This window comes from Ursus arctos, unplaced genomic scaffold (genome assembly GCF_023065955.2).
Source record: "Ursus arctos isolate Adak ecotype North America unplaced genomic scaffold, UrsArc2.0 scaffold_12, whole genome shotgun sequence".
NCBI lineage: Eukaryota > Metazoa > Chordata > Mammalia > Carnivora > Ursidae > Ursus > Ursus arctos.
This window is the reverse complement of record NW_026622786.1, coordinates 61,642,481-61,757,403: the sequence shown is the minus strand read 5'-3', so window position 1 is coordinate 61,757,403 and position 114,923 is coordinate 61,642,481. Positions and strand designations below refer to the sequence as shown.

At 52.7% G+C, this 114,923-nt stretch overlaps 3 protein-coding genes across 3 annotated transcripts; 1 reads left to right on the top strand and 2 right to left on the bottom strand.

The window, feature by feature from the left end:
- Positions 1 to 8,552: 8,552 nt before the first annotated feature.
- TTC22 (tetratricopeptide repeat domain 22) lies at positions 8,553 to 28,622 on the bottom strand. Its single transcript, XM_026498007.4, has 7 exons — positions 27,970 to 28,622; positions 15,061 to 15,116; positions 14,747 to 14,862; positions 14,317 to 14,435; positions 12,647 to 12,808; positions 10,917 to 11,069; positions 8,553 to 10,392 (listed from the first exon to the last, which is right to left on the bottom strand). The coding sequence occupies exons 1-7, from the start codon at positions 28,534 to 28,536 to the stop codon at positions 9,856 to 9,858; spliced, it is 1,710 nt and encodes a 569-aa protein (XP_026353792.3). The 5' UTR covers positions 28,537 to 28,622; the 3' UTR covers positions 8,553 to 9,855.
- A 4,938-nt stretch (positions 28,623 to 33,560) lies between these two features.
- CIMAP2 (ciliary microtubule associated protein 2) lies at positions 33,561 to 57,854 on the top strand. Its single transcript, XM_044383581.2, has 10 exons — positions 33,561 to 33,610; positions 34,270 to 34,357; positions 34,798 to 34,962; positions 35,086 to 35,208; positions 39,614 to 39,751; positions 39,917 to 40,060; positions 41,649 to 41,810; positions 42,841 to 42,966; positions 45,054 to 45,187; positions 57,782 to 57,854. Exons 1-10 carry the CDS (start codon positions 33,561 to 33,563, stop codon positions 57,852 to 57,854), a joined length of 1,203 nt encoding a protein of 400 aa, XP_044239516.2.
- Positions 57,855 to 64,879: 7,025 nt separating this feature from the next.
- On the bottom strand, positions 64,880 to 93,665 carry DHCR24 (24-dehydrocholesterol reductase). Its single transcript, XM_026498006.4, has 9 exons — positions 93,349 to 93,665; positions 89,719 to 89,874; positions 82,809 to 82,914; positions 81,979 to 82,097; positions 79,780 to 80,043; positions 74,807 to 74,950; positions 68,952 to 69,149; positions 68,473 to 68,651; positions 64,880 to 67,705 (listed from the first exon to the last, which is right to left on the bottom strand). The coding sequence occupies exons 1-9, from the start codon at positions 93,577 to 93,579 to the stop codon at positions 67,552 to 67,554; spliced, it is 1,551 nt and encodes a 516-aa protein (XP_026353791.2). The 5' UTR covers positions 93,580 to 93,665; the 3' UTR covers positions 64,880 to 67,551.
- Positions 93,666 to 114,923: the final 21,258 nt, after the last annotated feature.

The following is a 114,923-nucleotide window of genomic DNA, read 5'->3' as shown; positions in this document are numbered from 1 at the left end:
CGCCTGAGTGAGCTGTGGACTCAGATGGGAGGAAGAGGATGGCGAGAGAGGTGGGATGGGTGACTCCTACAATGGCCCAGACCAGGGCAGAGGGTGGGAGAGGAGGGGACAGAGTCCGGGGCCCTGGGACAGGCCACTGGATGGACTCCTGAGCCCACACCCCACCCCCACCCCTTAGCCCCGCCTGGCCCAGACAGACTGGACTGGAGCAGGGAGGGGGCCTTGACTTGGACTCCTGCCGGCCACTTCCAGCGATGGGACCTGGATTCTTCATTAGTAACACAGGAATCACGGGGCGCACGTAGGGCCGTTGTGAAGGTTCAGTGAGAGGTGTAATGGCAAGCGTCTGGCTCATCCTTCAGTTCATTCCAACTGGGGAGACCCCATGGCTCCCCTCACCTACCATAAAGAAAGAACCATCTTTTCGCTGCTGCCCGTTTCCTTCAGACCCCCTACTCCTGCCACCATGTATGACACCGAGCCCTTTTGTCTTCAGTGGCCTCTTCTCCTTGGGCCCAGAGTGTATCACTTGTTCACGTGTTTGGTGCCTAAGTCTAGGGTCATTAGAGACCAGAAGGAGGCTGGGAAGGTAGCCCCACCCCTTTTTAAAAGATTTTATTTATTTATTTTGAGAGAGAGAGAGAGCATGCAAGCAAGTGGGGGGGCAGAGGGAGAGAGAGACTCTCAAGCAGATTTCTCACTGAACGTGGAGCCCAACGTGGGACTCGATCTCATGACCCTGAGCCAAATCAAGAGTCAACTGCTTAACTGATGCCCTGGTGGGCCCCTTTTTTATCCAGAATCCTCAGAACTGAAGAGCGTGACTGCCAATAGTCGTCATCGTCATCATCGTTCACAGAGAGCATTTGCTCTGAGCCTGGGGCAATATTAACCGCTTTACACCATATCTGAGTTAATCTTCACAATAGTCTGTGAAGTATAAGTATCACTGGTATGTCCATTTTACAGATGAGGCAACCAAGGCTTGGAGAGATTGGTCTGCACAACTAGTAAAAGGGGGAGAAAGGATCATCTCCAGGTCTGTTTGGTGCAAAGACTGATCTCCACACTCAGCCTCCAATGTCAGCTTGTTTGTATCAGACACGTCTTGACCCATAACCAGATTTGTAGGCGCGATCACCCAAACAGACCATTCCCCTCTGTCCGGAAGCCCACTCTTCAGGCCTGGCTCAAGGGCATCCTGTTAGGGACGCTTCCGTGAAGCCCCCACTGGCAGGGACTCTCCCTCTCTTGAGACCCCTCAGAATTGCGTCTGTTCGCTCTCTGGGGTTCCGGCTGAGTGTGCACACGCAGTAGGGCAAGCAGACCCGAGTGCCAGCCCTCACTCTGCCACCTGCTCACCTTGTGCCTGTGGGGGGGTACTCCACATCCTCGAGGCTCACATGCCGCAGCCTTAGAGTAACTGAGACAGCTTTCCCTTGCAGTCTGATGAAGCTGTGAAGGGCTCAGCATGGCGCCCCGTGCAGAGTCAGGGTTCAGGAGTGTTTGCTATTATTATTCTTAGTATTGATGACGAAGGTGCCCTGGCTGGCACAGTGCCTGGCACACACTAGGTCAGTAGCACATGCAAAAAATTCCTCTCCCCCCCCCACCAACTAGCCCACCAGCTCCCAGAGGGGAGGGCACATGTCATGTCCGTTGCTAGCCCTGCCACAGTAAATCCGCTTACTGTGTTAAAAGGTTTTGCTCTTTTCTGCACACAGTAAATCTCAATACCTATTTGTCAAATTAATGTCTCCCTAAATAATTCCCTCAATTCATAGGAATGCCTTGTTAAAAATGCAACAGAACAAAACCCAGCAATAGCTAACCTGTCAACCATAAGTCCTTTCCGACCACCTGCTTGGGGTGAGCTCTGCAGAGCACCGGGCACAGCCTCGAGAATGGGGCACAGCATAGGTGCCCCAGGACAGAGCGAATGATCACACATCTGTGAGTGTGGGTGTGATTCCAGCAGGCTCTCTGGTCACTCTCATCTGGGAGGATGAGGGGACTGAGGTCCTTCCAACAGGCGCTCGCCCTTTCTCTCTGGTGCAGTGTCTGAGTTGGATGTGAGTGCAATGAGGCAGGGTGTGTGCCTTTGGAGGCTGGTGGCTCAGAGAGAGGGAGTCAGCGCCTGGATCCAAACACGTCTGGGTTTGCTTTCCAGTTCTGGAACTTACTGGCCGTGTGACCTGGGTCAAAGGACTTGACCTTTCTGGTCTTTGGCTACAATACAATGGGGTCAGTAAATTCTTGGAAATGTTATGAAGAGCAAGCACACAACATTACAGAACAACTTGTAAACTGAAATTTCCATATGAACACTAGTAATGGAAATATATTCCGGGGCGCCTGGGTGGCTCAGCTTGTTGAGCGTGTGCCTTGGGCTCAGGTCGTGGTCCCGGGGTCCTGGGGTCCCCGGAATGCTGGGATGAAGCCCCATGATGGGCTCCCTGCTCCACGGGAAGCCTGCCTCTCCCTCTGCCTTTCCCTCCCCTCGCTCCCCCATCCTGCGCTCTCCCTCGCTCTCAAATAAATAAAATCTTCAAAAAAAAAGAAAAAAAAGAAATATATTCAGATCATTCTTTTGTAAGATTAAATGTGTGATGAGATGATGACTTTTAACTAATAAAATGAGATTATGTATGTGAAGCCCTGAAAGGGTGGCTGGTACATAGCACTCAATGTAGGATTAACTATTGTTGATTCTTCAGTGTGGCCCTCACATCTGCCGCTCCTCCAGCCAGCAGCTCTTTCCTGCCACGTCCACGGGGCTCCCTCCTTCCCCTCCTCCAGGTCTTTGCTCCAACGTCACCCTCACAGCCAGGATTTCCAGACACCTTAATTTACACTGCAATCCCCACCCCTGCCCCCTCACTCCCGATCCTCTCTTTCTCCCTGCTTTTTTTCCTTCATAGCATTTATCACCGTTTAACATAGTAAATGCCTTACCTGGTTTTTTTGTTTATTTGCCTAGACCAATGGGCACCAAACTTTTTCTGTAAAGGCCCAGACAGTAAATATTTTATGCTTTGCAGGCCATATGGTCCCTGTCACAACTACTCAACTCTGTTGTTATAACATTAAAGCAGCCATAGAGACTTGTGAACAACTGAGTATGGCTGTGTTCCAATAAAACTTTATTTACAAAAACAGGCGGCAGACCGAATCTGGCCTGTGGGCCATAGTTTGCCAACTCCTGGTCTAAATAATTGCCGGCGTATTGCAAATGCTTAATAAACGTTTGTGGAAATGAATTAATTAGTGAATAAATGAATGAATGGAGGAGCACAAAACATCTGGTACAGTGACTGGTACACATCTGGTACTTAATAAATGCACATTCCTTCCTATTTTATTCTTAATGAACACAACAAGATGGGCCATGATGTACTGCATTGGAGGTATGAAGACAGTGCCCTGGGAACGTTGCAGTGGTAGTCTTACTCTCTGGATGAGGGAGGACTTGGAAGGTGCCTAACCTGGACTCCCCCAGAAGCAGACCTCGAGTCAAGGACGTTAGGGCAAGTAGATTATTTGGGCAGTGATCCCAGGAAGAGCTGGAAGGGGGGTGGGGAAGTGAGAGCAGAAAGCACTGGAAGTGAGTACAGGGGGTGGTAATGGACTAGCAGTTTCCGGCTGTGGACAATGGGGCATCGACAGGATCACAGGGTGACTGTGGAACATGCTTCACATTTGTCCTGTCCTCCCCACCCCCACCCCGGCTTAGGAGGCTGGGGGATTTATCCTCCAGTTTCCTCTCCCCACTGGTTGAAGGTTGCTCCCAGAGGCATCAAGTACCCAGTGCTTTTCCAGTCAGGTGGAGAGTGGCGGGTGCAGGCAGTAGGACGATCTTGGCGGGTACCTGGTGGGTGAGGGGAGAAGGGAACACGGGCGGGCACTGAGGTGATACTTGAGCCGGCCTTGCAAGATAAATACGTGCCATCTTGTTCAGGATACTCTTTTCAGGACTTTGATGCCCGTGGCTAAGCCTAATCCCAACAGGGACACTTGCTGATAGCTGTTCCAGCAGACAGAGAGTGTCTTCTGTCCCTTGCACCCAGATGGAAAACTCTGTGGGAAGGACTCTGATTGGCCCAACTTGGGTCATGTCGGCATTGGGGGGGAGGGCAGGATATTATGACTGGCAGCCCTCTGCCACCACTCAGAGGGGGGAAGGCCCAGGAAGAAGAGGTGTGGTGTCCCCAGCAGGGCAGGGTGCTGGGCAAAAGAAACAATAGATTCCCCACCCCAGTAGGGGTGTTTTTGTTTGTTTCTTTCACTTCGTGGATGACAAATAAAACTCACAGAGGAGCCTCAGTTTAATGAAACAATTGACACACCAAAATAGAACAAGCCCCATCACAGAGCTATTGACAGTTTTTGGAAACATAAACACGAAAAATGTATTCAGATTTTTTAAGTGTTCAGTTTATAAAGCAACATATGTAATAGAGGAGAGAGTAATCTAGAACCCAAATAGTTAAAGAGCCATTTGTTAGTACTCTTTAGCCTGCCTACATTCCAGGTGGTGTGGAGGGACCTCAGGAAAGTCATCTAACCTCCTGGAGCCTCAGTTTCCTTATCTGTAAAATGGAGACAGTGCTGATACACAGCTAATGGGCTTGTGGGGATTACACAGGGCGAGGTGTGTGAGATGTGTGCCAGGATGACTGGCCCATGGCAAGTTCTCAAGGTGAACTTGATAGTGATAGTAATGACAGAAAAGATTTCTTCCTTCCTTCCTCCTTCCTGCCTGTTTCCTTCCTTCCTTCCTTCTTCCTCTCACTCCCTGCCTCTCTTCCTTTCTTTCTTTCCCTTCCTCCCCCTCTCTTTCTTTCTTTCTTTCTTTCTTTCTTTCTTTCTTTCTTTCTTTCTTTCTTTTTCTTTCTTTCCTTCTTTCTTTCTCTCTTTCTTTCTCTCTCTCTCTTTCTTTCTCTTTCTTTCTTTCTTTCTTTCTTTCTTTCTTTCTTTCTTTCTTTCTTTCTTTCTTTCTTTCTCTTTCCACCATCATGGATGGTGATGATGATGACCATAACTTTCTTTGCCCTGCGGGGAACTTCCCCTGCTCAGTCAAATTGTTCTTCAGTGGCCACCCAGAGGCCAGGTGCAGTGCTTCCACATCTCCACGGGAGTTTTTGCTCACCTCTGTCTCTCCAAGAACATCCTCCGCCTCTCCTCCTCCTGGGCATGCTGGAGAGGTAGGAAAGGTGCCCCCGGGGAGGGTGGAACAGGGTGAGCCTGCCGTGAGCTGTGGCGGGCTCACCCATGTGCAGCCTGGAGTGGGGAGGAGCCAGGGCAGGAAGAGCTGGCTGTTAGGGTGCGCGCTAACTCCACCGGCAGGCCTTGCCAGTGATTTGGCCCCACGGAGCCCAGCCGGAGCTGGAGCGGGGAGGGCTTCTCCCTGGAAGCATGCCCGCAATGCTGGGGATCTGTTTCCATCTGCTCATTTTACTGCTGAGTTGTAAAGTGTTAAATGTCATTATCCTCCCCTTCCTTAAACAAGAAAAAAGTTAACAGCCTGAGAAAAGGAGATATTTCACTTCATTTGGCATCCAGCCACCATCATCCACACAGGGTGCTCCCTTGGGGCCTGATTAGGGATGAGGAGGAGCCCTGTTCTGTTCAGCTTTCAGCTGCCAGCACCCACTCTGTGCGGGCTCTAGGCTGGGCTGCAGGCTGGGTCAGAGCTCGGCCTGCCCACTGGCAGAGTAGCCAGAGCAAAGTGACTTGTCCAAGTTTACCTTGCTTATCAGGGTCTGTTCCTTGTGCCCTGAAGGTGAACTTGATAGTGATAGTAGTAATGACAGAAAGGATTCCTTCCTCCCTTCCTCCCTTCCTTCCTCCCTCCCTTCCTTCCCTCCTTTCCTCCTTCCTTTCTTTCTTTTGGATTTTACTTATTTATTTGAGAGAAAGAGAGAGATAGTGACAGAGATAGCGAGAGAGAGAGAGAGCACGAGCAAGGGGAGAGGCAGAGAGAAGCAGACTCCCCGAGGAGCGGGAAGCCCGATGCAGGGCACGATCCCAGGACCCTGAGATCATGACCTGAGCTGAAGGCAGACGCTAACTGACTGAGCCAGCCTGGCACCCCAAAAAAGAAGATTTCAACTCAATAGGGGGACACGCTCTGCAGACTTAAGATCTGCTGAAAAATGGAATGATTCCCTCAATCGGTAGTGAGTTGCCTGTCTCCCAGGGGCATGTACATGGGTTAGACACTCCTTTCAGAACGCTCACTCATGAGAGGAGTTCTGATCTAGATGGAGAGGCTGGAAGAGGTGATGGCTAATGTTCTTTCCAACACTGAGATTCTAGAAACCCATAACTGAAAAATGTTACCTGTTTTCACGATCTTTAATGTGCTTTGCTCACGCTCGCTAAATGGAAGTTTCTAGCTGCCTGATGTTGGCTGCTAGACCCAGAGGAAGGGGTGGGCAGGCAGCACGAGCTGGGATTCATCTTCATTACTCCGATGATGGGGTCATTAAGGCTTTTACTCTGCAATGCTGCCCTAAGGAGCTCCTGCTGCTTCAGCAATATGACAGTTGTCCTCGCAGCCACCTAGTGGACAGAGGTGTTCTGCAGGGCTCAAAGATGTAATTAAGTCAATATCACCCACCCACTAGCCTCCTCCTGGGGGGCTTCCACACCTGGCCTTAGCAGTGACTTGCTGAACAGGTTGAGCCAAGGGCCAGGGGAGTGGGGAAAGGCCACTAACGCAGGATGAGTATGACTGGTGTGGAGGGGTAGGGATAGCCAGCGCTGCTGGCTAAAACCTTTGCTAGCTTTCCATTGGTCTTCCAAAGTCCCCATTGTGGCCCACAAGACCCTGCATCACCTGCTCCGCCTGGTCTAGATGGCGAGCTCCCTGAAGGCAACGGCCTATTCTGGTCTGCACTGTAGCCCCAGAGCTTGGCACTATGCTTGGCATTTGGCCAGCCTGGTAAGTATTTGCTGAATGAATGGATGGAAAGCCTGGAGTCTTCCTGGACTTACCGGAAGTAAACCTGGCAGAGGCGGCAGCGTGGAAAGGGCAGAGAGCACTGGCCGACGAGTCTGGAGGGGTGGGGTTCGAGGGTGCATTTGTTATCAATTTGTTGCTCAACCGTGCCCGAGTCCTGCTCTCTTGCCAGTCGCAGAATGGGGGAGTTGGCAGAAGGTGGCAAGGAGGTGAAGAGAAAGCCAATGCTTTCTGGTTGAGCTCAAGGTCTCCAAGGTCTTTGGGCTGCAGACCTGGCCCCAACCTCAGCCCTTGTGGACCTGGTGGTGATGGAGTCACCTGTTTGGGACTGCGGTAGCTATGTCACTGCTGTGAGTTTACTCAGGACAACAACAAACCTGGGCCCATCTTGTGTGCCAGGCTCAGTGCAGGGCCATGGGGCTGAATCATGGGGCCATAAAGACTCCAGAGCTGAGCGGGGGCAACACTCATGTTGGGATACTTATGACACAAGGAGAGGGGAATAAATGTAATACCCTGAGATCAATCCATGCATAAAAGAGAGTGATTAATGACAGCTGGAAGGAGTTGACAAGATTCCCTGGAGGAGGCACCTTTGAGCCCAGCACTTGGGACAGAAGTTACAGGAAAAACAGTAAGCAGAGGAATAAGCTACACAAAGGCACAGAGGTAAGCAGTTTGGGAAGGGAGACCGGTACCCGGTGGGGAGGGAGCCGGGGTAGTGACGGGATGAGTTGGTGATCACAGGCCTAACTTCAGACCACAAACGACACATCTTCGAGGAAGGGCTTTGTCCCAGGAGGCAGCGCACAACAGGGCAGATCTGGTCCAAATCCTGGCCCTTCCCATATTTATCTGTGACCTTGTTCAGTGGCCCAGTGTCCTCATCTGTAAAGTGAGGACTGTAATGCCTGCTCTTCAGGGCTGGTGAGGAATTTAGTAAGCTCACATGTACGAACTGCCTTGCACATAGGAGGCAGTCCTGGAGATGGGGTTTCCTGTCTCTTTTTGGCTCTTGGCCAGTATGCAGACACCCCTGAAAGACGCTCTAGTGTGTGCATGTTGGCCATTTATACAGTTCATTATGGGTGAGATTATCAGAAAGAAAGTTTATTGAAAAGGTTCGACAAGAGTAGGAAGCCATGGAGGGAGACATAACGACCTGGCAGACAGGAAAAGTAAGGAAAGCAGCAAACTGGGAAGACTGGGGATGCAGACAAACTTCGTCAGCTTCCCGATTTTGCCAGCAAACTGCCTTGAATTGTTTGTCTGTTTGGGGAAGCAGGAGAAGAAAGAGCTGGTTTTCTGTCCTAGGGAAGGATACAGGTCACACTTGTGGGGGGAGAAAGATGTGGGGGAGGAGTGGACAGGGCTGTGTGTGCTGCTGGCCCTGGAGTCAGCTGTGGGACTCCGCTGCAGTGGGGGTAAGAGGAAGGAGGGAGAGGTCACCAGCCACGGCAATGAAACATGATGAGAATGAGGTGGAATCTGGGGGCTTTCGAGTGGTCTCACTGCCCAGACTTCACAGATTCCACTGTTGATGTTAGAGCATTATCCTAATGGATATCAGCGTGCCCCGTGTGACAGCTGACACATACACCCTTAACACTTTAGTGTCAATCAGTTTATTAGTATTTTTCCAACCTGCAAAATGCTGACAATAAGTATGAAGTACAGCGGTGGGAGGCTAGGAGGTGTGACTTCGGGCAAGCCACCTCCCTTCTAGGAGTCTCGGGACCCTCACCTACACAGGAGACTGGAGTGCGTGATCTCTAAGGACTGCACTTCTTAGTCTGTTCTCCATCTGGAGACATGAGAAGCAATTCAGGGGTGCTGGTCCTTCCCTGGTAAAGTTTGAGGATTAGGGACAGGAGCAAAGCAATGGGTATAACTCTCCGAAGAAAGGGGGAAAGTGCAAAATAAATCACAAACCATTATGGGGGTCCTGCCCTTGCAGTTATGAACAACCAGCATTCCCAGAGTCTGGCAAGACCTTCATCTGGAATTTTAGGTTAATTTGGGTCTTGTACGTAGGGCCACAAGAATCCAGCTTGGCCATTCTATCTGGCAATCAGAGCCTAAGTCCTGGACAATAAAGTTCCACATCTAAGACTCCATGACTACGAGTCCAAGAGTCTAAAATTCCAAGACTTTTCTTCACTCTTTTGTGGAAGGTTCATGGCTGGGTGCAGGCTGTACTTTCTGATGGGTGGGGACCCTAGGTTCTCCTAAGAACAGAGAAATCAAGCAAAGATTCTACTGGATGGGCTTTATGTCAGAGCGTCTGCAGACCTTTCAAACCAAGCTGGCCAAAGATGAGGCCCGCTGGAAGACTGCTGGGCAGGTAGGCAAAAGGCCTGAGCATTCAGGTGTAGACTATCACCCTGCCCTTATCTGCTCACTGCGCCGTTTTGGCCTCCGCTCTGGCATGGCTTTTATGGCTGCGGGGCCTGAGACCCATTCCAGTCAATTCATGTAAAGGCGCCTTTATTATAAGAGTAGAGCGTGACTCACGGCAATCCAACGACAGGAACTCCGGCCTCAAGGATCGTGCACGGGGACTAAAAAGCCGCCAAAACGGAGACAATTATCTTCTGTATCTTGCAGCCATCTTACTTTTTCTGCGTACTTGAACAATTCAGTGGTTCAAACGGCAGTTTCCCGGTGGTCCCTCGCGTGTGCCCCAGCCACCCCCGGTCTCCTTCATCAGGCCTTTGTGACTCCGTGGTCAAGCCTCCTGCCCTCGTGTCTCAACCGCCCCACCCCAATTCCCGAAAGAGAATCTAATTGGCTTTGCTCCACAGCCAGCCTATGGCAGGGCAGGCCCGTTTTGAGCGCCCAATCAGCTGTAGGTGGGGCGGGGCCACGACGGGGCGGGGCCTCGACGCCCCTCAAAGGGAGAAGGAGCGACGGCCCCGCGGCACGCTCGCGATGTCGCCGTCCTGCTCCATGGTCTCAAAGAGCAGCCGCACCAGCGCCGGCCGTCCCTGGGCCACTAAGGCCCGGGCCAGCCCCAGCACCTCGCTTGTGTGGCCGCGCCACACGCGCTGCAGCTCCTGGCGCAGGCGCGCCGCGGGGTACTTGCCCTGGGCGCGGCGCAGCCACGCGTCCACCTCGCGGCCCAGCTCGGTGTCGCTCAGCTGCGCCTGGCTCCACTGCGCCAGCAGCGCCTCGAGCAGGCAGCCGAAGCCGTCGGTGTGGCTGGAGCCTGCGTCGTCCAGCTCCACGGCCCGCTTGAAGCAGGCCGCCGCGTTGGCCTCCTCGCCCTTGATGCGCAGGCACTTGCCGCGCAGCAGCTGCAGCTCGGGCAGCGTGGCGCCCAGCTCCGACTCGCCCGCCTTGGCCAGGAAGACCAGCGCCTGGTTCAGCGCCGCCTCGTCCACCGCCAGCAGCTCCTGCACGGCGTCCACGCCCATGTAGTAGTAGACCTGGGTGGGGAGTGTGGGGGCCTGAGCATTTCTCCCTGGGCATTCCGCTCCCATACATGCTTTTAAAAAATTCCATTCATACATTCCCCACCCTCCCTCCGACAATTCTTCGCAAATGGTCCCGCGCCCGGAAAAGGAGAAATAGTGATTCCAGTTAAGCCCCACGACTCTTGGCCATATTACCTTGAACGAGGCACTCTCTGGGCCTCAGTTTTCTCGTACGTAAAATTAGGATATTGTCACCTCTTGGGAATCATTCCTTGGGCCCAGAGAGCACTTCCGGATAAAGAGTAATGGCCCTCACTTCCTGAGTGCTTTAGAAAGAGCTTGGCCCTCTTCTAAATGCTGTATGTGCATTTTCTCATATAATCCTCACCATGGTTGTAGGAGGTGGGTATGGTATCAGACAGGGGCGGGGGGCAGCTGTATTTCTCCCTGAGTCCTCAGTGCCCAGGCCTGCCTTGGCAGAGAGTAAATAGGTTTTTAGCAAGCCACTGGCTACTCAAGTGAAGAGGCTGCCTTACCTGGCCAATATCCAGATAGGTCTGGAGGCTCGGACACACCTTGACCACTTCCTCCAGGTCAGCCTTGGCGCAGGACAGGTGGTTCCTGTCAGGCATGCCGCCGAGCCCCATCTTGGCCCGCTCGAGGTCGTGCAGGTACGCTCTGAGGTGGGTCTGCCGTAGAGAGTCAGCTCAGGGACGATACTCCAAGCTCCTCCTTTCTACCCTAAATGATGCCAGGCTTTTTCTCAGCAGCAACTCAGGGAAGTTCTGTGGTGCAGAAGGCCCCTGAGACTGGGACCCCAGAGTCCAAGGTCCTAGTTCTGTGCCAGCTGTGCTAATGACACCCTTTCTGGGCCTTAGTTTCCTGTCTGTACAATGAGGGGGTTGGATGAAGTTAACAAATTCATTCATTCAGTGAGTATGTATTGAGTGCCCACCATATGCCAGGCCCAGCGCCAGGTATTAGGCATGCAGTGGTGACAAGTGGCTATGAAAAAATAAACAGGGTGATGGGCTAGAGGGGACTGGGGGAGGGGGCTATTTTAGATAGGATGGCAGCATGGATTTTGTGAGAGTCCACATAAGTAATTTGGAAGGAACGGAAGGTGGCCCCAACTTACAAGCATCAAATTACAAATGATTCCAGACTCTTGCCTTCATCCACACCCATCGTTTTCCCCCATACTTGGAGCATTAAAAAAATCTAGAGGTTCAGAAGGGGAGGCATGAGAAGGAGGAAGTAGGTAAAAGGGGTCATTGTTGCTGAAGGTATTAATGCTTTATAGCCAACCGGATGGGCTCTCGTTCTAAGAGAGCAACATAAGGTGGGGGAGGAGGGAGCTCTGGCTTTGGAGCCAGTTGGACTTGGCTGAATTCCATGTGCCCCCCCCCATTAGCAAGTGAGCTGGGGAGGATGTTGTTCAACCTCTGTGAGCCTTATTTTCCACATCTGAAAAATTAGTACACTGATACCTTCCTTGGAGAGTTCCCATGACGATTGAGAGAACATATTCTAGCCAAGATCTAGCATATGGTAGGTGCTCAGTTCATTCATTCATTGAACAAATATTCATCAAGAGCCTGTTATGTGCTAAATACTGTTCCAGGCACCCAGGATAAAGCAGAGAGCAAAACAACAAAATTCCCTGCCCCCACAGAGCGTATATTTTAGTGTGGGAGAGAGAAAGACAATATGCATGGTAAATGCATAGTATGTTGGGAAGTAAAAAGCGCTAAGAAGAAAAAGTAAACCAAGAAAGGAAGACACACAATGCTGGTGAGAGGTTGACATTTTCAGTAAGATGGTGCTAGAAGCTTCCTTTTCGTCAAGACCTCCAGGAAGTGAGGAAGGAAGGCAATCAGAGAGAAGAGCATTGTAGGTGGAGGTCATTATCCATAACTTACAGTTTGGGGAATGGAGTTTTAGAGGAGAAGTGGCTTTTCCCCTGTCCCAGAGTGATAGGTGGAAAGGCCAGATTTCAACTCAGGTCAGTCTGCCTGTATTGAGTATAGGCTGGAGGTCGCTGATCAGGTCATTGTAGAGGGGTGCCTGCGGTGGGTGGGAGTGTCCTTCATTCTTTCACTCAACAACCTTATAGAACACAAACCTTCTGTCTTGATGACTGCTAAGTTCCTTTCCACCATGAAGGCTCTATGACCTTTGGGCTCTGGCAACCCAGTCTTAACCCTTGGTCCTGGTTCTCAGATTCCGGATGGCAGGGTGAGGCGGAGCTTGCAGGCTGACTCACCTTGGCCCTTGTGCAGTAGGCCTGCCAGTTGAGCTCCGGGTCTCGCAGGATATCTAGAGCCATGTTGCAGGTTCCAATGGCCATATCCTGCTTTCCCAGGAAGTGGAAGATTTTGGCCAGGCGATTCAGGATAGGGGGTTGGTCCTTGGCTATCTCAATAGCCTAGGGAAGGAAGCAAGGTAAGAGCAAACTATTTGGTTATTTCCCCGACCTGCAGGTCCCCCATCTCTGGATAGAGCCATGGCACTGCAATGCTCTTCTTCCCTAAATCCACCTGCCAGTAAGTTTGGCCATATCATGGAACCTAATACTTAAGGATACAACTCACTGGCACTCAACTCCCAAGAGCCCGACTCCCATGCTCCCCACCACGTTCATGTGTCCTGTCCAGTGAATCCCTCCATGCCCCAGGCACACCTCTCTTTCTCGGACACATCTAGTGTATGCTCCCCCAATTTCCCAGGGCCGTTGGAAGGAGGGCCAGAATCGGCCTTTACCTCCCCCATATTTACACAGTGCAGTGTTTCTATCAGGCCCGCAGCACTTCCCCTCCACATTGTTACTGACCACTGCCTGTCCAGTGTGTGTTGCTGCCTCTGGGATAGCGAACTCCTGCAGGGTCTCATCTCTGTGCCTGGCACAGAGTAGGTTCTCAAGGAGGGGTGAAGGCAGTATGTTTGTTAAATTGGACACAACTCTCAGAATCCTCGTGAGCCAGCGTTCCTTTTCCATTCTGTTTTAAGATCTCTCATCAAGGACTTGCTCATTAATCTACCCACCAGCAAACATTGGGCATGTGCCCCATGCAGGGCACTGTGCTAAGTGCACAGGTCAATGAATATCACAGGGTCCCTGGCCTCCAGGAAAGACTTCAGAACTGAGCTAAGTGTGGAAACTACCACGTAAACGAGGTGCCCAAGAACAAGGCTCGAACAGCACTTTACAGTTTACAGTGAATTTCAAGCATTACCTCCTTTAAGTCTCTCAATGACCTGGAAGGTAGACAGATGATGTAATTAAGACATAATGAGGGGTGCCTGGGTGGCACAAAGGTTAAGCATCTGCCTTCGGCTCAGGGCGTGATCCCGGCGTTATGGGATCGAGCCCCGCATCAGGCTCCTCTGCTAGGAGCCTGCTTCTTCCTCTCCCACTCCCCCTGCTTATGTTCCCCCTCTCGCTGGCTGTCTCTATCTCTGTCGAATAAATAAATAAAATCTTTAAAAAAAAAAAGACATAATGAGGCTCAGGGATGGAAGTGACTTGCTTAAGGTCACATGGCCCATGGGCAGAGCTGGCATGAGACCCCAGCTAAGCCCATCTTCTCACTATGTCATTGGGGGTGGGGAGGGACAGTGAGAACCACGGCCTGAAAGGGAGAAGTCTGAGGGTATATCTGAGACATGGTGAATAGCTCAGAAGACAAGGCTGGAGAAGCAGGCTTGGGGCCTGGGCGTGGGGAAGGTCTGATTCTTAAGCAAAGAGGAAAGATGACAAAAGTCACTTTTGTTTTGAATGAAGAAAGGAGGGAGAGCCGGGGCACTTCCTGGGTGGGCCACACAGTGGGGGATGGAGGTGGGATGACACGTAGAGAAGCAGCAAGTTCCAGGAGAGGAGGCTGGGGTGTCACACTCCATCCCAGTTTGGAGAGTGGGCGTGGCCAGGGGACGTACCTTGCCAAAGCAGTCCAGGGGGTCGGTTCCCGAGTACCCGCAGTCATGGACACCCATGGGGGTGGTGGAGAAGGTGTCCTTCCTCTCCAGCAGCATCCCGAGGTAGCACCAGGCCAGAGCTGGGGGTAAAGTGTGGGAGAAGGGTGTCTAGAAGCAGCGGGGTGGAGAGAGGGAGAGGGCCTAGGAGGAGGGACGGGGCCAGCCCCATGCAAGGTGTCGGTCCCCAGGAAGACGAGAGGGCCTGTGGCAAAGTCACTGAGCAAGCTGCAAGGTGCATGAGTTCTGTGAAATGACTGAATGAGTATATGGGACAGAGGGTGAGACAGAGAGAAACAGGATGTCTCCAAAAGGAAGACGATACCAGAGGTGAGGACAATGACAGTGACAGGCAGGGCTAGTGACAGGTAAAGGGGGAGCCAGGCGGCCCTACCTTGGTGGTGGGGGTCCGAGGACTTGAGCACTTGGCGGAGCAGGGCCAGAGTGCGGTTGAAGGCAGGCAGCCGCTTCTGCTCCTCACTGCCCAGCTCCAGGAAGATGCCGTCTAGCCTGTGGCCAAGAAGGGGATGTGGGTAGCTGGCACCCCATCCCAGGTGTCCCTAGGGTGCCGTGAGTTCTCCCCAGGCCAGCGGCAGGGAAGGGAACTTGGGGGCCCTTGCCGTGGAAACGGACTCAGCCACCTCTTCCCCGGGTCCCAGGCCACACCTCACCCTCCCCACCGTCCAGTCCCCGGCTCCCCAGCCTGACCTGATGAAGAGCGTTGCCATGGTGAAGTACCAGCCCCTTTTCTCCTCCACTGGGATCTAGGAAAGCAGAGAGTGGCCCGTGGTGCTGTTATTGAGGTACACAGGCCATCGTTCATAGATTCCCACACTTGCCCTGAACCCCGAGAAGCCCCAGGTACACCGCTGATCATGGTCCTGGATCTGCCACTGGTGGCTGAGTGACCTTGGGCGAATCACCTCTCTTCTCTGACTACACAGGGTTTGACGAGATAACCTGTATGAATGTCCTAAGTAAGGTGCCCGTCACGGAGCAGGAGTGGAATTTTCTCCCTCCATCTTGCTTTCCAAGCTAAGCTCCCCTCCCCCTGGCTCCTCGCCCTGTGCGCTGGATCCCCCCACTCCAGGGCCCACATGCCACTGGTCACCTCTCTCCCCCATTGTCCACTCGCTTCTTCCCTTTGGCGCCACCCCTCAGCTTCCGCCCTCCTGAGAAAGCCCTTTCGGGCTTGTTGACGGAATTCAGCTGCAGCCCAGGACCCCCCTGAGCGGTTTTCCCTCTGTTATTCTTGCCAACCTCGCCAGGCATTTAGACCGACTTGGGCACCAGATAAAATATTTATGCTGTTATTTATGGGAGTAGATGCTGCTGCCTCAGGAAGGAATTTTAATGAAAACCAATAAAACCCCCAGTGCATATCGGCAGCTCTGCTTCGGGCTCTGGTCCCTCCCACCACATTCATCTGCTGGCATGGATCCCCAGGCTGGATTCTGCACTCCCACCGTGGCCGCCTCAGCTCAGGACCCCCATCATCCCTCCACCCCGACTCCCAGCAGCCAGGTGAATGCACTCAGTCCAGCCTGCATTTCTGGACATCTGTGGCGTGAGGCCCTGTGTTGAGTGCTATAGGGACATGGCACTGAGTTGGACCTGCATCCCGGCCCAGATGGGTTCACAATCTAGCTAGGAAAACAGGTCCAGGCATAAATAGTAGAGCTTGACTTGGTGCCTGCCATGTGCCAGGATCCTGACACCCACCCTCTCAATCTCTCAACAACTTATTGGGTAGGTATCATCTGCCTTTTACAGGTGAACATATTGAGGCTCAGAGAGGTAAAGTGACTTGCCCAAGGTCACACAGCATATGGGTGTCAGAGCTGGAACTTGAACTCCCTTTGTTAGGCTCCAAAGCCCATGGCTCCCCTTACCCCACCAGGTTGCCCATAGCGCTAGCATGAGGCAAAGTCTGAATAAGGCCATGAGACTGATGTGGACAGAGGCACTAGGATGGGGAGGCCAGTCCCAGCCAAAAGACTCTGAGAAGGTCTTGCAGAGGATGGGCTGTCAGGTGAGTCTTGAATAGCAGTGGTGTTTCAGAGGGTGGAATGCGGGCCAAGGGCATTCCAGATGGAGGGCTCAGTGTGGAGACGTGTGGCGTGCCTGGCAAGCATGGAGCCTGGTGTGTGTGAAGGGGGCGTGGGGGGAGCAAATGTCGGCAAGTTATGCTGTGGCTGCTCTGGGGAGGCTGTGGATGAGCTTGCAGGGAGAAGAGAGAAAGGGGGTCCTGTGAGTCTGATCCCACTGAGAGGCGTGACTGCCCGTCGAGGCAGGGTCTTGACCCAGGGCCCAAGCCAGATCACCCAGAGGAGGCCCCACTAATCACATCTCTTAGCCACTATTCACCAAGTATCTTCTCTGTTTGCCCCAGGCTGGGCAGTGGGCAGAGGAGAGGAAAGGCAGGTCCCAGCTTTAGGAGCTCCCAGTCTGGCACGAAAGCCAGATCGTATCACAGTGTGAGTGGAGGCAACGCCAGGGGTTATGGGAGGAAGTATCCTGTATGATACAGGTGTGCCCACAGAGCTTCTAGAGGACCAGCTGAAGCAGGCTTCTCCAGGACAGTAGGAACCACCCAGGGGGACATCGTGAGAGAAGGCGTCAGATGGAGGGACATCGTGTGCCAAAGCTGGGTCGGAGGTGAGGGAGCGTGGTGTGTTGTCAGGGGCGGGAGGGTGAGCCAGCAGGGCCACATCAGGAGGGGCCCCCAAGGGCCTGGCTCAGGCCCCAGGGTTCATGTGCAGGGCAGTGGGGAGCCTTAGAAAGGGCAGTGCCCAGATCCAGTATGTTTTTACATTCACATCAGCACGGAGAGCCCTCCTGTCACTTAGTGGGGAATACGTGTATGGGGCTTTAGCTGGGGACAGGGCTCTCTGAAGGGGAGGGCGGCAGTTGCCAAGGGTTGAAGGGCATCCTCGAGGGCTCAGTGGGGAACATTAGCCAAAGCAAAAAAGCTAGGATGGGCTGCTGGATAACCATACCTGTTCTACCTACCCAGTACCTGGGACATAGGAAGGGGGACTCAGATTCATGGGGCCACTACTGTGGGCCACGCTGGACAAAGACCCGGATGCAATGTCAGTGCCTGATCGTGTGAAGGACCGGAGCATAAGTGCCTCAGGCTTCTTGGCTGTCTAGAGGTATGATCTCATGACCTCTGGCCCCATGCCCACTTTGAGGCTGGCCCAATGGAGTCCTGGTAGGGAGAGACGGAACTTGCTGCCTCATCAGGCTTCGGACAAGGAGGTATGGCCACGAGCGAGAGCAGAGGCTCAGGTGGCCGACAGCCTGGTCCTATGAGGCAGGGGACCTCGGATGGCTAAGTTACCTCTAGGAGGCTGTGTCCTTATCTGCAAAGGGGGATAATGATATAGAGCTCACAGGCATGGCGGGGGCAGTGCCCAGTCCAAAGCATGTGCTCCGTAAATGTTGGACCCCTTTCTCCTGGCTTGGGTTAGAGCTGAGCAGGGTTGGGGTGTCCAGGAGGCTGCTCTGTCCATGGGGTTTATTTCAGTTCCCTCTGGGGCAACAATCTCTCAGAAGTCCAGAGGGGTCCTGGCTCGCCCTTCTTTCCACCCCCCCATCCCCCCACTGTGCTACTAGGGCCTACCCAGGATCCCCTGTGAGGTCCCAAGCACCTTTCTCCCCTCCACAGACCCCCAGTGTTGGAGAGTTACGTGGTATAATCAGGGCTCTCCCTGTACCTCTTGTTTGGCATTCAAGCCACAGGAAGTAAGTTAGCTAGTACCAGACGGAGCTGGTACTTAAATTCATGCCTTCATAATGCTAGCCCCAAGAGCTGTCCTCAGCACCGTTCCCTTGATCACTCTCATTCTATCTCTGAGGATACTGAGACCACAGAGGTGAAGCAACTTACCCAGTAACATGCTAATTAGTATCAGGGCTTAAAACCCTTGGGTATCTTTGAGTAATTCAAGAGCCTTGTTATGGTTTTTACTACACAGGCAACACCACCACCTGGTGGCAGTGTGCCTGAATTGCAGGGGTAACTCCTCTCTCCTGGTTCCCTTCGACTTGAAGGCTAAAACAGATTTTCCAGAAAAGTCGCTAGCTGAGTGACATCTCTATGACAAATCCCAAATGCAGTCCCTCCTCAGATTCTGCTGAAGAGTGACATTTGCAGGAGGGCTTATGGGGTTGCAGATTCGAAGTGGAGTTAATGGCCCAAACAGATCTAGTCTGAGGCCTCGCCTCCCTTGAACTTTAATCCTCTCTCCCCCAATGAAGCTTGTGGACGCCTTTCACTCTGCTGTGCGATCCTGGCCTGAAAATGGGCTGTCTCTTTAAAAATCCTTCTGGTTGTAACTAAAGCAGCAGCTGAGGCTGTTACCAGGGGCAACCTGGCAAGCCACGGTGCGTTAAATTAAATTAAACAGGCCTCTGGTCCCCCCCTCCTTTCCTGGAGAAGGGAGGAGCTGTTCCACCTCTCTGCTGGAGAATAAAATCGCCCTGAAACGTCTTAGGCTGAGAGGCTCTCACTTCCAGAGTTGACAGCTCCCAGAGGCAAGGTGTGGGAGGCAGCCTGGGAGGCCTGGAGAGGGTTTCTGCCAGAGAAGGGGGGCTCCCCAAGAGGCTGCCCGGCGTGGGCTCTGGGCAGCACACCACCCTTTCTCTTTCTTGTTGGGTCCTCCTCACAACCATGTGAACTGGGGGTTCTGGGACCTGGAGAGGGGGCCGGCCAAGGCTGCAGGCTGGAGGGGGCCTCACATTAGGCCGCCACTCCATGACAGATCTGTGGGAGAGAGTGGGCAAGGCCCAGGCACCAGCCCTAACCCGCGAGTGAAATCTTCAGACCCCGGGACTCACTGAGTAAGGCACAGCCTTCAGGCAAGGGGTCCTCAGCACATTCCCCTGCTCCCCGGAGGCCCGCACTGTTACCTCCCTCATTTTAGGGAGGGGGAAACCGAGGTTCGAAGAGGCAGAGGCTTGTCCACTTAACCTGACATTTCAGGCCAGGTTCCTCTGACTTGGAGTTCATGTTCTTCCCACAACATCTAGCGGCAAGTGTTTGCACAGTGCTTCCCATTTACAGAGTGGGCACACACAGATTCCATTTGGTCCTCAGACCACACCGTGTGGAATGTAAAGTTAATTCCCATTACTCTCTTAGCACAGATGGAAAAACTGAGATGGGACCATGTCCTCAAAGTCACACAGCCAATGTAAGCCCAGAGAGAAATCTGGAAATCTAGCCTTCAAGTTGAAGGGAACGAGGAGAGAGGAGTTACCCCTGCAATTCAGGCACACTGCCACCAGGTGGTGGTATTGCCTGTGTAGTACAAGCCATAACGAGGCTCTTGAATTACTCAAAGATACCCATGGGTTTACACGTGAACCCGTTCAAACCCCATGGGGTTACCTATGAGGTCATGACTATGATTACCCCGATTTTACAGAAGAGGTGACTGTAGCCCAGAGTGGCACAGCTAGGAGGCAGCTGAGCTGGGACCCCAGCAGCTCAGCCCCAGAGCTCCCGCACCTAATGGCTAGACTAGTGGTTCTCAATGTGTGGTCAGGACCAGCAGCAGCAGCAGCAGAAGCATCACCTGGCAGTTTGATAGACATGCAAATTCGTTACTCACTGAATCAGGAACTCTGGGCCGGGCAACCTGGGTTTTAATAGGCCCCCTGATGCACTGATCCTGGGCTACTGCACTGTGGGGAGCTGAGTGATGATGGGCTGATCGGTGAATCTCTTTTTTAAATGAGCCAAAGGATCAGAATTGTGATCCTCAGAAAAGCCCAAAGACCCAAGTTCCTACAGCTGCATGGGTCAGCGACAAAGGTAGGTGATCTGGCAGAACCGGCAAAGAATAGGGTCAGGATAAACCATTACAGGGCAGGCTTGTGTGAACCTGGTGGGTACAGGGGTGGATCTTGACTATTCCACTTATTTCATAAGGTGGCCCCTGAAGAAGGAAGTGCTGTGGGGCTTGGCTATTTTAAAGGATTTCAGTAGAAGATCTTTTAATATACCAAATGAGCCATGAATCTTTATACATCCGGATAGGCTATAGAGACCTTGCTGGTTCTTCAGGAAAAGAATTGCCTTGCAATTTGAACTGTGCCCCTTGATGACACTGTACTCTCCATTTCTGATTCTCTTCCTGAGAGCTGACTAGTTCTCCTTCGGGAGAGGGGGGATGTGACGGAGCAAGGAGCAGGAACACCCCTGAGCATCAGCTCTCCACTGGGCGCATCAGTGCCTCGGCGGACTGGCAACTCACAGCAGCCTGAGAAGGTGCCATGCTTCCACCTCCTTTTCTGGGGGAGGAAACGGAGACTAATAAAGAAAAAAAAAAGCCACCGCCCAGCCCCACAGCCCAGGGTGGAAGTGCCAGGATTCAAGTTCACATCTGCTTCCCTCCAACGCCCCTGTTCTTTCCACCTCATCACGCCGACCCTGTGAAGGCTGACGCCGCAGAAATAAAAGTCACAAGGCGGCAGGCCTCAGGAATACGTTCTTCCTGCACAACCGGAATGTCCTCTGTGATGACACGGAGCAGCCTCCCGGCTCTGCACACCCAGCCCTGCCCCCACCCCAGCTGTGGGACAGGCACCAGAAAGGCAAGGGCTGGGGTTTTCCCTCCCCCCACCCAGCTCCTGCCACAGGGGGTGCGGAGAGTCAACGGAGGGATGGGGTTGGAGTCCCATTCCTGCCTCTGCCTACCCCGGGGATCCTGGAAAGGCCCCCAGCCCAGCCCGGGCCTCAGCTTCTGCAGGCACAAACAGAATGACCCCACTTGGCCGGCCTGTGTCGCAGGCAGGTTGGTGGGCGTGGTCAGTGTGACTGGTGGAGGGGATTTGAAGGGGCGGTGCTATGCCGTGGAAGGAAGTCCCCTACGCCTCCCTGTCCTGGCTTCCCTGGGTGGTCTTCACAGAATGTAAGATTTGAGCAGATTGACCACAGCTTCCCACTGTCACCCCCCTTCTTGTCCTAGGTCTGTCATGCCACCGAGGCAGGTGATCTTTGCCTCACACTGGTTCCCTAGACTTACAGGACTGTGTTGAGCCACTTCTCTATCCCACTGTCCTTAGAGAAAAGGGACCCTGTCTAGTCCTGGGTCCAAACCTAGCCCTGGAACCAGTAGAGACCGGGTGGGTCTGAAGAAGTCTCTTGCCTTCTGCAATAATAACGGTGATGCCTGAATGTTCTCAGCTCCTCCCACGGATCTGTGCCGTGTGTGCCCTTAACATTCTTTTCTCCTGGAAAAAGAGGCGGCTCGGCCAGATGATGCTAACGGCAGGTTGGACTCTGAGATCCGATATCAACGAGGAGGGGAAACCCAGGTCCCAAACTTGCTAGGAACGGAGGGAGAGAAGCCAGCAGCAAACTCAGAAATGTGAGTGGCTCCAAGGCTCTCAGAAGGCTGGAGCCAGAGCCCAGGAAAGCCGTCCCCCAGCCTGGGCTTTAAGTCCAAGAGACCTGGGTTCAGTTCCCACCAGCCTCTCCTGGCTGTGTGCCCTTGGGCAAGTCACTACACCTCTCTAGCCTCAGTTTGCTCATCTGTAGAACGGGCTAATACCGGTTCTGATTTCCCAGCAGTCATGTGCGGACCAGATGAGATCATCTATGAAAAGTACATGAATGCACAGTACGTAGCTCACTGCCCAGTGTCACCCACCTCTTTTCCTCGCTGAACCCAATCGAACCACTCAGATTTGTGAAGGTGTGTGTGTGTGTGTGTGTGTGTGTAGGCAAGCACCATGGGAGCGGAAACCCTGCCCATGATCTGCAGCTCTTCAGTCCTCAAGATACTGTCCCCGACGTTCCCCAAGCTGTGGTTTCCCACATGTGTGTATGCATTTTCTTCCTGCCGGGAGTTCATTTTCCCCCACTTCTCTGCTTTGCAAAGTCCTTCCTGTCCCTGAATCACTCTGGCCGCCACCTTAGCCCAGTGCTCGCACTTGACAGAGGAGGAAACAGACCCAGGGAGGGGAGGCGACTTGCCCACTAACCCACAGTGAGTTGGGGCAGGGCTGGGGCAGGAACCCCATCCTGGCCCCCAGCTTGGAGCGGAGTCCTCCCCAATGCCATTGTTCTCTTCCCAAGACTGGCTGGGGCTAGGCTGAGGGAGACCGCAGGAAGGGCAGGAGGAAGCAGAGGGGAGGGTGGGGACTCACTGAGAAGGAGGACCCAGGGCTCCCTTGCATTCTGGGTCCTGGCAGCCCCCTTGGGGGATGAGGATGGGAAGCCCGTGACCATCGATGTCGTTGGGGCTGGGAGCAGTTACACCTCCCACAGCCCTGTCAGGCAGGCACCCCTGTCCCCATTTCACAGACATGGACATTCAGACTAAACAGCTGGCCCAGGGCACCCAGGACATGGCCAGCTGAGCAGGGACCCCTGCAGGCTGGGGACTCCCATGCAGACGCTCTGACCACAGTCACACGAGTGCATCTGCCCCACACGGTGCACCCACCGAGGGCCCAGGGGTCTCGGGGGAGGCGGAAGCCCTGTCAGGAGGGCAGTTCTTTACTCCCAGCTCCCAAGCCGGCCTCCCCGGTGGCTGCAAATGTACAGAGGGTGGGTGTGCGCACGCGCGCACAGGGGACCCTGGGGCTACTGACCCGCTGTGCCCTCTCGGCCCTTCCTAGCACATCCCCACCCTGCTGGGTGTGGTGGCCGGTTGGAATGTCCACACCTTGGTTTGTGAGGCTGTCTGCCGGGCCGGTAAGCTCTGCCTTCCTCCCTGCCCGCCCCGGCCAGGGGTGCGATCCGCACGTCCGCCGTGCGCTGGGTCACCCTGGGCAAGCCGCTGCCCTCCCTGAGCCTGTTAGGTCCTTGGTGAGATGCGGAATCACACTTCTCAACTGGCAGTGTGTCTGTGACGTCTGAATAGTAATCAAATGCACTAATGAATGTAAAATTCTGAACTCCGGGCCTGGCACCCATTGTGCTGTCACCCGGGGCCGTGAGCGGGGGTGCAGGCCTGCGTGAGTGCACGTGCGCGTGGGCATGTGTGTGTCAAGCCACCAGTATTTGGGTGAAGGGGAAGACAATCAGATACCCGAGCTAGCTCGGGACACGGGTATTTTTGAGGAGAAACAGAGGTTCAAGTTACCTTATTTTTTAAAAAAGAGGGATTTAAAGACGTAAAGTCCAGTGATTCAATGAAATGAAATTTAACAACAGTCCCAGACAGCTCTTGGATGTCCCACCCTATGCTGGACACTGAGTAGTAGGGCGCAGGGAGAAGGCTGGGCCCTGACGCGATGTGCACCCTGCCTGCAGCCTTCCGTGGTCTCTCAGTCCTCACGGCCACCCAGTGAGATGGGCCTTAGAATCCCATCTGGCAGATGAGGAAACAGAGGCTCAGGGAGGTCAAGTGACTTACCTGTCCCACCTGTGATGGAGACAGAATTTTAACCCAGTCTGTCTACCTCCAAAGCTCCTAACCTTCCCCCCCCACCCCCGCGCCCACTTTGAGATCTGTCAACAAGAATCCAACGTGACTCTGTGCGTGCGCGTGCCCGCGCCTGCGCGAACGGGGTGCTGGCAGGAGGGTAGAAATGACAGGTAAGAGCAACCTGCCTCCTCACATTGTTGTGACTTAAAGAAAACAGGAGGGAGTGAAGAGCTGAGAACGGAAGTCACAAACACCCCCCCCCCCACACACACGGTTTATTTTTGGATTATGGGCTGAATTATTAACTCTAGAAGGTTTTCTCTTGTCATTTTTGCGAGCGGATGAGTACTCGGTCCTCAGCCACTCTTTATCCTCTGAGCACCAGAGGCTCCTCCCTGCCAGAGACAGTCCCAGCCCCGTGGGAGGGACACATCTCTCGAAGCTACAGCACAGGGTGGGGCCAGACCACCAGCTGCCCACCCCCAGCTGTGCCCCCCAGGGAGGGGGGCAGACATTCTCAGCAGGGGTCCCACCTCCTCCTTCCCTGGCCCTGACCTCGTCTCTGCCCCCTTCCTTCCCGGCCCCTACCCTCCATACCCGGCAACCCACCGCCTCTCTTCCCACACGTCCTCTGCCCTAGATTTGCAGGAGGCGGTCCACGCAGAGTGGCCCTCACCACCCACCGCCATCTGTGCTTAGCGCGCCCCCACTTCTCTGACCTCCCCAGAAAGAGCAAAGGCTTTGAGGTCAGACAGAGTGGGGTGGATTCGATGGCCACTTACTAGCTCTGTGACCTTGGGCAAGTTACTGAGCCCAGCTATGCCTCAGTTTCCGCATCTGTAAAATGGGGTCAGAAGGTTCTTGTGGGCGCTAAGATCGTGTCTGGAAGGCACCCACAGAAGACATTCCTAAGTATTATTGTGTGAGGTGGAGTGTTGAGTGAAGGAGGGCTTCAAGGTGGAGGTGACATCTGAGCAGGGTTTTGAGGGATGGAGTCCACTTTCAAGGCAGGGAGAACAGTAGCTGCCCGGGGAGGTATGAAACAGCACAGCGTGCTGGGAGGAGCAGTTGCTGGGAAGTCAGCCGCAGCTGAAGAGGAGGGCGGGAAGCAGATTTCTGAGACCGTGTCAGCAGTTCCCAGGCCAGCCTGGGCTCTTCGTGGGAAGCTTCTGACCGCCCTCTTTCTAAGCCACTCAGCTGTCTCTAATGCCCGCAGGCTCTGCAGGCCCCCACTGCAGGACCTTTGCACACACCACACCCCCGCTGGGAGAGCCCTCACCTCATTCCTGCCGGTACACTCCTGCTTCTTCCGGAAGCCTCTGTCACTCACTTGTGCTGAAGGGAAGTGTTCCTTCTCTGATACTCAGTCATTGCCATTCTACCCCCAGGACCTGGACTGTGGACTCCAGTATCTGGAGAGCTCAGGCAAGGCTAAATAAAAGAACAAATGTTTGCTCCTCCCTTTGTCCACAGGCTTCTTAAAGACAGGGCCTGGCACACAGTAGATGTTCAACAAATGTTAAGACGCCAAGCACCTGCCTCTCAGACAGGCCCAGAATCTGCCAGTTTACGGGCACTTTCACCCCATGATTTGATCGGAGGCAGAGATCACTATTGTTAAGGTTCATGAAGCAGATGCCAGGACCAGAGACGAAACGTGACTTGTCCAAAGTCACACAGCAAAACGATAAGAGAGCTAGGTGCGTGAACCCAGGCCTCCTGCTCTAACTGCGATGAAATCATCATTGTTACCCGATGTGGCTGTTTCTTGAGCGTTACTCCATGCCAGGTGCTCTAGAGGCACGATCTCTTCCAATTCTCGGATGGCAAAATGGGGGCTCCAAATCCCCAACTTTCTCCTGCGATGGGGGCACTGCCCATAGTTGTGCTATCCAGACCCAAGGACACAGCACAGAGCCACTGCCCACCTGAAGCAGCTCTGGGCGGCACCCTGCTTGCCACTCCATCCTCTGGGAGGTGGCTCATGCCAGGGGTGGGGGGTTGAGGAGGGGGGGGCCCACCATGGCTAGGCTGACCAGCACAGGGAGAGAGATGCTGGACTCTGTTTGATTCCTACGCCCAAACCTCTGCCTCTACACTCACTTCCTCCAGGAAGCCTTCCTCCCTGAGAGCAGGAAGGGGCCTTGTGGACCATCCAGTTCCCCCGCTCTGCCCCCAGTTCACAGAGGGGGAAACCATAGCCCAGAAAGGAAGGCTCAAGAGGCTTCCTGGCTCCTAGCTCAGGACCCCTTCGGCCCTACTCTGCTGCTGGGACCACACTCAATGCATGCTATGCTGTCCATGACTCCCGCTGAGGGCGGAAGGCATTCAGGGACCTGGCCTGTCTGACCCAGAGTCTCCCGCCGTAACCTCTACCCCATGCTGCCTACCCCACGCTGCTTTGTTGAACTCAAGTCTGTGCCCTCAAGCCTGCATTCCCTGAGGTCTGGATCCCACGTTTCCTCTCTGAAGCTGGAAGAGGCTTTGGGTGGAAAAGGCTCTGAGGGCATGTGCAGAAGCTTTATGAATGGAGCCCTGTGTGAAGGCTTGTTGTTATTTAAATATCACGAATCTAAGCCATTATAAAACATCATTGTTACAGCTAAATCCTGCCTTCACGGAAAAGTCTTGGTACCTCTCTGAACTGTGGTTTCCTCTTCTGTAACAGGAAGATAACGCCCTCTACGTTACTCATCTGTCATCCAATGCAGGTAACCCTTGAGATGGCTCCCAGTGGTCCCCATCTCCTGGTGTTCATGTCCTTGTGTAGTCCCACCCCTTTGAGTGGGAGCTGGACCTAGTGACTCCCTTCTAGTGAACAGAATATAGTGAAAGTGACGGGATGCCCATAGGCAAGGACCTGAGGGCGACTTCTGGCCAACAGCCAGTGCCATGTGAGTGAGCTTGAAAGCAGGTCTTCCCCCAGCTGAGCAAGCCTTCAGATGAGAACTGAGCCCAGAGGCACCCAGCTAAGCCATACCTGGATTCTTGATCCACAGTAACTACGAAGTAATAAATGCTTTTTGCTTTAAGCTGCTTAGTTTTGGAAGGTGTCTATTATGCAGCTATAGGTAACTAAGATACCTGGTGTTTTTCTACTCAGTGCCAGGCCCTATTCTGCGCATACAAGTATTCAAGATATGTTAATTGAGCACCACTGTGTGGCAGGCACTGTGCCTGGTATAGGGTTTGCAGTGATAAACCAGACAGATGTTTTCCCCACTCTCAAAGAACTCAAGGCTGAATTAAGGAGACAGATTTGTGAACGGCCAGTGTGAGCAGTGCTGTGGGAGCCCAGGGCAGTCACCTGACCCAGCCTGCAGACATCAGGGAAGGCTTCCTAGAGGAGGGGATGCCTGAGACAAACCCAAGACTGGGGAGAACCTCCCAGTCAAAGGTGGAGCAGAAGAGCATCATAGAAAGAGGCCAAGAGAGAGGCAAGGTGAGCTCTAAGGAGACTTGGTCCACTGGGGGGACACAGGGACTCAGGCTGTTGCAAAAGTGTGGCTGGAAGGGGGAACACGGCAGAGAGAGAGCAGAGAAGAAGAGCATGGAGGGTCTCAGGTGCCAGCTGGAGAGCCCTGGACTTACCTGGCAGGCAGTGGGGAGTTACCAGGGGCATAAGCAGTTCAGGGACGTGGTCAGTAAGACTGAGCAACATGATGCTGCAGCAGGGTGGAGGAGGAGGCAGAAGGGTCAGGCAGGAGGGCAGGGACCCAGGCAGAATGATGGCAACTACACTAGTCAGGCAGGAAATGATGGAGTCTGGGCTGCAGAGGGAGGCTGGGAGGAGTGGCTAGATCTCAGAGACATGGGCAGGCCTAATGGACAGGGATTGGGGGTCTAAGTGGAAGTTGGGGTGAGGGGGAGAGAGGAGGTAAGAATGCTGCCCAAGTTGGGTTGTAGGGTTGGTTGTGCCATTTACTTAGGCCATATGCACAGATTCGTGGACAGGTACTTGCTGGGAGAAGCGAGACGAGAAGGGTGATTTGGCCAACGCTGATTTTGCAGCGTTGCCAGAAAAGAAACCTAGGCAGACTGTCCCGCTAGGAAGCAGGTCCACGCCCTAGCCGAAAAAAGCTACAGGCCTCGTCTGGGAGAGGCGCCCTAGAAGGGTATCCCGGAAGCCAAAGGGCCAGGGTTTGGGGAGAGTGTGGGGCGCGGGGTCGTCCTGCAGACGTTGGGGGCCACGACCCCAGCCCTCCCGACCTGGGGCGGGTCACCCTACCTGCTGCCCGTAGCCCAGCGCCTTGTCGTAGAGCGCGATGCCGGCGGCCAGCACCTGCGCTCGCTCCTCCGGGCTGGCGCAGCCCACGTCGAAGCCGTGCGCGTAGCCCTGCTCGGCCAGGCAGCGCGCGGCACGGAGCTGGGGGTCCCCGGGCGCCTCGCGCTCCGCGGCCAGGCCCATGAGGCCAGCCAGCCGCCCGGCGCACGCCTCCTCCTCTTCCTCCTGGCCCAGCCGCCCGTACACGTGCGCCAGGTTGGCCCAGGCGTTGAGGTTGCCCGGGTCCTCGCGGGCCACCTCGAGGAAGCGCTCGCGGGCCTCGTCCAGCTCGTCCAGGTAGAAGGCGAAGGCGCCTAGGAGGTGGCGCACGGCGGGGCGCTGCGGGGCGGCCGCCAGCTCGAGCTCTTGCTGCAAGCCGTCCCGCTGCAGCTTCAGGTCCCGCGCGCGGAGCGAGGCCGGGGAGCGCGGCTCGAAGTTCAGCTGCATTTCCAGGTGGAAGTGGCCCGGCAGGTAGTCCAGGTCGTCGATGAGGGCGTCCAGGTCCTCGGCCGTGGCTTCTGGCTCCGCCATGGCAGCCCCACTGCTCCCCGGGCCTCTCCCCTGCCCTGGCGGCTGCGGGGCGTGGGGGTGGGGTGCCGTGGCTGGGGCGCCCTCAAGCGAGCCCGGCGCGGAAGGCTAGGGGCACCGCGCGCGAAGGCCCAGGGTCCTGCCGCCTCCGGGTCCCGGGGCGCCTCCCTCTGGTGGGAGGGTTTGAGCGTCGGCTCCGGGAGCGCCCTATGGGTGTGTCGGCTTTCGCTGCTCAGCGGCTCTTAGACGCCTGCATTGCACAACCAGGTGTGCCAAAAAAACAGGTGCATTGCCAAGTGCCGGGCGCGCAAACCACGGCGCATGGCAAAAGGTCTGTTTTTATTCTCTGCTCAGCAGACGCGGAAACAGGCTCAGGAGGAAAGGACTTGCCCAGGTCACAGAACGGGACTGTGCCCCAGCAGCCTGGAACCCAGATGGCTGAAACCCAGCCAGGCCCTGTCTCCGTGGGCACTTCCGCAAGCTCTCTGTGTGAGCTCTGCTGACTAAGCGGGTGAGGGCTGGCCCTTCCAGCTGCCTGTGGAAGCCCCCTCACTCTTGCCCTTCTCCCATCTTCTCCGAAGTTCCTGTGTTCTCCTTCCTCTGAAGGGAGCCTGCCACTCCTCTCTGTGCCTCCTGAGGCCGTGATTTATCAGGCTTCCCCACTTAGGGGTCCCCTGACTCTTCTCTGTCCTGCAGCTGGCCACTGTGGAAAGACTCTGGGGCTCCATGTGCTGGTCCTAATCCTGGTTCTCCATCCCTAATAACCCGTGACCTTCATAATTATGAATCACTTCATAATTTCACACTTCATACTTTCTTCATCTTTGAAGAAAGGGTCACATTCTCTCCCCCAGGGTAGATATCCAGGGTAAAGCTGGTGAATGTCACTCTGGGTAACTGTCAGCTCCCACTGCTCCCCCTTTGGTTCCCACTTCATCCTGTACCCCACCCGTGGCCCAGTTTTCTTTCTCTTGCCAGCCTTCTCCCAGGACTGGCGCTGGTTCCCGGCCCCCTAGAAGGCAAGGCTATGCTCCCTGCTGCAAGGCTGGTGGTCCTCCTGAGCTTGCGCTGTGTAGCAAGTCTCAGCTTCTGAGACCCTCCCACCCTTCATTCCTCCTGGACAGGGCTTCTCAGACCCTGTTCCTTCAACTTCTTGACAAACACGCCAGTGTTTTCAAAAGCGGAAATAGAGCCAATTAGTAAACCTGGGGAAAAAAATTGACTTGAGCAATAAAAAGGTAAATTAAAAATATCTTCTTTGTGTTATGTTTCACCTGTAATTGTACAATATAAAATTTAGTAATTTTTAATAAAAAATTATTGCTCTAAATTGCTGGTGATCGTGAGATGACACTTAGGCTCTGCCCTTGGGGGCATCAGAAATGGATTCTCAGAGTGCTTGGCTTTTTTTCCCTCTTTTTATTGTGGCAACGTATACTTAACATAAAAGTGACCACTTGTACCATTTTTAAGTGTACAGTCAGTAGCATTAAGAATCTTCCCACTGTTGGAGTGCCTGGGTGGCTCAGTCGTTAAGCGTCTGCCTTTGGCTCAGGGCGTGATCCCGGAGTCCTGGGATTGAGCCCCGCATCGGGCTTCACTGGGAGCCTGCTTCTTCCTCTCCCACTCCCCCTGCTTGTGTTCCCTCTCTCGGTGGCTGTCTCTCTCTCTGTCAAATAAATAAATTAAAAAAAAAAAAAAAAAGAATGTTCCCACTGTTGGGGCACCTGGGTGGCTCAGTTGGTTAAGCGTCTGCCTTCGGTTCGAGTCATGATCCTGGGGTCCTGGGATCGAGTCCCACATCGGGCTCCCTGCTCAGTGGGGAGCCTGCTTCTCTCTCTCCCTCTGCCCCTCCTCCCCACTTGTGCTCTCTCTCTCTTTCAAATAAATAAATAAAATCTTTAAAAAAAAAGAATATTCCCATTGTCATGCAGCCATCACCACCATCCATCTCCAGCACTGTTTCATCTCCCCCAAAGTGAAACTCTGTACCCATTAAACAGTAACCCCCTGATCCTTCCTTCCCCAAGCCACTGGTCACCACCGTTCCAATTTCTGAATTTGAATTTCTCTCTGAATTTGAATACTTTAATGACCTCATATAAATAGAGTAATATACTTGTCCATTTGTGTCTGGCTTATGTCACTTAGTGTCATGTCCTCAAGGTTCATCCATGTTGTAACCTGTGTCAGAACATCCTTCCTTTTTAAGGGGGAATAACATTTCATCGTCTGTATGTATATGCCACATCATGTTTCTCCATTCATCATCAGGGGACATTCGGCTTGTTTGCACCTTGGCCGTAGGAAACAATGCTGCCATGGACAAGGGCATACAGATACCTGTTTGAGTCCCCACTTTCAGTTCTTTTTGGCGACACACCCAGAAGTGGAATCGCTTGCTCAGATCAATTCTATGTTTAATTTTTTTTTTGATGAACTGTTATACTGTTTTCCGTAAGAGCTGCATCATTTTACACTCCCACCAACAGTGCACAAAGGTTCCAAGGTCTCTATATCTTTGCCAACACTTGTTATTTTCTGTTTTGTTTTGTGATTTGTAATGGCCATCCTGATGGGCGGATTTGGCTCTTGATCTGCCCCTGAGAAGATGAGTAAGAACTGGATGCGAAGGGCAGGTCGCGGGTGCATTTCACCGGCAGGAAGGGCACAGGGAAAGGCCAGAGGTCTGCGGTGCAGGGGGTGTCTGAGGGCAGGGCAGCCCCCTATGGCTGAAATGTACAGAGCGTGGGCCAGAGAGGGAGGGCGTGGGGACTGAAGGCAGTGGGGGCAGCACCCTCACGGAGGCCTGCATCCCGAGAATCTTGACTTGACTCCGCTGACCTAACAGCCGGCTCCACAGTCCGGATGGTTAGAACCTCTTGCAGTTGGGGAGCTCCCAACCCTAATGATGATCCCATATCCGCCGTGTGACCCTACACCTCCCTAGATGTGACCAGGGCAAGTTACTCTCCCTCTCTGAGCCTTGGTTTCTTCTTCTGTGTAATGGGATGAGTTGGTCGCTAGGGTGAGTGAGTTGCTGGGATGGGAGGCTTCGGGCTGACGTGGGTGGGCGGGCCGCCTTGCTGAGAAGCTGACTCACCCTGGAGCCTATACCCGCTCTGGCCTGTCTGGCAGCCAGGATTCCCAGCCTAACAGACCCTGGTCTATACTCTGCGGTCACTCCTCCATGCGTCGTGGAGCGGAGGGGCTCAGGCTGGGAGAGAAGCAGCCAAGCAGCCTCAGGCAGGTTCTGGGGCTTGCCGACAACCCTTGGAGAGATGCGGGGCTGGTCACAGGGCCTCCCCAGGGCGCAGGACTTGCTAGTGGACACAAGCCCATTTCACTGACGCCTCCGTTTAAATAGCTCGTCCACGAGGCAGCCATGTCCACGTCTCAGATGAGGGAACTGAACTCTGACCAGGGTCACGTGCCCAAGGCCGCCAGCTAGAGCGGCAGAGCCAGGATTCAGATACGACTCTCTTTGAGGGTTTATGTGGGACTGGAAGTTACTCGAGATTAATTCCTTTATTTGTTCACTCATCATTCAACAAATATTTACTGAGCAGTGCCCTGTACGGCACCAGGAGCGGGTGAGACACAGTCTCTGCCTCTGGGCCTCTGCTGGGGCCCCTTCCAAGGGCTGGGAATGACCTCTAAGATTCTGCTAAGCCAGGAACATACTTAATCCTGCTAGCAGTCTGGAGAGACGCGTGATTAGCTTCCTCTTAAAGGTAAGAAAGTGGAGAATCAGAAAAGGAAGTGAATTGCCCGCATCTGCACAGTTGGGAAGGGGCAGGGCCTGTGCTTAGATGACCAAGGGTGTGTGTCCCCAGGCCGGACACCTCTGACCCTCAGCTCAGTGGTGCAGGGTGGGCACGGTGCCAGACATGGCCATGTGCCTGGCTGGCCTGGGGCCTGAGAGTCCAGCCCACAGCTACACTAGGCCAGGTCTGGACTTCCTGTTTAAGTGCTATATTGGGATGTTAGAAGGGTACTGGGTGGACCCTGAAAGGAGACACGCTGTCCCAGGAGCCCGGCTCTACCACGGACTGGATGTAGGACCCCAGGCAAGTCCTGTTTGTCTCTGACTTCTGTCCTGTCATCATCAAATGGAGTGTGGCTCTCTGCTGTGCCTCAGCTTAAGACCCCTGGGAGGATCAAAGGTAATCATGAGATGATGTTAGATGTAGCATGACCAAGGGGCACTGGTCAGGGATAAAGGAGGAGGAGGGAAGAAAGCAGACCATACCTTGTTGGGGACTCAACTCCTTTCTTTACTTAGCACTTCATACACACACTTAATGAGTTTGGAGTTCTCCTCCAAGAAGCCTTCCCTGACCTACCTACCTACAGGCTGGGTCAGAGGCCTCCCTCTGTCATAGGCCTGGCCACACTGTGTGGTCACTGTTTCCCCCACTGGGCTCTCAGGCCCAAGACCAGGCATCCCACACAGCGTCTGCCCAGAGTGGGTGTCTGGGCTCTGTGGGGGACAGATGAGCCCGGCCTCCATCCCGGCAAGCCTTCCCTCCCTCTCTGCAGCCCTCCAGGCTCTGGCTGTCCTTGCTGGTTCCCACTTTGTCCTCCTTCCTTCCCGGAAGTGGAGAAAGAACGCCCTAGCCGAGCCCTCTCGGTGGGCCCCGGGGTTCCCATGAGCGTCCGTTAACAGTACGAGGCATTTCGGAGCCTCGCTCTACCAGGCTCCGCGCCGCGTGCCGGGATACAGCAAGAAATCAGAAAGGGTTCCTTCACAGACGACTCCCAATCCCGACCAAATGGCATCCATATTAACCACCACGAGGGGCCGTGAAACGTGCAGGGCTCCGCGGGGGATCTCCCGCAAGGTGGCGGGAAAACGTGCAGAGCGGAGGCACAAAGGCAGGGGTGCGCCCCGGCACAGACGCGCACAGGTCGCACGAATCACAGGTCACAAGGCGGGGTTGCCGCGGCAGCGGTGGCCGCTGGCTTCAGCCAGGAGTCTCGTGGCCGGAGTCCGGGGCGAGGACCTCGCCTGGGGGCGGGGGACCATGGGCACCAAGTGGTTCAGCGGGGCGCCCTTTGGGGTGCAGAGCCACAGGTGCGCCCCCCCCCCCAGGAGTGCCAGGAGCCTGGAGGAGGAGGCTGGTAGTGAGGGGTGGGGGCCCGCCTTTCTCTCCGGGTCACACCTGCTGCACCTGTGCCTGGGGCTCATTCACCATCCTTGAGATTTGAAAGCATTTCGGGAGCACCTCCTATGCGCCGGGCGCAGAGCGCGGAAGAGCGGTGGGCGGGATCGCAGTCCGGGGGTCCTTCACCCGAATATTTATGGGAGCGACGTGTACCGCCTACTGCGTGCCAGGCACAGTTCTAGTATCTGCGGACACAGCAGTGAACAAACAGCAAACCTCTGTAGTCCGGAGTTAGCATTCTCGTGGGGAGGGGTGGTTGGAGTGGATAATAAAGCAGGAAGAAAATACATAAAAAATGCTGGGTAGTGATAGAGAGAAAGCAAGCTGGAGGAGGAGCTGGAGAAGGTGACTTTTGAGTTAAGGCCCCCAGCAGAGGGGAGGGGACCAGGCAAGGGTGGTGTCCAGGGAGAGAGAAGCTGGAAGGACAGAGACTCTGGGGTCGGAGCAGCCCTGCTCCTTCTCCACTGGCCAGCTCCTCTGGGAAGCCAACCCCGCCACCCCCCAGAACTGCCCACACCAGGACCGGGGCCAGGCGTCGGGCTCTCACTGGGCCTCTGTCCTTCCCTAGGTTTGATGTCTCCGCGGTGTACCCCAACCGGAAGAAGTTCAGCACCTTCACGGAGGCCCCGTACTCCAGGCTTCATTCTGTGGACCTGGTGAGTTTGCACAGCTTCCCTGCGGTCCCCTCTGCCCCTCGCAGGGCGCGGCTGTTGCTGAGCTGTGTCAGGGGCGTGCCTTACGCCTCTCTAAGCCCCCAGTGGGGAGCACAGAGCTTGGCTCAGAGCCGGGTCCTTAGATATGTTGATAAATGTAGGACTGGGTGAGGACGGCGGGGGGGGGGGGGGGATTTCCTTTCCTGCAAGAACTGGCTGTGGGCTACCAACGAGGTGCTACCCGTCACTGTTGTAGGGGAACAATGGCAGAGGATGTTGTGATGGTACCTTGAGTGCCATGCCCCTCAGTGCCGGGTTCGGGACCAGGGGTAGGGGCCACAGCGGGGTCGGACTGTCTGCCCCACCCCCAGCTCAGGGCGGCGGCCTGGGGAGGAAGTCACTCTGTGGGCAGACTGGGTGGGTGTGACTGTGCTCTGACTCAGTCCCACATAGGACCTGGAACCTACGGCTCCAAGGAGACCTGCTTTAGCAAGAAGAAGCTCAAAAAGGAGATGGGCACAGGCTGGGCCAGGGCGCAGGAAGCCGTCCGGCTGACCCAGCTGCCCCACTTCCAGTACCAGGCCATCATGAAAGAGAAGCAGCTGCAGGTGAGTCCTCCCAGGCCCGGTTGAGCTCCTCCCTTAGGGAATGCCACCACCCTCCAGACTCCTTCCCGGGTGGACATTCCCAAGTTGCAGGTTTTCACCTTCTGCTTTCTTCTCTTGGGGCAGAAGGAGAAGCTGGGGCCCGGCTCCTACAACCTCAAAGACTTCTTAGAACAGCTGAAGGAGAAACCCTGCAGCACCCGGGGGCTGCTCAGCTCAGGGGAGATTCGCTTCCGAGGACTCATTGGGGTAGGTGTCCTCATGTACTGGGGAGGGGCCCACGCACCCTCCCCTCTGTCTGCAGAGCATGCAGCCTGGCTGGTGCTGGACATGCCCCTCCTCATACCATCTCCTCCTCAGGCTCAGCCAAGCTCTCCTCTGGGTCCCCCAAAGCCCTCTGCCTTCTGCTTTCCAGTGTCCCAGCCTCAAGCCCAGGGACTGTCGTATGTCCCTGTACTGTCTCCCCCACCAGCCCAGGAGCTCCCTGCTGGCAAGGATGGGTCTGGTTCATCTCCGAATCCCCAGAACAGAGTCCAGCATACATTAGGTGCTCAACAAACTTATCCATTTATATGTCCATCTGTCTAGCCAGCAAATAACGCATGAGCACCCACTAAGTGCCATGCACTGCTCTCGGGCTTGGGGACCGAGCAGTGATGAAGACAAGGCCCCTTCCCTCCTGGAACTGGGGCCCTCGTAGAAGAAACAATGGTACAGAGAAGCAAATCCTATATGATCAGGACCGTGAGGAAAAATGAGACAGGGAAGGGGTACAGAGTGATGGGGGTGCAATTTATAGGGTGGTCAGGGAAGACCTCTGGGAGGAGGTGACATTTGAGCAAAACCTGCAGGAGGTGAGCTCTGGAGATTCATGGCAGCTGTGGGAGAGCGTTCTAGGCAGCGGGAACAGCAGGCGTAGGCCTGGAGTTGGACCAGAGGGCAGGAGGCCAGTGTGAACAGAGGGGGAGGTGAAGGCGGAAGGAGGAGAGATGGCAAAGGAGTGAGGGCCAGAGGGCAGGACCTTGCAGCGAGGTGGGGGCTTCAGGATGGATTCTGGGCGCTGTGGGAGGACAGTGGAGTGTATGGACAGGGGAAGGGCCTGATACATTTTCAGAGGAGTACTCTGCTCCTGGGGGTGAGGCTTGGAGGCATCCAGATGGGAGGTGATGGTGGTGAGGGGTGGGGTGGCATCCATGTGAGTGGGGACGATCATCCCATGTGGGGAGAACAGAGTGGGGTTCAAGCTCAGTAAGGGCACGAGGGAGAAGGCAGAAGTCACCGCGTCCTGGAGCAGTGTACATACTGCGGTTTACTCAGTGGCCCTCGTCCCCCGCCCCGGTGCTCTCCGCACTGGACGCTCTTGGTCTCCTTCCAGCTCCCAAACCAGCCAAGCTCTTTCAACGGGGGCTTGGCTCCCGCCATTCCCTCTGCCAGAAGTGTCCTTCCTCTCCCTCCCCCTGCCCGCTCCCCAGCTGCCCCTTGGTCAACCCTCAGCTGTCAGCTCCAAGGTCACTTCCTCCAGGAAGCCTGCCTGACCCCCATGAGGTGACAGACATCTCCCTTTCCTAGGAGTCCCGATCGTGGTTGTGTGTCTAGGGTTTCTGCCCCACTGGACATCAGCCCCTGAGGGTAGACGACATCTGCCTGCTCGGCTCACTGCGGGATTCCCAGGTCTTAGCAGTGCTGGGCACACAGTGGGCGCACAGTCGGTATTTGTGGACTGAATAAGTACGCGCAGGCCTACTAAGCACTTGCTGTCCCCAAACATGCTAAGTGTTTGCGGCCACTCCAGATGAGGCCCTGGAGGCTCAGAGAGGGGGAACCCCTTGCCTCAGGCTGCACGGCTGGCAAGCAGGGACTGTCCATCCCCAAAGCCAGGCCCTTTCTCTCCGCCTTACCACCGTGAAGCCTGGAAATGACTCCGCGTCTTCGGGCACAGAAGCTGCCACTGTAGCATAGGGAGGGGGAGGCCCCGAGGCATTTCAACCCGAGTCATTACCTTCCAATCCAAAGTAAGAACCACTGACGCCTAATGCAGCACTTGCCACGCGCCAGGTGCTGTCCTAAGCACCGGAGTGTACCAATTAACCTAATCCTCCAGCGACCCCACAGAGTAGGCACTATCATTATCCCTGCTTTACAGAGGAGCGAACGAGCACAGAGAGCTTCAGCCACCGCCCAGGGTCACAGAGCTATGAGAGGCACAAGCAGGATTTGAATCCAAGGGCGTCCGTATGTAGGCACTGCACTTCACACACAGGCGGGCTCACTGGCATTTTGTTCCTTGACGGCCCCTGGAGGACAGAGTCTAATGTTGGAACCCGGCCCAGATGGTGGCAGAGGGACAAGTCTGATGCTTTCTTCCCGGGTCCCCAGCCCCCAGCCCCGGAGTGTCTGTGAGTGTTGGCTGAGTAGGCTGAAAGTTTGCACGGCCTGCCCTCCCTTCCAGCTGGCTCTACTCCCCCTTTGTCCCCCTATCTGCTCCTGCAGTAACCTCCCCCAGGCCCTGCGCGGTTTCTCCCAGCCGCCCTCCTGGGCTCAGGGCAGGACGGTGAGCTCAAGGAGGTGGCCCTGCCCCAGGGGGTGCAGAAGGCAATCCCATGTCCAAGACCCATTTTCTGTCTTCTTGCTGTGAGACCTGGGCTGGGAACCAGATGGCCTCCTCTGGGCTACAGATGCCCCCTGTGCAGAGTTCCGACCCCTCCACTGGTCCAGCTAAAAATAATCTCTGCCAATTCCTACATTCCCACACACCTCCCCGAGAATTAATCACTGCTGCCTGGGTCCCCGACGCGCTGACAGCCAACATTCCGATTAAAATCATGGACTTTCACATCAGCCCAGGTGTGTTACTCCACCTTTAAACCTACAGGCTTGAGGGAAGAGATGAGCCCAGAGCTCTGGGCTCGGCACAGTCTGTGGACTCCAGGCGCAGTGGTCGCTCTCTGCTGTAACCGGCCCTTCTAAGGTCACGGCCCTCTGGCTCCGGGGACTAAAGTGCCTGCAAAACAGTTCAGGAAGGGCAGGGATTTTGCAGTTGGAACCCTAGCTCTTGCTCCTTTCTGGAGGTAGGACCTTGGACTTGAGGTCTGACGCTGAGACTCAGTTTCTCCATCTGCTAATTGCAGATGGTGCTGATTTGATCCCATTGGGTCACCTCCAGGACCAACGTGCTGAGGCTTCTGGAGCACCTAACACACCGCGCAGGCGCCCAGCTTCCTCCCCGGGGGCTCTTCTCCTGAGCACACTGGGAACCTCGGGCCCTGGAAGGAGACAACGTGTCGTCTTGTCCTCTGATGCCTTAGTGGCCCAACTCCCCCGGCAGAGCTCCCTGCCCCTCCATCTAGCCCTGTAGGGCTACTTCCCCAGCGCTGGTTCCCATCAGAGATGGACAGGACTGAGCCATCCGTGGGGCGGCAGCGACCTCGTGTGGCTGAGAGGTGCAGCGCAGCAGCAAACCTTCAGGTGTTCATTCAAGGACTACCTCCCCACACCCACCCACCTACCCACCTGCACTGCAGGGTGCCTCCCCTCACTCCACTTACAGAGACCAGACTTCCCACCCTGGCAGTGGAACCCCCAAACGCTCGTTCCAGCTGCAGTTCTCCATCTCTCCTACCCACTCAACCTCTCCTCCTGGCCCCCAAGACAGGCATCCCTCCCTGACTTAGGTGTTGGTGCCCAGTATGGGCTGAGCACCGTGCAGGAGGTCTTATAGGCATTATTTAATTTCCTCCTCATTACCCGGGAAGAAAAGTATTACCATCTCCATGTTACAATTATGGACCACGAGGCTTAGAAGCACTAAGTCTCTTAGTGCTTCTACGGTCACTTAGCTATGAAGAAGCAGAGCCAGGATCTAAACCCAGAACTCCAGATTCTTCCAGGTCATAGCACTGTTCGTAGCACAGTGAGAACCCCATTCATGCAAATGCAGGGCTATAAAATGGGTGTAATAGGTGACATTTCTAAGACTACCAGAGACTGTCTGGGGTAATAAGGAAGACTTCATTCCCAGGAAAGATGACATTTGGCTGGCTTTGCAGAATTAGGTTTTTCTTTTCTTTTCCTTTTTAAAGATTTATTTGAGAGAGAGAGAGAGAGAGTGGGGCCGGGGGCGGGGTGCAGAGTGAGGGGGAGAGGAGAAGCAGACTCCCTCTGAGCGAGAAGTCCTACCCAGGGGCTCAATCTCCCAACAGGGAGATCATGACCTGAGCCAAAACCAAGAGTTGGATGCTCAACCGACTGAGCCACCCAAGTGCCCCAGAATTAAAATTTTGCAAGGCAAAGAAGGCAGGTAGGGCATTTTGGGTGGTGGTAACGGCACCAGCAAACACAGGCTAGGAGGTTGGCGGGATGGTATGTATTTGGCGACCAGCAAGGAACCCAATTTGGCTGGAGTGTGGGATGTAGGCAGGGAGCAGTATGAAACCAGTTGGACAGGCCGGGGGGCCTGGGGAAGAGTCTGAACCTGGAACTGAAGGATTGAACAGTGGTGGAGCTGTGTTGAGACCAACCATGTTGTGTGTTGGGGGTTGGTTGACACACAGGGGCCCTGAACATCCTGTTCCCCTGCCACGGGCTTCTCTTCCTCAGACACACTCCACATAAGGAGCAGGACTGATGACCTTTCCGTCCCTCCCTCCCCCCACAGAACTACTATCCAGGCCCTGGAAATTATGGGGTGAAGGGCAACCCATACACAAAGCTGGAGGAGAAAGCCTGCGGCCGCTCTCGTTCTGAAGGCCTCATGTGTCGGATGACCAACAAGGCGCCCCCCCTGGCTCATCAGGTACCCCCTCACCTGGCTGAGACTTGCCTGCCTTCCTGCGTAGTCCTGGGGCGGCGGGGGCAAGCGGGGGGACTCCCGGGGCAGATGGGGAAACTGAGCCCCCAGGGGGCGATGGGCCTACATCAGCAGTTCTCCTGGGGGACTGTCATCTGTGTTCTGTTCCAGGGGAGTGGTCTGGCACCAGGCACCTACTCTTTCAAAAGTGGCATTGAGGCATACCTGGAGAAATCCGTGGGCACCCGTGGCTTTTACGACATGTTCTCTGGTGCCCGAAGCAAGCCCCAGCCTTACGGACATTACTCGGTGGAGGTGTGTACCCAGGCGAGGTGGGGAGCATGCTTCTGCAGCAGGATGGCCGGCCTCGCTCACCGACACCAGGAGCACCCCCACCCCGTGTGCTCACTTCCCCCGCGCAGCCGCGGCGGGACATGGCTCCCTGTGTTGGGTGAGGAAGTGGGGTGGCCGCGCCGCTGGGAAGGAGCGGGAGCTGGGATCCGAACGCCAGCACGTCTGTCTGACTTCACCTGCACGAACCGCCGAGGACGCACGGGGGTCACAGTGCCAGGGCTGGATGCAAGACCGGCTACAGGGCCACGGGGGTCCTTGATGGCGCAGGTGTGGGTGCCTGGCTATTTGGAAGCCCTTGCCAGGCATCGTAGGCCCAGCTCGCTGGCCACGTTAGCAGCAGTGCTAACACCTAGGGCCAGGCACCTAGAAGGCCGGGAGGACGGGCAAACGGAGGTAGAATCTTAACTCGCTGCCCCCCTTTCCCGCACCGGTCATGCTGCTGTTGTGTAAGCTGTGGCATGGGGGGCTTTGCTGTCTCCCCTCGTAGCAACCGGAGGTAGGTCTCTGTCCCACGGCCTGCTCATTTTGTCTCCACGGTTCCTTCCCTCACTGTGTAGTTTGGGGCCAGGCAAGAGTCGCAGGGATGACTGCCCCTGTGGCACTTCTACTCCAGTGGAAAAGGACACACAATATGAGTAAACACTACACAGAGTGTCGGCAGGTGGTGAGGACGGGCTGCTGGTGGTGAAATGTTGACAGACTTCAGACCAATTGGCGGCTCGCCGTGGAATGAGCCTTCCCACCCGGCTCCTCTCCAGGGCCTCCCAGATGGCCCCGTGGCCAGCTACTGACGTTGGTCCCGTCCAGCATAGCGGGGCCTTGGGACCCTCCACAGGCCCCCAGCCTGCTTGCACCCCTTATTGGGCCCGGGCCGCATGATCACGCTTTTTATTATCTAAGAAACAATGGGCTTTAATTTTTGGAGCATTTTTAGATGCACAGCACAGGTGAGCAGAAAGTCCAGAGTTCCTATGTATCCTCGCTGCCCCCTCCACGCCCGGCGTCCCCCACGGGCCACGGGCCACAGCCCACCCCGGAGGGACAGACGTGGTACAATATACTGACATCATTGTCACCTGAAGTCCACAGTCCACCTGAGGATTCACTCTTGGGATCGTGTCTTCTACAGGTCTGGACAAATGTGTCCATGATGATAGTATCCTACAGGGTAGTTTTGCAGCGCTAAGAGCCCTCTGTGTTCCCCCATCACGCTGGTTTTTAGCTATTTGGGCTACTGTGCCTGCTGAGAACAGGGCTAAGGCCGTACATGCCGTTGAAATGGCACAAAAATGAAGGACCCTGCAAACGGATGATGGTTACGTTGTCCGGGGGCACGGAGGTGGGGGCTGCGAGAGACGCTGTGAGACTCCCCCTGCCACCGGCCGGGGCCGCTGCTCTGCCCACCCAGCTTGGGGACGTGGGAACGCAGGGAGGAGGGTGAGGCCTCCTTGTGTGGTCACCTGCTTTTCTCTGCTGCTGAAGGTCCAGAGAGAGCACTCGGATTTTCCTGGCCTAACAGACACCTTTTTGTTTTTCTTCTGTTTCTCAGAAAAAAAAGCCCCGAGAACTAATGAATTTTACAAGCTTCGTGGAAGAACTTAACTCACGTCACAATAAGAAGCGCGGGGTTTTTTCGAAAATTTCTCGCAACCCGGAAACCCCTACAGAAAGGATTTACTGGGCTACCCTTAGCCAGTGTCCCCGAAAACTAGTCAGTGTCCAACACACCCCCCCGCCCCCGGCCAAATGACCTTCCTTCCTTCTTCTCTTGGGAGGGGGCTGTCCTGTGGGGCTGACGTGGGATGGGGCTGGAGATTTCAGGGGAAAGCTCAGCCTTGGGTGTCAGACCCACCTCATTTCCAGTTCTGGCCTTGCCGGTCTTGTCACTCTGAGTAAGTCCCTCCCACTCTCTGAGGCTCAGTTTACTTGCTTGTCCCCTGAGCATAACCAGGTGGCTTGAGAGTTAGAGGTGAAGGACTGGAGCTGGCAGTGTGGGGCCTGGAACCTACGAAGTGCCCCTCTCTCACAGAGACGCCAAGGGAACATGGGGCAGGGCAGAGTGTGAATAAGGGGTCTACCCCGACAGGGGACTGCCCACCTGCTCCCTCCAAGGGAGCAGGTGTGCTCCTCTCTGGGGGTGGGGCAGCCGGTGACCTGGATAGCCCCCCTAGGCATGGCTTGCCCCCCCAGGGAGAACTGCTTAGGGCTTGGGAAAACAGGAGGGTCCAGAAGAATGAAAAAGGGTGCCAACATTTCCTGAATGCCTGCTCTGGGCCAGGCCCCTTTAGGCACCCCAAAGTGAGAGTTATCATTTGCATTTCACCAAAGGAAACTGAGACCCAGAGATGGGAAGGAATTTGCCCAGGCTCCCCCAGCAAGTATGAGAAGGAAGCCAGCTTGTCTAGCTCCAAAGTCTGTGTGGCTTTCACTTTCCAGGTTGGAAATGCCTCTATGGCCCTGCCAGCCTGTGGTACACTTAGAAACCTGGAAAGAGGTGTTAGGCTGATGGGTGGGGTTAGAGTGGGTGGCATGGGTTATGAGGGCACCACAGGGCCCCTTTACCACTGGAAGGATGGGCTCCTGGTGGGTGGGAGGTGGCTGGGTACCGCCCACTGTTTTCGGCTCAAGGACCAGGGCTGCCAAGTGGACGATGTCAGGCTCCAGGAGCCCTCCCCTGCCCTGGCCCCAGGCTGACCACTGCCGGACCTCTCCAGTTTTCAGCCTTCATTTCTTACCCCTAGGCCACATCTGGTCCCGGTTCGTGGCTTCCTCCAAAGAAGGAATGCAAACATGTCAACCAGCCACCATTCCTGCTGTCTTCCAAGCGGATGGGCTTAAAGGCTTACCAGATGATTTTGGGAAGCTGGGTGAGTGGGTCTGGGGTGGGAGTTACGTGGTGATGGGCAGAGAACCCTCTCCTGCCTCTAGAGGCAGCCCCAAGCCCTCCTTGCCCCTGGAAACTGATGCTCTGTATGGGCCCGAACCCACTTCTTTCTCCCCAAGGGACAAACACCAATTCCTACTATCTTATTTCTCTACGGCGCTGGTTTCCAAACTTGAGTGGGCATCAGCATCCTCTTGGAGGGCTTGTTAAAACACAGATGGCTGGGCGCCGTGCCAGGGCGTCTGATTCGGTAGCCTGTAGTGGAGCCTGGGTATTTGAATTTCTAACACATTCCCAGGTGATGCTGCTGCCGCCGCTGCCCCGGGGGCCACACTTTGAGAACCATTGTCCTAAGGGACATCACCCCAGAGCTAGTCTCTTACTCTCCCCGGGGGATGCTCCCTCCCTTCTCTTTGTATTTGTCTTGGGGCCTCTGGGGCAGCTAGTGGAGTTGGCCCCCTTCTCATTCTTGGTTGAGCAAGGACCCCTTTGGTCTCCCGCCCCGTCCCCAGAGGCAGCCATCCCCACGTGTGTGATGTAACCTTTCGTTAGTGTTTGTAAAACAGCTAAGCTCTCGGGTTGCATGTGCCTGCCTTCTTAATTTACACAAATGCCATTGCCCATCGACCTCATCCTGTTTCTTACTCTTGCCCTTCAGTCTTTAAGTGCACTTCTTATTGGGTTCTCATAATCACACAGAGAGGTGCATGAATCCTATGTGAACAGCTCCACGAACGGCCGCAGAATGGACTCATCCGTGCACCCAGCCCCCAGAGCACGGAAGAGCACGTTTCCAGCGCCCCGGGAGCCCCACAACACACACCTCCCTCCCCGTCAGGTAGCCTCATCCGACTTGCAGTAGCGCGGGTTAGTTTTGCCTGGCTTTGGACAACTGCTTCTTCTTTAGGTCCCTCCTGGTTTACCCGGGGACTGTCCTGCTTTTAACTGACCTGCCTTCCCACTGTGTTCCCGCTGCCTCCACTTGCACCCCTGCACCTGCCTTCGCACTGGGTTCCTGCTGCCTCCTCTTGCACCCCTCTTCCACCCCACCAGCTCATCTCCCGGGGTGATGGCTTGGCCCCCGCTGGGCCCACACCCTGTCTCCCTGCCTGATTCTCAGGAGGACCAGCTGGTCAGCTCTCTGCAAGCTGCTTTTTCTCACGCCAAGCTGGCACCTCCTTCAGGGGAGAGGGTCTTCACGTGGGGACCCCAAATAAGGTATTTGGATAAGAGCCAGACGCTGCTACCGCAGGGCTGGCCACTCCTGAGTGCGAGGGGCTGAGGTGAGGTCCAGGGTCCAGGCTTGAGCCCGCCCTGCCCCAGGGCAGGAGGCGCAACACCGGGAGCCGGCTCCCCGACAAGACAGGCCTTTCCCTTGTGGGCAGCACATCAGACCCTGTCTGGCTCCTGGCGTCTCCCAGGCCGCCGCTGGCACCGCTGCTCTGCGGGTGCTGGGGTTGCCAGCCCGCCATTCTGCCGCCCTTGCTGGTTGGTCTGGGCAGGTGGCCTGTCCTCTCTGAACGTCTCTGTTGGTGCCTCTCGTATCCACGACCCGGGTCTCTGGGAGGGACGGTGTATTAACGTTCTCCAGCCGCCCTGACAAAGTTCCTCAAACGGGGCGGCTTCCCGCAGCAGTCACTGACCCCGTCACAGTCTGGAGGCCGGGTCGCCCCCTCTGAAGCCTGCAGCGGGAATCCTTCCTGGCCTCTTTCCCGCTTGCGGTGGTGGCGGGCGATTTTTGAGTTCCTTGGCGTGTAGATGTGTCATTCAGTCTGCCTCTGTCCTTGTCATCGTTGTCTCAGGGCTGTCCTTCCCCCTGTGTGTCTCTTGTATGAGGACGCCAGTCTCATTGGATCTCGCCGTAACCAATGACATCAGCAACTGTTCCCAGATGAGGTCACACGCTGAGGTACTGGGGGGTTAGGGCTCCTACACATCTCTCTGGAAGACACAGTTCAACCCATAACAGGTGGAGTAGGGAGCAGTGTGGGGAGAGTGGGGGGCCTGAGTTCACGTCTCCAAGCCAGGGCTCTGGCTTGCTAACGTCCTGCCGTCCTCTCCCCGGTGCAGAACCCCGTAGGTGTGGGCCGTTACCTCAACACCTGGCTGGCGGAGACCAAGGACTGTCGACAGCGCTACCGGTCCCTGTTCCTGGGCGGCTCCAAGCGCTACCCCTCAGACCCAGCCAGGGACAGGCTCATGCAGTGAGTGCTCCTGGAGCTCTGGCAGAGGGGCAAGGGCTTACTCGGGGGGGGGGGGGCTGGGGTTCCCTCCTACCCCCCACCCCCCACCACCTTGTGCTCGCTTCCCATGGGAACAGAGCTGCGGCCTCTAGGGCCAGCCCAACAGTGAGGCAGCGGAGAGAGTTCAGATCCTGGCGGTGCTGCTTACTGGCTGTGTGAGGTGGGGCGCCTCCCTTGACCTCTCTGAGCCTCCTTTCCCTCAACTGTCAGATGAGCAGAGGACGTGGAGCCCCAAATGAGAGGCTCTGTCTAAAGCTCCTGGTAAGGAAAAGGGGACTCAAGGTGCTACTTGGGCGGCTTCGCCGTGCAGGGCCTCAGTTTCTCGGTGTTCACGATGGCGTTGGTAAGCTGGGGTGAAGCCTGAGGAGGAAAGGTGCGTGAAATGCCAGGCTAACTACAAAGCAGCTTACAAATGCGGGCTCCTGCCGTCAGTTGCAACATTATCTCAATTTTGGAAATGTTAAAATGTGAATAAACATGCATTTCTAGGTCATTTCGTTGTCAGCAAATGCGGTGAGGGCATGAGGACCAGATTGCTCAGGGAAAGCCAACTTTTTTTTTTTTAAAGATTTTATTTTATTATTTGACAGAGATAGAGACAGTCAGCGAGAGAGGGAACACAGGCAGGGGGAGTGGGAGAGGAAGAAGCAGCCTCCCAGCAGAGGAGCCTGATGTGGGGCTCGATCCCAGAACGCCGGGATCACGCCCTGAGCCGAAGGCAGACGCTTAACCGCGGTGCCACCCAGGCGCCCCAGGGAAAGCCAACTTTTAAATGCTTATTTTTTAGCAACATCGTCCCGTTGTGTCTTCCTCCTTGATTTAGGCCCTTTGGGGGGGGGCGGTTTAAGAAAAGGTAATGGAAGGTAACGGTTTTAACAGACAGCATGCTTGAAACAAAATTTTTTTCCTACCTGCAGAACTGATCAAGAGTTTGCTTGGAAATAAGATTTTAGGTTGGAAATACTTTTCTCTCAGCATTTTGAAGACTTTGTCCCGTTGCCTTTGAGCTTCAAGCACGGCTGAGAATTCCTACGCCATTCTGGTTGTCTGTCCTTTGTCTGCAGTCTGCATCTTCCTCTCTAAAAGCCTTTGGATCTTCTCTTTGTCTTTTGTGTGCTGAAATTTCATGATGAAATTTAGTCTTAAATAGGCCTAGTGTGAGTGTTTTCACCTATAGTTTTGGGCACTTAGTGGGTTCCTTCCATCTGGGACAATTTTCTGGGAAAACTACTTGCATTTCTGTCTTTGGTGATTTCCTCCCCTCTGCTTTCTCTCCCCTCTCTTAGATGAAGGTTAGATATCCTGGTTCGATGCTTTAGCTTTCTTATCTTGTTTTTTTCTTATTTCCCATCTCTGCCTTTTCCATCCTACTCTTTGGTAAATTTCCCTTGTCTTTATCTTTGAACCCTGCTATTGCCTTTTGAAACTTTGGCTCCATGTTTTATAGTTTGCAAGAGCTCTTGAGTGTTGTGGATTGCTTTCTTTTCTTTCTTTCTTTTCCTTTCTTTTCCTAGCCCCCAGTTCAGTGTATTGTATGCCATATGTTCTTTGATCTGAAAATAACAATGACAATTTCCCTTCAGTTTCCTTTTGCTCCCTGCATGGCCTGCCCTTCTTCCAAGTTCCTTATTTCTTTGACTTGTGTTGTTCATGTTTAAGAGGAAAGCACTAAACAATGCTGTGAGTCTGGGTGGGGCTTGTCAGTCGGTGGCTTCACCGGGAGTGATTAGATGATGGGGGTCTGGTCCTGCGTGTTTCTCCGTGCTTTCAGCTTCTCCAGAAAATGATCCTAGGTCCTGGGGTGGGTGAATGTGGTTGCTGGTATTTAGGGGGAGGAGGCTGGGGGATCCCAAGCAGTGTATGGATTTCCATCTACTTCCTCTATTCTGATGAGGGTGTCTGTCTGCCTACCTTCCACTGTGCCCAGTCTCCCTGCTCTGGAGCCACTCTGCATACTAAACCTCTAGTCTTCTGTGGGGTGCACAAGGAGTGGTGTGTGTGTGTGTGTGTGTGTGTGTGTGTGTGAGTGTCTAACTTTCCCTCTGTTTGCAGCCATTGGTCTTGCACCTGCTTTTTGAGTTACTGGTGCCTCCAATTCCGAGATCTCTCTGGGCTTTGTGGTAGGAGCTGTCAGGTTTCTCACCGGTTCCCCCTAATGCAAGCAGCTTGCTCAGTTTCCCAAGAAGAGCGCCATGCCCTAGTTCCTGTAGGGCCACTGCTCCCCGGCCACCCTGTCGGCAAAGCTCCATTCTATACTGTTTGCTCAGCAAAGCCCTGCAGGGCAGGGAAGGATGCCCCATCCCATTAGACCCTCAGCTTTCTCCCCTGAACGTCTGCCTTCTCCTTGGGTCTGAGCTTCCCCTTCACCACTGTGATCACACCCAAGACTCAGGCTTGTGAGGTTATAGGACTTCCTTTGTAACCTGGTGTAGAATTCTGCCTGCTACTTAGCTGTGACCTAGGACGCGCTACTTGGGAGACAGACTTTGCTCTGAAAAATGAGCGTGAACAAAACAACCCACCTTGTAGAGTCTGCTTTGAGGACTGAAGGAGAGGATGCTTGTAAAGTGCTCTGCCTGTGGATGCTGTTTGGCAGGTATGCTGCAAGGGCCACCTTCCCTGTCCCTTAGCAGCGGCTGTGCCCTGGCGGAATTCGAAGTTCTATTTATATAAAGGGTAAGGTCTTTACAGAGGCTGAGCGTGCCCATTACCCAGGAAACAACAGCAGTTTAACTCACCCTCTGCTGTCAAAGACCTAAGGAAAAGTGTCTACGAAGAAGGAAATTTGACAGGGATGGGTGAGAGATAGGAGGGCATTTGAGTCCCGGGGGAGGCGGAGGAAGGGGCTTTTAAAGAGGAGGCCAAACTATTAAATACAATAGTAAAATGCTAAGGGCTTCTCATGAAGTCAAGAACAAGACAGGGATGCTTGTGTCATTATTCAGCGCTGTTGTGGAGGGTCCAGCGAATGCAGTAAGACAAGAAAAACAAATAGGAAATAAAGCTCTTAAGGAAGAGCAAATCATCACGGTTTATAATGTGTTTACCTAAAATAGTCCGAGAGAATTCATTTTAAAACTGTAAAGGTGAAGAGTTTCCTCTGATACGGAGGCCATAACTCATAGAAAACATAACTGAGAAGAAAAACATGATCTCATTCTTAGTAGCAGCACTGATGATAAAATGCATTGGGATAAACTTAGTAAGGCACAGTTAAGGCACACATGAAGACAAATATAAACCTTTACAAAAAGATGTCGGAAAAGGCTTGAACTAGAGGGAATATCATGTCATGGATGGAAAGATTCAATATTGGAAAAACAGTAACTCTCCCCATTGATGCATGTATTTAATGCCACTTTAGCAGATTTCAAGGGGATGGTTACATTCATCATAAACTTCATCTGAAAGAGTAAATACATATGAATATTAAAAATAGAAGAATAACGATCCTATTAAAAATATATTTCCATATGCGTAGACAGTATACTCTGGAGAATGAGGCCCCAAGCTGCTGCTTCTGGTTACCTCTGGAGGGTTACCAGGGTCTTTTGCATTCTACTTTGTTTGCTCTATTTCTGAGATGTTTAGATTTTTCAAAATAAACATATAACATTTTTATAATCAGAAAAAAAGAATAAGGCAAATAGAGGACAAGCGCTCTCGAGACAGACTACACAAATTGTACGTTCTCCATCTACATCCATCTCCAGGGGCGCCTGGGTGGCACAGCGGTTAAGCGTCTGCCTTCGGCTCAGGGCGTGATCCCGGCGTTATGCGATCCAGCCCCACATCGGGCTCCTCCGCTATGAGCCTGCTTCTTCCTCTCCCACTCCCCCTGCTTGTGCTCCCTCTCTCGCTGGCTGTCAATCTCTCTGTCAAATAAGTAAATAAAATCTTTACAAAAAAAAAAATAGATCCATCTCCAGCCTAGAGTCATGCTTTGTTTTTCAGACCTCAGTTTTCCCATCTGTAAAATGGGAATGATTTATACCCTACAGGGATATGGTCAGGCTTAATTAAGGCCTATGAATGCCACTGAATGGAAGTCAACCAGCAGATCCCCTGGGTGTCTCATTGTCAGGCTGGTGCATGATTCTCCCTGGGGTTCTGATTTGGCATTGTGCACGTAATCCTGACCCACTCGGGCTCTCTCTTGGGTCAGGAGGACTGTGTCACAAGGCACAGTAGGTAGGTCAAAGGTGGGAAAAAGGATTCCCTGATAACCACTTTCACTGACTGATTCGTTTGAAAAGCCTGCTCTGTGCTTGGTTCCATCCTGGGTACATCTGAGCTGCTGATTTTTTTTCGGGTGGCCAGAAACGTTCTCTCATTCACTCACTGAGTTTTTCATTTTCTGATTTATATTTTACTTTCTAATTGCTCTTTTTTGTTTTCTTAATGTTTTAGTAACACTATTCTCTTATTTCATGGATACTACGTTTGCTCATACTTTGAAGATATTATGAAGACAAGTTTGCCCAACATTGTCTCCTTTTATCAAATCGTTTTCTCCCCACCCCACCCCCCATATATTTGTTTTGGCCTCAATATTCCATATCAGAAATTTTTCTCAAATGTCTGGTATTTCTCGGCTGTGCATTCATGTCTAACTAAACATCCCACTGAAAGGTCTGGGGCACTGGTTGATGATGGACTTCACCATAGGATGGGCAAGCTGGGTGTTTTCACTGTTTTCAGTGTCAGTGTTGTTAGACCTTTGTCTTTTACTTTGGTGGGAGAAAACTCTTCTGGGGGATCTAAGCCTGGCTACCAGAGCTCTAAGTGGAGGAGAAGAGCCTAGAGGTCTTGATATTTAGGGATTGAACTTCCATTTGATTCTGTTTTAAATATGGTACTCGTGATATCACCTGTGCCTGGTGTCATCCTGTACAGAGACCATCTCTATCAGAGATATCAGAGTAAATTCTCCAATCTTCACTCATGAAAGGCACTCGTCTGTCTGCAGGGAGTGGGGAGGGAAACCAATACTACACAGACTCTCAATCAATAGCCTTGTTTTTGGCTCCATTTTCTCTCTCAGTTGCAGGGAGACCTGGTGCTGCCGATTCTTCAGCCGCTGGAGTGAGGGAATTCCTAAATTTATCTTCCGCTGGCTTAGGGCTTAGCATCCTCGGGTCTGTTAAGTTAGTTACCGCTCTTCCATCTGCTTTTCTTAACCTCCAAAATATTTTTTTTCCAGTTGCTTCTACTATTCTTTTTGTCCCTGCGAATGTACGCTTTTAAAATTGTTATTCCTTTACTCTTGTTTTAGTGGGATTTCACGAGGGAGAGAAGTTAATGTATGCATTCAGTTCACTTAAAGTGTGGAATTTCCAAGTTTCAAAGGTAAAATAAAAATCTTTTAAGTATCACTTCTAAAAAGACAAATAAACTATAACTTAAATAAAAGACAATCCGACATGTTTTGGGCTTCTCTTCTGGCGCGTGGATAGAAAACACTGTGTATAGAATTCTCTATCTAGCTGGGTGCCTGGGTGGCGCAGTCCTTCAGCGTCTGCCTTCGGCTCAGGGCGTGGTCCCGGCATTCCGGGATCGAGCCCCACATCGGGCTCCTCCGCTGGGAGCCTGCTTCTTCCTCTCCCACTCCCCCTGCTTGTGTTCCCTCTCTCGCTGGCTGTCTCTCTGTCACATAAATAAATAAAATCTTAAAAAAAAAAAAAAAAGAATTCTCTATCTAGCCAAACTGTCATTCAAGTGCAAGGTAATTAGAGATGCACAAGGATTTAGGTTATATACCAAATGTGTCTTTTCTGAAAATAGTACTGGGAGATATATTCCAATCGTATGGAAAGTGAATTAGCATGGAGAGCCCAAGAAAGGGGAAGACAAAGTACGTAAGAATACATCTGGCGATGAGAGACCAGATAAACGTAACCCGCAACAAAAAGAAAAAGTGGAAACACAAATACCAATCGTAGTAGAATTCAAGGCAAAAATATAAAATGGGACAAAGCTGGGTATTTCATCATGATAAACAATAAAATCCATAAAGAAGTTGTAATAACTTTGAACCTTTACACACCCAAGATAACAGTGATGAACTCCCACAATCATAATGAGAATTCTGAATAGACTTGTTTGAGGATTTGACAGATAAGGCTATATAAATAATTATTTGGAGGATTTGAATAGGTGTACTTTACCTCCATATTATTTTCGGATACTCATGGAACATTTATAAAAGTCAATCCTCTAAGAAAATCTCAGTAAAAAATGTCTAAGTTTGAAACATCCTATATAGAAAATTTGAGGTCACTTTTTCTAAACATAGTACACTAAAACAAGACATTAATGATAAAAAGGATAGTCCCCCAAACCAAGTATTTGGAAATGAGGAAGCACACTTCTCAATAGCTCTTGGGTCTAAGAGAAAGTCGAGTCTGAAATTACACACTCTTTAGAAATTAATTACGATGAAAACTCTATATCAAAATCTATGTAATATTGTTAAAGCACCGGTTGGAGCGAAATTTATAACTTTAATTGCTTATGATATTAAACGAGAAAGATTGAAAGCAGATAAAGCAAAAGAAGCCACTTGATTCTAGAAGTTAAAAAAAAAATCAAAACACGTAAAAATAAAGGGGGAGTCAAGAATGAGCAAAAACAGAGGGAGACGGGAGGATGGAGGGGTTCCCCCTGGATCCTGACAACTCGGGGCTGACTCGCTCTTGTTAATCCCTGCCCGCGGCCCCTGTGTGCTGGTTTTGGTGACACGCCCGTGGGTGGGGACGCATACAAAGTCCACGGGCCATGCACGTGCCATCGAAGGCAAAGGGTGAAGGTCAGTGCCATCTCCCCTGCCTTACGTGTGCGTGAGTGAGGCTTGGAGAGGAAGTGACTGCCAAGTAGAGGCAGGGCAGAAACGGTGCCCTTGACTCTGACCCTGGGCTTCGGCCTCTCCTCCTGGGCCAGGATTTTGGAGGAGGCCACCGACGGCAGAACACAACACGCCCTCAAACGCTTGCTGTCTCCAGTGCATGGGAGGAAGTGCGTGTGTGGGAGAGTTGTGAAATCTCTTTCTGGGTGTGTACTGACAGCTGATCTGTCACCTCTCAGTCTCCAAGCCTCACCTGCCTTTCCTGCCAGACCACAGGGTTCTGGTCTTCCAGCTTGGCAGCCTGGATGCAGTGCCTGTGTGGGAAGGGTAGCCTTTAGGTTTTCATTCTTTAGAGCTGGGTATGCGGTAGGTGTTTCATAAATGTGCTTGACTGACTCATGGACCACGGTTTCCATCTGGCCACCTTTCTGGCTCTTACAGCCAGGTCTTTTTTTTTTTTTTTAAACAGATTTCTGATTTTAATGTTTCTTTCTTTTTTAAAAGATTTTATGTATTTATTAGAGAGAGAGAGTGCATGTGAGTGGGGGGAGGAGCAGAGGGAGAAGGAGAGAGAATCTCTAGCAGACTCCCCGCTGACCATGGAGCCCAGGGCGGGGCTCCATCCCACTACTCTGAGATGATGACCTGATCCGAAACCAAGAGTCAGGTGCTCAACGGACTGAGGTACCCAGGTGCCCCCTCTTTTTTTTTTTTTTAAGTAGTCTCCGAACCCAACCTGGGACTTGAACTAATGACCCTGAGATCGAGAGTCTCATGTTCTGCCCACTGAGCCAGCCAGGTGCCCCACAGCCAGGTCTTTCTATTCCATCCGGCCCACCCTCCTGCTGTGTGGACAAGAGCACTCTGTGCTCTAGCCAGGCCACCCTTTGCACCACCCTCCATGCTCGGGCCACGCAGTGACCTGTTCTTGGAACACCCTCCTGCTGGTTCCTGTCTGGAAAACTCCTATTCATTCTCCCCAACTCTGCTTAAGTAGGAACCCTTTCCCGATTTGTCCAGAGAGTGTCTATTCTCCATCTCTTGTGATCCCCCGGTCGAGGCACTTTTCCCCCTTGCGTTGTAACTATGTATTCGCATGCTGGGGTCCCTCCTAGATACAGCTTCTCGATTCTGGAGCTCGAGAGTCTCCCTGGCCTGCGCAGAAGGAGCTCAAGGAATATTCGTTAAAGGGTGAGTCAGGGCATTAACGGATGAGATGGTCCAGAGTCTGGATGACTCCATGAGAGGAACCCATGGGAAACTTCCAGTTTGATTTGACAGATTATTTTTCCTTTTAAGATTTTTCACCTGACATTTTTTTATTATGAAAAATTTCAGGCAGACAGAAAAATGGAAAGGATTTTTACCATATACACCTCTACACTTGCCTCTGAGAGTGTATCATTCATGTTACTCTTCTTGCTCCATGACACCCCTCTCTAGCTCTCCGTCCTTCTGTCCCTCTATTAATCCTCTTTTGTTCCTCTGTGAATCGTCTTATGATTTGATATGTGTCAAGTAGACGGCAGACATCAATACATTTCCTCCTGAATACTTCAGCATGCATACTACCTTTTTCCCATTTTAAACTAAAGCCATGTTCCTTGTCCGGAAATCTGAAGTTGAAATCCTAAATATCCAATCTTTGTAATAATAACGATAATTATTCTTGGAGCACATGTATAACCTACCAAGTGATTTTGTAGGCACTTACTATATACAACGACTTTAAAAGGGAGATCTGACTCTCGATGTTTTCCAGTTGGGACAACTGAAATCTGGAGAGCGATTTCCTAAAAAGCCACTGCCAGTCAGTGGCATTCACGTGCGGAGGCTTCAGAGGGTCACGGCCCAGCTGCTGCGTGCCAGGCCCATCCTGGCTGCTGGGACATGGTGGAAGTGAGCCAGCCACCAGCTCTGCCCCTCAGCGGTGCCCGGCTTCCTGCGGAGATGCTCACCCCTTCCTAGAGTGACAGAGCAGCTAAGAGGGAGCATCAGGGCAAGTGGAGCCAGGACTTCTGTCTCCACACCGAGACACTTCCCTCGATCTTTCCCCGCGGCCTTCTGGACGATGAGACCGGGGGGGGGGGGGGGCTCTTCCAACCCAGGCAGGCGAAGGCAGAGAAAGCCCTCACTGTGACTCGTCTCCCCGTCCTCACTCCACCGTCCCCGACGGGTCAGTTTCCTCTGACGTCCTGGGCCCTGGTATATGCTGCTTTGGTGGGAGATTTAGGAGTTTGGGCTGGAAGAGGGAACCCTTAGGAAGCTCAGCACGGAGTCCCCTCCCTCCACAATCCCACTACACATTTACTGTGGGAGTCTGGTGACTGCCGTAGAGGCAAAGTGGCACCAAGGAAATATGGGGCCTTAAGCTCCAAGGGAAGGCAGAGAGGAGAGGAGGTCATATTTTTACCTTTCCTTCCTCCCTTCCTCCCTTCCTTCCTAACTTCTATCCTCCTTTATTTTTGGTAGGAGTGGGTGGGGATAGAGGCTTGAGCATGTTTCCAGGTTGATGGGCAAGGAAGAAACAGGTGATTCCATTGCAAAGTGGTGGAACCCACTCCTTGTTCAGGCCGGAGGGGCAGTCTCCCGAGTGCAGGAAAAGGTTGACCTTGGATGAGGGCAGGAGGCAGGGAAGACATAGAGGTTGACGAGCCAGTTAAATGTAAGCCAACGATTGCTAGGGACCAGGGGGCCAGGGGGTTTTGCTCAGAAAGTCCTAGGCAAATGGGGCAGAGGGGAGGGATTGGTTTAGAATCAGGTCCACAACAGAGGGCCCAGCAAGATGCGGTGGGAGCAGGGTGTGCAGAGAGAGGAGCCGCAGTCTGCCCGGGAAGGTTTTGCAGAGTTGGAGGGTGTCCCAGGCTGCTGGCGTGGGCATGGAGGGATGAACAAGCCTGGCTCGTTGGGGGCGGCTGAGTGGTGGGCGGGCGGGGCACAGGAGAGGAGGCGGCAAGTGATGGAGAGAGATGGCACAGCGGGACTGTGGCGTCGTAATGTAGGAGTTTGGCTTTTTTGCAGACAGATACCTGCAATTCAAGTAGCCAACAAGCTGTGCTCAGAGTGCTGTCAACACGGGAGGAGGAAAGGGCCGCTGGGAAGATGTAAAATTGGGGGTGGGACTTGGCTTTACTTCTTCATGTCTGAAATCGCAGTTGCTCAGACAGGGACCTTAGGGGGTGATGAGACTTTACAGTAGACCCTAAAAAATGGGCTCTGGGTCAGGGGAGGAGATGGGTCTTTTGGTTGGCTGGGGCTGGCTGGTCTGGGATGGGCTTGGATGGGACACCTAGACGCCCTTCCACAGGGACTCACCCTTCAGCAGTCCAGCCCAGGCTTGTTCTCACAGAGGACTCAGGGGTTGGAGAGAGGCCGTGTTCAAGGCCTTTCGCAGCCGAGGCTCAGAGTGGCACACCATGACTTCTTCCACAGTCTGTTGGCCAAAGCAAGCTACAAGTCCGGCCCATATTCAAGGCGAGGGGGCGGCAAGCAGACGCTACGTCTGGATGGGGGAAGCTGCAGCATCACGTTGCAAAGGGCACGGATACACGGAGAACAGAGACTGGGACCATTTTTGCGCTCTGTCTGCCGTGGCAGAGCAGGGCTGCCTCACTAGTCCAGCTGCTCCAAGCTGTGGTCTTTCCAGGAGGGTTTACTTCTTTCCAGGGAGGAGAAAACATTTAGGATGGGAGAAGAGCATGCGTAAAGGACAGGGAGTGAAAAAAGCTGAGGACGTGTCTGGAAGAGACGAGATGGCTCACATTGGATGACGTGTGGAGTGCGTACAGGGAGAATAGCAGAGAAGAGGGCTGATGAGACTGGCTAGGTCAGTCCTCAGGGACTCCGAGTGCCAAGCTCAGCTGCTGAGACTTTATCCTGCCTGCGAAAAGCCACGGGAGGTTTTCTTTAAAAGTCAGATTTATAATAGTATCACTGCGTACAGTAAAATTCACCCTTTATAGGAATATAGTTCCACACGTTTTGACAAATGCCTATGGTCACGTAATCGCCAAGGCAGGCAAGATGTAGAATGTGACACTCGCCCCAAGGGGCTTCCTTGTGCCGTTTGCAGTCAATCTCCTTCCCCTCCCCCAGCCTCTGGCCGCTACTGCCGGGATTTCCATCCCTATAGTTTTGCCTTTTCCAGAATGTTGTGTGAGTGGAATCGTGCCATATGTAGAATTCTGCATCTTTTCTTACATTTTACGCGATGCTGTTGAGGTCCACCCGTGTGGTCGTGCGGAACAGCAGCTCCTTGGAATGCTGGGCTGTATTCCTCCGTATGGACGTCCCGCAGGCCTTTTGAAAACCCATTTCCCAGGTGAAGGACATCTGGATTGTTTCCAGTTCGGGCCGTTTTGAATAAAGCTGCTGTGAACAGTCACATAGAGGTGTGTGTGTAGACACGTGCTTCTCTTTGGCAAGTATCTCCCATGGGATTTCTAGGTCACCGGGTATGTATAACTTTATAACAAACTGCCAAACTGTTTTCTGAAATGGCTATACTATCCTGTATTCCCACCAGCCACGTATGTGGGTTCTCCTTGCTTCATAGCCTTGTCAGCATTTGGTATTGTCAGTTTGGGGTTTTTCCCCCCCAGTGTTAGCCATCCTGAGAGGTGTAGCTCCTTGTGGCTTGAATTTGCATTTTGACAACGACAGATGTTGGGCATCTCTGCACGTACTTCCTCTGTATCTCTACTTTGGCACATTTGAAAAAAAAAAAAGAGTTGCCTGTTTTCTTCTATTAAGTTCTGAGAGCTCCTTATATAGATCCTTTATCAGATATGTGTTTTGCAAATATTTTCTCCCAGACTCTCGGAAGGCTTTTAATAGGAAGTTAACTCTTGGGTTTTGAAGATGTGCTCTGTGGCACCGTGGGGTGGGGCAGTGGGATGGGGTGGAGACAAGGAGGCCGTCCTAATGGTCAGAGAAGAGCTTTGGCTCTGAGCCAGGCCAGGGGCTGTGGGACCAGGAGGAGTGAAGACCCAGCAGATGAGAGTAAAGGCCTCTTTTACCCCGGTGAGCCCACCCTCCCACCTTTCTTCCTTGGACAGATATTTGTGGAGCACCTGCTAAACACGGGGAGAAAACATCCATAAAGAAATCGAAGTCCATGCAAGGTTACATGAAAGACAGACAATAAACAGACACATAAACGTGTGTCATGTAATGACGGCTAGATGCTATTTGATACACAAAGCAAAGGGTTCTTCTTGAAATGCCATCTTCCAAATGGCTCTGGGGATGAAACCAGAGTCTTCAGGGGTTCCCTTTGGAGGAAAGAATCAGAACAATGCAAGGGACACTAGACTGAGGTCAGGGGCTCTGGGCTGGAATTCTGGCTCTGACTCTGGCCACCGGGGTAACCTCAGGCCACTTCTTTCCTCTCTCTGGCCCTCAGTCTCCCTCTCGGGGTGGGCTACACGATCTTTCAAGTGCTAGGATTTTGTATTTGGAGTTCTTAAAACCGGCTCTGGGGCTCTGATGGACCAAACTGGATGCAAAGGGAAGGAATCTTCTCTTTAGAACCTGGCTGTTCTGTTGCTGGGGTCATCCGTTTGGTCCTCTCGCCCAGTATAGGATCCCTTGGGAAGCACAGCCAACAGGTACCTGTTCATCCCCCCCTGGGTGCCCCTGGGGTGGGGGGTGGCACTCATGTCCTTCCAAGGGACCAGTTTCATTTTCTCTTTCTCTCTGTCTTTTGAAAGGGAAAGGATCACACCTTTTACAAAGGGGAAGTGCCCTCCGATGGTGGATTACAATTCAGATCCTACTCCTTAAAACTGCATATGAAGGACAGCCCGTGATGACCAGAGGGCCCAAAGGCCCGAAGACAAATTTGGGGATGGGAGGGTAAGAGTGGGAACCGGGAGGGCAGGAAGGGTCTTAGAGAAAGGACACATGGGCATGCCTGGGAACGGGGAGGGATACAGTGGGGTCACTTTTGCTGGAGACATCTACCTGGAGGTCACGATGTCTGCTAGGACAGCTGGGGCCAGATACCTTTTGATAGGGAAGATCAACTATCCTGAGAATTCAAATTAGCCAGTGGCACGGACGCGAGAGCAGATGGACTAATGGAACCTCTTCTATTCTAAAGCCAAATGGCTTGACTCCCTGATTATTAAAATCCAAAAAGAGGCAGAAAAGTGTAGCATATGTCAGAAGACAGCTGTAGGCCCCGTCCGGTAACTCCATCTCCATCCCAGAATGCTTCCAGAAGCTCAGCAGGGCCTGACACTATTATGAGGAGGCCGCTGGCCCCCAGGCCGTGGGCAGCCATTGGGGACAGTTTCATCCTTGGAGTTCGGCCTTGTGGGTGCAAGAGTCTAGCCCAAAGATGGGTCTGTGGGGTTGGTCACAATGTCCTGAGCGACTTCCTTCACTGTTTCTTGCTGGTAAGAGATTATGTAGGGTGGCAGGATTGCATTGTCCCTAGAAAAAAAGGCTGGGACACCACAAAACTCAGCCACAAAACTCCAATAACGATGAGAAATGCTCTCACTCTTTAGAGTGTGAGTGCCTTACGAAAAGCAGTTACTTTCTCACTCATGTCAGAATGACATTTTTAGAAGAAGTAAAACTGTCTTAATTCACAGACATGTTGCCTGTGCGGAAAAAAAATCCTGTGAATCCTCAAGAAAGCTGATGAGCCGAAATAGGTGCAAACATATCTAATAAATCAGCCTAGCCGATTTTCAGGAAATAAGATCAATCTATCAAAATCAGATATTTCTATTAGTGATAATAAAAAATTGGAAGTCTAAAATGCCACTTATAATAGCCTCAAAATTATGAAATATTTAGGTATACATTTGACCAAAGGTGTACAAGATGTGTACACCAAAAACTACAAAATACTGCCAAGAGAAATTAAGGAAGGCTTAAATAAAGGAGAGATATACCATGTTTGGAATCAAAAGACACAATGTTGCTAAGATATCAGTTCCCCCCAATTTGATCTGTAGACACAAGGCAATATCAATCAAAATCCCAGTTATTGTTTCTAAGTCGACAAAATGTTCCTAAAACACAAGGAAATACAAAAGACCTAACATAGCCAAAACCACTTTGAGAAAGAGGAACAAAACTGGAGGAGTAACATTACCTTATTCCATAGCATGAAACTGGTGTCAACATCGACAGATCAAAGGAACAGAATAGGGGGCGCCTGGGTGGCTCAGTCGTTAAGCGTCTGCCTTCGGCTCAGGGCATGATCCCGGCGTTGTGGGATCAAGCCCCACATCAGGCTCTTCCGCTAGGAGCCTGCTTCTTCCTCTCCCACTCCCCCTGCTTGTGTTCCCTCTCTCGCTGACTGTCTCTCTCTCTCTCTCTGTCAAATAAATAAATAAAATCTAAAAAAACAAAAAACAAAAAACAAACAAAAAAAACAAACAAAGGAACAGAATAGAAAATGTAGAAACAGACCCACGCCAGTGGACAACTGATTTTCAACAAAGGTAAAAAGACGGTTCAGTGGAAGAAGAATAATCCTCCTGACAGATGGTGCTGGAATGATTGAATATCAATATACAAAAAAAATGAACTGTGACCAATGACTCAGATCATATACAAAAATTAACTCAAAATGAATCATAACCCGAAATGTAAATCCTAAATTATGAAAGCTTAGGATAAGGAAGATCTTTGGACTCTGGATCAGGCAGACATTTCTTAGCTACAAATGTATCTCTTTGCTCTTCTGGATCATACTTGGGTATGGTATGAACAATTCGTTACATTCTTCAATTGGACTTAATTAAAATTAAAAAATTCTGTTTTCTCAAAGACAGTATTGAGAGAATGGGAAGACAAGCCATAGGCTGGGAGAAAATATTTGCAAATCATAGATCTGATAAAGGAGTTACCTCCAGAATATATATATTAGTCATTAAGGAAATGCAAATTAAAGCCCTCATGAGGTACCACTACCCACCCATTAAAAAAGCTGAAATTAAGAAGATTGACGGTGCGCAGTGTTGGTGAGGATGTGGAGAAACTGGAACTCTCATAGACTGCTGGTGGAAAATGTAAAGTGATTCAACTACACTGGAAAACAGTTTGATAAAACACTCACTGCACACCTGCCATCTAATCCAGTCTCTCCTCTCCTGGGTATTTACCCAAGAGAAATGAGAGCGTATGTCCATACGAAGACTGTAACGTTCCCAGCCACTTTATTTGTGGTGGCCGCAAACTAGAAAGAGCCCCAATGTCCATCAACAGGTGAACGAATAAACCCAACTGTGGTGTGTCCATACAAATATCGAGCCTGACCAGACTGTACAGTTGAACGATGTGCAGCTTATTCGATGTAAATGATTACATTTGAAGAAAATAATGAACAACGAAGTGCAATGTAGAATCAATTCTGGAAAGGAAAGCTCATTCGTGTAAAAATTGGTGAGATACAAATAAGGCCTGTGGTTTAGTTAATAACAGGAAGCCGATGTTAATTTCTCGGTTTTGATCATTCTACTGTGGCTATGTGGAAGATGCTGGTGTTGGAGGGAGCTGGGTGAGGGGGGCATGGGAACTCTGTATTATCATTGCAATTTTTCCGTAAGTCTAAAATTAATTCAAAATAAAAAGTTAAAAATATACACAAAAAAACTTTTTTAAAAGATCACTCTACCTTTGGGGCGTCTGGGTGGCTCAGTGGGTTAAACATCTGACTCTTAATTTCGGCTAAGGTCATGATCTCAGGGTCGTGCAATTGAGCCCCTTGTCAGGCTCTGCGCTGGGCATGGAGCCTGCTTAAGATTCTCTCTCTTTCCCTCTCCCTCTGGCCCTCTCCACACCCTGTCTGCAGGCATGCATGCACGGGCTCTCCCTTGCTTTCTCTAAAAAAAAAAAAAAGAAAAAGAAAGAAAGAAAGAAAGAAAAGAAAAAGAAAAAAGAAAAAACATCCCTTTACCTTATAGAATAAGTGCATTTTTCCAAATACATTTGTTAGCTGTCATATTCCTGACACTGTCAGCACGGAGCAGGCTAGCAATTTTGGAATGCATGCCTCTTTGTAAGAGAAACCTGTGTGACAACTTTAAATGAGGCAGTTCCTTTAAGTGCTTTGTCTCGAAATACCAGTGTGTTAGGAAACTCACGTATGCCAAGAAGGGACATCCAGCCATAACGGAGTGGAAGGTTCTCTGGCTGCCGTGGAAGGCTTCCTTCCATGGAAGGTTGGAAGGGCCACAGGAATTAACACCCCTCAGGAACTGCCCTCGAATGTGACTGATGGAGTTGTCATAGAAACACCCAGCAAACTCACTCCTTGTGGGATATACTCTGAGGTGTACGTCCTACTCTGGCTCTCAGAGTTCCCCCCCCGCCCCCGCCACGATTCGACTCCAGCGGCCCACAGCGGTAACCCGCTGTTGTTTCCTTCACCACCACGTGAATGACGTGCGCTCACATCCTTGTCTCAGGGTCTGCTTCTGACCCAGACCAACACAAGCACTAATACGTTTTTCTAGCATCCCACTGTGCCTCCTTGCCAGACGTCTGGCTTGGGCATCTGACTCTGGGGACTCCTGCTTTACTCCACAACAGTTAACTGTCTGTCCAGCTCCTTACACACCGACGAGACAGCCCGTCCAGCACGGGGCAGCGTGCCCTGCAAAAGGGTCCTATGGACACCGAGCTGAAATCCGGCTCCTTGTGACCTTTGCCCTTTTCGCCTGGCAGGGCCGAGACGGAAAGCCGAGGTTTGTTCCCTGGGCTCTGCTGAGGCGTCCGGTGACCTCCGGGGAAGGAAGGCAGGAGGGCTGGCCATGAGCGCTGGGCTCTTAGCTTTGCCCTGCTTGAACCAAAGTACAAAGCCTGTTTGTTGTATGTTGGACGAAAAGCTTTGGAGAGAAAGAGTTCCCCGGCAGGGAAAACGTTTGCCCACCACCAGTTCCAGGTCAATCTCTTGCAGAAGTTCCCGAAAGACTGGGGTGAGCTCTCTGGCACATACATCTCATAGAAGTCACGTCAGGATCTAGCCTCTCCCTGGTCACTTAGCGGGGTAGCAGTTTCTTCTAGCAGTTTCTTCTTCAACTAGCAGTTGTATTTGTGGGAAGCCCCGAGCAGAGCAAACACTGCCTTTCACAAACCATGTCACCGGACCTGCAACTCCAGCACCACCCTGCCACCTAGGCCACAGGTAACGTAACACCGTAGGCAGTCCTGTTGCAACTAGCTAGCTGGTCATCTACCACCTCGGCACGATCGAGCTCCGCTGGCTTTTTGCAAGAGGAAACAGGCTCAGCGAAGGGACGGGTTTCCCCGGGCTGCACAGCACTTCTGCTTCCGTAGCACAGTTAGTCGGATGAGACTTTTCTTGGCTGTGTCAGGTTCTCAGTAACCAAGGGTGATGGTTTTGACCATCAGGAACCCTATCCAGTGCCTTGTACCTTGAGTCCACGGTGACCCCAGGCCCGCTCTGGGCCTCAGCAAGCCTTACCCTTGCTGTTGGTCCTATCTTGGTCCTTTGGCCCTAAAGGGAGTTTCACCTTCTCTAACTGGACCCTTGGAGCTCCATCCCCGAGCCCACCAAAAGCCCACCCAGAGTTGCCTCATTACGACAAAAGATATTCCTATCACCCAGAAAATTCCAAGGGATTTAGGAGCTCAGAGTCAGGAATCAGGGTCAAAGGCCAAATATTAGAAGAAAGGTGTTTCTAATGCTCTTATCTCTTAGGCAATTACAAAGGTTTTTTGTTTTTTGTTTTAGGAGCCCTGTGCCGAGAACTGGGGACAGAGACCACTATATATTTTTTCTATTACCTTGCAGTGCCCCATTAAAAAACTCATTCCCTGGGACAGCTCCCTAGGGATCCCCGTGGGGAGGAGAGGAGATGGACAGATCGGGATTCAGCTACTTTTGGGTCCGTTGGGTCAACAATTGTCACACCATCTGTCTTCAGCTGTTCAAGCTGCTATAACGACTTACCATAGACTGGGTGAATTAAACAAGATTTATGTCTCACAGTTCTGGAGGCTGACGAGTCCAGATCCCGTGTCTGGTAAGAGCCTTCCTACTGGTTTGCAGATGGACATCTCGTATCCTCACATGGCAGCAATCAGAGAGAGGGCTAGATCTCCGGAGTCTCTTCTTCTAAGGACACCAATCCCACCATGCGGATTCCACCCTCATGACCCGCTTACTCCCAGAAGGTCCCACCTCCCAATACCAACCATTACACTAGGGCGTCAACATACACGTCCCTACCCAGCACCATCGCAATACCCCTTCCTAGACCTCAGCAAAGCCTCGCTATCTTTCTCAACACAGTCTGCCTGGCCAGTCGCCTGAATAATTCGAGTAGTCATGCAAGATGAAACCTGTAGACCATTGAATCAGCACGACAGAACTAGGGAGCCTCGTCTAAAAATATGTCTACATTTAACTTGCGTTGTGTGATTTCTTGCACCACTAAGCCAAGTTTGGAAAACCAACTGTCGCTACTGTAGCGTGAACGCCAGTGTGTGGACCCCGCGGGTGTGGGCCGAGGGTGTTTAGGCAAGAGGGGCTCCGGTGGGAGGAACGGCCCTGGCTCGGAGCCGAGCACCCCCTGCCTCCCTTCTCGGCAGATGACGCGGTGAACCCCGCCCGACCTCCCGCTACAGGTGAGGCCCCGGGACGTGGGGGGCTCATTTCACTGCCTCCAGAGATGGAGCGACCATAGAGCTGGCGCTGGCCTAGGCTCATTCCCTGCTTCAGTGCTGCGAGACGGGACACAGCTCTGCGTCCTTGTTGAATTCGCTCCTAGCGTCCACGTGACCTTCCGGCAAATCACTTGACCTTCCTTGAGCTTCCTCACCGTAAAACGGGGTGTAAACTGACCGGCTTCCGGTAAGGGATGAAGATCCAAAACGAGATTGTGTCGCCTGATGTTTAAGGCTTAAGATACAGAATCTGTTTTAAGGAACATTAAAGATTTCTCCTTCAAGGAGAGTTCACAACAATACAGATTGGTGAGGCTGAACGACCGGAAATGTCCTAAAGGGTTCTTCCCAAACAACCTTAGAATGGGACCCCCATGTCACACATACTTTAGGAAAATGTCCGTCGTGCAGATCCATGCGTACTAAACGCAGCTCTTAGCTCCGCTCATTTAGGCCTGACGAGGGTGAATTCAAGCGCTCTAGCGAACACTCCCAAGTCGTGGGGACGCAGCTACCAAGCTCTTATTTCTGGCGCGTGTAGCAGGCCAGGCCAGGGGGTCCGGTGACGGGCAGTTTTGCATACTCAGGATCCGGGCTCCTTTCAACTGGTGACCCTGCCAAAGCCTATGGCCTGGTTGTCACCGGCATCCAGCTAAGAAAGGGGAAAGTGCCAGAACCTCCTGTGGACGGTCTTTCCCACTCCTGTTCACATCTGAAGACAGGAGACACCTGAGTGCAAGGGAGGCTGGGAAATGAGGCTCTAGTAGTTCGAAGAAGGGGTCTTTGTGACCAAGTGGACAAGCCAGGACTGTAGCTCCTGGTGACCATGTTTGATGCCCCGAAAAGCTGTCCCCTTTCTGATCTGAGCTACCATCACCCCTCACTTGGGCCCTTCTCACTGGTCCTCTGGCTTCCAGCCTCTCTGCCTGCGATCGGTGGGATCCCATTTACACCTATGCCAGGTCACACTGTGACCAGTGGCAGAAGTCCAAAAACGGAGAAAATTGCCCACAATCCCCTGGCCCGACCACACCTGGCACTCCTTCAGCCCCTGTCCACGGGCACGCAGGTCCAGAGGCGGAAAGCCGCCCGGCACCAGAGCCCAAGCCTGACTCTACGTTGTGGTCCCCCAAACAAGAAACAACAAAGGCTGGTTTCCAGGTCACGCTTTTATTTTTACAGAAGCAGCGGCCACGGCGATGTGAAGTGTTCTGGACAGCGGGCACAGCTCCTGCGGCTGAAAGAGCCTGCTAGGGGACACTCAGCCTTTCTCCTTGGTCCCCATGCTCATGGGAAAAATAAAAACCACACACCATGCGCTGCTGCACGCACCCCCCCACCCCTTCCCCTTCCGGAAGAGCTGATGAAATGATGCGTCCTTCCAGCCGAAGAAATTGGCCACAGTGTGGATTCTACAGAAAACCTTCGTGCAGCCCAGAAACTTGGGGCTCTGGAGGCGAGAGGCTTATTCCTTCACTTTCCACACACACCCCCCCCAGTGCCAAGTTTCGCTCCCCTGAAACCACCACAGGGATGGACAGGGGCGGGGCTGGCTACGGGGAAAAAGCCGGTCACGTGGCCTGCCATGCTTGGAAGTCTGCCCCCATTGAAGCAGGATTTGACGGGAGTGAAACCTAAACCTGAGGCTGCTGTGATCCCGAGACCTTCCCTTCCAAGCCCCAGTTTCCGGGTGAGGTCTGCGAAGGGCAGGAGTTTGGTTTTTCTAGGGCTCAGGGCGATAGAGGCTGCTGGCATCTCTGGCTACCCTCCCAGTGGTGTAAGGATGGAGGCCCGTCGGGGGGAACCCCCAGGGCCGCCTTCGCGGGCTCCCTCTGCTCGGGCTAACCGTTCCTCCACGAGAAGTAGGATCATCAGTTTCGCATCGAGTGCGAGGCGCAGGAGCCCACCTTGGGGGCCAAGGCCAGACTGCACGCGCTCTGCAGACAAGCTGGAGGGTGAAGTTTCGTACTTTTTTCTCATGCCCTCTCCAGAGGCCAAATGGGTAAGGGGAGCGGGGTGGGGGGCTCCTGTGCCTTCTGAGTGCCACCAATGCACCCAGCGCTCACAGGGCCATGTGAGGACACCTGGCAGTGTGTCGAGCCCACAGTGGGACAGCCGAGCCTCCACCTGGGAAAGCCTGGCTCCACCGGGATTCTGGCGACCTGCAGTGACCAGACAGAACTTCCCTGCAAACCATCAGTGCGCTTGGCCTTGGGCTGAAGGAAGGACCTTACTTACATGAGACAACCCAAGTGTCCACTGGGAGGACTTACGTTTGATCTGGCCTCGCACAGGCGCTGCAAGCCCACGGTCTAGGACAGCCATGTGCTCCCACAGCGGAAGGGCCGGGGGAGGTCTTGGCTATACCCACCGGGGAGGTGAGGGGCTGCAGCTCAGAGGCCAGATGACTCCCCACAGTCGCACAGCTTGCTGATAAGGCAGCGGGGACTGAGAGCCAGCTCCTGCCTCCTAGTGCCGTGCTCGCTCTCGCTGTGTCTCTCTCTCAGCACGTCACTGCCTGGCACAGGTCACTCAATCCCAGCTCCCTACACGACACACTTCCTTCTCAGATGCTGGGTCCTCAGCAGAGGCCGGGCCGTTCTTCAGATGGAGTTGCATAAACAACCAAGCTTTAACAAGTTGGGAAGGACCTAGGGAGGCTCCCTTCCTTCTGGAAGGGAACCGGGGCTAATTTTCTCTGAGCTTAGGATTTATAAGGCACTGAAATTAACTACAGCTGTGGGCAGGGGCGAACGAAGGGAGGAGGAGCGGTTGGAGAAAACAAGTTGATGGTCTTTCCTTTGGGCCCCATGGTGAGAATCCACACCAAGCCTCCATCTTCCTGCTTGGTGGAGTCCACCCCCACCCCCACCCCCCACCGCATGCCGCAGAGCAGCGTCGATGCACCCCCACTGTGACTAGGCAGGCTCTGGGGACCAGAAGAGGCACAGAGGGTCGGGGAGCCACAGATGGGCGCAGGTGCTCCGGACCCAGTTCAGAGCGGGAGCCACTCCGCCTGGGCTGGGACAGAAGCCAGCCCTGAAACGTCTTCTCCGAGGACATGGTCCTCTCTGAGACGTGGGTGATGGCTGCGGTGGGCCCGCAAGCCTGGGCGGGAAGGAGGAAGGGGCAGGGAGTCACCAAGGACGGCGGAGGGAACTTTGGACTGGGACCTGGCTTTGGCACAGCTCATCTTCGGCCTGCCTGCCCCATTTGTTGCCTTCCAGAGAGCCCAGGGAGACAGAGGAACCTTCCTTCCTCCTCTCCATGAGGGGCACTTCTGGCTGACTGAAGCAACAGCAGTGTGACTCGAGAGCCTCCCCTTTACCCTTCCCGCCAAACCTGCGCCCGGGTGACCTCACGAGGAGCCTTCCCGGACTCAGTGCTGACTCCACTGCTCAGCAGGCAGACACGGTGCTGAACGGGAAGCCACAGTCCCCACAGCTGCACCTCCAGCGAGACCGCCGCAGGGCCCGGGTGCCAATGGCCTGCGGGCAGGCACTGTGACCCCCTTTCAGCAGATGGACAGCTGGGTTCAGAGCAGCTGAGTGACTCGCAGAGTCACACAGCTCATGAGTGGCTGAACTGGGAACTGGACTCAGGTATGTCTGACTCCAGAGCCCACAACCTTTGCCCCCCATGCGGCGGCCCCACGGAGCCGGAGTTAGCCGAGTTAGCCATCGGGCCAGTCTGGGTGGGATTTCTGGAGGGGGTTCTTTCTGGAAGTGTGGATGTGGGAGAGCAAGCTTGAGTGAAGAGAAGATGCCTCCTGGACCTGGGGACAGGGCCCACCCTCGTGTCTGTCTCTTTCCGGGGGGGCCCCGGCTCAGTGCCTGGCAGCCTTGCAGATCTTGTCGTACACCTCGGGGAAGGCGTCCTGGCAACCGAGCCGCTCCCGCAGCCTGTGGTACAGGGAGCCGTCGAACATCTCCCAGAACTCCTCCCGGCTCATGTAGCAGTCGGCGTACAGCATCTGGAACCTGGGAAGCAAAGGAGGGGGAGGCTGCAGGGAGGGGAAGGGACCCGAGAGGCCCCAGCCGTGTCCCCGATGCACCTCAGGAAGCGCTCATGGGGGATTTCTCATGTACCCCCTGCTGACCCAGTGGGGTGGGGGTGGGGGCAGGGCAGGAGGGCTTGCCCCCACACCCACCACCCCCCAAACTTTATCATGGGCCTGTGTTGTCCATTGCCCTCCTCCACCCAGGCGGCTCGGCTTTCTGTCACCATGGATTCTGGACTTTCGTATCCATGGAATCACACAGTACTCCTTTTTCCTGTTTTTTTCAATCAGCATGACTATTTTGGGATGCGTCTGTGTTAAATACATCGAGTGTCTGTTCCAGGCTGCTTTCTGAACTATGCTGTCCTGGGCCTCTGTGTGGCTTTCAGTCTTGAATCCCTCCCTCCTTCGCTGTGCTCTTCCAACCCCAAGTAGCAGCCCGGAACCTATCTAAAACCAGACGACCACTGGCCTGCGGAGTGGGGCAGGGTGATCCTGGGGCTCTGGCCTGGGCCTTGGGGGATGCCGGTGTGTTCACGGGAGGGGTGTGAGGAAGAGCGGTGAGAAATCCCACCTCTGGACTTTCGCAAGGTGCTTTCCAAACCAGAGGCTACTGCGGCTTCACACGCCCGGGGCGGCCAGCGGGTCTGGCTCCGGGCTCGGCCACCTTGACCTTACTGTGCACCCCCGGCAGCAGTACCCTGGGGCTGGCGGCCCGAGGAAGCGCGCCACGCTCTGGCCACTCACCCATGCACGCTTCGGACGAACTTCTCCAACTGCCGCATGCAGGACCTGGCTTCAAAGTGCTTCACGCGTGGCTCCCCATATGCTCCAATGTCGACGTAGAGCTCGGCCTCGTCTCCCTTGGGGTGCACCAGGCCCGGCTGGCTGGGCAGGATGAATGGGCACAGCCAGATGGGGTAGACCTGGGTGGACCAGGGAGAGGGGCGTTGGTGCTTTTTCTCCGACAGGTGCCAGGCTCATGGCGGGCCCATGCCACCCCCACCCAGGAACCCCTCTCTCTGGCTGTCCACAGCTTCGCTCCCAATCCCCGAGGCTACGGCCGACAGCACCTCCACTTCACCACGTTAGAGGACACAAATGCGAACAGTTCACAGAAGGGCTCGGCAGCAGCCCCCACGCCTTCTCTCCTGTCAGGGCCATCGAGGAGCAGGCCCGTTTTACAGCTGGGAAAACAGGCCCAGAGGGTCCCGAGCCCGGCTCACGTGGATGTCGTTGTGGAAGGTGTGCACCGCCTGCGACAGGCACTTCATGGGCACCAGCATGTCCTGCACCACGTGGTGCTGCTCGTACAGCTTGCGCAGGGTCTCGCCCTGGGTCAGCTTCAGCAGGGAGATCTTGGGAGGCACCATCCAACCAAAGAGGTAGCGGAAGACGGGGTTGTTGCCAAAGGGGATGATGTCCTGAAAGACAAAGGCTGGCGATGGAGAGAAGCGGCCCTGCGAGTGTCTCCGTGGGCCAGGGGCCAGGTCCGCGTTCGCAGCTCCATAAGACAGGGCGCACTCCTGTCTGGAGCGGAACAGCAGCGTCTGGGTTTGAGCCTTAGCTCTGGTATTCACCTGCAGCCATGACCTTCGGCTAGTTACGTAACCTCTTTGAGCTTAGTTTCCTTATCTGTAAAACGGGACTGGAGGGAATAATGAAATACCAACTAGAAGGCACAGAGCCCAGGGCCGGGAGCAAGATAAGATGGCACTAATTCCTATTGTCGAGGTCAGAGTGGCCGGCACACAGAAGGCATTTTGTAAATGGTTGAGAAATAGATGTTATTGAACGAGAAGAGCGCTAGTCAGAGAGCTGAAGCCATGTCCCTAGTGTCACACAGCCAGGGGCCGCTCTCCCTGGGGAGGGCAAGGTCTGGCTCAGGGTCATCCACGAGCTCACGGGTTCACAGCATCTCCTGAGAGGCCTTCTCCGACTCCTACTTAAAATGTTACTGCTCCCCACCCCTCCACGCACAAAAGCAAATCCTCCGTCACCTGCAATTTCAAGGCCGAGTTTGACGGCTCACCTCCAACCCTAGGCAGAACTAGCCCCTTCTCTTCTCGTGCCTGCGGCCCTTCCCAGTGCTACCCTGCCTGCCTCCCCCAGCTCGGCCTCCCTGGAGACCCTCCTGAGCCGAGGCTGTTCTTCCTCTTTTATGCTCAACCCACCACCAGGGAGGAGCCCCCTCCCTCAGCACTGCTCCCGACAATACCCCGTGCTGCCCCCCAGCTCCGCCACGGCTCCCACCAGCTGGCCATCCTGCCCGGTCCCGACAGTGAAGGCTTTGGCCTCCCTCCACTCACTGTCTTCCTCCCTTGATCCAAGCCTATCTTCCCGAAGCAGCATTCTTGAAGCCAAGGACGCTCCTTTTTCTTTTTTTTTTAAGATTTTATTTATTTCAGAGAGAGAGTGAGCACCTGCGCGTGAGCTGGGGGATGAGCAGAGGGAGAGAGACAAGCAGATTCTCTGCTGAGCACAAAGCCGGACGTGGGGCTCCATGTGACAACCCGAAGACCAGGGCCCGAGCCGAAATCAAGGGTCAGATGCTCAACCGACTAAGCCACCCAGGCGCCCCCAAGGACATTCCTTTATTCATTAAATAATTATGAGGTGCCTATGAGGTCAGGTATGACGTTCCATGCCGGGTGCTGGGGATACCAAGATAACCGGCTATCCCTGTCCTCAGGTGTCAAAGAGACAGGCCATAGGACCACAGTGTGGGGAGAGCTGGGACAAGAAGACGCAGGGCCCACATCCGACTAGGGGCCAGGGGTGGCTTCCCAAAGGAACTAGGGTGGTAAGTTCTGGAGGCCGAGTGACCCTCCCTCCTCTCCCCAGAGCCAGCTCTCCAACTGGCAGCCCACTCCTACGAGGGAGGGACCCGTCCGCGCTCTGCTGGGCTCTTAGATCCTGGCACCTACCCTGACCCTAGCACATGACCGGGGAACAATGTGCAGCTTGGCTTTTATTGTTTCCTCGCTTGTTTTTGGAAAAGCCACACACACCCACAGCAGAAATCTCAGCCATCCAAAGGTTAGGCCTCCTTTCACGACCTTCACCCTGTTTCCCCCCAGTCCTGACCCCACTTCATTCCTCCCCACCCCGACTGCTGCCCCCTCCCCAGAGGCAGCCATTGCTAGGAATGATCTGTGTCCCTTTCTAAACACATTTGATGCTCAGACGCATGGATGGGCTTACAAACCAACAGCTCACAAACGGTGGCATGGAACAGCCTCGTGCTTCTCCCTCCCTCCTGGGCCTCGGTGCACGGCCAGCCCGCACCTGCTTGGTTGTGGGTGCTAACACTGCCCTGCAGGGACCCACAGACGATGGCTTCTGGGACAAACCCGGTCCACAGACAAAGCGTCACTGGGACACAGCCATGCCCATGCGTTTACATACGGTCTGTGGCGGCTTCCAGGCTGTAAGTGCGGAGCGCCCCTAGAGAGACCTGCTCGTGGCCCACGAAACCCAAACAAACGATCATCTGGCCCTTTACAGACAACACGTGCTGATCACTGCCCTCCTGTACGGACGGACCCTAACTGAGTTAATCAGTTCTGTACTGATGGGCGTTTAGATGATTTCCAGACTATTCTAGCGCATATCCTTTCTACATGTGTCTTTGCCTATTTACACGTTCATTTATTTGTAAAATAAATTCCTAGAAGTGGAAAATTCTGGTTCAAACCGCGTGTGCCATTTTAATAGGTATCATTGCAAGAGCGTGTGCCGTGTCAGTCTCCCAAACGACACCAGGGAGTGCGATTTCCCCACAACCAGGCCAAACTTCTCCTCCCGCCATCCTGCGGGTGAAAGACAGGACTCCTACAGTTTCATTTCACCCGGCTTTAATGGAATGAGACCCCTTATCTCTCTCATGTTTAAAAGCCATTTGCATTCCCCCCCCCTAAAAACAGTCAATGGTTAGCCAAAAGTATCAGCTAGAACCATTCCTTTTCCAAAATTTCAACCTCAGGAAAGTTCAGGTTTTAAACAGTGTGCCCCGCCCTCCTCCTTTCTGTCTTTCCCGTTCTTCATTCCTCTGCCTCTGAGTGACCCCAGGTCCTGTGTCCCCGGCTTCAGTCCCGGTCCCCTGCTCTCCGCCTGCCCTTGCCATTTTCCTGTGTCCAGTCTGCTACTGGCCTGCTCTGCCTTGTGGGGCCCCACAACAGATCCAGGGGGCCTGGCCTGAGCCCGGACCCCAAGTCCCAAAGGCAGACCCCATGACAACAGCATTCTAAGAAACACGAACCACCAAGAACCCTATCTGGTGCTACTTCCCCGTATCGGCCAACCACTTACGCTGGCTGGAAAGGAGGACGTAAAAGGGAAGAGAAAAGGGGGCTGCTCAGAGCCCTCTTTGTCTTCAGTCCTTCCTTACTCCTCAGTGAGCCACACTGGAGTGTCAGCAGAATGCAAATGTTACCAGGAAGGGAGATAAACGCAGCTGAGCTACCTTGGTGCAGCGTCTCCACTGGTCCACTAAGAAGGAAACACACGCACGTGAAGAGTTCAATCCTCCTATGTTCATATTTAAGAGATGAACAGCGAATTCCTTCCAATCATGTAAAGTACTAATTTTTCTTTACTTAGAACATTCCATAGCAAACTTGAGAGAGACTGTGGTAGTATCTTTGACGGTACTCTTTCCCTGCTTCTTGCACTGGGCCCTTGCAGGTCAGGTGGCCAGCCTTGACCAGGACTGCTGATTAACTGAGCTGGGTGAAGGAAGGCCTGGCCCCGGGGTGGCAGGATCGGACTGAGAGGTTCGGCTCCAGCCCCGGTCAGCTGGCTGTGGTTGATCAAAGGGTAGATTCAGCAAGGAGGAGCCAGGGTGGAGGGCTGCCCCGTGGAAAAGCAGTTCACGGCAGGGGACGGGGAGAAGGCATGCACTTGACATTCTTTCTGCAAATCCACGGAGTGGGTGCAGCGGTGCTCCGCCCAGACGCCCCGTGTGCAAGTCTCAGTTGTAAAACACCCCTCCTAACAGATCCTTCCTTTCACCCTGGGCAGGACAGCCAGCGCTTAACGGCGCAAAAATATAAGACAAACCTCATTATGAAGCTTAGCTCTGTGATTCAAAAACATAACAACACAGATTCTTACTCCTGAAACCAGTATTACGCTATATGTTAACGAACTTGAATTAAAAACAAACACACACAAAAACAGCCCACAAGTGCTTTGCTAGTCCTTTCTTCAAAAGAGGTAGAGTGTGATTTGCCTCCCCTCGAGTGTGAGGAGACAGGCCCCATACGGCATCGAGGCTCCTCCTTGGTCTGTCTCCTGGATGGCTCCCGCTGCCCTTTCATGTGGACACTTGAGCAGCCCACGTGGCAAGGAACGGAGGCCTCTTGTTAACAACTGTGTGAGGGAACCTTCCGGAAAACAGATCCTCCATCCCCGTGCAAGCCTCCACATGACACTGGACTGCAACCCTGAGCTGGAGCCACCCAGAGGAGTCCCTCCCCAATCCCTGACCCTCAGAAACTGAGATAACAGAAAATAATAAAAAGAAACAGTTGTTTTAATTCTCTAAGTTTGAGATAGTCCATTATGCAGCAAGAGACCACTAATACACTCAACCTCTTCCTGAGTTGTGTTACTTTGGACAAACTAAGCCTCAGTTTCCCCATCTGTAAAATGGAGAAGACACGAGGACCCGCACTCCCAGGGCTGTTAGGAAGTTTGAGATCATGTGTACGGTGGTCAGCGTAACAGCTAACATGTACAGAGCGATCACTGTGTTACCTGCCTGATGTTCTTCTCGGGGTCCCTGGCTGGTCCTCTTTCTTTTCCTGGCTCTTAAATGTTCTTGCTCGTGACAAAAGCTCTTGACACACCTCCCACAACTTAACACTGCTCTTGGCAGGGACAAGGAGGGACTTGTGGTGTCTTCTGCGTTTGGCAAAACTGCCCACCAGCTGCTCCGGGCCTCGACACTGCCCAAGGGAGCTCTCGTGGAGGTGGGGAGCCCCGTGCTCCCAGGTGCTCATGCGCCCTCCACCCTCCCTCCTCCAACCCCTCGCCACGGCCCCATCACTTCAGCCTGAGACGTGGCCCACAGTTAGAACGGACCACCTCTCCTAGGAGACTGCCAGGTCTAACTTCTTCATGCCTGTCACCCTGTTTAAGCTAGTCATCATGGCTTCCAGGTGCCCCGTGACCTGCTCCCGTGATGCAACGTGTCTTAATCTGACTCCACCCAGCCCCGTCCCCTCATCTCCCAAGCCCTCCTCCGTGTTCTCGTGGTCTGACATCAGCAAAGCCCCTCCATCCTCAATCTCTTGTCTCAACATTGCCTTCCTCTCCCTGCTCTTAGCCGGGGCCTGGCTGGCCCCTGCAGGCCTCCTCAGTGGCATCGTTTCCTCTCCCACGACCGTCTGGGGTTGATGGAGGTGAGGGGGGCTCCTCCTGGCACCTCATTACTGCTTCTGGATTGCTGCTCCTCTCCTCAGCAACTTTGGTGCGAGCTGCACAACATGACAAATGTACTAGATACCGCTGAACGGTACACATTAAAATGGTTATTTCTAGGTTATATGACTTAGAAAAAAAAGAACCCCCGTAGCCCAGTTGAGGACCCACGCTCCGGCTCTTCCTCTGCCTGGCTCGTCCCCCCCAGCCCCGTGTTCAGGTCCCTGAGCACAAGTCAGGCCTCCCCCGAGAGGCCTTCTCTGTCGCCCCTCTTTCCAGTGTCACTGCACTCACCCCTCCACGCACAACAGCAAACCCTTGCTCACCTTTCAGGGCCAAGCTCGACCTCCGGCAGAACGAGCCACGTCCCGGCCCGTTCCCGGGGCGCTTCGCCGTGCCGGAGTCTGTCGGCCTGGCGAGGCCTCGGCTCCTCAAGGGCAGGGCAGGAGCGTGTGCCCCCAGGTACCCGGCCCGCGCCCCGGCACGGAGCAGGTGCGCTGGGACAGGCTGCCCCCCGAAGGAGAGGACTGGGGTGTTGTGTGAGCGGGCGCGCCGGGTCCCCGGACCAAAGCCACTCTTGCCCTCAGGGAGGGACAGCAGCTGCATGCTAGCCGCCCTGGTCCCCGCCCGGCCGGCTGGGCAATCCGAGCCTCACCTGGAGCTCCCAGAAGATGCTGCGCGTGTGGCGGTGGTAGTAGTGTCTCAGGGGAATGTACTCCAGGCCCTCGCGGTTCGTCTTCAGGTAGTTCTCCACGTGCTTGAAGAACCAGGGCTTGTAGTAGTTGCCAATGCTATTCAGCTGAAATGACGGGGGGCACGGTGTCAGCCCACAGACGAGGACCTGAGGCCGTCGGGCTGGAGCAGTGATACCCGGCTTCTGTTCGGCCCCCCTGGCCTTTTCAAAGCTTCCGTGTCTGTCACCACCCCTGAGACTCTTGAAAGCCCAGGGGGACTAAGCACAATGGGCGTTCTGTAGCAGAGCGCGGTTAGGCGCTGTGCCCAGGGCCCGACAGCTGGTTCCCCAGTCTAGAGGGCTCAGCCACGCCTCCCCCTCACGGACAGAACCGAGGTGCAAATGTTTATGGACACAGGGCCACGCAGGGGACTCCCTTCCTTCCTCCCTCCCTTTCCTCCTTCCCTTCCACTCGGCCGACCCCGGCCAGCAGCACTAACTGACTGTGGCACTTTCCCTGCCACCGAGACCAAGCCCCACAACCCTCTGGGTGCCGTGCTCCCCTCAGGCAGCCCCCAGCAGCGGAGGAAGCTCACAGTGTGAACTGAATGCTTCCCTGGCCCCCCGGCCTCCAATGCCTAGATCGTATATTGAGACAGTCTTCAGTCCTAAATGGTTCAGGACTTCACCTGCCGTGCCCTGCCCGGCATGACTTAGCCTCTCTGGGCCTCAGCATCCTTGTGCATGGAATGAACTCCAGGCAGATGCTTTTGGAGAGAGGCAGGGCGGCAGCCTGGAAGGAGCACGGGCTCCAGAGAGACGCCAGACCCGTCAGCCCCCCGCTCTGTGACCTGGGGCCGGCCACTCTCTCAGCCTATCTCTTCACATATAAAATGGCAATAAAACTACAGACTTTGTGGGAGATTTTCTGTGCCTGTTAGAAATCACTCACACATGCTACCGACACTCAGGCCCCACATCAGACCACCTTCCCTAGGGGCTGGGAGAGGCACTGAGTCCTACGGGCAGGAGAGATCACGCCCAGCCGGGGAGCAGCACGGGGTGAGGAGGGAGCAGAAAGCAGGGGCCACACAGCAGAGGCAGAATACTGCCGGGAACCATGGGGAGGTGAAAGCGGGAGCAGAGGCAAGCTGAGCAGTCCCAGGGCGGCTCGTGGAGACACTAACCACAACAAGCTCCGGGCACTGTTCACGTGCGTGCTCTGTATCCCCTCCCTAACCTTGCAAGGCGGAGCTGTCCTTGTCTCCCTGATGAGGACAGGACAGAACCGTCAAGGTTGAACAGAGCGCCCGAGGCCACAGGGCTGGCAAGGGCAGGGCAAGGACGCAAGCCTATTCCACGTGGCACAACGAGGCCAGGGCTGGGCAGCGGGGAACTTGAATGGTGTGCCCTGGAATGGGAACATTATTTAAAAAAAAAAAAAAATCTATCACTATTTTCTCCTGATTCTAAAAGCAAAGTAAAGGCCTTGTGGGAAGTTCGAACACTGCAGAAATCGGCTACTTGGCCAGAGAGACAGCTTGCAGCCTCAGCCTCCAGAAGTAACTAACACCGATGTGTACTCATTAGGTTTTCTTCTCTGTGCACACACATGGATTTACAAAAATGGGATCGTCCTGTGCACTGTTTGCGGATTCACCTATCCTACTTTGAATACCTGGGGCTGGCCCTGGGCAGGTCACTCTGAGCCTTGAACTGGCAAAATGGAGCTATTACCCACCCTGGGGTGGCTGCGGAGACCAGAAGAGGCAACAAGGAAAGTGCCTGGTATGGCGCCTGCCCACAGGGCACAGCGGTCGGTTCCCAGCCCTCTTGCTGTCCTCTGCCCCCCAGCCCCTTGCCAGCCCCTCCCCCGGGAGCCTTTTGGTCCCCATCTCCGGCAGCAACACTGCAGCCCATCTGGGTGTCCCATTGTGCAAAGGCCACTATGCTGGCAAGAAGCTGGGCTAAAGAGGCTGTTTGTGCAAGTCCGTTTTAACGTGGCTAACGTGGCAGGACAAAGCACACTGTGTGCTGGCCGCTGCCTGCTGGGACAGGGGACAGTGAAACCCAACAGGAGCAGAGCAACCTGCTCGACCCCAGGTGCGGCCTGGCCTCACACCTGGCAGCGGCACAGCTGCACGATGGAATCGAGACTGGGGCATACCCGGGTTCGGGTGCTGCCTGTGCTCCTCGACTCAGGAGGAACCTTCGTGCCAGACAAGCCCGGGAGATGTTACGAACCCAGATTGCACGTCTCTCCCAGGGTACAGGTCCGCTGCAGCAGCCAGATGGCCACATGAGCTCCCGTTCCAGCCCGAGTGCTCAGAGAGCACGCCAGTCTCCAGCTCCGGGCCTCTCCTGTAAATCGGGGTGGGCTGCCTCCCCCCAGGGGCTCTTCTGGGCCTGCAGAGGGCCCATCCCAGCACTGGGTCAAATTCCAGAGCAGCCCGCCCAACAGGGGTGTTCGGAAGAAACGTGCCTCAAATGAAATATCCATATGTCTCATGGCATCTGCCACTCTCCGCCCCCAGCCCTGTTCCCGGTGGGCGTCGGGGTCTCGCTTGTTGGGACACTTTCTAAAACTCGACAGCCTGGGGGCCTGGCCCCTCTCCCACCGACACCAGGCGAACCTCGGAGTAAGCCCTTGGTCTTCTAGGACGGTAAGGGAATTGGTTACAGCGCTCCCACATTTTAAAAGTTATACAAACCCCGCTGCCCAATTACAACCTTAGGTAGCATCTAACACAGCGAACAGGTACCAGAAGGGCTAGTAGAGTGGCGGGTGAGCACGGCCATGATGCTGGCCCCTCCGTCAGCCTCTTAGGGAATGCTGGGAGAAGGTGCACACACACTGGGACACCCCTCTAAGGGAATGCTGGGAGAAGGTAGAAAACATCTGCACTAGATGTCGTCGCTGGGTGACCAGGTGCTAGGTGACCCACACTGACGGGGCCTCAGCCCGGGTTAGGCAGAGCCGGGGCCTGGGGAGCGACACGGCACATTGGCTCCGTGTCCGTGTCCAGTGTTCCCGCTTCTGCTCCAGGATCCCCATGTTCCGGCACCCACCATAGTGTCCCACCAGGAGGGGTCCTTGGTCAGAGTCTGTGATTGCGGCTGGGTTAGAGAAGCCGATATGCAGGGGAACTAACACTGAGCTAGGAGTACGCCCTGAGCTTCCATCTGCCCCGTGTTGGCGAGGAGTGCTCACAGAAGTCTCTTCCCCCTCCTGGCCTTGTTTCCTTATCTAGAGAGGGAATTGTACCAGATGATCTTCAAGCCCTTTACAATTTTAAGAGGTTTTAAGTATACAAGTATAGATCGAGAGCCTTAAGAGTACCTATCCTTTGATGTACCTTACGATATTATTCCCATTACAGACAAAAGATGCTCACGGCTACCTTCCTTAAAATAAGGAAAGACTGGGGCGCCTGGGTGGCTCAGTAGGTTAAGCGTCGACTCTGGTTTTGGTTCGGGTCATGATCCCGGGGTGGTGAGATCAAGCCCTGCGTTGGGCTCTGCGCGGGGCATGGAGCCTGCTTAAGATTCTCCGTCTCCCACTCCCTCTGCCCCTCCCTTGCCACTTGCGTGCTCTCTCTCTCTAAAGAAAAGAAGGAAAGACTGGAAGCAACCTGTATTTCCAACTATGAGGCCATGCTTTAGGAAATGACAGGGCATTCGCTCAACACAGTGCCCTGCTGTCACTAACTGACAATTTTGAAGGCCACGTAACCACGTGGGGGAATGCATATCACACTCAACCAGAAAACGCAAATTTGAACAGATGGTCCCGGCCGAAGACAAACAAACGGAAAAAAGCGTACAAAGAGATGTTCAAACCCCAAAGGTGACCCGAGAGCCGCAAAAGAAAACGAGATGCTATTTTTAACCCTATCAGATTGGCAAAAATGAAGGAGTGATCGTATCCGGCGTTGGCAAGAGTGCTGGAGAAAGGCATTCTCACACACCGACGCTGGATGCGGGCAGGCGCACCCCCCTTCTGAAGGGCTGTTTGGCGGTGGCTGTCAGTACTTAATGTGCTCCAATCCTAAGACAGGAATTCCAATTTTTGGACTCAATCCTACAGAAGTGCTTGTCCAAGAGGCCAAGGGTGGATGTCAGAGAATCTTCAACGCAATCTCATTTGCAAGAGCAAGACATCTGGAGCAAGATGACTGCTCGTCAGGAAGCACTGGGTTAGGCCAGCTACTTGCACACTGCCACGAGACACCGTGGGGGGACAGAAGGGTGTGCCCGCGCGCATGCGCACACACCCTGAAGAATGCACCGCGAGGCGAGCGGCTACGCCGGGCGTGAGGCTGGAGGCAGAGCCCCCTTTAACTTTTCCTTTATGTATTTCAACATTGTGAGGCTACTTCTATAATTTAAACACTTTCCTGTATGCACTGAAAAAAGAGGAAATAAATATGCCAAACGGTTAGCAAGAGCTGGCTTTGGGTCATGTTTATCGGTAGAATTTTCTTTTCTTTTACTCATCTATACTCTCCAACTCTCATACACACAGATCCTTTCACACGAGAGAAAGAGCTGCTTTTGAAAATTACATACATCAAAGGAATATCCGTCTAGATTCTGAGGCATCAGATCCATGATGCAAATCTTGGTTCGTCATCTCGTGGAAGTTTACCAGACCTCTTAGAGCCTCAGTTCCCTAACCTAGAAAATGGGGTTGCTGCAAGGATCAAAGCTTACACCGATCCAGGGGCACACACGCGTCTGGCAGGTGTTCAGGGCAGAGTCAACGGAGGCTTCCGTCCCCGTCTAAGACAGCTCTGACTGCAGATGCTGGGCCCCACCCCCAGGTGGGCTGACCGAGGCCTCAAAGAATATGGCCGCCAGGCAGGGTCAGGGTGGGGGCACAGGCTCAGCCCCAGCCCCCCCGGGCCTTCCTCCTCCCCAGGCCTTGGCCCTTGGCCGCTGACGCCCTGGCCTACCTTGCCGGGCTCTGCCTCGTCTGTCATGACCCCCGTCATGATGACGGCCTCATCCAGGGAGTAGAGCAGCCCTTCCACGAAGTGGTTCTCCGGCCGCTGGGACTCACGGGTGAACTTTTCGCAGATAGCCTCCAGGCCCCGCACTGGCTCAAACCGCAGCTTGACGTACTTCTTGGCGGGGATGATGCGGATCTCGGCGGCCACCAGGAAGCCCAGGGTCCCACAGGACCACGGCACAGCATAGAACAGGTCCGAGTTTTCCGACTATGAGGCAGAGTCAATACATGCTGAGAGCCTGCTTCCCGGACCCCGCCGTGTGGCACACAGTTAACAGGGGTGCAGAGAACCCAGGGTCTCAGCTTACTTCCTGCTCTGTCGCCATCTTGTCGTGTAAACCCTAACAAGGAACTTCAGAAACAGGACTTTCTGGGCCTGTATTCCCTCTGCAGCTTCAGCATGACCTGTGAACCTCTACTGCCCCCTGTACCAGGGATGCTCACAGAAAGTGCAGCCCCTCTCCTCTACCCCCCTGCAGCCCCCGGACCACAGGCTACCCAGGAAGAGGCCAGGACCAGCACTGCCCAAAGAGCCAAAACGGAGCGTAAAGGGCAAAGGGTCCCAGGCCAGGCTAAAAAAAAGAGCTTCCTGAGGGTCAGGGTCGGCAGGGGACATTAAAATGGGCCATTACTAAGACTTACAAGCCTTTTTCAGTCTCTTAGTGGAATCCCCCCTGAAGCTCAGGGAGACCACTAACATTTCCACGTGAACAGGTAAGGAAAGTGAGGCTCTAACAGGCGACATGGCTCCCCCCAGGCATCCCACAAGTCAGCACAGAGAGGCCAGGGCTCAGGCAAGGTTGCCTAACTCCCGACCCAGCATTTTTCCTGCAACACCTCATCTGGTTCCACAATCTGCTTTTAACCTTACCATTTCTTGTTCTGGTATTTGTCTTAGAGACAGACAACCGACTTTTCATCTGGCCATTCTAATTCAAGTTCTTCGATTCTCACAAAGCTCCTTTTGACTAAGTCCAGCCTTGTCTGGCCCTTTACCAAGAGGACGGTCCTGTGTGGTCTCTGCTCACGCTGCACACCCTTGGTATGGCTGTGGCGGAGGGCAGGGGGGTGGGGGCGGGGGACTGAAGCAGGGAAGCTCCGCAGCAGGCTGGCAGAAGTCTCTGGAACAGCAGAAGTGGGCCATCTGGGGCCCCACCTAAGCACGCTGTCAGATAGCAGCAGTGATAACCAGGTGTCTGCCAGGTACCCAGCTCTCTGCTAGGAGCTCCACATATGGCTTCTCCTTTCTCTCCCTGACAATGCATTTGTCAGATGAGGAAAATGGGCCTTAGAGAAGGGAGGTCACTCACGAATGTTAGTCTCCTTTCTCTGCTGGGAATGAACAGGTCAGAAGGCAGGGCCCAGGCAAGTGTTTAGGAAAATGTGCCGAATTGCTGTGAATCCTGAAAGGGGTCTCTCTTGTCTAAGGCCACGGCTCTCAAGCCTGCCCTGGACTCTCTTCTGTGAGGCCAAAAACCCTGGTGGCTCTCTAAAACATTTTCTTGTAAAGAGTGACTTTGTCCCTGCCATCCGGGGGCCCCTTAGATATGCTCAGAAATCTGAGTTTGTTTAAAGTTTCAATCTTGTCCCACTCATCACGGTAACATGCCTTAAATGTTCGCATCCCACTTTGGGCAGTAGAATTATCTTTGTTTCTCCAAAACAGCCCCTCTTGCCACTGTTAGTTACACCTCACAACACCTGGCATAGAGATCAGTGGCTCGGGCCCGACTTGCCCTACAGAGGCAGAATGGCATAATAAATGGCTAAGGGCATGGATCTGGGCGCCTGATAACTTGGGTTTGAATCCCAGCTGTGTGGGATTTCCTAGCTGTGGGACCTGGGGCAGGTTTATTAACCTCTCTGTGTTTTAATTTCCTATCTCTACAATGTGGCTAATAATAGTGCCTCATAAAGTTACTGAAGGGTTAAATGGCTTAATAGAGAGAGAGAGATGAAGCATTTTCAACAGTACCTGAGCACATATAAGAAGCCGAATCAATTTTGTTATTATTACAGATACAGACCCAGACTGACCAGGTGTGTTTGAAAGGAAGCACCCTCAGAGTCCCTACCTCCCCAACCCCAGGATCCTCGATGCCCAGGGCAGGCTGGTGGGGCTGTTCCCCATCTCTGAACTCACCGGCGTGCACCGCACAAAGCTGCCGTCGGCCAGGACCAGCTCGTAGGCAGTGCAAATGTGCTGGAACAGGCCGTACTTGTGGGACGATGACTCGATGCCCGTGCCCATGATCAAGCCCCCTGTGGAGACACTCATGTTAGCCAGGCAGGGCCGTGGGGTGCAAGGTCGGGGGGATCGGGTAAAGGGCACTTCAACGGAGCTGGGGTTGCTCACAGCATGAGGGGGGTGTGATAGGGCTGGCCGCTTGGGGGAGATTTCCCATCTCTGTGGATCTGGAGGGCAGCAGAGGGAAGGAGGGGCTCGAACGGAAGCCTAGGGGCTTCCCCGATGTAGGGGGACCACTGGGAGCCCGTCAAGTGCACTCACACCCTCACGTCTGGCCAGACCCAGCCTTGATGCCCGGGTGCATTCATCTTAAGAGGGACCTTAACTAAACGGGGAGGGGGGGTTGTCTTGGTGGCAGGAAGCTGTGTCCTGTGGGAACAGTTCCAGGAAGTGGAGGTGTTTCTCCTGGAGAAGGAAAGGCTTTGGGGACCATGAATCCTGCAGAGGGAGAGACAGACTAGACTTATTCTGTGTCCTCCTCAAGGCAGGACTGGAGGAGCGGACACGCGTCACGGGGATACAGATTTGCGCCAGGGAGGGGAAGGTGCTGCCTGAGAGGCTGAGCTTTTCCAGGGACGGAAAGGCAGGCAGCCAACGCCCTGCCTTTGGAGCTGGGCGAGCAGAGAGTGACTTCTGTCACAGATGGAACAGCAGCGGCCGCCACACCGACAGGAGGTGGGCCGCGGTGCCTCAGCTCTGAGCCCCGGCCTGTCTTCAGTCCTCACCCACTGTGAGGTCATCGAGCTCGGGCAACACAGGCAGCGTCCAGCCAATGGAGGTCAGCAGGGCGGTCACCTGACCCATAGTCACCAAGGGCTCCACACGGACAATCTGTTGACACAAGAGAGACCCTGGGTCACCGGGAGGCCGCCAGGCTCACAACAAGGAAGGTGTCACCCCAGATCTTCCTACGTGATCACACAAGATTCCTACGTGCCCCTTGCAGCCTCTTGCTAGAACATGCCACTGCCTTTCATTATAGTGAATGTGGTTTCTGGGGCTGGGTCTGCTCATGTTTGACCGTGTCCTTCCAAATATCTTTACACTTAATACTTAGTTTATTTCTCTTCCAGACTATCTTAGAAATACTCCCTTATTTGCAAGAAACGGCATATACGAAGAAGACAAAAGTCATCCATCCTACTTCTTCATGTCACCCTAGCTGTCAGTGTTAATCCCGTAGTGTCCTTATGTTCAGGCTTTTTCCCTCCATGCCTAAACTGCTATTTTGTATGTTGTAATATAACACACACACACACACACACACACACACATACACACACACAAGTTCAAGCGCATGTCCGCATACTTTTCTGTTTTGCTTTTTAAAATTTAACACTATGACCATCATCCCTTGCCATGGAATATTCTTAGAAACCACAACTCTTAATGGACACATCCATATACCAACATGTGGACTTCCACTTCCAGCCAAGGTGGAGCAACGGGGACCCCATTTACCCTGCTGCCCGAAAGCAAGAAACTGTGAAAACGAAACAAGAGTTTTCAACATAGTCGGCACCAGGCAATGAAGTTAGCGACCGCTGAGAGACAGGAAACAAATGAGGGAGGCTCTGTGAACGCCCAGGCTAATTCCCTGGAGTCAGGCAGAGCAGGCAGGGGAAAGGCCGGGGAGCCCAGTGGACTCTGTGCTGAGTGCCGCAGAAGACCATGGTGACTAGGGTTTGCAGGACAGAGCACTGGAGAGGAGAGAACCGCACAGAGAGAAGATTCTGAAGGACTGCAGAGGATGCCCACCGAGCCCTCAGCAGAGTACTGGTCAGTGTGCACGCATAAGGAAGTTACCTGAGGCTGAGGCCAGGGAAAGTGGCACCAGAAAGGGTAACAGGGAACAGGGCCAGGGGCTCACCCAGGGGAGGAAAGAATATCTGTTCTCACAAGCCAGACTGGAAAACCTCTTGGTTCACAAGGTGATGGGTGAGTATGATCTTTTTTTTTTTTTTAATGTATTATTAGCAGATGGACCATTGGAATCTTTTTTTTTTTTTTTTAAAGATTTTATTTATTTATTCGACAGAGATAGAGACAGCCAGCGAGAGAGGGAACACAAGCAGGGGGAGTGGGAGAGGAAGAAGCAGGCTCATAGCGGAGGAGCCTGATGTGGGGCTCGATCCCATAACGCCGGAAACACGCCCTGAGCTGAAGGCAGACGCTTAACCGCTGTGCCACCCAGGTGCCCCGGGTAGAGTATGATCTTGCCTCAGCAGTGGGGATCAACTACCCTTAGATGACACGCTGCTCTGACCTCACCTGAAAAATCAAGACCCACCAGGATCAAACTATTTCCCAGTAATATAGCTGTGTCCCAGAACAAAGCTCAAGAAGATTTATAGGAATACAAAAATATCCAGCACCCAAAAAAGTCAAAGTCACAATGTCTAGAATCCAATCAAAGTTTACCAGGTATGCAAGGAGGCAGAAAGATCTGACTCACAACAAGGAGGAAAATCAATCAATCTGTTTTGATAAAATAGGTCCAGGTTTTTTCAGGGATATTAAAATTAGCAAACAAGAACATTAAAATAATAATTATAAACCAGTAATTCTATGACTCTATTCCCCATATTCAAAAAGTCAAGTGGAGACATTAAAAAGATAGTAAAAAGATCCTTAATCAAACTTCCAGACATGAAAACAGCATCTGAGACGAAAGACACACTGGCCGGGATTGACCTTGCAGGAGCAAAGAGCAGTGCACTCAAGCACACAGCAACTGAGACTCTCCTAAATGGGACACAGAGAGAGAAAAAATGTTTACAGAATTTATGGGGCATCAGTGAGCTCAGCTGTGGAACAACTGCAAGGGGTCTCATAGCAAAGGTGCTATTCCGGAAAGAACCGGAAGTATATTATTGCTTACAGTTCTTAAAATATTCATGACACAGGATGCGATCACTTGAAGGTAGGCTGTGATAAGGGAAATGCAAACTATAAATCCTAAAACAACTGCTAAAAGAACAAAACAAAGAGTTATAGCTAATAAGCCAACCAAAGAACTAAAGTAGGATTTCAAAAATTATTCAGTAATCCGAAAGACAGAAAGAAAAGAAAAGAAAAGAAAAGAAAAGAAAAGAAAAGAAAAGAAAAAGGGAACAAAGAACAAAGGGGCAAACAGAAAACAAAGAACAGGGGTGCCTGGGTGGCTCAGTTGGTTAGGCATCCAACTCATCCAACTCTTCCTCTCCTCTCCTCTCCTCTCCTTTCCTTTCTCCTCTCCTTTTCTTTCCTTCTTTCTTTCTTTCTTTCTCTCTCTCTCTCTTTCTTTCTTTCATTTTATTTATTTATTGAGAGAGAGAGAGAGAGGGAGAGGGAGAAGCAGGCTCCCTGCTCAGCAGGGACTCAATCCCAGGACCCTGAGATCATGACTTGAGCCAAAGGCAGACACTTAACCGACTGAGCTGCCCAGGCGCCCCAAGCATCTGATTCTTCTTGACCTCTGCTCAGGTCTTGATCTCAGGGTCCAGCGTGTTGTGTTCCCCACTGGGTGTGGGGCCTACTTAAAAAAAAAAAAAAATAGAACAAGGTGGCAGATTTAAACCAAACCTTATTGATAATAACATTAAATGTAAATGTGTGTGGATTTTTTTTTTTTTTTCTTTTACAGAGTGTGAACAGGAGAGGGGTGCAGGAGAGGGAGAGAATCTCAAGCAGACTCTGTGCTGAGCATGGAGGCTGACACAGGGCTGGGTCTCACGACCCTGAGATCACAACCTGAGCCAAAATCAAGAGTTGGATGCTCAACCGACTGAGCCACCCAGCTGCCCCATAAATGGTTTTAACATCTTGATTAAAAGGCAGAGATTGTCAGATCGTGTTAAAAAGCAATACCTAACTATATGCTGCCTTCAAGGAACAGACTTTAAATATAAAGGTACACCATGCCATCACTAGTCAAAAGAGAGCTGGGGTGGCTTTTTTATAATATCAGATCAAGTCGATTTCAGAGCGAAGAAGGGAACTAGAAATAAAACCAGTCATTTCATAATGGTAAAGGGATTCATCAAGAGGACATAAAAATCCTAAACATTTATATACCTCTTAACGGACCTTCAAAACACATGAAGCAAAACCTGATGGAGCTACAAGAGAAATAAATCCACAATTACAGGCAGAGATTTCAATACGTCTTTCAATCATTGATAGAACAGAGAGAAAATTCGTAAGACTATAGAAAACTTGAACAACATTATCAACCACCTTGAGCTAATTGACATCTATAGTACACACCACCCTGAAACAGCAGACTATGCCCTTTTAAAAAAATGCACATGGAACACTTACCAAGACAGCCCATTTTCTGGGCCATAAAGTGTCTCAATAAGTTGAAAAGCATTCTAATCATATAAAGTATGTTTTCTAACAATAACTGAATTAAATTAGAAATTGGCAATAGCTGGGGCGCCTGGGTGGCACAGCGGTTAAGCGTCTGCCTTTGGCTCAGGGCGTAATCCCAGCGTTATGGGATCGAGCCCCATTTCAGGCTCTTCTGATATGAGCCTGCTTCTTCCTCTCCGACTCCCCCTGCTTGTGTTCCCTCTCTCACTGGCTGTCTCTATCTCTGTCCAATAAATAAATAAAATATTTAAAAAAAAGAAAGAAAGAAATTGGCAATAGAAAGATCTCTGGAAAATTCCCAAATATTTGGAAACTGAATAACAGGCTTCTCAATAACCCGTGGGTGAAAGCACTATCAAAAGGGAAGCCAGAAAGTATTTTGAACTGAAGGAAGATGGAAAGATTCCAAATTTGTGGGATGGTTTTAAAACACTGCTTAGGGGGAAATTTATAGCACTAAACACCTAAGGTCTAAGTCAATGACCTCAGCTTTCACCTTAAAAAACTAGACCAAGAAGAGTAAAATTAAATGCAAATCAGTAAAAGAAAGGAATTCACAAAGATCAAAACAGAAGTCAATGAAATAGAAAACAAAGTAAAAACAGAGAAAAATCATTGAAACCGAAAGCTACTTCTTTGAGAACTTCAGTATAGTTGATTAACCTGTAGCCAGACTGGTCAGGAAGAAAAGAGAGCAGTCACACATGACCAACACCAGGAATGAAACATGTGACATCACTACAGACGTTACAGGTGTTCAAAAGACAGTAGGAATATTATGAATAACCTAATGTCATTCATTATACCACTTGAAATAAAAATACCTTTAGAGACACAAATGCCAAAGCTCACCAAGAAGAAACAACTAAAGAACCACAGGGCTATTAAAAATATTAATTTGTAGATAAAAACTTGCTCACAAAGAAAACTCCAGGCCCAGATGGCTTTACTGGTTAATTCTACTAATTATTGCATAAAGAAATAATACCAATTTTATACAAACTCCTCCAGAAAAATGAAAAGGAAGGAATACTTTCCAACTCATTTTTAGGGACTTACGAATCTACAGTAATCAAAACAGTATGGTATTGGCATACAGATGCGCAAACCGATCAACAGCCCCGAAGAGTCCAGAAATAGAACTATGTATATGGACAACTGATTTTCAACAAAGGAACAGAGGCAATTCAGTGGAGAAAAGAGTATCTCTTCAACAAAAGGGACTAGAATAGGATATCCACATGCAAAAAAAATTTTTTTTTCACCCATATTTCATACTATATGCAAAAATTAACTCAAAATGGACATGGTCCTAAATGTAAAACAGAAAACCATGGTAAAACAGGATTAGGGCAAGACGTCTTAAATAAGAAATCACAAACACGATCTATGAAAGAAGAAATTAATATATGGGACTCCACCAATATTAAAAACTTCTGGTTTTCAAAAGAGAAGTCAAAAACTGGGAGAAAATATTTGCAAATTGCGTATCTGACGAAGGACTTGTTTCTAGGACATAGAATTAGAAAACAAACAACCCAATACAAAAATCTAGCAAAAGATCCGAACAGGTACTTCACCAAAAAAGATCTACAAATGGCAAATATGCACATGAAAAGATGCCCAACATCATTAGTCATTGGGAAAATGGAAGTTAAAACCACAATGAGCTACCACTACACGCCTATTAGAATGGCTAAAATTAAGAAGACCAACCGTACTAAGTCTACGATGATTTGGAACCACTGAAACACTTGTGGGAATGCAAATGCTACAGCCACCTTGGAAAACAATTTAACAGTTTCTTAAAAAGTTAACCATACACCTCTCGTATGATCCAGCCACTCCACTTCCAGTTATTTACCCAAAAGAAACGAAAAGGCTATCTCCATACAAAGAATATACATAAAGGCTCCTAGCCACTTTCTTGGTCATAACCCCAAACTGGAAACGACCCAAACGTCCATCAGTAAGTGAAGGCATAAACTGTGATCTCTGCATACAATGGAATACTACTCATCAGGAACGCAGAATGGACTTCTGATACGTTTCAACACCGATGAGTTTCAAAATAATTATGCTGAGCGCAAGTTGCCAGACAAAATAAAAAAGAGTACATAATGCCTGATCCCACTGATACGAAACTCTAAATACAAATTAGTCATGCAAAGCAGGTCATTATTGGCCTAGGAATGTGGGGGTGGGGTGGGGTGGAAGGAGACAGGGAGGGGGCTAAACAGGGATTAACAAGGGGCACAAAGAAACTTTTGGGAGCAAAGGATATGTTCATTGTCTTGGTGGTGGTAATGGCTTCACGGTTGCGTACATATGCCAAAATTTATTATCGCTGGACACCTCTGTAGTATTGCATACCAAGTGTGTGTCAATAACGCTGCTTAGGAAAAAAGGTAAGACAAAGGAACGTTAAGCAATGTGGCCAAGGCCTCACAACAAAATGCCATCATGTGGCTATATCATATCTAATAACTTCTTACCATTAGGGTGTTGTGCTGTCTTCCATTAGAAATAAAGCTGTGATGGGAAGGAAGGAAGGAAGGGAGGGAGGGAGGGAGGGAGGGAGGAGTGACACAATCCCTCTGTGTTGTCTTTGATTTAAACTTATTTCTTTTTTCTTGTGCCAGGTTTCAAGAAAAATTACTGAGTAGGCCAAAGAGTATGCACATGTGTAAGGCTATTAACAAGTGGGTCCCCAGAAAGCCCGGAAGAGGGGCGCCTGGGTGGCACAGCGGTTAAGTGTCTGCCTTAGGCTCAGGGCGTGATCCCGGCGTTCTGGGATCGAGCCCCACATCAGGCTCCTCCGCTGGGAGCCTGCTTCTTCCTCTCCCACTCCCCCTGCTTGTGTTCCCTCTCTCGCTGGCTGTCTCTATCTCTGTCAAATAAATAAATCTTTAAAAAAAAAAAAGAAAGCCCGGAAGAAGGCCCACCCTCCCCTCCACCTCCATAGCCCATTGTTTTTACCAGCACACTTCCTTATTGGGAAGGGATAAATAGGTCCCATTTTGTCTCTCATCTTTGCCCACGATTTCCCCATCCTTTTTTCCCGTGGAACTGCTGACAATCAACGAGTCTCCCTGAGTTCAGTGTGCCCACCTGGGGGATGGGCTCTGACTGATCGCTTCCAAAGCTATGGGGTTTTGAGGGAGGGCAGAGCCTTCTGCGAGGACCGGTATCCTCTTGGCTACAGTTGTCTCCCTGTGAGTCACTCACACCAGGGATGGCGCCCCGCCCGCTCCCAGAGCCCGGGAACGGGCCCCTCACCTGTTTCTTGGTGTCCACCTCCAGAATGTCCATCAGGTTGATCATGATGTTTTTGTGTGTCTTCTTGTACTTCCCAACCCGCAGCGAGACAGTGAGCCAGCCAGGGCGTCCCGTGCACATGAAAGTCTTGCTCCCCTGCTCCTTCCATTCCCGCACCTGCAACCGTGGGACAGAGGCTCAGCTAGCCCCGCCGGAGGGTCCCCAGAGCGGCTGGCAGCCCTGCTTTCAGGAGAGGAAGCTTGGAGGGATGCCTTCGTGTGTCAACAAACATTTACAGAGCCCCTGCCACCTGCCGGGCCCCGGAAGGCACACAGCCCTTTCCCTCTGGAACCTCCTCGGCCGGCGAGGCCGACGGAAAGGCTGGGGTGCTGCCACGCCACCAGCAGCAGAAAGAGCGAAAACCCAGGAGCAAAGTGCTTCTGTAACCCGCCCTACCTGGGCAGCTTAAGGAAGGCTTTGTAGCGGTAACGATACAGCTCTACGAGTGACCAGCACCTACTGCGTGCCCCCACTGTGCCAGGCACCCAGGCACCCACTATACACTGGCTCATGTACTCCTCACAACAACCCCGGGCGGGGGGGGGGGGGGGAGCATGGCTAGCCCCCTCTTGCAGGGGAGAAAGCTGAGAAGCAAAATCACTTGGTCCCTCAACAATGAAGGGCAGAGCCCAGATCCACGACCAGGGCTGTCCGACTTCGGGCCTGGAAAGACAGATGGGCTTGTGTTAATAGTCAAGAACAGAATAACAGGTAACACTTCCTGGGCTTATGTGCCAAGCCCCGTTCTAAGTATGGGCATGTGTTAACTCACACGCCGTCGCTCGGACGGGGAGAGAAGGGGCAGGGAAGGACCATCAAGCCGATGGAAGGAAGAGCTTTTACAAAACCTCTACTGTAAGTGACTGCGGCACACACACAGAGAACAAATGGCCCGGGAGATGCCAAGCCCATCAGGAACACAGGAGGAAGTCTTCCCTCCCTGCTGAGATGGACATCTGTTGCTGCGGCCTCTGACCACCCGTCTTCTCTTCATATGCTTCTAACAGTCCCATCTTCCTTTGGTCCAGGTGAGGTTGAGTCTCCTCCTGCCCCCGAAGGTGGGCACAGGACTAAGGTCTGATTCCATCCTTCTGGCCATAGTGACCGGTTCAGGGACGGGCCTAGGGTCCAAGTCAAGACCGCAAGGCCAGTTCTAGGAGACGCACTCTCCTTTTAGTGGGATTGCTGAGCTGGTTGGATGCAACTGCTGGGGTTTCCACAGGGAGATCAGCCTCCCTGAGAATGAAGTCGACCCAGAGGAAGGTCGAGCCAACAGACGGCAGATGGATGGAAAGCTGGAGATAGGGGGACAGGGGCTCCTGCGTCCAGTCATACCTGAGCCACTTTTATTCCTGGGCTTTTCAGGACCTAGGTCAACAAAATCCCTCTCTGCTCAGGCCAGTCTGAGTTGAGTTCCTATCACCTGCAACCAAGAGTCGTGGAGAAGTCTGTGTTGAAACTGACCGGGCGAACACCTCAACATGGGGGAGAATTTTCCTAACCATCCGAGGCCAGGGTGCCCTGTGAATACAGGTGTACGAGCAGAGGAGGCTTACTGAGGAAGAGATTCCTGTGAGGGGACCAGAGGAGGGATCCCCTGATCATCGGGTCCCCAGCTAACTCTGCGATCCCAGGGCTTCATAGGCACTCAGTGGTGTGGGAAATGGATTGTGGGTGCTGCATTCCAGCTGTTGGGTGGGCCACATGAAGTGAGCGTGGAAGCCTTAAAGTCTGAACCACCGGTTGGACTGGATCCTGATGGGAACCGGGCAAGAATCTGAGCTGGGAGGCAAGGCCTTACAAAGTTCCTCTTGTGAGTATGTGCAAGCCAGAGAGAGGTGGGGCGGGCCACAAAGAAGGGCAACCAGTCAGAGGGCTATTATCACAAGCCAGGTGAAAGGCAACAGAACCAAACCTACTGGGTGGAATAGGATGGGATGGGAAAGGAGAAAGGTCAGAGTTCAGGCTCTAAAACCAGGCTGACCTGGGTTCCAACCCCATTTACTAGTTAGATCACCTTGAACACTGGACTACCACTTCAGCCTCAATTTTCCCATCTGCAAAACAGGTATAAGACCTGTTGGGGTTGCTGTGAGATTAGAAATGACAGACATCAGGGGCATGGGCTGTGGCACATGGCAGGTCCAGGGCGGTGGGCTGGTTTGGCCGAGCCCCTCGTCTTCCTGTCCAGGGAGAACCTTTGGCTTAGTTCAGATAAACAAGGGCTTCATACACATTTGGTGGTGTGGGAACGGATTGTGGGTGCTGCCTTCCAGCTGCTGGGTGGGCTGCATGAAGTGAGTGCGGAAGCCTTAAAGCCGGAACCACCAGTTGGACTGGATCCTGATGGGAACCGAGCAAAAATTTGGGCCGCAAGAATTTGGGCTGGGAGGCCATGTGGTACAAAGTCCCTGGGCTGCTCTGGGCCAGGCCCCAGGGGTCAGAGGTGAGCTGGACAACGGTCCCTGCTTTCTAGAAGCTCACACTCGGAGTGGAGGGGAATGGGGGAACGATAAACAAGTAAATGGGAGTATCTGAACCCGTGGAAAGAGTTAGGAAAGAGGGTGCAGTTGGGGACGGAGGGTAGGAGGGCTCTGGAGCTGTGACTGTGACCGGCCGAACCCAGGGCAGCTCAGGCAAAGCGGTTGCAGATGTTGCATCCTGCCACCAGCCCGAGGTCTCATCCCTCCTAGGGGTGCCCCTCAGCATGCATCTGCCCACCCTTGCTTGCAGAACCCACCACTGCGCCCACAGAACATGGAGGCTGTTACACCTGCGCTGAGCGCGGCGGCGGGGAAACAGCAGCTCTTTGCAACCCGACACTCCGAAGAGCAACGTAAGGAGGGGCAGAGGGAGCCAAGAAAATGCCCAGGCCCAATGCCCACACCAACCCTGGGCACGGAGGAGGCTCCACTGTGAGCAGCAGCAGGGCACAGGCTCTGTGGGCGCCGGGAAGCCTCCTCAAGCAGTGAGCGCAGGGCCCACGGCCGCGAGGCTCTTCACCCTGGCTCGGGGCTACCTACTCACTGTGGTCCTCCGTTCCAAGTAAGTCAAAGGCTCCTTGCTGCTACAGGGTAAACTTTAAACTCAAGACCCCGCCCCAACCTAGTTCCGATGGGACTTTCCAACCTTCTCCCCTTCTGGGCCTTGGCTCACACTCTACCCTGCACCGGACACACCTCGCTCCTATCAATTCCCCCACTTCCCAGTCTCTAGAGCCAGATCCACCTCCCAGAAGCCCTTCGGTTTCTGAGATCGCTCAGGCCGGAGGCAGCCACCTGTGCACGGCTCACCTTCCCCTATCTCGTGATCCTTTATATCCCTCTGGGGAACCCGCACGTGCTCCGCACAGAGTAACCACTCCATAAACACCGAGCAACGTTTGGTCCCCTGAATGCCTTTGCTCACTCCGTTCCCTCCCTGGGAGGCCCCCACTACCACATTTTGAGTTCAAATCCCCCTCCAACGCCGCCTCCTCGGGGAAGTCTGGGCTCCCGGTGCACCTCACGCCACCTCGAGCCCGGCGCGGAGCTCCCAGCTCACACCGCCGAGTCCCGCGGACCCGCTCCCGCCCCGCCCGGCGCCGCTCACCTGCTTCTGGATGTCCCGCACGCGCTGCCCGTGCAGCCGAGGCGCGCTGCTGAGCTTGAACACCACCCAGGCGCGCACGTAGTAGTAGATGTCGAAGATAAGCGAGAGCGGCAGGAGGAAGAGGCACACAAACACCCAGCGCTGGTGGATGAGCACGAACTCCAGCCCCTTCACGCGGACCCAGAGCAGGAAGAGCAGCGCGCACACGGCCAGCGACACGGCGGGCTCCATGGTGGGGCCGGCAGCGCGCCGCGCGGGGGAGGGGGCTGCCGGCTCGCGCCGCCTGTCACCGCCACCCGCTCCGCGCCCGCCTGCGCCCGCCTGCGCCCGCGCCGCCCGCCGCCTGCTCCCGGGGAGTCGGGGGCGGGGGGGGGGGGGTCGCCTCGCCGCCTCTCGATTGGCTCGGGTCGCAAAGGTTCGGTGGGCCGAGACCCGGCTGGCGACCAATGGCGAGCCGCGCCGGGGATCGGACCAGGAAGCCGCTGCTTTTATTGGCTGCGGGAGTCAGGCCGCTCCACCCTCTTCTCGCGGATGCGCCGGGAGGGGTGGTTGGGAGATACGCGCGCTGGTGGGGTCAACTGCGCCCTGCGGCGAGGGAGGCTGCAGGGGCGCCGGCGGCCGCCGTGAAGGGGCCCGGTGCTGCCGCAGCTCCTCCTTAGGTGGCGCCTCCTCGAGGGTCGCGTTATGCGGTCGCGCGTTGGGTTGCCTCCGAAGGGGTGCGCTGGGGGTGCCCCAGGGCCCTGGGTCAGTCACCCTGCAGCTTGGCTGAGGACTCCCGACCCGGCCAGGGAGAGTGCAAACTTGGCCTTGACCGCGGCATTCAGGTCTCTCCGTACCCGCAAGGCCACGCGATGCCCCTTTTCATTTCTCGAGGCGCTCTCTGTAGATGCATTTGAGTTATACAGCAGTTCTGGACGGTGGGCACCCTCGCCCCTTTCGCACTCGGCTGAGGCAGATAGGGAGGACTGGAGGGCAAAGAATGAAGGAAGGACCCCCAGCCGCTGTGAATGCTCTAGCTGCCGCTGCGCCGGCCTGGGGGTGGGGGTGGGGGTGGGGGCGGGGGCGGGGGTGGGGGTGTAGCGTGCTCCGGAGCGGCCAGTACCGAGGAGCAGTGACTGTTACCAGCAAAAGGTTAAATCCAGTGTCATTTGCGTTTCACCTCGATTCTTAGACCGTTACCTCTTCTGAAATTTTAGAAAAGTGTAGGAGGTTTTTATTTTAGGAGCTAAACCTGACCGATGAGGTCCTATCTACACTGGGCTTTGCTCACGAATCCACTTTCTTTCATCTTTGCCGGAACATGCACTCTTAGGAGGTTCCCTGGCCCCATTTTTTCAGTGCCTTTGCTCCAGCTGACACCTCCGGAATGCCCTTACCCATCCCCTTAATAGAGCTAAACTTATACATCCTCAAAGCCTGCTCGGGGCCACCTCCAGAACTACATTTATGGCACTTCCTTCCCCTTTCAGGTGCTCATAAAATAAAGTGCACCCCTCATGATGCTTAACGCGTTATTTTCTAATTGTCTGTTTATGTGTCTCTCATCCTGGCAGACTGAGCTTTAGGGCACACGATGTCTCCTCTTCATTGGCTTTTGTGTTCCCAGTTTCTAGCACGTAGACACCCCAGGGCTCGTTGACCAATGAACGAATGAACAATGTAGGAGGATCAAATATTGCGTAATGATCAAAGTCCAGATGGTGAAAGGCTCTTTGCATTGGGCTTTAAAAATGAATAGTCTTAGACCTGTGCTGTCTTATACAACAGCTACTAACTACTGGTATGTGGCTTATCTAAATTGAGATGTACTTTAAGTGTAAAACACACTGGATTTCAAAGGCAGTTCAGAGAAGAGAAGGCAAAATATTTCATTAATAATTTTTATATTGATTATATGTTGAAATGATGTTTTGATGTACTGGGTTAAATAAAATATTAAAGTTGATTTCACTTGCTGTGTTTACTTTTTAAAGGTAGCTACTAAAAAATTTAAAATTATAGATCTGTTTCAAGTTATATCTCTAGATCTCTCTCTCTCTCAAATAAATGAATAAACCTTGAAAAAAAAAAAGCTTAACCGTTCTGAGTATTGTTGGGGTAGGAGGTAATCTGGAAAGTTACATTCCACCTAAAAATCAACTTTGGACTAAAGTGTTTAATGCCTTGCAGGAGAAACCACGAAATTACTGGTAATCAGAATAGTTTTACCCTTGGGAAGAGGAGGAGGACACCTCAGTAAGTAAATAAGACTGAGCTTTAGGGGACAACTCTCAAAAAAGAAAATCAATGAAAAAGTGCTCAGAACAGTTGTTAACCCAGCCTGCATCTTCTCATTCTCTCTTCCTACCTACCCACCTGCTTCTTTGATTCTTTTTTTGTGTCTCCATAAACCTCAACCTTTTGGGCTGCTATTGCTGAGGCAAGAAAAATAGTAACCTCAAGTTGGGCCAGTTAATTAATATTATCTTTTAAATTAACATAGAGTGAAGGTGCTTATCATTAGCATACAGTTTATGAATTTTAGCACAGGTAAGGGTTCTTGTAACCACCAACACAATGAGGATCTAGACAGTTTCATCACCCCAAAAAACTCCCTCCTTTGAAGTCACATCCTTCCCCCACCTTCAGCCCATGAAGACCACTGCTCTGTTCTCAGTAGTACAGTTTCTTCTTTTTCAAAGGTCAAGGTAATACCAATGGAATCATGCAGTTTGTTATCTTGGGCCCATGGATTTCTTATAGTGGTAAAATACCGTAACAATGATCATTTTGACTATTTTTAAGCGTACAGTTCGGTGGTATGAAATACGTTCACATGGAACGCCTGGGTGGCTCAGTCGGTTAAGTGTCTGCCTTCAGCTCAGGTCATGATCTCAGGGTCCGCTCAGTGGGGAAGTGGGGAGTCTTCTTCTCCCTCTCCCTCTGCTCCTCCCCACCCTCTCTTGTGCATCTTTTCATGTGCTTATTGGCCATTCAAATGGAGAAACGTCTTCTGAAATCCTTTGCCCATTTTTGAATCTTTTTTTTTTATTGTTGAGTTTTAGGGGTTCTTTATGTATTCTATATATTAACCCCGATCAGACATATGATTTGCAGATACTTCCCTCCATTCTGTGGGGGGTAGGCCCATTAATTTTTGCCCAAGTCAAGGAAGCTTCCTTTTTTTTTTTTTTAAAGATTTTATTTATTTATTTAACACAGACAGAGACAGCCAGCGAGAGAGGGAACACAAGCAGGGGGAGTGGGAGAGGAAGAAGCAGGCTCATAGCGGAGGAGCCTGATGCGGGGCTCGATCCCACAACGCTGGGATCGCGCCCTGAGCCGAAGGCAGACGCTTAACCACTGTGCCACCCAGGCGCCCCTCAAGGAAGCTTCCTTAGACGAGGAGTCTCCTCATGAATGCACCTTATTGTTAATAAAGGTGCATTATTTACATGAAAGCTTAGGAATGGGATGTTCTGGTTAACACGTTCTCAGATCAACCGGAAAGTAAGTAAAATCCCCTGTACAGTTTGACAATGTAGCAGTCTTTCTAAAATGTGAGTCCCTATTTCTTTCATAACGAATATAACCTAATGAACACAAATAAATTTTTTGTTAAGGAGCTCAATGAACACCAGAGTCCTAGCAAAGAGCATTCTCTTACATTTGTACATCACAGCTACTGAGATCATTTGGTCCTTACAACGGTTCTGAGGGGTAGCAATGCAAAGGACTATTGATCCACATTGTTTTTAATAAATGGCTATACGCAGACTTGGGGGGCCTAAGTGACCTGCCTGATCAGTGTCTTATTCTGGTGAATAGATAAGCCAAAATATGGCTCCCATCTTCTGGATCTTTCCATCATTGGAATATGTTCCCTTGATTATTGGGTGAAACACTATTTCCTTGATTCGGTTCCATTGATATAAAGTGGAAGTTTAAGACTTGGGTTTCTTGAAGTGTAGTCTTACAGACCACCCACATCAGAATACACGCTAACATGCAGGGTTCTGGACTCATACATCACATTGAATCTAAATCTTCAGAGGTGAGGCCCAGGAATTGGCTTTTAACAAAGGTTTCCAAGTTATGCTTATGCTTGCTAACAATTAGGACATTGGACTGAATGTTTATTGACTCTGAAACTTCTCTAAGAATGTTCTTTGTTATTCTTTTAAGCCCTAGTAAGAGGTTCCTTTCCCTTGCAAAGTGCAGCTTTCACCTCAAAGTTTATCCACAAAACTATAAGCTAACTTCCAGATAGTCAAGATTTTATTGTCTTATTACCTTGACTTTCTTAAGGACAGTAAGCAGTTTTCCAAGTTTCCAAGACAAGACCTTAATTTGATTGTAGAGGAGTTGGCTTTCCCACGCTAGTGGATGGAGTCATTCATTCATTCATTCATTCATTCATTCCTTCACTCAGTCTCTCACTTGTGATGCTTTTGGCTGCAGGTAGCTCAAAGAGTTGCAACAAGAAGGGTGTTTATATTCTCCTGGAGCAAGAAATCTGAACGTACGTTGACCCAGAGTTGGTTAATTCACTGGCTCAATGATATTTCGAAAGACCCAGTTCTTCCTATCTTCTCAGACTCTGAGAATGACCCTGTCATTCCCAAGATAGCTTCTATAATGATGGCCAGAGTGTCCATGGTTCCAGCAGATAGAGCAACATCCAGCAGTTGAAGGGGAATTGATTCTAGGTGGAGAATAACGGTGTCTATAGCCATTCATTCAGTGATTACTGATGTGTAGGAACTGTGAAAAGTACTGGGGATATAGTAGTGAACTAGACACAGTCCATTCTCTGACAGACCATTGTGGGAGATCTGGACCAATCAAGAAGCAATTATAAATCACTGTAAGTACTACAATAAGGAATTACGTGGTCCTAGGGAGACAGGCGACGAGTCATTTTTATACGCAGTTCAGCAGGGCTTCTGGGAGAAATTAATGACTCAGCAGACACGCAGTGGAATGAATAGGATGAATAGGAGTTAGCCAGGTGAGTTATTTGGGTCCAAGGGAATGAGAGCAGTTCAGGAGAGGAATGCTGTCCAGAGAAAACTGAAATTCACCTATTTATGGTCGTACTTCTAGAAGTATCTTTAGGCCCATGTACACATATTTATATGATTTTACAAAACAAGATCAACTCAACGTGAGCTTTATAATTTGCTTTTTAAAACTTAACCACATGCTATAGACATTTTTAACGGCTTCTTTGTAGTTCAATGTGTATGTGTGTGCATACATAGATAGGCGTGTGTGTGTGTGTGTGTGCGTGCATGGGTATTGCTTAATAAGAGATTGCTTAATGTAGCCAATCAATATGCTATTAAAGGACATTTAAGTTGTTTCCAAATTTTTGTTACGATGGGCAAAGTTCCAGTAAATTTTCATTATCACACATGTTTTTGAACTCATGAAATCTTAACTTTCTTTTGATAGTTTAAAACTGATTGCCAAATTGCTCTCCAAAAATGCTATCCACAGAGTCTAAGAGTAACATTTTCCCCACACCCTTACTAACATTATGAAATGTCACGGTTACTTTTTTTTTTTAAGTTTATTTATTCATATCTCTGCACCCAACGTGGGGCTTGAACTCACCACCCCGAGATCAAGAGTCTCACGCTCTACCGATTGAGCCAGCTGGACGCCCCGTCATGGTCATTTTAACTGTAGTAACTGCAGACCCAGTAACTGGTTGTGCCATTTGGCCTGTCCCGTGTCTCTCATAGCACACATGCCAGCAGTTTGCTTGAGACGAGCCACGACAAAGGACATTCAGCCACTGGTCTCCTTTTCCAGCTTGCTGTCATGAGCAGTCCTCAGGGCTTTCTAGATAGGAAGGACTGAAGCCAATGTCTCAGAATGACCGGTCTTGGCGCAGAAATGACGGCATTGCATTTCGATCCTTGGCACCGGCAGCCCAGAGCACTTCCCCGCTTTACCCTCCTTCCCAAGGGCAGCTCTCCTAATCTCCAGGTGCCCAGGACCCAGCACGAGGTCAGTGTCCTCAACTCATCTGATTCCCAATTTGATCCTCGAATGAGAATAATTTCAATTTCTTCGAACAATGTCAGAACATCCCTTAAACCAAAACTATCAGCAGATAAGCACTGCCTACAGACAATAACACCTCTATCTCTTCATTTATTCGGTGGCCAGGCTTTAGCTGCTCACTGTCGGCAACAGCAGTGAACCAGATAGAGTAAAGGCTAGCCGTGCCCATTTCATTCTGACAGTCCTATCTGAATCCTGACTCCCATGTATTAACCCGGGGCAAAGTTACCTCACTGCTCCAGATAAGTTCCGGCATGTAGTGAGTTTCCAGTGAGAATTATCTGTCATTACCATTTCCCAACAGAAAGGGGCAACTCTCCTTGATCTTTTACTGATTCTGTGCCCTTACCCCTTGTAAGAGATAAATGGTTTCAAAGTCACAGGCTGTTGACTTAAATTGATGCGTAAAATGAAACCACTGATTTAATAAACTCGGGAGCCTGACGTTCTTTGGATGATGGGCAGAGGAACAAGCTGATACATGAAGGGACAGCTGTGTGGTGGGAGAGAACCGCAGAGGTATTGCGATTGCTACGTGGGAACAGAAAAGCAGCCTGGGCAGTTTAATGAGGGACAAACAGTCCTCTCTAAGGACCCTCCCTGAGGGCATGGTTGCGGCTCTGAGAGCTCGTTATGGTAATAGATGTGCCTAATGATCACTGGAAGCGTCAATAAAAGATCAAATATGTTCCGAGCAAGCTGTTCAGCCAGGCAAAGAGGTGTGTAATGCCTTTTTAAAAGACACCTGAACTTCACTTTGGAAGGGATCTCTTTGAGAAACCACTTTGCCTAAACTCTTACTCACCCAAGGGCCGGGTGTCCTCAATTTTAGGAGTACATGGACCAAAAAGATTGCTTAAAAAATTGAGGACCATCCCACAGTTGCCAGTCTGTGATTCTGTCATGTGAAGAAACCAACGAACCGGGCGCCCGGGTGGCTCCGTCTGCTAAGTGTCTTGTCTTTGGCTCAGGTCATGATCCCAGGGTCCTGGGATCCAGCCCCAGGTCGGGTTCCCTGCTCAGCGGGGAGCCTGCTTTCTCCCTCTGCCTCTGCCCCTCCCCGCACTCGTGCGCGCATGTGTGCTCTCTCTCTACCTCAAAATAAATACATAAATAAAATCTTAAAAAAAAAAAAAAACAACAAACCGAAGAACCACCACCTCTTGGTCCTCCTTACACGAAAGAAAGAAAATCTCAATACCAGAAAAAGTCAGAAGGTCATAGTCTCAGAATAAAGAACAGTCCTTCGAATTGAACACATATAGCATTGTGAAACACTGATGCATTTCATGAACCAACCAAACAGGCCTGGGATTTAGAAACGGCTGCTTTCTTGAGGGTGTAAGGGTCCCCAAGCATACACCTGGACCAGCCGCAGCATATCACCTGGGGACTGGTTACAGACACAAAGTCTCAGACCCCACCCTAGGTCTTATGAAGCAAAATTTCTGGAAGCAGACTCATCGATCTGTGTTTTAGCAAGCTGTCAGAGTGATTCTTACACACCCCCATGGAAGACTTGCTGTCATAAACCTCCCTTCTAAATGGATTGCACAAGTTTTCTCTGGAAACCCTCCAGTAACGCAATCCTGCCACCTCAAAAGGAGCCTCTCTCAATGTGAGTCACCTCAGGTGGTTAGAAACTCTGAGAGTAGCCTCCTTGGTCCCGGTTCTGCCCTTCCGAGCCACACAGAATGAGTCTTCCCTGTCTCCTCCCATTTGACAACCCTGTACATTTGAAGGTGACTATTACTGCTGCCGTCCTCCAGGTAAAACCCGCCACTGCTCTTTACTGGTCCTCACATGATGTCATCTCTAGTCTTTTCGTCAGCCTGAATGCCCTCATCTGAAGGCCCTTTTAGTATTATTATTAACAACCAGCACTTACCAAAGACCTGTGACGAGGTGACAGGCACTGTGTAGGGATAACCCACGCACTCCCACGCGTAATCACCTCCGCAGCCCTCAGAGTCGGTCTGCGGTCTCCACTCCACAGAAAGAACAGAAACTTGGGTGGTCAAGCAACACGCCCGACAGCACTCGGCTCGTGAGTAGTTGAACCAGGATTCCACGTTCCGCTCTACCAGGCTGCTGGTACATTTCCATCAAAAGCTTGTTAATTTAGGGGAGGCCGAGCCAGGAAGAGATGGCCATGAGGGCTGAGTATGCAACATGCAGGGCACAGCATGGACTCTGCAGTCAAACAAATCGGGGTTGAGTTCCGTTTTCTGCAGATACTAATTATATGACCTTGGGTGTGTTTCCTATTTGCTCAAAGCCTTCATTTCCCCAGCTGTACAATGAGGGTAATGATAGTTTCCACCTTCATAAGGCTGCTACGAGTAGTAAATGAATTAGTGCTTATAAAGCACTTAGCAAAGTGCTCAGTATGTAGTAAGGACTCAGCAGATATCTCTGTTATTATTGAATAGATGTACTCAGCAATTATATCATTATGATATGGATGGGTCGCATTGAGACACTTGTACATTATAACTACATAAATCAGGTCATGATCGTATTCCCAGCTCCACAGTACACCCACTTATTTCTGGCCCTGGTGTATTTCCGCAACTTCTGAACGGGTCCTCTGTCTCCAGTTTCTCACTTTCGCACCAACATCCAGATGCTGACAAGTTCCGTTTCCCACAGCCCGGCTCTGAGCGTGTGTCATCTCCCCGCTGAAACAGCATCTGCAAATTAAGTGCAAGTTTCTCTTCCAGCCTTACAAGGGTCTGTATATGATATGGCCCTAAATTCCCACACCCTCCTTGTCCCTGCTGTTGCCCCACATGGACTCTGGTCCCAGTGCTGCTGAGGTCTGTGCCTGTCCTCGCACACAAATCTCCTTTGCAGTCTTCCCGTCCACGATGGCCACCTCTCCACCTTACCCTCCCCTGCCCCGTGGCTTTCTTTCCGTGTCTTCTCACCGATCCAGTACTAACTCTTCTCACGAAACGCTTCCCACAACGCCCAGAGAGATGGGGGCAGTTTCTTCCTTTGAACCCATCCGGCCTTCGTTTCCTGAATTAGAAGAGTGTTAGGAAAGGATCTTAGATCCTGCCACCAGATAGACCTGGGTTTCGATTCTGAATCTTCCTCTAATTAGTGTATCTTCTCCTGGCGGTTAAGGTCCTTATCTGACAATCAAAGATAATAAAGTTCCGCTCACGTGGTATCTGTGAAGATGAAAGGAGACTGGGTGATGTGAGGCCCCTGCTCAGAGCCTGGTCCAACCACGTTCCCTTCTCCCTGACATGCATAACCTGACCTCTATCCCCCATTTGTTGACAGCAAGGACTTTGTCTTCACCAGGTGGTATCGCTCACAGGGCTTCGAATAATTCTTCAAATACAGACGCTCAATAAACACATGGTAAACGGAATGAACTTCTTCTCACTAGCTAAGTGGTCTCAGTTCACTTAACCTTTTCAGCGTCAGGATCTTTGTCCTTAAAATTAGTGATATTAAGAATAAATCTTTAGGGGCGCCTGGGTGGCGCAGTCGTTAAGCGTCTGCTTTCGGCTCAGGGCGTGATCCCAGCGTTCTGGGATCGAGCCCTACATCAGGCTCCTCTGCTAGGAGCCTGCTTCTTCCTCTCCCACTCCCCCTGCTTGTGTCCCCTCTCTCGCTGGCTGTCTCTCTCTGTCAAATAAATAAATAAAATCTTTAAGGAAAAAAAAAAAAGAATAAATCTTTGTGTTCCTTCCAGCTATGCCATTCCTTCATTCAAAAGCTACCCCCACTTCCTCATCCCTATCCCCACTTCAGCCTCACGCTCGTGTCCGTGACCCTCTCCCGAAGGCTTGCATTTAGACCACCCGTGATTTAGAGCTGCCTGGTCCCTTTTCCATCCTCCTCCTTGAGACTCGGCCCTCCATCCTCCCGGACCTGGGACCCAGCACCCTCCTTCCACCAGTCTCCGTGCTCAGCCCCCTGCCTGGCTCTGCCCATGCTTTGCCCTCCACAGCCTCGGGGTGGCTCAGGTCGCTCCTTGCTTTGTTGAGCTCCCATTGTTCATCAGCCCCAGTCCCAGTGTGACCTCACTCATGGAATCCAGGCAGAGACTCCCAAACCTTTCTAGACAGCAGAAGAACAGCAAGACAGAAATGCAGTTTTCAAGCAAAATGCCTTGGGGCTGACCTCCTTTGGTTCTGTGCAGGGTCTCTGGACTCAGACTCGGCCACTCACACTGTTCTGGGAAAAGAGGGTGTCATGGGTCCAGGAGAGAACCTGAAGGGAGCATGGGCCAATTTATATAGGAATCCAGCACTCCTGGGGAGAAGAAGGCCTGAGACCTCCAACCCCCCCAAGCACTTGCTCCTGAGGGCTGACAGTCCCGACAGCCAGCAGGAGGACACTGTGATCTTGTCCCTGGTCCTGGAGCTGGTGGAAGGGCATCAAAAGCCTCAAAGGACAGCACGCCACAAGGGTCCGGTGGCTGAGCATCCACTGATGGAGGCGGAGGGCTCATTTCTGGGCAGTGCCTAGCCATGCGTTTCTGTTCAGGGAAAGGGAAGAGAGGGTGGCCTTTAGGCACTTGCGCAGGACTGGTGTTAAACAGCGACACCTTCTGACAGTGGTCAGTCATTGCAACAGTGAAGTGAGGACTTGAATCTGCAGAACCTTTGGAATTCTTGGCTAGTTGGGAAGGAGGCAGGTGTCTTAAGAGAGAGATTGAACTTTCTGTTGAGACAAGCAGGTGAGGGCTTGAGCAGTTAATCTGAAGAAAAAAGATTGACCATATCTTTACACTGAGCAGTGAAGTAGGACAAATCAGGCACACGTCCACGAACATAGCCTGTTCTCATTCTATACAGGCAACGCTACTGGACATCTCTACTTGGAGTCCTACAAGAACCTTAAATTCCTGCATGCCCCAGTTCCCACTGCAAGCTAGTTCATCCTCCTAAAGGTCCCATTCTGGATTATGGCACGATCAGTTCCCCAAACTGGAAGCACTGGAATCATTCTTTAGAACAAAATAAACCACTACACAAATATCTTATCATTATATAAGTAATGTCTATCACAAAATGATTCCATTTTACAGCTATGGGGACTGAGGCCAGAAGCGTCATCGTGACGTCAAGGTCACATGACCAATACAAAGCAGTCCTCCCTTCCTACTGCATTACCTAGAGACAGTTCTAGAGAAGAGAACACAGATTTTTTTTTTCCAGATTTTTTTAAAAGTCTTTTCAGATTCCAGTTTCTTTGGAGTGGGGTTTGTCTGTTCACAACCTCTAAATTCCTGAAGGCCTGGCTTCAGTATTACTCCTAGGAAGCCTGTCCCGGTGTCCTGACCAGCACTGACTCTACAAGGCTTTCCACAAGGTCATCTCGAGCCCTGCGGGTGCTGGGAGCATTTGCATACCTCACCTCATTTCATCCTTACCACGTTCCTGTGAGTTTCATGGAATGCCCCTCCACCCCTGGCTTTTTCAAAAGAGGAAACTGAAGTCGAGAGAAGCTAAGGGCAGAGTGAGGATTTAAATCAGATTTGTCTGACCATAAGCCTCACGTCTTTCTCTTGCATTGCTGTGATCACCTGCCATGCGCCTGGCACGGAGGGCCACTTAGCACAGCTCTTCTCAAACTTGACTTGCAGTGGGAATCTTGCTGAGACGCACAGTCTGACCCTGGACGTTGGGAAGGGGGTCGGAGTTTCCTCATTTCCAACACGTTCCCAAGTGATTGCGATGCTTCTGGTCTGAGAACCACAGCTTGAGAAGCAGGAGGCTAGCGTTCCCCTCTCGTTCTGTGGCAGAAGAAACGGAGGCTTCGAGAAGTGACGTGACTCGCTTCAAGCCACAGAGCAAGTCAGTGGAAGGGGCAGGGTTGGAGACCAGCTTCTAGCCCGGAGCCTTCCCTACCTGGTGTGTCAGGTAGTAAGCTGCCGCCTTTTATCTCCAGCCCCCCCCTTCCACACTGAGGCTGGAGCTGGCACTGAGGAAACCACGTTGTTCTGCTCTGTCCGCTGGCCCTAGGTTAGGGTCTGCACATGCTTCCAGGCCAGTGAGGACTGGGGAAAGGGGACAGGAGAGAGAGAGGGAGGAACTCCTCGGCCATCGCGGGGTGGGTCGGAGAGAAGGGACTTGCTCCTCGGGGCTGCTCCCTGAGGACGTCTGTGCGCTTTGCTCTTCCTGTGAGTCTCACCCCAGCGACACCGCTGTCGCACTAGCGGCTCCTTGCCTTAGCAGCAAGGATCCAGTTGGTGGTTTTGCCCGTCCTTGAAGAGCACCCTCACCATGCCTCAGCCTCTGGGGCACCCCTTCCCCAGGGTTGGGTCCCAGGCCCGCAGGACCCATCTCCAAGTGTTTACATTTAATAATCCAGCCTCCCCGCTTCGCCCACCCCCAGCCCGAGGAGGGAGGCGGCTTCCTGCCCTTGCTCCCTCCACACTATCTCAGTGTTTTCTTCTTGGCCTTTCAATTCCTGAGTCAGCAACTTTATTTTATTTCATTTTAAGATTTTATTTTTGGCACGGGGGAGGGGAGGGCAGGGAACGCCTGGTGGCTCAGTTGGCTAAGCGGCCTACTCTTGATTTTGGCTTAGGTCATGATCTCAGGGTCATGGAATGAAGCCTGCCTCAGGCTTTGAGCTCAGCGGGGAGTCTGCTCGAGATTCCCTCCCTCTCCCTCTGTTCCTGCCCTTCTTGTGTGCTCTCTCTCTCTAAAATAAGTAAATCTAAAAAAAAGAGAGAGATTTTATTTTTAAGTGATCTTTACACCCATCGTGGGGCTTGAACTCACAACCTTGAGATCAAGAGTCACGGGGCCCCACTGACGGAGCCACCCAGGTGCCCCTGAGTCAGCAACTTTAAACCAGCTTCCATTTCTTCACACTAAATTCTCTGTTAAGATAACTGGACCTTGACTAATATATCCTATGATATTTTAATTTAAAAATAAACCAAATATCCCCACTGGCCTCTGAATTCCTGGAGGCAACTGTGGTGAGTCCAGCATCCATGGGAGTGAGCACTGGGTGCACAGCAGCAAGTACGCATGCTGGTGTCTGCGTGTGTGTGGGCACGCGCACACATGCCCACACGCATATGCACACGTGCACGTGCACACACACGCACGTGCACGCACACGCACAGGCACACAGAAAGGATGAAGCTGTTGAGTACTTTTCTCTAATGCTGGACCCATAGAAAGGCCTTTTTATTAAACATAGGCTGATGGAGCTGAAAATACATTTTTGGCTTCCTACACGTGGTGAGGACGGAAGAGAAGCCAGGTTGCAGGATCCGCAGGACTTGGGCTTCTGATCCAGCTCTTCATTTATTGGGCAGGCTTCCTCTCCGTCACCCACTCGGGAAGCCGGAGATGAGAACGCCCACGTCTGGGCTGTTGTTCGAGTGAGAAGTCGAGGAGGGAAAGGGCTGATGCTGCGGGTCGCGCACACTTGGAGTGTGCCAGGCACACCGTGTGAACAGGGGATTAAGTCAATGTCCCCATCAGGCTCCGGGGGCGAAGAACAAGAAACACACGGGAACCAGGTAGGTTAAATTGTGCATGAAGACCAGAGAGATGGGAGGTGATTTTCTGGTATGGAGGAAGCCTAAAGGCTTCTCGGGGAAAGTTCTGGGTTTACGAGGAGCCTGATGACCGGAGGAGCACAGGAGGACCTTCCACGTGCCAGACCCCGCCAGGCACTGGGGCTGCAGAGACGGACGGAAGGGGCAGTCGTCTTGGAAGCACACGGTCCTTTCCATCAGTTCATGCCCCTCGCACCACCGGGTGCTGGGCCCTGGGCCAGGGGCTGGGGCTACAAGGGCGAATGAAAGCAGGCTCTGACCTCAGGAATTCAGGATTTCATAAGGGGCACGGGACACCAAAGAACCACATGGATATAAATCTCGGAGGGCACCCTGCTGTTGAAATAGTCTTGTGGCTTCCCGTTACTCCCTTTGCAGCCCATCCGGCTTACTCACCGCCCTGCATGCACACCCCTGCAGCTCAGCTCCGCCCCGAGGGAGAGCTGAGCGCCTGAGAACTCTGGCTCAGGAGACAGAGATGACTCTGGGTTCAAATGCTTGTCCCGCGGCTTGTTACCAATGTGGACTTGGGCAAGTCTGGGCCAGACTTCATCTGTGAAATGGGGTAATACCTTGCCTCACAGGGATGGGGTGAGGGGTGCCTGGCACATATTAACTGCTCAATAAATAGTTATTAGCTCCCTTTTACTAAAGTCCTATTATGTGATGAGTGCTTCAAGTCCTTTATGTCATTTAATATTCAGATAATCATGTAATATTCAGGTAATCCTCTAAGGTGAAAATATGCATCTACTTGAGAAGACTAAATCTCCCATTTCTTCTGTTTCTGTGAAGGAGGGGGGACCTCCATCTCAGTCCCCAGGGACGTGACTTAGCTGGGAGGTTTTAGAGAAGGAAATGAATGAGGGGGTCTTCTTTTTTTGAGGGGAAGCCCATCCTTGGCATATACAGTTGTCTGACTCCAATACCCTTTCCATCCCATCACCTGACACGGCCTCTCTCTGTTCGTTGGTGCTTCTCGTGTTGGACAGCTGTTCAAAAGCCTTCGATGGCCCCGCTGTCTACAGACTAAAGCAGAGCCTCCTAACCCTGGCGTTCGAGGCCCTCGGAATGGGCCCCAACCCTACCTTTCTGGCTTCTATTCTAATCTACTCCACGACGTGGCTCTTGAGCTCAGGGCCAGCGTGGGGGGCATGGCACCTTCTTCCCTGCATGGGACACGCATACAGCCTGGGTCCTCAAGGCAAAATTCTTCCAGATCCCTCACTGCCAAGCCCCTCCCCAGCTTTCGAGTCCTGGAGGGAGGCGAGCGCCATACCTAGAAGCTGCAGGCCAGATCTCACCTTCCCAGCCTCCCGTGCAGCTGGGCCTTTGCAGTCAGACGCATCTGCCTCCCGGCCCGGTCCCAGCAGCTAGGAGCCAAGGAAGCAGGGACTGTGGGGACTCTGTCATGGCGAGAGTGGTGGCAGCAGCCAGAAGCTCCGTCTGGTTTCCCAAGGCAGTGCCGGGTCTGGGTCATGGTGTTGGCTGGGCAGGAGCTCTCAGGGGCCTTGTTCGAGGCCACGTACCCTCCAAGGCTGGTTCTCCAGGCCTCCCAGAGACGCACTGAGATCGTCAAGATCTTTAATGCATAGCTTTTCTGTTTAAATGTCTGGAGTTGGATTCTATGGCTTGCAAAAGAACCTCACTATCAATGTGTTAGACACTGCTCTGGGGATACAGCGTGAAGAAGGCTTGGTTCTCGCTCTCAAAGACACGCAGTTGAGTGGTGATGGGGGGCAAGATGTAAACAAAGTCATCTTGTGTTTACAAATTCAACTCTTTTTTTTTTTTTGCAAGTCAGCTCTGTGCTAGGCACCTGCGGCATGAACGGTGCAGGGGTTGAAGCCAAAAATAAGGCAGAGAAGGGACAATAAATCCACTCTCTCCTCCCACCCAGCTGCACTCAGGGAAACCTTGCCTGTTCCCCGAAGTAAGCTCGGTTACGGACAAAGGCCTCTTTGACCAGTACCCCTGCCCCACTGCATTTAAACCCTGGTTGTTCTTTCTATGTCTGTAAGCATGTTATCACACAGCCTGCTGGGGGCAGTTCAGGACGTACTGGATGAGAGCACGGATGTGCCAGGCACTACGCTAGACTCTGGGTGCGCAGAAACAACAGTAAATGCTCGATACCTGGCCACCGTGAGCCAGCGACGTTATAGGCGTTCTCTCCCTTCTTTGCTCAGCCATGCTATGAGTAGGTGCTATTAATCTACTTTTAGAGAGGAAGTGTGAGCCCCACTCAGAGCCATGGAGGTGTTTAAAGGCAGAGGCAAGAAACCATTGCCCCCTGCACCTGCTCGGCCCACCTGCCTCACTTCCTGGCCAGAGTGGCCTTCGTGACAACCCCCGCCTCCCAACCCGGGTGGGCTGGCACAAGCCGAGGAGCACCGGTGTTGGTGCCGCCGACGCGGAGGAGCTGCTGCTCGTCTCCTGGCTGGGCTGGACCAAACCTGCGGACTTCCCGACACTCCCTGGCAGCTACCCAGGGGCCAAGCAGCACAACAGACCCGTGCAGCGGGTTCATGCCCAGAGAGAGCAAGAGAGGGGAAGAATTCAGCCAATAAGTCACTTGCCCCGTGCCCTGTGTACTCCAGGACTGTTCCAAAATACAGGGAGTCCGTGTTAGTCTGGTCGGGCTGCCATAACTAAACACCAGAGCCGGGGCTGAGACAGCAGACACTGACTTCCTCACTGTCTGGAGGCTGCAAGGCTGAGGTCGAGGTGCCAGCACGGTCGGTCTCTGGTGAGAACTCACTTGCCCGCTTGTGGACAGCAGCCTTCTGGTTGTGTCCGCACATGGCAGAGACAGAGAGCAAGCACTCAGGTGTCTCTTCTCACAAGGGTCCTAATCCCATCATGGGGCCCCACGTCAGGAGCCCATCTAAACGTAACTACCCCCCAAAGGAACGAGCTCCCAATTCCATCACATTGGGGGTTAGGGCTTCAATATATGAACTCAGGGGACAATTCAGTCCATAGCAGGGTCCCCCTGACTTCCCCAGCCCCTTGTATTCACTCCCTCCTCCCCTGCCTCGTTTCTCTTCCCCTCCCACTTGCTTCCTGGGAACGGTACCCTTTCACAAAGCTTCTGCCTCAGGTTCTCTTTGTAGGAAACCTGGCTAAGATAGCCATCGATCCCCGCAGCGTGACAGGTGGAAAACAGAACTGTACGGGGCACAGGAGTAATGTAAGCAAGACAGGGATCTCCCTGGTGGGGAGGTAGGCGAAGCAGGTAAGCTTTCCAAAGAAAGGAAGAGTCGGACTGGGTTTTAAGCGAAGAATTCACTCATTCAGTAATGACTATTGAACACCTTCCTGCCAGGACAGTTTTCTGTGCTGGGAAAACAGCAGCGAACAAAACAGACACAAACCCTCCCTTCGTGGAACTTACATCCGTGGGGATGGAGCCAAATGACAGATGGACGGGTGGATGGATGGACAGAAGGGTGGACGGCTGGACAGGTGATATGACAGATGAAGAGAAATACAGCTGTGAAGAAGAATAAGGAGGGCTGGGAAGGAAGTTTTACTATTTGGAGGGAGGTGAGGGAGAGGTGATCAGAAGTTCACCATGAAGTGGGGGAGAGGGTGAGTGAGGGGTTTCCACGTTCCGGGCAGAGGTCACAGCAGGCGTGAACACATAGACGAGCCCACGTGCTCTGGCCGTGCAGGGCGTTCAGCAGGCTGGGGGGTGTCACGAAGGGGCCCCACGAGGAAGCTGCTCTTCAGGGCCTCAAATGCCAAAACAAAGAGCTGGAACTTTTCCAGTATTTTTCTCTATCTTTCCCTTCCTCTCTCTTCCTTGTCTCTCCCCTTTCTTCTCCTCTCCTGTCTCCTCCCCCTCATCCCTCCCCTTCTCTCTCCATCTCTCATCTAACACACATTTCCTGAATGCCGGCTACGTGGGCCACTCCAGGTACAGGGATACAGAGTCTAGTACGACCTTGCTCCTGCCCTCAAGAAGCTGAGCTGTACTGCGAGACGGTGAGCAAGTGTGAAGGGTCCAATGACAGTGGCAGCACACACTGGGAGCACGGGAGAGGCTCCCGGAAAGGGGGCATCCCCAGAGCAGTGTTCAAAAGACACGTGGCAGTTAGACCACACGGTGGGCGGGGGGGCCCTCCTGAGTGGGGGCAGGAAGCAGGGTGCTAGGTGCCGGCCGCAGGAGGGGTTCTGGGAGAGGGCCGGCAGGTGTGTCAGGGTGCAGCTGGGGCGGGAGCAGCTGTGCTGTAGCCCAGGTGTAGGCTATGATCACTGCCCCATTTTACAGGTGAGAAGACAGTGGCCCAGAGCAATGAAGTAACACGGTTACATGGTGACGGGCAGAGTTGAGGTTCAAGCTGGGGTGCCTGACCCTGGGCTCTGCTCTTAGCAGGCATCCTGTGTGATGGCCCAGGGAAGCCTGGTAGGAGGCTGGGAAGGCAGCAGCCCTGGCGGCTGGGATGTGTCTCCCTGCTTTGTCTTCAGAATATTTAGTCTTGGTGTTCCTGTCTTAGAAGCTCTGTTCATGCCGCCTCTAGCCGGGATGCTCCACTCATCCTCAATCTCCAGATCTGCTTCATCTCCCCAGTGTGGCTAGACTCCATCCACCTTCTAGAAGCTTCTCTTATTACTACCGTCCAAGCTGAGGGTGAAAGGCAAAGGGCCAGGGAAAGGACGAGGCATCAGAAGAGCTGGCAGGGTCCCTAACCTCTCCTGCCTTAGGTCGTCATCAGGGAGCCGGGAAAGAAAACATTCATGGGGCCGCTGTGAAGACAAAATGAGATCGTTTACCTAGGTGTGCTTCCTAACGAGGAAATCTCCGTACCGTCGTGCACTTAGCGTCTCCATCACACCTTCTCCTTCACACTCTTGCTTTTCAGAGGGTTTGCAGTATAGTGAAAATAGCATGGATTCTGAGTTTGGACAGAGGCGGGCTTGGTCTCAGGGCTGCTCTTACTGCCTGTGGGATCTTGGGCAAATCACTACTCCGTGCCTCAGTTTCTTTATCTGTAAACGGGGGCTAGAGACCCCTGCGTGGGACAGCTGTGTGATTTGGTGTGATGATGGTAAATGCTGAGGCTTGCTAACAGCTCGACCCCCCTGTGGGAGCCGGGGGAAGAGAGGGAAAGGGGGCACAAGGCAGATTGGATCTGACGGACCAGCGCTTTCTACGCAGCACAAAGCAGGCTCTTGCCCACAGGCCCGCGTGAGGGGGGCTCTCCTGCATTCTGCTTCTCCAGCCCATGCTCCCCTGCCTCAGCCCCTGTCTTCCCGTGTGTCAGAGCCCGACTGTCAGCTGGAGCCGATCACCCGTCAGGTGGGCCCCCTTGCAAGAGTCACCCAGGCTCCGGTCGACTCTGTGCATGGCCCACTGGGTGCTTGGGAGTACCCTGCGGTCCTTGGAGCTGTCCCGCTCCCCCTGCTGCAGCCTCCTCAGCGCTTCGCCCTGTAGTCAGGCTCCAGGCTGCCTGAGAGCAGTTCCAGGGGACTCAGCGGAGTCCAGAAGGCCTCTTTTCTGGAACTGAGGTGAAGGAAACAGCACAGCACATTAGCAGCTGTCCACAGAGAAAGCTCTCTGTGACCATTCCTTCAGAACGCACCCTTTCCGACCCTCCGAATGGTTTTCTGCTGCTGCATAACAAGTGACCACTCGGGCGACAGCTTAACACCAGACAGACGTGTTACGTCACAGTCTCGTAGGCTACAAGCCCAGCGAGGCTCACCCGGCTTTTCCGCTTCCAGTCCCAAGAGGCCAGAGTCAAGGTGTAGGCGGGCTGGCCTCTTGTCGGGAGGCTCTGGGGACTCGCACTTGAGTCTATCTTTTATTAGTGAGATGGGAAGGTCGAAGGTCAATTTACTATGATTAAATCAACTCAGACAGGATTGACTCCAAATCTTTAATTTATTTTTTTTTTAAGATTTTATTTATTTATTTGACAGAGAGAGACAGCCAGCGAGAGAGGGAACACAAGCAGGGGGAGTGGGAGAGGAAGAAGCAGGCTCTTAGTGGAGGAGCCTGATGTGGGGCTTGAACCCAGAACGCTGGGATCACGCCCTGAGCCAAAGGCAGATGCTTAACCACTGCGCCACCCAGGCGCCCCTGACTCCAAATCTTTTAAAACTTTAGCCCTTGGGATGAAAAAAGCACAAGCCCTCCCTGTGAGGCCACACACGGTAGCAGCACGAAGTAGCAGGAGACAGCAGGGACGGGGGTTCCCTCCTTCTTCCTGGGAGAGGAGCAGGCAGGGACCCTGGTCTGGCTCAACAAGGAGCCTTAAACTCAGAAGTCTGGGCTCTGCCACTGCTGGCTTATCCTGGACTCCAGGAGACTGACACTCGGCTGCCTCGTGCCCCCCGTGTGTCCGGCCCTAAGACTGGAGTCATTGAACTAAGGATGAAGGCAAGTGTTCACTCCTTCTTCCCCTGCCACTTGTTATTCCTTCTTGAGCCGATGTCCAGAGCCTCCCAGACCTGACTGGGCCTCGGGGCCCCAGTGAATAGCCGGCTCTCTCCGCAGTGTGAGAAGCACTCACTCGCATGGCTCAGGGCAAGGGGCGAGAGGCACAGAGTAGCAGACAAGAGGTGTGTGGGCGTGGCAGGGGACTTGGCAGAGGGCAGGTGGGGTGGAGGGTGGGCTGGGTAGAAGAAACCGCCTTTGCAGGGAGGCAAGAGGGAGCGAAGACGGAGATGGTTCGTCCGGTGGGAGGTGGGGAGGTGGGGGCAGTGGAGAGGTGCGCAGGGGCGGGTCACGGAGACCCTCAAGGAAGGTGCTGGAACTCTTTGCTGTTCTCAGAAGGCCTCTGAGAGATCAGGAGGGCTCCGTGACAGAGAGATGGTGACAGAGCCGCACAGCAGGCAGGGAGACCAGCAGGAAGACGAGGAGATCCCTAGCCCTCAGTCCCCGGCTAAGTACTTGGGGTCTGGACACAAAACTTTGGGAGAGAACCTAGAGCCCTCCTGGGGGGGCTCCGGCATTGTGGAGCCCACCTGGGCAACATGCTCGCACACGTGTGCATGAATTTGGGGTTGATGGGCTCCCTTCTTCCCTCTAGCAGTCCCTGCATTGCCCAATACTATCCAGGGAACAGCAGAGCAGAGTGAAGCGTGTCCCTGTGACTCATCAGAGCCGCCCCAGGCTGAAAAATGGGGTGACTGAGGCCCTCACTCCTGGAATCCAGAAGGATGGCAATGGCAAAAAAGCCAAGCCTTGGAGTCAGACCTGAGTGCAACCCCAACTCCGCCTTGAACTAGCTAGGAGACCTTGGGCAAGTCGCTTTACCTCTCTGAGCCTCAGTTTCCTCTTCTGTAAAAGAAGGAAACGCTATCTATTTCATGCAATAGTTGTGTTGTCTGTGAAGCATCCATCCCCTATAGGTATCTAAATACGAGTTCCCTTCCACTCCTTTCTCCAAGCCCCCCCCCCGCCCCCCCCATCGCAGCGATGCTGGCAGCTGGCTAGGTGGGGGCTCAGCTCCAGGGACTGTAGCTAAAGTAGTTGCAGCCCGGGGATGGGGGTAGGGTGGGGGGGAACATGCAAAAAGGCCTACGGCTTCTTTCTGTACAAATCAGTTCACAGACTGCCTGACATTCCTTCCTGAGCTGTGATGCGGAGGTCTGTTTTTGTTTTTTGTTTTTTTAAGAATTTTATTTATTTATTTATTTATTTATTTATTTATTTATTTGAGAGAGCACAAGCGGGGATGGGGAGCAGAGGGAGAGGGAGAATTAGACTTCCCGCTGAGTGGGGAGCCCCATGCAGGGCTCGATCCCAGGACCCTGGGATCATGACCTGAGCCAAAGGCAGACGCTTAACCAACTGAGCCACCCAGGCGTCTCTGTAACATCCCATGGAACTCTGGCCTTCTATAAGTCTGGGGATGGGCTCTGCACACCGACCCCCATCCCCAAGAGCCTTTTGGGGACTTATTTTCAAAGCTAACTCTGGCATTCATTTTAGGGAAATAAAGGAGGAAAGAAACAAACT

What these genes read in the sequence shown, in the direction of transcription:
- TTC22 (XM_026498007.4), bottom strand. Translation starts at nt 28,536, where the DNA reads ATGGCGGAGCCAGAAGCCACGGCCGAGGACCTGGACGCCCTCATCGAC. An exon ending in CCCTGGACTGCTTTGGCAAG is followed by an intron (nt 12,809 to 14,316) that starts GTACGTCCCCTG and finishes TTCCTTCCCTAG; the next exon opens with GCTATTGAGATAGCCAAGGA. An exon ending in CCTACTGCACAAGGGCCAAG is followed by an intron (nt 11,070 to 12,646) that starts GTGAGTCAGCCT and finishes TCTCTACGGCAG; the next exon opens with ACCCACCTCAGAGCGTACCT.
- DHCR24 (XM_026498006.4), bottom strand. Translation starts at nt 93,579, where the DNA reads ATGGAGCCCGCCGTGTCGCTGGCCGTGTGCGCGCTGCTCTTCCTGCTC. An exon ending in GCTTTGTGCGGTGCACGCCG is followed by an intron (nt 80,044 to 81,978) that starts GTGAGTTCAGAG and finishes TCTGCCTCATAG; the next exon opens with TCGGAAAACTCGGACCTGTT. An exon ending in CCTTCCACAACGACATCCAC is followed by an intron (nt 68,652 to 68,951) that starts GTGAGCCGGGCT and finishes TGGTCCACCCAG; the next exon opens with GTCTACCCCATCTGGCTGTG.
- CIMAP2 (XM_044383581.2), top strand. Translation starts at nt 33,561, where the DNA reads ATGGGCACCAAGTGGTTCAGCGGGGCGCCCTTTGGGGTGCAGAGCCAC. An exon ending in GCCAGTGTCCCCGAAAACTA is followed by an intron (nt 41,811 to 42,840) that starts GTCAGTGTCCAA and finishes TCTTACCCCTAG; the next exon opens with GCCACATCTGGTCCCGGTTC. An exon ending in AGATGATTTTGGGAAGCTGG is followed by an intron (nt 42,967 to 45,053) that starts GTGAGTGGGTCT and finishes TCCCCGGTGCAG; the next exon opens with AACCCCGTAGGTGTGGGCCG.